The sequence below is a fragment of the Tetrao urogallus genome (assembly GCF_951394365.1).
Source record: "Tetrao urogallus genome assembly, chromosome: 4".
NCBI classification, from domain to species: Eukaryota; Metazoa; Chordata; class Aves; order Galliformes; family Phasianidae; genus Tetrao; species Tetrao urogallus.
The window spans coordinates 43,037,356-43,155,836 of NC_136817.1; the positions used below are offsets into that span (position 1 = coordinate 43,037,356).

At 39.4% G+C, this 118,481-nt stretch overlaps 2 protein-coding genes across 5 annotated transcripts; one reads left to right on the plus strand and one right to left on the minus strand.

The window, feature by feature from the left end:
- Positions 1 to 5,270: 5,270 nt before the first annotated feature.
- On the plus strand, positions 5,271 to 86,809 carry MTUS1 (microtubule associated scaffold protein 1; the record flags this gene model as incomplete). 4 transcript variants are annotated; one of them, XM_079534475.1, is made up of 15 exons in its annotated part: positions 5,271 to 7,325; positions 9,522 to 9,720; positions 20,607 to 20,789; positions 25,088 to 25,219; positions 27,764 to 27,868; positions 29,138 to 29,185; positions 60,873 to 61,090; positions 72,012 to 72,078; positions 79,651 to 79,865; positions 80,397 to 80,502; positions 81,495 to 81,568; positions 81,671 to 81,766; positions 84,357 to 84,473; positions 85,674 to 85,771; positions 86,593 to 86,809. In XM_079534475.1, the coding sequence occupies 15 exons, from the start codon at positions 5,271 to 5,273 to the stop codon at positions 86,807 to 86,809; spliced, it is 3,930 nt and encodes a 1,309-aa protein (XP_079390601.1). The 4 variants fall into 4 exon arrangements, with proteins under 4 accessions (XP_079390601.1, XP_079390602.1, XP_079390603.1 ...); XM_079534476.1 differs by having other exon boundaries at positions 9,525 to 9,720; positions 20,613 to 20,789; XM_079534477.1 differs by lacking the exons at positions 5,271 to 7,325; positions 9,522 to 9,720; positions 20,607 to 20,789; ... (1 more) ...; positions 27,764 to 27,868; positions 29,138 to 29,185 and adding an exon at positions 38,868 to 38,988.
- A 5,829-nt stretch (positions 86,810 to 92,638) lies between these two features.
- On the minus strand, positions 92,639 to 111,284 carry PDGFRL (platelet derived growth factor receptor like; the record flags this gene model as incomplete). Its single annotated transcript, XM_079534442.1, has 6 exons — positions 92,639 to 92,827; positions 94,762 to 94,901; positions 95,213 to 95,506; positions 96,735 to 96,886; positions 103,663 to 103,957; positions 111,230 to 111,284. The coding sequence occupies 6 exons, from the start codon at positions 111,282 to 111,284 to the stop codon at positions 92,639 to 92,641; spliced, it is 1,125 nt and encodes a 374-aa protein (XP_079390568.1).
- Between the last annotated feature and the right edge of the window lie 7,197 nt (positions 111,285 to 118,481).

A 118,481-nucleotide genomic window follows, 5' to 3' on the forward strand; every position in this document is an offset into this window, starting at 1 on the left:
GAGCAGTATATGTAACCACATCTGGTCAAATAAGTTGGAACACTGAGATGGGGCTGGTGAACATCAGTCCAATCTGTGCTCAGCTGTTCAATCAGATTTGTCAACAAGTAGGACTTGGACCTTGATCTGCTAAGGGAGTGCCATAACAATGAATGCGTATTGTCTTAAGTTCTAGCTTCCTGCTTTCATTTTGACCTGAAACTTTATCCTTGATTGTACGGGAGCTGACTTAAAAACAACAAACAAACAAACCAACCACCTCACTGAAAATCCAGGAACATTTCATTGAAAAGTTAACTAATTTAACCAGGAAGGAAAAGCTTCATCGTTCTTGGAAATTGTTAAAGAGGGGCAGACTGAATATTGATCTCATGGAAAACTGTGCAGTGGCTTTGTTTGTGGTAGCAATAGCCCAAAAGCCAAGCCAGTGATAATTCTGAGCACAAGTGACCATGCATACTGCACCCCCCCCCAGAAAATTCCATGCTTCTAGCCATGAATGTTGTCTTAATGGAGCTGAGAATGAGTGCCTGATTGAGTCCTAGCAATGGAAGCTACCAGAATATTCAAGCGAGAGGCTTGTTGGTATTCTGATCTGCCCATTCCAAGACGTAGCTTTGGTTTTGTTTGATCATGCACTTAATCACAACTCATAAAATACGTTTGCTTACTTGCACTGCTTTTACAGCTAGGATTTGTCACCGGCCTGTGTGTGCTTATCTCCTACATCTGTGAGTTTCACCTTTCCTGCTGCTGTAAAACAGTGTGAGGAAAGGCATGTGAACACACAGAACTTCATGATCAGGTGGCTGTGCTTCCAGATCCTCAAATGCTAGGTTCCAGTTCTAGACACTTCTTTCAAATATCTTTGCAAATATCTTAGCTAAGTAGGAGGAGCACTTGCTTTACTTTTTAAGAAAAGTCACTGGACCAGTCTTCTGAATGCAGAGTTCTCCCAGAACATATTTTAAAATAATTTCCAACTTCTGAGTGGTAATTGTGGCGGTGTAATACAGCTTTCTGCTGAAGTATGGATACTGAAGATGCCTTGAGCATAGCATTCAAGTACAGTGAGCTGCCTGGAGCACTTCCAGGCTGCTTTCCCGCTTGTAGGGGCACACCCTTTTCTTTCAGATCTCCCCTGTGTCCCTTGGTACAGGCTGTGCAAACAGAGCTGGTGGGTTTGAGTAAACATGGTGACTGTGTGGGTGAAAGCATCCAGTTTCAGATGGAACACCAGGAAAAGCGTCATATTGCTGTCAGCCTTTTAAGTGTAGTACATTTGAACTGGCTTGCACTCTTGAAGCAGTTTGGGATCTTGCAGCTTGATTTATTTATATTAATTCATATTGTTTTTACTCTTATTTACCCAACACTGAACTAGCAGACACTTGGTGTCTGTCCCCTGTACTTCTATAGCACATGTTCAAACCTTCCCAGCCCAGCAGCACTCCATGTAGATGAATAGAAGCTGCAAGATCTTTGCTCTGAGTCCTACTTTGTATGTTGTAGTGTGTGCTGAATCTGGGGCCACCCGAAGATGGACAGTGCTCTTCTTAGAAGAGCCTGCTTTCCAAGCTGGCTTCCCTTTTTTCCAAAGCGTTGCTTCTGTTCCCTTAAGGTTTTATATATCTGTTGTGGAAAGGAAAAGCCTAAGAGGTCTGGTAACTAAATTCAGAGTTCAGTAGTAGTATTTAGTTTAGAGAATTCCCTGACTCTTTCAGTTCATCAGGAGCAATGTATTCTTGGAAAGATGTAGTTTGGAAAGGCAGTTGTTTTGTCTATAGCAGCTCTTAAGTCAGAAGAATTTCTCACCATCTGGAAGCTCATAGACCCAGTTAACATATTTAAGTGCCTACTATTCTTAAGATACAGAATCTTAATTTTTGAGAGCTAACTTTCTATAACAGATTTTGTTATACACTATTTTTAAGCCTTAGGAAGTCTTCTTGTTTTAATGGAAGTTACTTTTAAACTCCAAATGTCTATACAAAGCAGAACCAACCTTGAATCTAGTCTAGTTGACATTGAAAATATTGATTACTGAAGTGAAAAGCTGCTTTAAAAATAGTTGCATCAATGGTATGTTTTTGTGAATGTTCTCATTATGTGGGAACCTGGACTGAGCAGATTTCTATTAGTACACATGCACATACTCATATTCGGCTTAAACAATTTCTTGATTTTTCTATTCGGTCTCAAACCTGCTTCTGTTTTTCTTGGGACTTCTTAAGCATTGATGGTATCAAAGTTTAATTCAATGCTCCTGTTTCAAATTTTGAGAAATCAGCAATCCATATTAAGCTAAGGTATCATTCTTTAAGTTCTTGAGACCTCAGCTTTGTGAAGTGACATACTAGAGTTCCCTACTTTTCTATTGTGTGAAAGCGCTTGAAAGAGGTGAGAATGGTCTTTGCATCAGAGCAAATGCTAAATCAAAATGGAACCTCTTAACTTCTTGCTGCATGACTAGCTGGGCAAGCTGTATGGTGTGTTATGAGTTAGCCTCCAAACAAGAAGCAACTAGTTTTAATATATCAAAACAACAGCGGAAGCAAAGTTTACGGACATTTTTCAACAGTTGATTCTGTGATCAACTTAACTGGACGGAAGATTGTTCAGGACAGGTTCTTGCCCAGCCTCAAGGGAAGACTCCTGTGGAAGAATTCTTGAACTTACCTCATGTTTCATAATAGAGAATTGAAATGAGGGTACCGCTATTGCTCATGCTGCTGTAGGGGTTGAATAACAGTGGGCAGTCAGAGGATCTGGAGCTATTAGAAACTGGGAGAGTTTAAGCAAGTCTATCTAGTCCAGATTTTTATCCTCAGTGATTTTTGTTTTGGAATTGAGAAAAGGAAGCAGGGAGGGGATTAGTGCCTTATTTTGGTGGCTGATTTTCTTGTTCCATGGTCTTTAAGCATCTACCTCAGATTGAAGGTAAAAAGTCGTGTGTAAAGAAAAGGCTGTGGTCTTTTATTTCTAGAAGTCTCTCTGCATTTAGTCTGTCATGAGCATACAAACTCATGTAAATCTAGAACGGTCTTACTTGGAGTGCTACTTTTATGCTCAGAACTATTCATGGCCCTAGAGCATGTCTGGAAAGCTTTACGCTTTTGCTCATCTGAAAAAGACTTTAAGAATGTAACTATTCATGGTATGTTTGCAGCTAAAGAAAATGAGGTTTATGAGGAAATGCTAGCTTTTTGAATGATAAATTCTTGCTTTTAGTAACTTACCTTTGATGTTATTTATTGCTCTGGCTTTATTTTTACATTTTTAGGAATATTTCTCAAAGTGTTTTTTTTCCCCTTGTTTTTGTTTCTGAAATGGTTTATATACTCTCTGTGTCACCCCTGTAAAGATGGTTGGTAGTACAGTTAAGTATCTCTGTTTTCCTGGAGTTTCAGTTCATTAGGGTTCTGCTACTCATTGTATTTAAGTGCAGTCAAGTCACTTCAGACTTCGATGTATTTCTTATATGAGTGTTCATTATTTCATCACTCTTATATGCATAATTCTGATGTTCACGTTCTGCTGTTTTCCTTTCACTGACTTTCAAATACGTCACTATGTCCATATCCTCATTTAAGGATACCACATTTGTGTTTGCATTTTAGTTAAAACCCTGACCTGTTTCCCATTGTTTTCAATGCCAGTGTCCTCCTTCTTCCCGTTCTTTGATAGGAGAGCTGGAATATATCGTTACAGGTGTGTGGGAATCGCAGAATAGAATCACAGAATCGCAAGGTTGGAAACGACCTGCAAGATCATCTAGTCCAACCACCCTCCCATTCCCAGTACCACAAGCTACTAAACCATCCTCATCCAGGCACCTCTTGAACACTGCCAGGGACGGCAACTCCACCACCTCCCTGGGCAGCCATTCCAGTGCCTGACCACCCTCTGAGAGAAAAAGTTTCTCCTAATGTCCAACTTAAACCTCCTCTGGCACAACTTCTGGCCATTTCCTCGGGTCCTACTATTTGCCTGGGAGAAGAGGCCAGACCCTTTTTCATCACAACCTCCCTTCAGGAAGTTGTAAAGTGCAGTGAGGTCTCCCCTGAGCCTCCTCTTCTCCAGACTGAACAATCCCAGCTCCCTCAGCTGCTCCTCGTAAGACTTGTGCTCCAGACCCCTCACCAGTTTCGTTGCCCTTCTCTGGACATGTTCCAGGGCCTCAATGTCTTTCTGGTAGTGAGGGGCCCAAAACTGAACACAGTACTCGAGGTGCGGCCTCACCAGTGCTGAGTAGAGGGGGATGATCACCTCCCTGCTCCTGCTGGCCACACTATTTCTAATGCAGGCCAGGATGCCATTGGCCCTCTTGGCCACCTGGGCAGACTGTTGGCTCATGTTCAGCTGAGCATCAACCAACACCCCCAGGTCCTTCTCTTCTTCACACTCATCCAGCCACTCATCCCCAAGCCTGTAACGCTGCATGGGATTATTGTGGCCCAAGTGCAGGACCCGACACTTGGCCTTGTTAAACCTCATCCCATTCACCTTGGCCCAGCGATCCAGCTTATCTAGATCCCTCTGCAGGGCTTCCCTACCCTCAGGCAGATCGACATCACCTCCCAACTTGGTGTCATCTGCAAACTTACTCAGGGTACACTCAATCCCTTCATCTAAGTCATCAATGAAGATATTAAAAAGAATGGCCCCAGCACCGACCCCTGAGGGACACCACTTGAAAGAGGTCGCCAGCTAGACTTCACTCCACTGACCACCACCCGTTGAGCACGGCCCTCCAGCCAGTTCCTTATCCAACGGAGGGTAAAACTGTCCAAGCCACAGGCAGCCAGTTTCCGTAGAAGGATACTGTGAGAGACCATGTCAAAGGCTTTGCTGAAGTCTAGAAAGACTACATCAACAGCCTTTCCCTCATCTACCAGTCTGGTCACCCAGTCGTAGAAAGAGACTTTATTCAATGTTCAACTCCTCTCTTATTTCCCTGTTCTTCAGTTGGGAAGAGTGGTCAAAGTTTGTCAAAATGGCTGCACTTGATTCAAGTAGAGACCAACTGCTTAAGAATGCTTAATGTTGTAATATCCTGGTTTGGCTAATCACTTTTCATTTCATTTTAATCCTAGAACTTTTGAATCCTCTTGGAAAGCGCAAAAACAAGAAACTGCTTTTTAAATGTCTCTCATACAGCTGAACATGTTCCAGGGAAAAGCTGTTTATTCTGCAAAATTCAGAAGTCTGCATTCTCTGGGGTTTTAAATAAGTGTAAAATGAAAATTGTTTAAAATTTAGCCTTCAGAATGAATAATGAAAGGTCAGATGACAAAGCGAAGAATGGCTTGAAGTCTTCCTTACTTATAAGGGATGAAAATGGAAATGACTACACATGTGACAAAGCTATGCTTCCTTCAAAGAATTGTGCTGCCAAGTTACATGGTGATTCAACTGACCAAAATATAGTGACCGAGAATGAAGGTGATGCTGTTCTTGAAGATAAGAGTGACTTTGGAAGTATTCTTTTAAAACAGCAGTGTATTGAAGCATTTCATCTGCCAAGGGTGCCTGCTAAATACAACTGCCAAGGAGGAATTCTCTTGGGAGATAAAGATACTGTATGCAACTCTTCTCTGACTGAGCAGACTAGTGTATATCCTTTGAATTGTGACTTGAAAGAAACAACAAACTTCCTGAAAGGTAATGTGGCTGTGACAAAAATGCAAGCTCAAACTACTGAACAATCAATGCCTTACAGTCAGACTGAATCAAACTGTGTGCTACCGCATCCTGCTTCAGAGCAGTGCACGCAGTCCATGATAGAAAACAGGGTACGCTGTCACCAGAGCACATTTGATGTTACTAACATTGTAAGTGGAACAGTGGAAACTGATCAAAATGATATGCATCTGGGGGAAATGCTAATCCCTTCTGATGAAGGAGATAAGGAAGAGAAATTGGGTGCAGAAAAAACACCAAATTTGTCTTTTACGGTAGTGGCTTCAGGAAGCATAGAGGCCTCTGCTGATTTTGAAGTATGTTATCCTGCCTCTGCAGGTGTTAAACTCGGTATAGAAAATACTAGTAACATTGACAGAGAACAATTGGAAACAGCAGCACAGTCTGAAAAACAAGCTGCTAGATGTATTAATCCTCATGAACAAGCTGAATTATCACCATACATCTTCACTTCTGAAGATCAGCAAGTAAAAGTCTTTCAGAATACTGCTGATTGTGATGAAACCAGGAATTCCATTGGTCAGACATTTATGGATAGTCCTGGAAGTAACATGTACCTTCTACCAGTAGAAAACATTGGAAAGCAAGTATTGAAGAAAACCAGTGAACCCTTAACCAAAGAACAAAGCGTCCCTGGAAATGCTGCTTTTCGGTATAAGCACAACACTCCTTTTGTGTCTGAAGTGCTACCTTGCAGTGTACCAAAACTGAAGAGAACAGTTAAACCGGAACTGAAATGTGAAGCAACTTTTTTGGTCTTCAGTCCTGTGGCTAGTGAAAGCGATACTGCTCTATTTACTTCAACTCCTAAAGAGCGAACAAAACCCATAACTTTTCCTGTTCCGTCTGTGACAGAACTTGGAGACAAGTCTTCTAAACTAAGACCAAACGAGATGCTTGTAGGAGAGCATAACCGAAGGCCTTCACTTAAAACTAGTTCAGGTCAAATTGCGGGAAGAACAGTGGGCAGATCGCCTATTGTGTCATCAATAACCAAATCAAGGAAATGTGAGATTGTTAATTTTCCCAAACCTAATTTCAAAAATGTGAAGCCAAAGGTAATGTCTAGGCCTGTACTCCAGTCAAGAGAGAGCGAGCCCTTAAGACAGTCTCCTCAATCACCAAAAAAATCAACCGCCTCCTCATCCTCACTAGTTGCTTCCCCCAGGCAACTGTCCCCTTCTGTAAAAGTGCTGAAAAAGAAAACAGATTTAGCTAAAGATATGAAAGTGGAACTGCCTGTGAATAAGCCCCATAAGCTGCATCTTAAGAAACACCTCTTTGCTAGCCAAGTAGTGCACGCCACAACACATCCGAGAACCGTTTCCCACAGGACTTCAAAGACACCTGCGCTGAAGCAGAATCTGGAAGACACTGGTGAAGCGAGTGCTACCAATTCAGTGTGCTCCTTGGCTGTTGCTGTGCTTCCAACGTGTGGAGAAGACTCAAAAGAGATGCTGAATGATGAAATGGACACTTCAGACTCCTTAGTGCAGCCCTGTGCTCAAAACATCTGTCCAAACAGAAGTGAAAAAGAGCAAAACTGCAACATGGGAATTCTGGAAGCGCCGCTGTTAAAAGATGTGGCAAATGAAACATTTGTCCTGCACTCAGTTCCTGTGGTAAGCTTTTTTCCTTGACTTAATTAAATGTTTTGTGCACTTGAAGAACGGGGCTTCTGTACTGCACAGTGGAATGGGTTTTGGATGGCAACTGTGGAATGGGTTTTGTGTCTACAAAAGTAGTTGTAACATTGATTTCTGGGGTGCATCTCTTCCTACCAAAAGGAGAGAAAAATAAAAACAAAAAAAATTGCAAACTCTTTGAACTTCAGAGTAAGCAATTAGCACTTGACCTCAAGTGCTTTTTACTGTTGTCAACCTTCATCTTATTCCGTGGTTTAAATTTTTTTGTGAATTTTTTTTTAGTTCAATATAGTCAGGATTCTATTATTCTAATAGAAGCACATGCATCTTAATACAGTCTAACTAGCAAAACTGTATGTTGCCACTTGTTAAGATTTTGCAATCTGCTGTAGGGAACCTACTTCAGCATGGGGGTTCGGCTTGATGATCTCTAAAGGTCCTTTCCAAACGCCACAATTCTGTGATTCTGTGATTTTTAAAAATGTAACTTTAATGTGCACATTATCAGTACAATTTTAGTGATACTGTGAGTATTTTAAGTTTATCTTAAAGATAAACTTCTGTTTTCAATAATCTTTTTTCTTTCAAAACATAATTTAGTTCTAAAACATAGTTTTTAATTTTTTTTTCATAGAAATGTTAAACATATCTTAACAAGTAATGCAAAATTCTCAGACCAGCAATTTGGTGAAACACTTTTAACTTATTAGTTTAACTGTCTACTTTGAATAGTTTGCTAGTTCTTTTATTTGAAGTAAAAATGGAACTCATTAGAATAGTTAAGAGTAGCTAGGAATTATGCATTATGCAGATGACACATACCTTTTTCTGGGAGAGTAAGCCAACTGGATGGTACAAACTTCCTGGCTGGAAGGTATGCATGCATGATGGATTGGAAAATACTGTTGGACTAGTCAGCTACCTGTCAGGAGAAACATGTTGCTTTCACATACTCTGAAAGAGGTTTCACAGAAAAGGAACAGTGGGAAAGAAGGAAAGAGCTTCAGGGCTGAGTAAATCTTAGTTTACTCAGTGAAATGGAGGCAGTGTACTTACTGATGAAGCCTGGAGTTGTCTGAATTTTTGTTAGTCTTCACTGCTTCGATAGAAAAAAAGCTTTACTAAAACTCAGTATAAGGAATGTACTGTAGGTAGAATGGAAGCAGCTGTCCATTTCTGAAGCATTACAGAAGAAATTAATAACATGAACTTTCTAATTTTGAAGTATTTTAAAGTTTGTATTGCTACATTACCCACTACTTTCAGAATCACAGATTGAAGAGAATGCTTTCAATTCAACCAGTTCAGAGATGGAAGCCTTTGCAATACTAATTATTCTGCTGAGACTCAGTAACTCCATAGAGCAAATAATCTAAAATGCTCAGTAATCAGCTAAATTGAACTTTGTGCATTTTCTTCTGTAAGGTGCAGATTAATTTCTGAAAATGGGGATTGTAATCAAAAGTGGAAAGTGCATAATATGTCCAAATTATTGCTTATTGCATTGAATCACAAAAAAACTACAAGGACATCTGTATGTGCTCATAGGCTTACGTCTGTAAGCATGGTTTTTCAGCATGAATAGTCATGAACAAGTGCATATATGAGCTAGAACAAGAGTTCTGTATAAAAGATAAAGCGCTACCTATGAACTGGTTATTTTAAATCTGTCTCAGGTACATTCTTAAATTCCTCAATGTGGGAAGGTTTACTTCTTTCTCTGCCACAATTTAAGACCTGTGCAGGGAAACCTATGACAGTGGCTGTTACGTTTTGGGTAGACGTGATAAGCAACAACTTAGTTCATTAACGTAGCTAGCTGCTTGGTTTAAAGATTTTTAAAAAAGTAATCTTGTTTGGGCACAGTCATACTTAAACAGCTCAAAGCGTGGAGGGACAAGGAAAGAAGGAACTCTGACGTAAAGTAATCTCTGTCATTATTAGTGACTGTTCTTAAACTTCTAGTTTTGTGTCGCCAAAAGCAATTTGAGGGTTTTGAAGCTGTGAACTGCAGGTGGTATGACTGACTGCATCTTTGGTGGACACTGTGACAGCAAACAGCTAAATGTGTCACTTACCTGTATGGTCAGTATTTCATTACAGATGCCAGGAAGGGTACTCCTCAGCTTCTCACAGTCATGATCTATTGCTTTTTTATCATCTGTTTTAAAGCAGATGCCTTCTGTGAAAGGTGAGAATGCACAAGAGAAAAATACACCAAAGAAAAGCCCAGTCGCTCTACGAAATGCATCAGTGTCCAAGGTTAAAATGGTGCCATCTGTGTTTCCCTTGAGGAGGGGAAGTGAAAATAAAAACACTTGCACAATCAAAGCACCTTCTCAGAGAGGAACTGTTCTATCGTCAAGCTCTGGTAAGATGAATTTTGATTGGAATGCTACCACATAGAGTTTCTTTAAGTTAAGATACTGCATTTAATATACTTTCAGACAGAACTTATTTGATGGTACAGAGTTGTATTTTTGATACTAAATGTGAATTAATCAGAATTACAGGTCTTAAAAAAGTGGATTTTATCTAATCATATTTAAATCTCATCTTGTAAGGAAGGTGGTTATGAGGGAAAATGGTATCTAAACATTATTTATAGTTTGGTTATATAAAAGACCTTTCTGGAAGTAAAACTGAAATTATTCAAAAGATGTGTAACTGAAAAGGAGAAAATGCAGAGCTCTAGTACAAAGCATTTATAATAAGCATCTATATAGTACTCCAAAGGGAGTGGGCCCTCAATTCAGTAGGTACCATATTTTCTCAACCTAATTTTGATATAGCTCTACAGCTTCTAGGAAGGATAAAACAGAATTAGAGACTGCTGCTTCAGCTGCTAATTAAACTCAGAATGACTTATACTGAGAGGAAAAAAAAGGATCTCAAAAGTAGATTCTAGGCTGCTGTTCTGGTGTGTGCAAACTACATTCTGTAGTTGTATGGTAGATTCAGAAATACTCTTATAAGTTGTGCTTTTTAAAAAACTAAATATGGAAGTATATCTAACTATGAAGGCAGCTTGGCTATAAATGACTACGCTACAAAACAGTGACTACACTGTAGCTTGAAAAGTGTGCTTACTCCAGGACATCCAGTAAAATGGTCTTTTTTTTTACCCACCCAATCCAAAGTTATACAACAGTCCAAAATACTTCACTTAATTATATAAAAGTGGTGAATTGTGATTAAAACCTGTATGTATTGTTCTTTATGGGATGAGTCTCTAAAAGACAGTTATTCTGTTCTCTGATTTAGCTTTATGAAGCTATTACAGAAATACATGAAAGCATGGCTGGTTATAGATACAACTTCTAATTCTGAAAACACATCTGTTTTATTTTTTTTTAATGGAGGGACAGTAGTTTGCTGTTGGAATGAAATTCCTTTTCCCTACAAATTTCTTTAGCTGTCTCTCTTTAACTCATTGTATTTTAGAACCGCAGTAGTCAGAGCACCTTCTGAATTTTTTGTGTTGGTAACTGGCTGCTTAAGATGAAAGCATGAAGCGTCACCACAACACTGAAAACCTTTGCATTATGATCGGATGAGGCAAGAGCTTCAATGCTACTGCTGGGGAGAATTTTCTTTAATGCCTTGTCCTGTCCCCTTACCGATGCCCGCAGTTCATAGTACATCTCACCCTTTATTTTGCTTATGCTACAAAGTAGATTTGATACATTAAACTTCATCAGGTTGACTTGCTCTATCTCTTGCCAAGGAAATTCTTAAATGTGTTCCCTTGCTCCCTGATAAACACAGTATTGTTGTGAATCAGATGATGGGAGAACTGGTGGTGGGAAATAAGAATGAGAAGTGGGAGTTGCTTGGTTTTACTATAAAGGCCTCGTTGTTTTATCAGGCCATACCTTTCAGGTGCAGCCCTGTCCACAGATGTTTACCACATCTGTTTTTAAAGTTTTTGAGATAAAATTGTACATACATTTACTGTGGCCAAGAGGCAGCTTGTGAGTTCCCCATTATTGTAGCTGAAGCTTAGCGTAGGGAATGATTTCTTTCAGTTTAAGTAATTTGAACAATTAATTATTAAACATGTACCTCACTGTGGTTCCAGCAGCACAGATAAGTATCTTGTTCAGTAGCTGTCATTATTTCCTGTTAGGATTTCTCTGTGATATAGGCAGGCTAGCTAAATCCAGCATGGAAAGGACTTCTGGAGGTCGTATAATCCAGCCCACATTGCCCATAACTGTGTCAGCACTGAATTCAGACTTTGTCTGGTACTTGTCAAGATGAGTCTTAACTGTCCGAATCCTAACAATCTGGTTGAACTAACTCTTAACCAGTTTTTGGATATATTTGGGTAATAGGACAGGAACGCAAGAGAAACATGATGGTCTAGTATGTCATCACTTGTGTGCTGGGGGAGACAAGCAGTCTGCCTGTTCAAAATGTATTTACATGCATGTTCTCAGAGTAATAAAGAACTCATGAGCAATAGATTGTATCATTGTCATTTTGATAGGTAAACAGAAAGCTCCCCTGCACCCAAGAAATAAAAGAAAAAATGCCCAGTGTGAGATGCCAATTAGATCACAACTTTGCAGGAGTTGAAATCTTGGTGTTTTGTTGTTTTTTGTTTTTTTCTTCTAAATAAAAGTGGCATTTTGGTTGTAGCACAGTACATCAATAAGGAGCATGTGTTCTAAGGAAATTCCTTGATCATTCTCCAAATAAAAGACAGAAGACAGAGATTACAAAAGGAGAAGAAGAAAACTCAAATTTTAAGCATTATGTACTTTGCGGTTATTTGAAGAGCTCATTAAGCTAGAAATAATATTTTCCTTTTTTTTTCCTCCCCAAAGCGTACTACTATTCACCAGTATTAGCTCATCTTGGCTGGATTTTGGAGTTTTTATGAATTAGAAATTGATTGTTTCTTTTTTAAGAGCTGAGTCCAACTTGATTCAGTGTGCAAAGGTGATTTGAGAAATTTAGAAATTCCATTTCTGCAACAGTGGTGACTTGCAAATCTAGAAATTTGAGTCACAAATGCAAGCTAGAGACCTCCTTTTCTCTGTGAGAGAGAATGACTTGTAATCTCATACTTGTTCTTGGACAAAAATCATAATTCCCTGTAGATAACTTTTTCACAGTGGAAAATGAAGACTTGTGTGATACTGGATGACAGATGAGCAGCGTGCCTTTTTTTCTATTAATAAAAATACCTATCAGAATTTAAGACAGAGTAATGTGTTTGAGTCACCTGATCCTTACTGGAAGGTGTGTGTAATTCTGGAACCTTAGTTCAGGATTTTGTATCAGGCCAGAAATGAAAGCAACTATTGTTTTTAACCCCAGCTAATATGTGCAGCCTTCTAATTGGATATAGATAAACACACTGGCATGGTAATATCTTGCTAATAGTTGAGGTAGTATGGTTTGGAAAGACTCAGGCCTTATTTTGACTTGAAGGGAGATGTGAGGGGAACTGAAGAAGCCAAGAAGCTTTGATTCTATAGAATGTTGCTCCAAATTCTTCTGCTGTCAGCTGCGTCAGAAAATGCATGTGAAGCACTATGACAGTCTGAACATCGAGAAATTGTTTTGGCTTTGAAAAGTATAAAATAGGAATACAAGAGATTTATTTTAGATACAAAAGATAAATGCCTACCACTGCATTTTTTTCCTTGTACTGCTGACTACAAACTACCAGTAAGTTCGTAAAGGAGCAGAGCTTTAAATGCACTTACAATTTCCAATATGCTACTACTTTACCTATGCTTCTGCTTTAGCTGAAAGTTATGGTTTAATCTTTTTTTGTTGTTGTTGTATGAAACTTCATGTTGTTGATTTCTTAGCGATAGGAGCTGTGTCATATCTGACACATAATAGGCACTATTTGAAGACTTTAAAGTATTTTTCTACTGCTCACTGTTAAAGACTTCCAGAAATTAATGAAAGCTATGTGAAATCATTTTCAGAATGAAAATGTCTTTTGCCTATGTTTCTAAAGTGTAGTTCATCTGACAGTTACTTCTGATGTTTTAGGTACCTTTTTTTATTTTTTCCATGATTCATGTCACTACCATCTGATTTATTATCTTGATCTTTAGTTACTCCTGTGTGAATTTAAGCAAGTGGTATTCCCTCTTCCTCTCTTGCTAATATTTTCATGACATTTAACTAGAGTAGTGAAAGCTTGGATTAAGGGAAGTTCAGCTGTTTGAATTCTATTTTCCTTGAGAACCTTGGATAAATGAACCCTTTTTTGTTGATCATCCTGAAGGACTTCTCTGATGTGCTGCAACTGGCTGAACTGGGTTGTGGGAATAATTGTTCCTATTCTATAGCAAATACACGTAACTTGCATTAAGCTACAAAAGATTTCAGTGATATTTTGAAATACTGATTTTGTTTGTTCATAATTACTAAATTCCTTCTGTTTTTTTTTTTTTTTTTCTTTTTTTTCCCCTCAATCTTGCACTTAAAAGTGTTATTCAGGGAAGCTTCTGAAGTTAAAGCAGATTAAGACTGTTCATTATTGAGTGTTGTAGCTATTTATTTCACAGAGAAACACTTTGCAGATAGAAAATTGAAACCAAATGGTTTCAGTGGATTTTCATGCAGCTTGGAAACATGTGTATACCAAAAAGTCCAGAATTATCAAGTATATAGCCTTTCACAAAACTACTGAAGCAGAACCAAAACAGCTTCGTTTCAGTAAGCATTCCCACAGTCTTAAGTTTTTGTGCTGACACTGAACCAGAAGATCAACCAAACATAGTAACTGCAAATCACTTTCCAGCTTTTATCATTCCTCCTATCTACCATCTGACTCTCCAAAGTTGTATTCATGTGCTGCCAAGAGGAAACAAAATATTTCAAAAAGAAAACACAACTTCCAGATTCTCTGGCCTGGGACTCCTGGGTCTTTATCAAAAAGCTGGACTGGGGAGTTAACCTGTAAAGATATCCATATACTTTCTCATGAACAAATCTGAAATGCACCAGTCTGCAAATAAGGTTTAAAATTTAATTTCAGCCACTATTTTTATGTGCTTTCCCCTGTCTCCCCCTGAAAATCCAGCCTCTTTTATGGATCTTCAGAGCAGGTTCTTCATAGAATAACTGGTTCAAGGTCATCATTTGTCCTTACACTCATGAGTCCATTATAATTGGTTCCTTCTCTCTTTAATACATGTGCAGTGCTCCATTAGACTAATTAAAGTCTGTGTTAAATGAACTTGAAACTCTCATATCTCTCTTTGGAAGTGTGGGAAGGAGGAAATTAATACATGGGTTTCTGTGAGGGTAGATGTGTCCATAGCATGACACAGAGCTTGCTTCAGTCTGTCCTCAGTGTTATCCGGACAGAACCTGCAAACAAAGGGGAACTTGGAGAATGCTCCCTACTGAAAGAACACTGCTGCCAGATGTCCGTAGAAAGAAACTCGTTTGCCTCAAGTAGGTTCATAAATGACATGACTTGCCTTGTGAGTTTGCCCAACTGAGCAGGTGACTCCTCTATGCTGTTCTATTTGTTCCTTTTCTTTGAACTTGCTTTTCTACAAGCTATATCTGGGGAAGGAGATCTTCAAGAGAAGTGTTGTTTATTAGTGAGACAGAGATGCCGTCATCCAGGTACAGAAGGGCTGAATTATATTTTGAAGCAGAAAAGAGCCATAAAATGATCTAATATGGATTAGACACAATGAATTTGCTTTTAGTCTTGGCTGCATACACTAATAGAAAATCTTGCTATCATTTTTGTGCCTATTTTCTTTTGTTTAATTTCCTTAACAAGGAGCATTCTTATTATGCAATAGTTATTAATGTTTTGTAAGCATTATGTATGTATGGTTCAGCATTTAAAAAACAAAATTTTATAAGTCAAATGGGTTATGAGAAATGAGTAGAAGCTGCAAGTTATTTTGACTGTAAAATAATATGGAATCTTTTACAGTGAATAACTTAGAAGCAAGTTGATAGATTTATCTCTGACTTGATATTCTTGAAGGTGCCTTTTTGAGTTTTTTGGAGACAGAGGAGGTGGTGGTGGTGGCCAGGTTTGAGTGTAAACTTAAATGGTATTTATTCCAAAGACTACAGTATTTCCAGTACGATGTTGAATGTGTTATGTATCTGTTAACTTCCAGCATCTTTCTCATGCCATCAGTGCCATCCCTAGCAACTTCAGTTTCCATAGAAGTTCCCAGACTTTTTACACATAACTTGTTACTAGCTTTTGGGATTTCAGTTAGGTGTACCTGAAGCAAGAAGCACGGTCATACCTGAATAGACTGATACTACTAGTTCACATGTGAATGCTGTCAGAAATGTGTATGTAGCTAGAAGTATATTTTCCTTTAGGAGTGATGTGCCCACCAGTTCCCTGCAGGGGAATTTCTTTGTACCTAGTCATTTACTTGCAAGGACATGCTGAGGCTCTTCAAATAATTTTTCACCTTTACTGGTTAGTTCTGAATTCTCTTTGGGTGGGGTACAGGAGGAGAGAAACAGAAATCCTTGAGCAAAAAAAAAAAAAAAAGTATTTATATTTTGCTGCAGTGAGGTTCCTTCTCATGCAAAGCATGAAGTACATAATTCCTACATAATAAAGAAAAAATATGTAGTTATAACATGGATATTAAAAGTGTGAACTGTCAACAAATTCTTAGCGCGCAACATGAAAGGGGCATGTGATCCAGGGAGCTAGAAAATGGTGACAAATGTAATTGGGTGTAGTCGGTGATTTTCTTTTGCCTCAGCTTTCTTCATGTTATGTTATTGTGACTCTTCCCTGTGCCCACTAGGACTAAATAGATGAAACTTTCTCATAGCTGTGTTAAAGCTACTAGTTGGGACTTCTTATTTAAAATAGGATGCAAACAGTGTATAACAGTCTCCTGGCAGTGTTGGAATGGGCAAGTCTTACCACTGTAGCAGCTGCATCTGGAAGATGGCATAAAATGGGCTGCTGTATGAAGACTGGGTTTGCCTTTGGTTGTGGGACATAACCAGGCAGCCATAAAGATGTGGTTATTCATGGGTCTGTTCCAGTTCAGTTTACAAAAGCAAAACATAAAATTGAGGCAGACAGCTGGATGGTAAACAGTACTGAAATTGCAAAATGGTTGAGAGAATGAAAAGAGTTGGTTGTGTCAACAGTTAGCAATAACACAGTGCATTATAGCACTGATGATCTCTTTTCCAGTTTTACTCTGAGAATATTGCACTGCAAAGGGAGGAATATGTGAATATCTACCCAGATGATTGCTAGCAGTCCTGTTTTGTTTGGGGCACAGAAGTGCTGCCGGTTTATTGATACCTGTGCAAAGAGGAGCACATTCCTAATGATCACAGGTGAATAGAGAAATGTTGTGGGAACCTATATCAGACAGAGAATTAAATCTTGCTTTCTATCTAAACTGTTCTATGATAAGTTGTTGTCCCCTAAACAGATCTCTCTAATGTAAATATCTGAAGTCTCATCAGTAATCTCACATTTGCTATCTTAGCCTGTGTTTATGTTTGGCAGCTACAATATTTCAGTCTCCTTGTTTTACAAAAACACTTGTTCTGTACACTTAGGTTTGGCTTTTTTTGTCGTGCATAAAATTATTTTTACAAGTTGAAACACTTAGCACACTCTGGAAGTTTACACTTGCAGAAGAAAAGTCAGAAAGAAATAAAAAGTCTAAAATTTTATGTGCTCAGGAAATATAATGATGAAATCCCCAGACCAGCGATCGTTACAGTAAAAAAACCAAAAGCAACAACAAAAAGAAAGATTTTTCAAAGACCTGTTGTGCACTTAAGTCTGCCCTAAGCTTCTGTTTAAGAAAGGTTTCTGATCTTTTAATTTCCAAGCGTTGTATAGCTCCACTTGCTCTGTGCTCCGTTCTAGATGTGAAAGGTGTTGATAAGGTTTGAAACTTTGGATTCTGAATCTCCAAACTGATGAATACATGTTTAACCTTAAAATCTGCCTGTTGTCAGTGCTGTTTCAAGTTAACCACTACTGGCATATGTTCATTTTCCTAATACGAATTTTTTGGGCTCCAGCCTTAACTTATTCTGAACAGTAACTCACCTATGCAGGATTCGCGTGAGGGGATACTTATTTGAGTGAGGACATGAAATCAGAACTACTTGAAAAATGACTCATGTTCCTTGCTTGTTTCCATACCAATACTAGAGATACTTTAACATCCTTGCTGTAACACAGTTGTTGCATATAGATATTTTTTTTTTCTGAAGAACTGCCAGCTTTTTACTTCACTGTAGAGGAATGTGATATTTCTACTTCAATGACTAGATCAAATAACTGATGAAAGCCAGCTACTTTGATGCTATTGCTTGTTGTCGTTATAATAATAGATCACTAAATATCGTGCTTGTTTGCACGTTTTCAGTACTATTGTTTGTATACCATATATTCCCATCTTCATCTTCAAAACCTTTTCTTTTAATTCTGGTTAGGGAATGGTACTTTTCAAAGTACTTTGTAGAATCATTGTTATGTCTTGAAATAACACCAAGAGTTACTGCTTAATGATCTTGTCATGACTAAAATTCTTCAAGAAGGGCTCTTGAAAAATGTTATTCGTATATTGTAATTATTTTAATGGAAGCCTTAGAGGGAAAGCACCAAGCAGCAGAACTAAGTAAAAATCAAAAATTATCTGTTTTACTCTGCTCTGAAACTTGATTGCTCTGAAACTTGGTGTCCTAGAGCCCACTGAAGGAGCTTTTCTTTTCTTTTTTTTTTTTTTTTTTTCACTGCTGATTTAGTGAACTGCTTCATTCCAGTTTCAGTGAAGAAACCAAACTGGCTGTAAATTACATATGTGTATTTTCACATACTTGCCTCCATCCCTCTTGAGTGAAAATGACCGAATAAAGCAGGATTTCTTTCCCGTATCTTTTGAAGTGGATGAACTTGAAATCTGGCACAATAGCAAACAACAGAATGTACCTTATCAGCAACATTTGTTCCAAAATCTGCCTTTTGAAATGTAAACTTTAACATATGAACTCATACAAACTTAACCTGCAGTGTTTGTACAGCAGCCTTTTGTTTTATTTTAGAATATGTAGTGATTAGGGCGGATTGGTTGTGTAGTTCAATTTTTACTTGTTTTGCTGAGAGGCCATTTAGAAAAGGAATTTTCGACTGGCATGGATTAATTAGTTTTCTGGTATGTTGATCCATTAATGAAATAAGCTTGTTTACATGCAAATTTTTAGTAAGTTAGTTTAGAACAGATTTGTTCTGTGAAATCCAGAATCAGTGCTGATTGTTCATTTATCTGTTTTATCAGACAAGTGAGTTTAGAGGTTTTTGCCTACAGTGCCTGTTTGAAGTGAATTCTGTGAATGTGGCTCAGCTTATGGTTCACAGTGTTCTCATAGCACAAAATAGGTTGGATGCTCTTTGATGAATTGGATGTGTCTAGATGTCCATTGCAATAAAATAAAAGGAATTCCAGAATATGGCTGATAATTTTGTGTCTGATTTAATACCAGGCTGGATTAAAACCATATGTAGCATCACAGTGCTGCATAGTAGAGCAGTAAAAGTGCAGATCTTAAAAGAGGTCTGACATTTAAGCATCTTTAATGACTAAGGGAAGCTTATGTGTCATACTCAGTGACTGGTATCGAATCATATCTGAGTGCATCTTTAATATATATTGTAGGCAGAGTTTCTGTATTATTACTGAACTGATTGACACTGCAGGAAGTAGCGTGGATCTATCTTCCTTTACTCACACTCTCCAGATTTTTGTGTACTTGATAGAGGATTTTAGGCATGTTATTTAATCCTCTTGCACCACCTACTGTTGAAATGCAAACGTTTCTGTTGCCTAAATCTTCATGTAATTCCTTCATGTCATGCTTTCATGGACTTGTGCAAATTGTTGGTTTCTTATCATTGGTATTCAGGAAGGGGGATTCCGTTGCAAAACTGATGTTGAATAAGGTGTAATTATTAGCTGCTTTTCTCATATTTCAACTCTCTCTTCCATAGCTTCAGCATGATAGAAATATAACTTTTGGCAAGAATAAAAGGAAGGGTTATTCTATTCAAATAGAAAAACTGATCAAAGTAAAATTCATCTATTTTTGAGCAAGATAAACTTGGTCTATGAGATTTAAAAAAGGCAATAAAGTCAAGAATTAAGATAATATGTGTACTTGAAAATACCTAAGTCTATCTTCCTTCTCTCTATTTGTTTTGATTTCCCTACAAAAATAATGAAGTCTTTTCCATCATTATTTGGAGACCTATATAAAGAAAGATCTTGACATCTAAATTTTATTTCAGAGCTGATATTAGTCAGCTCAGTATGTGCAAGACAAGTCTGTGTATACATAACTTTTCCTAGACTATTGTATTTTTGGTCTAGATGCACACTTTTGAGGAATAAACTGAAAGTTAATTAATCTGAAATGTTCTTACTAATAAAGCAACCACATTTTTAGCAGTATGAGAGGAAGCTCCTGTCTGAAGATGGCACACTTCCCATTTCTAAATAACTTGGTTAACCTAGCTATTGGGCATTTATATTCAGCGAGCTCAAATTAGGGCAGTAGTTAATGCAAAAATGTTTGCACTAGTTAACCACTGAACTTGGTTCCAAAATGTACTGTTTAGTTTTGTAGAACTGGTCATTTTTAAGGTATGTTTATGTGAAATGAGCACAGTTTGATACTTTTGTGTTGCTTGTCCTCGAAAGCAGGTTATCTATCTATACAGTATTCCATGAAACAGGGTGGGGAAGAAAAAAAAAAAGAAGAAAAAAAAAACAAAAAAAAAACCAGTATGTGTTTGGGGGTAGGAAGAAACAAAAGAATCTGTCTTAGGTTGAGGTAAGGGTAATATTTTCATGGGATTGCCAGCACAGCTTACCATAATACACAGAGGTAGTGGAATGCAAGTAGTAAGCTTCTATGTGCGTGCAAATGTCTGCCTTGAAAGCCAATCTTATAAAGACCAGCTCTTGACTGAAGTCTCAGGTCAGTATGAAGGTAAAATGAGGATTTTTGGGTACTCAGAACTGTTTTGCTGTATTTACAGCATTTGTGTCAAGGGAGGAGCTTAACAACTAAATATGTTTATTTTATTTACCATGTAAATATGAGATAATTGCCTTTATATGGATATTTCTAATGTGTGTAAATATTTCTGTTTGTAGGCATACATGTAGAAGAAGTGTTTTTCTCTAATTTTGTTCTTTTCATTTTCCACCTCCCTTCATCCTTCCCTGTGTGATTTGACAGGTCTAGGATCTTCACCAAGAGAGAAGTATGCTGCTGTGAAAAATTCTCCAGCTTCCCGGGCTAGCTCTGATAAAGTACTCTCCAAATCCAAAGTGCCTGTCAAAAGATCAGTGCTGGAGAGAACACCTAGTATCTCATCACTCAGCAGCACTCAGAGTGAGAGGAGTCTTTTCAGTAGTAATTGTAAGTAATTTAAACTGATATCTGGCAAGATCTGTTTAGAAGAGTCCCCTTAAAAGGAATCCTGCATGAATTCTCATCTTATTAGTTTTAGATCTTACTCTTTGCCTCTTATCTAAAGACTTTCCTTCTGCAAACATACCATGTAAAGGAACTTTGAGCTTTGGATTTTGATTTGGTGAACAGAGATTTCAGTACAGCTCCTCTTTTGTCAAGAAACGTGATGAAAACAATGGGTGTTCTTGAGTACAAACTGATAAGTTTGAAAAGAAATAAGCGTGAACACTGAATTTCTTGCCATAATATTTGAAATAGCATGTTTGGTTTTTTTCTTATGGTAAACACTTGTGTTGAACTAGATCATGTCAGCTTTTAGTGTTCTAGGACAAAATGTGAAGATGAGATCATGAGCAGACAGGCAAAAATGCTTTTTGCAGGTGCAACATTGAATGTCATTTATCATTTCTATTATAACTGAAAGCATTGCTGCATGGCCTGAAGCAAGTCCATCCTGGTCAAAACTGAGGAGAAAAACAGCAGAGTTAACTTAAATTTGAAGCTCTTCCCAGAATTTGAACTAGTTGTTATGGTAGCTGTAGGGGTACAAATGTGAAGAAATTAACACTCAGCTAACTCTGTCAGATGTATCAGTATCTCCAGCTGTACATATCCAAATGAGTACATTCAAATGTGCTGCTACAATTGCATTGTTTATTTCATCTGCGAGACCAGGCAAAGGCATTTGCTTTGTGGCAGCCTTCTTTTGAAATCTGCCTTCAATGGACTGGAAAAAAAAAAAAAGCAAAACAAAAAAAACCAACAACAAACAACTATGTTTTAACATACAACTAAGCTTTATATATGCACATGCATGCATGCATATGTAATAGCTAAATTTTCTCTTGTTCTTTTTTTATTTCCTGTAGTGTCTTCATTAAGAATGAAATACTAGCATATTCCTCAAAGGAATAAGAGTATGTGTAATAAAATATGCACTGCGTGCTTCTCTGTAATCAGGCTGGTTCTGTTGCCCTGACAGCCATGTTGACTTTTGCTGTTCAGTTTTAGAACTGTATCAGGAATTCCCAAGCAGCTTTGTCCTCTCTTCCTTTTAATCCACATATAACAAAGGAGAGGGTCATTGCTTCATAACAAAGAAATGTATGCAGATTAAGTATCCAAATGAGGACTCCTTATTTAGAATGATTTGCTAGCTGCTTTAATCTGTTTTGTCCACTGCCTCAAAGCTTACAGTTTTTTCCACTCCGATTCACAAAGAGCAAGCAAGAGGAAAATGAGAGGTTGAACATGGCTGCAGTCTGGCTTTGACTTCAATCCTTTTTAAATGACTATACCAGGAGGACTCCGCAGTTGCACGGAAACTAATTTTTCTCCTGATATTTTCATCAATTCTACACTAACACCACCAACTGATTTGGGAAGCCACTGTGATATTACCTTATTGACACTGCTGATAGTGGGATCTTACAGCTTTTGTGTTATTCCTTTGTTAACCTCGTTTACTGGGAAAAGAAGTAGGTTGTATTTCTTTTTATTTCTTTTTTTAAAGCTCGTAACTTGATTATGGTGAATGTATGAAATGTTTTGATTTGCTGATTTTTCAGTGAGGTGATTTTCATTGGTTAAATTGCTGAACTTCATAAGAATTATTTGTCTGATAATCTGTTTTTGTGTATAATGGATTTGGGTTATATAGTTATATAGTGTAATATATGACTTCAAATTGTAGAGAAAAAGTAAGTTTACTTTTTTCCTCTATTTTATGTTCAGTGCTTTTCTCCTTCCTTTTTTCTCCTTGTCTTTCAGTTAGTTTTCCATGCAGTAATGTCAGGAAAAAGTCTTTATTTAAGTGCTTTTATTAGATTTGTGTGTCCTGACAAAATCAGGAATATAGTCTTGTGCTGTGAATGTCAGGAAATCTGTAATGAACTACTGTTGTCCTCTCAACTGCATTAAATTTACAAAGTCATTTTGCTTGTTTTGTTTAAGCAGTTCATCTTGTTAGCGGGGAAAAAAACTTACAAAACAAAGTGTCCCTCCTGCTGTGTCAGCTCAGCCCTTTGTTATGAGATATTGTTGGACTGATCATTTCATCAGCATTACTCTTCTGTCTAATGGTCATTTGATTTTTATAATTCTTTTCTCTGGAGAGATTCTTGCTGAGAAATTTGGAAATCATGAAATTTGAAATGCTGTTGATATTAAATACATACTTTGCATACATGTCAGATTGAGCATCAAAAACATGAATTTTTAACAAACTTCCACAATTTCAGTAATAAGCTGAAAATAGTAGGATTGAACATACTGAAATATTCAAACTCTCAGGTTAAGAGAAGAAACTTGACTTGCATTAAAATAACTGCATATAAAGAAGTTGTGTTTTAGAGGTTAAAAGTTTGTTCTAGCAATTTACCTTGAGATACATTTCTATATGGTTGATACTTGACTGAAAAAACAGCACTTATCAAGTTGTGTAGGAACGTTTAGCTCTTAGATTTGATGGGACTGTTTTAAAACTTGGTGGTAGCTCATCAAGACTGCAGTATCTACTCATAGAAAAAGGCAAGTCTGTCTTACTGATCCTGCACCAGGAGTGCTCTTATCCCCATAGTGTTGCTTCCATGATGTGCTTGTGAATTATTGGAAAGTAGCACAGCAGTTTATGGGCAGGCAGTAGCTGCCTGCAGTGAACTTTGAGCTGAAGTTCTTAATCTAGTAGCTCCCAGAAAAACATGGACTGCTTCAGAGCTCATACTTCATTAGAACAAGTTAACTTAAGTCATCTGCTGTTGGACAGGTCAAATTCTACCAACTGCAGTGTTGATGTATTATGCAAATTGTTTCTCACGTATAAATTTCTGTTGCAGATGTTTAGTTTTTGTACTTTCAGAGGAAATCTATCTCCTTTATTTTAAAAACAAAAAAATAGAAAACTTTTGTCACATGTACCTAAAAGGGAAAGAAAAAGGAGTTCTGTTCCTTTCTGTTGTAAATGTTGTTGTACTGATTCCTGGTCAAGAAGCATTTTTCTGAAAGAGAGCTTTTGGATGAATGATGCTAGTGTATTTAAATTGACATGAAAATAATCTTAAGGCTGCATTTGATCTTTTGATGAATAGTAGTAGATGTGTACTTCTTGCTACCTTAAAATCAGCCTCATAAAACACTAATCTGAGGCAAACTTGATCTGTCTCCTTTTGTTAATCTCTTCCCCCTGTTATCCCTAATGAGTAGTTGAAGAAAAAAAAAAAAACACAAAAACAAAAAACTAACAGCATGGACCTATTCCAGAGTAATTTAGTTTTTGCTTATGCTCTGGTAAGTGTGATGTCAACTTCTTACTCTTAATGTGTCAGAATGCTGACTATCACCATAACTTTTTGCTATCTGAGCCAAAGTATTTTCGATCAGTATTTACTTCAGAAATCTTTCCATATTTTTTTGGTGCAAAACAAAAACAAGACATTGTCTCTCCCCACATTTCAATTATCTTTCTTCAGCTAAAACTTTCTGTTGTGGCACTAAACCAAATCTCTCTCGAGACCCACTGAAATGGAGATAAACATCTTGTGCAGCAACTGCTCTGTTGGAAATCTGGTTTTTTTACATAAGACAGAAGATGTCCTGTTTTTCCTAAATTGAGTCTATCTACTCTTTTTTCTGTTTTGTTTTGTTTTTTTCCCTATATGGCTTCAGCTCTCCTCTAGTGAGAGAAGTATGTGTTGGATGGTCAACACCTAAGGATCTCTGCCATTAGGAAATCGCTTTTATGAATGTGTACTGCAGAAACTTTTCTTAAAACTTATTTGGCAGCGTGTATCTCTCTATTCAAATGAAAAGGAAAAGGAAAAGATGCTGCTTGAGGTAGTTCCCTTTTTTTTTTTTTTTTATTTTGTTAAAAAACAAACACACAAACCAATCAATTCTGTGGCCAGGATGACTTCAGACTGATGATCTTTCTTGATTTAGTCAAACTGAAATGTCTTCTATGTTTGCTTTGTATGACATGGTAAGGCTTTTGTTTATGTACTGTTATGAGTATTCTCTTGCATATACCCACCTCCTGTGCAAAGCTGTATGTCCAGTGGGTTTGGAACATCCAGGGACTAATCTGTTACAGTTAATCAGTCTGTACAGAAAATAACAAAAAAGTTCATAATATTTTTATTCCAATTTTTATTTCTTCTAACTTGAATAAGGAAATGGGTTTACTTTAGGATTTAATTTTCTCCAAGCTAGCTACTTTCTTGACCAAATTCTATTGTTCTCTCTTGTAGCTACAAGTGCCACAGTCATCATCAAGAATGGAGAATGGCCTTCAAAAGCCTGCCAGAATGGAACTCCTGGATCTGTTTCTTTGAAAGCAATACCAAGACCTAGATTACTCTCATTGAAAGCAACTCCAAAAGGTACCTGAATCTGTAGCTACAGTGAAACAAAAGCTACCATTGTTGCAGTGCTTTACCTTTTGCACCTGGCTGCTGTGTGAAGCAATGACTATTTAGCAGTAGTGTACTGCAAGGAAGTAGAATCACATCAATAAGATTTCATAAGAAAGCTAAAACATTCTTTGAATTGTTATTGATTGGTTATTTCAGGCAAATGAGGAGGCAGTCTGCACTGTGATGTGAACTTCCTGTACTCAGCACTAGTGAGGCCACACCTTGAGTACCTTGAGTTTTGGGCCCCTCACTGCAAGAAAGACATTGAGGCTCTGGAACGTGTTCAAAGGAGGGCAACACAGCTGGTGAGGGGTCTGGAACACAGGCCATATGAGGAGAGGCTGAAGGAGCTGGGAATGTTCAGCCTGGAGAAGAGGAGGCTCAGGGGAGACCTCATTGCTCTCTATAACTTCCTGAAGGGAGGTTGTAATGAGCTGGGGGTCGGCCTCTTCTCTCGTATCATTAGTGATAGGACCAGAGGGAATGGCTTCAAGCTACGGCAGGAGAGATTCAGGCTGGACATTAGGAAGTATTACTTTTCAGAAGGGGTGGTCAGGCACTGGAATGGACTGCCCAGGGAGGTGGTGGAGTCACCGAGCCTGGGGGTGTTCAAGGAAAGACTGGATATTGTGTTGAGGGACATGGTTTAGTGGGAGCTATTGGGAATAGGTGAACGGTTGGACTGGATGATCTTTTAGGTCTTTTCCAACCTTGGTGATTCTATGATTCTACAAGAGCAGTATGGCTGTGCATGGTACTGGGACAAATGCATTATGTTGTGGGTGTCATTATTCAAGTTTTACATTACTCTAGTGTCTTTCTTTTTTGTCACAAAGCTCAGACTCTGCAGCTGCTGATCGGTAGGGTAGATCTACTTTGAATTTATCCTCTGGATGTGGTTGTGCTTTTCCTCATGCAGACTTGAAATTACATTTGCTCCTATCAGAACGAAAAGGACCTTACAGAATGGATGTGACTCTTTGAATGAGATGTTACTGGATGAAGCCTCTTCTTGAATGAATAGCATTGTCTTATCATTCAAAGGAAAGAGTTGAGCTAACAGCTTACCTCTCCATGCTTCATTTTCTTGATATTCTCCTAAATGACTAAGAGGAAGTGGAGATCTGCTTTGTTTTTAATGGAGATAGATAATTGTGCTTCATCCCTTGGTGATAAAGGAAATTTAGTTAAATGCAGTTTCTGACTTTATATTAGAGTTTTGGTTCCTGTTCCTGTTTGAGCCAGGACTTCTCTATAAGCCGTCAGTGCTTTTCCACTCAAGCCGCAAACAGCAGCTGACAACTCATTCTCTGACCAAAATTAAAGGCATAATGGGAGCAGATAAATAAGCTTGTGCTCTCTGTCCTGTAAATCCTAGTTATAATCAGCTTGCTTCTGACCATCTTTGTGGTGAACTGGTTATTGTAATTGGATAAACCTAATTAAATACAATGCTTCTGCTTTAGGCTTAAGTTTTAAGCCTGCCAAATGTCATGCTATAATGACATGCTTTAAAATAGTAAACAGTGATAAGAGGCAGACATTGCCAGAAACTGTAAATCACTGAAACAAACAAAAATTGTATGACTGCCTGACAAGTTCATGCTTTTTTTTGTCAGGCCCAGGATATTCAGTGCAGTTATTCGTTGTTCAACAGCTTCAGTGATTTGGGTGCTGGAAATGTGCCTTCAGCACCTCCAGGAGCGTTAAGGCCAGAAGTTGGTGTTCGCTCCCCTTGGTATTTGTGAAGCTCCATCTGGGCTGCTCTGCTATGGGGCCTGCCTATTTCAAGAAGGTTATTTGGAAACAGCAGACTGGGGAAGACAGTGTTTGGAGCACATCACTTGCGATGAGAGGTTGAGGGAGTGAAGCTTGCTTGGTCAGGTGAAAGGAAGAGTAAGGGGAGGTATTGTAACAATCTGCAATTACTTGAACAAAGATGATGACACTAAACTCAGTAGTACCAGATAACATAGCAATAGTGGGCAATAGTCTCACAGGAGTGGGAGACCCAACATTTTGGGAAGAATTATGAGGAAAAGTGGTACAGGACCACATTGTCCACTAGAGCCGTAGGATTTCCATTCTTGGAAGTTTTCAGGACTCAGCCAGTCATGGCCAGTTAAATTCATCTTGGTGGTGGCTCTGCTCTGGTGGGATGCTGGTGAGTTGGCCTCTGGAGGTCCCTTTCAGCCAACTTTCCTGTAGCTGTTTTGTTTGCCACTGCTTAAGTCACTTTAGTACTACTGTCTTAGTGTTGAGGTGATGTTTTTCCTTATCTTTTCTTCTCCTAATAAGCTTTATTAAAATTATATTTTATTGCTTTAGGAGTGAGTTCTGGTAAAAACAAAGCTGAGTTTAAATGTAGCCTTAAATTTTCTAGAAAATGCCTCTTCTTATATTTGTTTGAGTAGACTTATGCATCTGGTACTGTAAATATGTGATGTCAGACATGTCTTTATTTGCTGAAATAGCTGTACTTTTAAACCTGATTTAAGTCTCTTCTTCTAGGAGCCAAAGCCAGGTGTGCTTCCTTGAACCAGTGCACACCAAAATCATCTGGGCCATTGCACTCAGCAAGGAAAGTCAGTGAGGCTAGAGGCAGTCAGTTATTGGGTAAAGTTATATTTTCAATTACATTCTTGTATCTATCCATCTTGAGAAAGAGCTATGCTCTATAACAATTAGAGCATTTGAGATGGTCAGTCCATTCTTTCAATGCATAGTTCATGGTATTGGAGATTGGCTCTATGAGATATTGTGTATATGTTTGTTTATATGGAGCTAAAAGTCACCCTACTTCAAGTACACTGCCTGCTTTGAACTTGTATCCTGTGCAGACTTGAAGCACTTGGTAACATCAAGTTGAATTATGTTCTGTAGCCTGCTTATAAGATCATGTAGTTAAAAGATAAAACTCAAACTGGCATTCCCAAATTTCTCTGTTTAATTTCAGCAATATTCTTGTGAGATCTTGCTCATCAGCTGTGACTATTTAAAGTAGTATTTACTTAACTTTGCATTTCAGTATCAGATATTTGCTGAAGATATATCTTCAGTATTTAATTGGAATTAGTCATTTTTAAAATCAGATTGAATCAAAGAATATATATCTGACTCCTTAGATGAATTAATTAATTAAAAAATTTCACTTGGGTGCAAAGACTCTCTTGCAGGATTCAGGTTGAGGGAAACAAGTACAGTTGTGATACAAATCATATTGATGTGCCTACTATAGGGAAGAAGAAAGCTGAATGTGATAGGTGTTATGAAAAGACCTTCTGTAAACTTCTGCTTGTAACTTTTGTGCTTGAACCTAGCAAAAAGTGTTTTCCTTAAATTGATATCCTTCAAAATAATGAGGTTCTTAGTTCATTTTTCACCTAACACTAAAACAATACAGTAATGGTAGATTAACCTTCTCACTGTTTTTGTTTATATTTCACTTGATTAGATAGCACATTTTGTACCTGCTTTATGTAAATAAACTAACTGGAGTATATAGCTGGAAAAAAAATTATGATGCTTTATTTGATAAGATAGGATTAGTATGCGTAGTTACTTATTGTTGCCTTTTTTATTGCATTATCTGTTCATTTTGTTCTTTCATTTAAGATAATAAGATAAATAAACAGTGCTATCTGGCTTACACAAAGTGTGATAATCGAAGTAGAAAAAATGTTTGACATGCTAGGAATTCATTTTCCAAATAATTTAACTTTTTATCATATCAAATCTTTCTGTCAAACATGCAATCAGTCATCACAAGGATGAAACTAAAACTACCTAGATCGTGAGGAAGTTATATAGAAAGAGATTCAAAAGTGCAACTCTCTCTTTTCCTGACTTGAAGCATAATTCTGCTTTCTATTCTGAACATCATAGGTACTTCTGGAAAAAACAGACATCAAAGTTTATCGACTTCTGGTTCTGGTGAGTTCTCTGAAAGTATTTTTACATCCTCTGAAGTGGAACTTAATTTTGTTTTATACATTATGTTAGTATATTATTTCTTTTCTTGGAAGAATAGTTTTGCAACAAATTCTGTGAACCATCACAGATTCTGATTTCAAGTGATAGTAGGTGAAGTCTTGTTTTGTCTATTTAATGTCTTCTAATTACCCAATTTTTAGAATGTGCAGTCTGTTCTGTCATTCTCTGTTTCCAGTGAAACATAAGAAGGTTTAACACTAACAACAGGAGGGAAAAAATTGTGGTAATGAAACTCAGATGTAAATTTTGTTGTTTAGCCACGCTGAGGTAAGTAATGATTAAAACTCATGTGTTGTGGCTGTAACATAAATAGTCATGCAGAATAACAGGTTTTTCTGGAAGGTTCATGGTAGCTACCCTGTTGGTCTCAGCTGTCAGTGCAGACTACACTTGAAGATGAAATTATCCAAACTTGTTAGTGCATGTGTCTGCTTGGATGGCAAGGGAGGAGTGGCAACTGATTAAGTGGCAGATGGTGTTTCAAGATCTGGTGGAGTTCAAGGACTTCATCTTGTATTTGTTTTCAGTGGTTATGCAGGGCACCTGGTGCCAGTTTCTCTCTGCCAGGAGAGAGAGAGGCCTTCTGATTTCTATTCACAAAAATTTCTAGGTCTTTTTCAAGAGAATATGCAGTCAAAATTAGTTTCCTGAGCATCAGTGAGTTATTCTGAATTAAAAGCTGCTTAAATTACTGAAAACCACTTTTTGAAAGATAGTGAGGTTCACTGGGAAGCCCTGTGTCCTCTGAGTGAGTAGCAGATGTCTTTCCCAAAGAGGTGCTGTAACTAATCAGGCGTTATGAATTTGAATCTGGAACTGCTGAGTGAAACTATTCTGACCTGGGTACTTGGCTACTGTGGTAGTATGTTCTTGACTAATGCATGCATGTGAGTCTATTGTTTTGTCTCTTACCTTTTTGCATGTCAAGTGTCTGACTAGCAATCGTGACCCAGTGCTTTGCTTGAGATCTCTCATTATTACAAGTCAGTTCTTTGCTCATATAACAAGACGAAGTGCTTATTCTGTTTGTTACTCTACCTGATATTTGCCTGAAGTAACATTTAGATACTGCCTGACAGTGCAATATCTAAACATTGCTTATGTATGTGGTCCTTTATATATAGAAATGCAGAAGGTGATACTGCTAGAAGGAATATTTTGCTAAGTTAGGTTGAGGTAACTTGTGATAAGGGAGAAGCTGTGTTGTCTCTGGATTAGAAATGTAAATATGACTCTTTCTTACAACTGCCACAGCACTTTTTCTATATTTTCTATGCAAAAAAAAAAAAAAAACAGTTGGTGCTCTCACCCTTTTTGCAAGTTTAGTGTAATTTTTGTTGTGATCCAACTTTTCCAAGCTAATAGAGAATGTGACTACATATCTTTGAAGTATTATTGGTGCATTATATTGGTGCATTAAGAATGTGACTGTAAAGTCCAAAATAGCCATAATGTGCAGTGATGTTTTTTCAACAAATGTTCTTTAGCATCTTGCTTTTGCCATTTGAGTAGCTGCGTTTTAGTGTTTGTCTTACAAAACCTGTTTCTTGTACTGAATCAGCTTCCAAAATTGGGTGATTAACTTGTTAGACTTTCTAGTTAATAGCTTTGTAACTTATATAGAGCATTAGTATAATGTTCTATTTATGTAAACAAGCTTTCTGATAGAGAAGCAAGACTTTTTTCCATCTTCACAGCTGCAGATAGTTTTTAACTACACAGTAAAAATATTGTGTGCCTGTTTGGATATTAATGTACAACGTCTTACACTTTAAGAAGAGACAAATGATTGTTTTTGAAATGAACTGAAGTAATGCCAGCTGGTACCATGTAGAATGGAGCCCAACATCTTTTTTGCTGCTTTTAGTTGCCTTGATATTACAATGCAGCCTTGTTCCAGTGATTGTGTTTAGTTAAAGCTTTTGTTCTCTTATTTCATGGTTAACTCGTTAGTTAACTCTACAGTTTTTAGCCTCATGCAATGACTGAGTTCAACCTCACTTCTATTTCTTGCACATGCTCTGCCTGAAGAGTCAATCCTGTAATGTCACAAAGCAGGACTCTAAAGGGGGGGAAATATTGATTACCTTATCAATGCATTAATTGTCAAGCTCCTGTTAGTACTTTCTCAAGGCTGAAAAAATAGCAAGCATTTATACAGTATCATTTCTGTTCAGATTGTACTTGTTATTCATTTTCCATTCACTGAAAGATGAAAAATGCCAGTATACACTTGAAAAACAAGATGCAGCATGCTGCTAGCATGCCTGTAGACTTGGAGAGACTAGTGATTTGCTGCTGTTCTTTTTTTTTTTTTTTTTTTTTTTTTTTTTTTTTGTAAACAAAAGGGTCCTTTTCATCAACTCTGTTTCTCATGAGTGATCTTCTAGTAGACCAATAAATTTCTACATGCTCTGTGGCTTATTTTATAACACTGGCTTTACTGCCAAGGAAAAATGAACTTCTTGGGCAAAATGTTTTATTACTTCTTCAGTTGTTAATTTTGGACCGCAGTGTACTTGTATGCCAAATGTAATATCTTAATGTAATTATGACAAGACTGCCTTTTAAAATACTTTCAGTTGGAGCTCTTTCCTTTGTTTCTCCAGGTCTCCCTGTAGGAACAGTGATCTACCTCTAATACCTGGACGGTATACTACAATGTACATAGAAAGAGAATATTTAAATCTCATCTCTGTTCTTGACTGAATTTTAGAGAAAGTAATGGTCTAGTTATTTCTTCTTGCAAGTAAACGTCTTTTTTGGCAGTTCCAAAAATAAAGCTATTATTTTAGGAATGAAGCATGCAAATCTTTGTTGGGAACCTTTATCCTTCTGTTCAGTGACTCTGAAAGATACATATCTTTCTCTGGATAATTTATGCTTATGGCACAGCAGTGTTGTCAAGAAAGCTAGGGCAACTGTTGGATAATACCATTAAGTATTATCAGATAAGAGTATTGTGATTTATGTCATACTTACCTCTGTTATGATAGCGCATGTGTACTGGAACCAGTTACTAAAGAAGGCTGGAGAAGCAATGAAAAACGATCTTCATTCAGAAGTTGTACACGCTGCATCAGGAAAGATGATGCTCTGTCATCTTAACAACCAAAGAGTTTAAAAGGCTGCTTGTTTTAATTAAATCATCTGTGAGAAATATAACACTGGGGAGGAAGTGTCTTTAGTCAGGTGGCTAATTGCAAAAATGAATGATAGTGTAACAGTTCATGAAGATCTCTCTTGGAACACGCTGATACAGGGGGCTGCTGCTAGCTTTTCACTGAAACTCGTAAGTGGAATAGGATGCATTTGCTAACACAATACTGTAGTTCAAAGCAAAGTTTATGGAGAATACTTTCAGAGATTCAGTTTCTTTCATGCTCCGTTTAAGTCCAGAGGAAACAGGAGTAAGCATCATTTCTTTTTATCTTAGATATTCCTTGATAGAAAGGTTACCCTTAAAATATTTGCACTTCTGGTGTCTTGAAAGCAAATAAAGCAAAAAAACCCATGAAAGTCTTAAAATACATCATGCTACATGTATTTGTAAATACGAGAATAAGTGTTCTTAATGTAAGTTTTCTTACAAAAATTAGAAAAATTTAAACTGAGAGCTGATTGAGTATTATTATGAATGTCAAATGCTTAGGTCTTCTGTGACTGCTTTGATTTACCAGCAGTAGTTTCCAGCGTGGTAATGGAAGATTACGCCACTGATGTGGGATGTCTGGTCGAGCAGCTTGTTAGCTCTGTTTCTCCATTGTTTCTTCTCAGATCTGAAGGGCTTTCTTAGTATGATGTGGGTTTTTGTTTTGTTTGTTTGGAGACAAACTTGAAATTTGTGAGAGAAACTGTGTAAGTAGAGTTGCATGGGTACTTAAAAAGACCTTGATGTGTTTGCAAGCAGAAGTGTTCATAGCTGGTCGTAGAGCAAGACTGGGGAGCTCAAGTGAGCTAAAAACACGATAGGAAAAACAGTGCTTTTGATGACAGTTCTAAATATAGGTCATGAAACATGCAAAGGACAGTTTGTCTCACTAATTTGAGCACTTACTTTTGGCTATAGCTTAGTACTCACCTTCAATGCACTTTCCCAGCTATATGATAGAAATGTTACCAGGATTGTTGAGGTCTCATTTTTCTTGAATATCTATTTCTGCGCGTGCAGGGTTATTAAATGTGTAATAATCTGCAGTTCAGAAAAATGTCATTCATATAAAAAATAAAATTCCAATGGTCTTACATTGCTTTAAAAGTAAAACCCAAAAGCTTTGATAGAGAATATTGCAGTTCTCTTTAAGGATTTGTAACAAACTGTATGTCAGTAGTGTAAGTGATTGTTTCATGTATCCACTTAAGAAAAAAAAAAGTCTGTGTAGTCTGGCATTTTTGTAGAAAGCAAAACTTGTTTTTGAACCAATTCAGCTTTCCTTTCAGTATCTCCTAATGGCCTACCCTGCTGGGCTTGAGAAATAAATTACCTTCAGAATAATTCGGGAAACACTTGAGAATATTTCATAAACTATAGAGTTGAAACAGTTAACACTACTAGATTTAGTATGTGTTTAATGATCACAGATAATATTTTACAGCTTGGAAATTGTAGGATTTTTTCTTCATCTCTTGACACGTAACAGAAAAATCAAGTTTAAACTTCATGGAGTTATTAGTGCTGTGCATTGAACTGTTTGTTGCCTTTATAGCTGCAATAAAGAGACTGCTGTGGTCTTTTTTTTTTTTTTTTTTAAATATTTTCCATCCATGTGAACTATGAGGACTATATGAATGACTTGATTAGCCTTAGAATGCTTACAAGCTAATAATGTTTGTATAAACATAGAGTAAAATAGTTTAAGTAGTGTAGCTATTGCATGTGGACCAACAATAACAACAGATTCATTTTCTTACCTCTACAGAAGTGCAGAATTAAGTTACGTCTGTAAGAATTAATTTATTAAATTCATTAATTTATTATGTATTGTAGCATAACCCAAATGGTGTCCAGGCTATAAGACCTATTTCATCTGGTAGCACTTCTAGAAAGGACCCTTTCTCTTAATTAAAGGTTAGATATTTCAGTTGTGCTTGTTATTGTTTAATTCTAAAAATTCTGTGAGAAAATTGGTCTCTAGCTTAGGACAGCCATGTTCCAAACTCCTGATAAAGAAGAAATTTTCTTACTTTCTGCTGTGGGAATGATTGTGTCTCTTTCATGAACATAGAGATGCAGGTTTCTCACAGTTGTTGAAATACTCAATAGGAACAGCCTCAGTATGAGCATAAGTCTCTAGTACTGAAATAGCTGTTTTGTTTTTGTTTTTTTTTCTGACGCATCTGAGTGGATCATTGAAACTTCATATTTTAAGGAATGTTGCTCTAGTAGGAGTGGTATTTTTCACTGTAGCTTAGTTGCAGTTTTGCTTTGAAGTAGTGAAGCGCAGACTTTGAAGAAGTTTAACAGAAATGCCATCTTAGAAGGGACATCTTGTACATGGGAAACAATGTGCAGATTTGTTAAGTTGGAAGCTAAAAATGAAATTATTCTTGTGATGTTTGTTGCCATTGTGTTTTCTGAAAGAAGGCTGATGATGTAAATGTCACCACTGTTGCATGAAAGAGAAGCAAACTAGCCTAATTTCTGTATCTGTTTCCTTGGAAATTCACTGCAGCATCGCTTTCTGTTTGAAAAGCTGCTGAATTTATAATAGTTAAAAATTTTGTACAAGAAGAAAACTATTAACTATTTCAGTTCCTGTTCTGTGGCAGGAAGAGGTTGGCTTTCTTCTTCAGGTTAGGCTCTGAGCTTAATGTCCTGGAACTACAAGCTGTGGAGCATGGCAGTGTGCATTGTTACCTGCAGGAAGATGAGGGTTTTTTGAGCTGGAGCAAAATGGTCAAATGGAACTGGTGAGGGAGTGGTAACTTTCCAGAAAGAAAATCTAGGTCACGCATTACCCTTTTACACTCTTAGTGTCCTTTTGCATCTTTGCTCTCTTTGCATAAGCAGTCAGCTCTCAATTCTTGAATTAAGGCATGCCAGTAATATCCATCTGCTCAGCACTGCCTGTGCTGTCTTGTGACATGGAGCCATTTGTCTTCTGTCTGGGCATCTCAGATGTAAAGGTCTGGCCTCTGATTTAGACTCGTTTGCCATGAGACGCTCACCCCGTTCAGAGGCTTTCTTAGTGGTGCAGTAAGAAACAGAGGCAAGAGAAATGTGTCCAGATACTGGAGACTTGGACTTGCAAGGTTGAATTTAGAGCCTGCGGATACCAGTGTCCTCTGCTTTTTTTGTCACATTGCTAGCTTTCCCCAGGGAATGGCAGATGCACTAAATCTGCCAGGATTAAAATAGATCTCTCCTCACCATCAATCTGATTGTGTCATTAGGTATTAATGCATTTAGCAACCTAGAGTGAATTATGTGATTGCAATGGTACAGTCTTTTGTTTTGCCCAGGAAGGAAAGACATCAGTGAAGTGCTAGTAAATAAAATGACAGTTTTCTCCTCTGTCTGTGCTCTGTATCACTTGCTATTTTATGTAACTATTTTCTGGTGCTATTTTCCATGACCTTTATCTGTTGTAGAAGATCTCTCAGATCCTCATATTATGTATAAATGTAAAGGATGTGTGTTCCTGTTATGCTGTGCTTGGATCCCATGAAGCATGTCTCTGGCTCTGTGCCCTGTTGACACAAGATGGTCGTAGGAGCACAAATACTGATATGGAGGAGCCATTTTCCTAAGAAAACAACACTGACAGATGTGCAGTCACCACAGTGAAGTTTGCAGTAGAGTAAGACGGGTATGCAAACACTGCATTGGAGGAACCCTTTTGAGTTAAATTTCTAATAGAAGGTATTCAAATAGGGATGGGCAGTCTTCTCACAAGCTGCTTGTCAGAGCTCTCTGAATGTTGCATGCTAGAGGAGTCTGACATCCTTCTAGTGCTTTTTGTTGGTTCTGTCAGGTCATTCAACTGCATAAAGCAGTCTTATTTTAGGTTGTGGGATTTAACAAGATTCCTAGAGCCTAAAAAGGCTTTTTTTTGTTTGTTTATTTTAGTTTAAAAAAAAAAAAAAGGGAAAAAACAACACCTATAGTATATCTGTTTCTTTATGGCCTAATTCTATCAAGCTAAAGTTAGGAAAATATTGCTTGTGTGTCTCTGTAAGAGATGCTTTGGTGTCTGGTGCAGGAGCTTTCATGTCTGTATAGAGCTTTTAGTTGCTCATATTTTGCCATGTGATTCATTCCTTCCTCTGTCTTCAAACTGGTTCATTACATCATGTTTGCCCTCTAGAGATTCTTTGTTTTAGCTCCTATTCCCAGGAAGGAAGTTAAGGTTGTACTGGGGTACGTCTACTAATTTTGTTTTTACAGGCTGATGAGGAGTTCTTGAACATTTTTTCCCAGGCACAGTTGCAAAGATAGAGAGGGATGGTAATTTAGGTTTTGGGGGTTTTTTTAGGTGGATTTTTCTTTTTGAATGTGATTAGACTGTTTCTGTCTTTGCAAAGATAGCATCAAATCCAAATGGATTTGAGAGACATGTTTGCTTCATGGAGCAGTCCTTCCCTTGGGGAGTCATGATAGGTGAGAGGAAGACAGAAGAGTGTTCCTGTGGGTGCTCAGAGAGGAGAGGAAAACCAGGTATATTGAGTTTTGAATAGCATTGCAAAGCTGGCTGTCAGCTAAGTCAAAATCTTATGATGTCGTCTTCAAGGGAGGATTTTGCAATAGTGATCTAATATTTGAAGAGATGGCCTGATGAGCTATGGTGAGTACACAAGGCTACTGTAATGTGTTTATAACAAGCCTTATGGCTTACCACTGTGTGCTATTTCCAAGCATAGGAGCCCATAATCTTTCAGCACAGGAGGGATCATTGCTTCCCTTGGATGGTTATGCTGAATTAAGAAAGGTCTACAATTGCAGGGCATTGCAAAGATGCATGAGCCCGTATTGTTAGTGCCCAAGCTTTTCTAACTCAGAGGAATCTGTGAAGGTTTTATTGTGATAAAATCATGCATGCACTGCTGTGTGCAGAGGCTGCTCTGGGAACTGAACAAAAAGGCTACTTTATATTAAATCTTCATTTCTAATGACTTTGTGCAGACTGAAGATGTAGTGTTACAGTATTTCAAAGCCAGTGGTGCATTACCATGCTGGGAACTAGGTACTTTGATATACCATACATTGAGCAATGTTCCTACTCTGTGTGCAGTGGAGGTTGGTTTAGCAGATCTGGTATTTGGATGAAGGGCTGCAGTTCTTGGGGTGTGCTTAGTGAGCTGCTTCACTGTTACTGCCCTGCCTTGCGTGACGCTAGAGAGATCTAGAGCTTGAATAACAGCATAATGCTATTTTTAGTTCTGGCAACACTGGAGGATTTAGAATGTTGTGCATTTTGAGCAAGTAAGACATTGCTACAGACCTATCACATTTTAGTAAGGAGAGGATCTCACCAGTAGGATGAGATTTGTCAGTTTGATTATGTTTGCTTTGGGTGATATGTGCTTCAGAACAAGTTGGCTTAATGGGTTCTGAAACTAGAAGAACTATCTGAGGGCTGGATGCTACAGAGCATTGGCTGTAGCCTGATGAAATGGTAGGAGTGGGGCATCAGTGAGAAAGTATTGTTTTTTTTTTTTTTTTTTTGTCTCTTTAAAATAAATAAAAAAGAATTCTCTTCACTAGAACCTGCAAGCAATCTCAGTAAATCTCTTACTGCCCTGTATTCTGCATTGGCTTCAGTGGTCCCTGCTTCTGTGCCTGCCCAGCAGCATTTAGGTGCATTCAAACTTAGCTGGCTGTGATCTGTTTTGATATGAAATAGATGGCTGTTTCAATGCACCTCTCCGGATAAATGGAAGCATCTGCAGTGCTGAGCTGCCGAGCTGAATAGTGTTTTCTTTAAGCAGATCTCATACAGAACAGTTATGTTTGTGGATTAGTTAAGATGTTAAATGTTGACATATCTAATGCCAGAAGAAAAACTCTGATAGAAAGCCTTAGCTGATAAGTGTCTTGATACATTCCTGTCAATTGTAACAAACTGGTTGAAAAATGCAGCTTGAAGTGATTCTTGCTAAGGAAAGAGAGCTGCCAAATGTCTCCAGGAATATTCAAGTAGTCTCCCTGGTAGTCTCTGAAGAACAATTACACAGTCTGTGGCACTGCTGATGATACATTCATCTGGGGAGACCACCCACTTCCTCCTCCTCCTCCATCTCCTCCTCCCTTTTCCTCCTGTTGTGGCTCCCGGTCCCACAGAGTCCTGTAGCAGATTATGCATGAACACTGTGATGTAATTTGGAGGCTGTTTGTTTTCCAAATCACTAAGTCGATTTTATTCTGAGGACAAGCTTTGTTTCTACAACATCTGGTGGGGAGAAGCTGCCAGCAGCATTTATGCTGTGGATGTATGCCTTTTCTGCTTTTGCTTGTCTGTGCATAAGGACTAAGGGCAAAGGAATGGAGATTTGATTATTTCTTCAAGGTTTTTTTCTTTAGCAAGAATTGCTTGACTTCTGCCAGCGGTGATTTAAGAGCATAGTATGTAACACTACATGGAGGCTGTTTCTTGCTTGCTTATCTTCTAATTGCACTGAAGACATGTTATGGTCCCCGAAATTTTCCTTATCCAACATGCGTATACGACTGACAGCGAAGGGATTGCTCCGAAACATTCGTCTCCCTTCTAGCTATAAGAAAAGCACTGTTATATTTCACACAGGTTTGTATTTTTCATATAACAATTAGAGCATGAATTGGATGTTATCTTGCTTACTTCAGTAGCAGTTTATTTTTAGCAAATAACCATTTGGGGCATAAAAGTTTTCGAATTACGCTTAGAAGTCTGACTTAAGAGCATAGTTTCATATTCTGTGTAAGTGGAAAGCATGAGCTCTGTGTGCATCCATGCTGAACTGCTCATTTTTAAGATGAATATTCTGTTTATGGAATGCAAATCAGAATTTGCTCTTTCCTTCTTCAGATCCAAAAATAGAACTAGGAAGTTTGTAGCATTAAATATTTATCTAATCATTCTGATGGTTATCTGCTGGGAGTTTTGTCTTTTCTGTACCGTGAGTGGGAGGTGGGATAAGAGTGGGAAACAAGACAGGCTTTCTCAGTGTGGCTTTGTCTGTTTGTGAGAAATATTTGAATACTTGTAAGTACATATCTGTTGTCAGACTTGTCATGCTGAATGTCTTATCTGCAAATACGACAAGAACTTTGTTTGTTTGTCTTGATACAAGCATAACAAGTCTGAAGTTTTCTTGCTTTAAAGATGCTTTAAAGACATTCAAGACAAGTGTTTGTGTTTTCAGAAATGAACATTTAAAAAATTCTCAGCTGCGTATGACCTGATTTTTCATTTAAATTGTTAGGTAAAGCAAAGAAGTGGAATGGGAACATAATTGTGGATGCTGAGGTTTATTCCAGGGAATACATGTGTTGTTTTGGTGGAGAGTGGTGATTGTTTCTTAGCCAAGATAAATGACATTAAAGAAAATGATAGCAGTCTTCGTATTATGTAAGTCTTTTCTCTACTGCATAGTTTGTGATTTTTTTTTTTTTCCTTGCATTTTACTTAGAGAGGAGCAAGCAGCTGCATAGACTAGGTTTGCACAAACTCTTCCTGTGAGGGATTTCCTTTCTTTCTTGAACATCACTGTTTTTGGCTAGTCCATTTTGGAGTTTAATTTCTGCCAGCCACCTTTCCTAGCTATACCAGCATTTTACATAGCAACCTAAAAAATTTGCCCCATTGTTACTTATTCCTGGTGAAATAAATTCAATTTTGGAGTTTGTCCTGGGTGATGAGCTTAATTATGGTCATAATCTATGCTGATTATCCAAACTTAATGTAGGCTTGTGTTTGCAGCTTGGATTTTATCCATGATTAAAATATGTTAATGGTAAAAATCCTTATATCAGTGATGTAGGTATATTCACAAAGACTCCCTCATCTTGCTAACAATATGAAATTTTCACATAGCACATACTGCAGGAATAGAAACACTAAAGAAGAAATGGGCAAGTGATGTTCAGTCTTCCCTCCATGTGTTCATTAGCTGCTACTGAAATTTGGTATCATTCTAAAAAATAAAAATATGTCAAGCCCTGTTTCAGGGTAATTTTATAGTGGTAACAGCCCACTTATTTTTCTTTTGATTGGATATGACATTAAAAGCTGCCTGCAGAATGTCTCTGTTAAATACAGCATGTAAAAACTACATTGATAGACGTGTGTTCCAGTTAAGAAGCACTTTCTTAATTAGGAAGTGCTGAATAGACCTTCTGTATATTTTCTCTAGCTTGGGTATAACGCACTTTAAAGTTACAGAACTAAAGGTTCAGGTAAATGTTTTCCTCATGTCCCCTTCTGCTTTACTATATGTGCATCTTGCAGGTATTCAGCATGCCAGCAGAAAGCTGACCAATGATTAGCTAGTGCTGAATGTACCAAAGTAGGGCATCTGAAAACCAGGTCATAGTCTGTAGTGGAGAGTCCAAGTATGCATGCATACTGTATTTTAAAAACAGTGGAATGTGTTGGAAGCTAGATTGTGATTATTTCAGGTTCATAAAATTCAGCGACAGTACATCAGACAGTGACAGTTTCAATGATGACAGTCTGAAAGGTTCTTTTCTTTTTTCTTTTTTCTTTTTTTAAATACCAGGAGGAGCCTGGTATTTAAAAAAAAAAAAAAAAAAAAAAAAGCTTACAGCATAAGTCTGAGTATCTCTTCTTGTAGTGGTTTAATTGGATTTAAAAGATGTGGCTTTTTTCTCAGATCACATTAGTGGTGAGAAATAGAATACAGAGGGACTGTGTCAACAAATAAGGCAGAGTAATTGGAAAAACAGAACTTCAGGGTTCATGCAGAAATGTGAATATGTATAGGAAAGAGGGCATTGCATAAGTGTCTTTCATTCTGAGTTTTGCTGTAGATTGTACTAAGCATTATCACAGACTTCACTCGTTGTTCCCTTTCATGTTAATGTAAACTGCCTTGTATGACTGTACTGAGAATTTTTTTGGCAATTGCAGCGATTGGATTCATCTGTTACATTCTGTCTGATAGTTTGAGGTACAGTGAGTAACTTTGTGAACTTGAATGTAAGCACTATTGAGGTGAAATGGGTGGAACTCTTGAATTTCTATTTTGATTTGACAGTATGCTGCAACAGTTTGCTAGTTTCTTCTCTGGTTGTAGCTGCAAGTGCAGTTTACATTGGTGTTTGGTTAGTCTAGATTAATCATCCTGTCCATAGTGAATCGTACTTGTAATTAAGTGCATTTACATTACATTACATTTTGTTCATCTGGAGATGTTACAGTTACTGCAGTAGTTCAAATATTTAAGAAAGTTACAAACAAAAATAGGCTTATTTCTCTGGGAATAGAATAAATCTAGAGGAAATTCACTGTGAGGTGTACTGTATATTGACTTCATCCAGCTTGGTGCCTTGTATCTGATCTCCATTTTTGTATGCTCTATGTTGCTTTGGATTCTTTGTACACGGAGGTCTCTTCCTCCTTAAATGCAGGCAAATATCACAGAGCGATATTTCTGCAGCTACTCGAAGTCCAGTGTAGCTGCGTTGTAAGCTATGTGTAATGAGCCTCCTCTTTAGGAAAACAAAAGCATTGAAGCTCTTCAGGAAACATTTAATTTACCTATCCTGTGACTTTCTACAAATAAGCTTTACAAGCAACTGTAACAAAAATCTCAACACTTCACAATTGGATAAACATAGGTTAAATATGAACCAAACTTCCAGTGGTAAAATGTAAATGCTGCTTTAAAAAAATCTGTAGTGGTTTGGTACATATTTTACCAAAGAGTGACTAAAATCTTTCTGTGCTTTTCATGCATCAGTGATGTGACAGATGAAATCATCATCTGTGCATGATTCTATAAAAACTGCCAGAGAAAGACTTTTCTCTACAAATGATTCAAAATTTTTAATTTTGGGTTATTTGCATTTCCTTTTGCATAAGGATAAAATTCTACACAAGGAACCAGTTTTGCAAATGGAGATCAAAGTTCCTATGCCTTTTGTTCACAGAGTTTTTCCATTGTATAATAAGCTATACTGTTGCTTATATGGTATATTTTTGTCTCTGTGTTTTTTGTAAGCCTTTCATTCGTGCCATTTTTCTTTTTCCTTTAAGCAAACTGTACTTAGCATTCTTATCCCTCTGGTGGCTTTCATTGCTTAGTAAACCTTGTTACACTTGATACTTTGGGAATTAGAAGTGTCTCCAAAGACATCTGATGTAATTACAACAAACCCAGCTTAGAAAAATTTCCTTTCCCCCTTGCTAGCAACAGGCAGACATTGCAGACCTATTTATTGAGCAACTAACAACCATTTCTGATAAAGTATCTTCCCTAAATCTTGGTTCAGATGATACTGCCTGTAGCAGGTAATGATTTCAGGTCTGGATTTTGGTCCTCATTAAAACACACGTGAAATTACGTCTGTGCTTAGCAAAGCAGTGCTTTATAGCACGTGAACAGAATGTTGAAGATTCTGAAAGCCCTCAGGTATCATGACTTGCTTAACTTTTCATTTTTCCAAAGAATCACTGAAGTACTGATTATTGGTCGGTATTGCAGATTCCTACAGAATCACAGAAAGGCACCCAATGTACCCAACTCCACTAAGTGTTCTAAATCTGAAAGTCTGCAAGAGATACTTGATACAGGGTGAAGATGCTAAATATTTGTGTCACCTAACAAGGAAATAGTTCAGGAATGAGAACAGTTTGTCTATTCTGAGCAAAAGTCTTGAAGTCTGAGACTCTTAGCTCCTGAGTTCATCTATTCAGAACTGTGTATTAATTGAGCTGCCTGGTGTGCTTGATTTAGTTATAGTATATCATAGCTTCAGTAGGCATGTAAATGATAGATAAATGGAGGATCTTTTCAAGTGGTGAAACTCTTGCGTTTTTGGCGTTGGCAACATTTTAGTCTTTACAAATTTTGTCCAAGCCAGGTATAAGACAAAGCTAACTCTAGTTCTTCTCTAACAAACTGGACAGCAAAAAATAGTAGCTTTTTTTTTTTTTTTTTTTTTTTTTAATTAATAAGAAAAAAAAAAAATGAGAACAAAACACCAGAGTTAAAGCAGTCATTTGAATGGGTTGCCAACACTTACACTGTGTATGTATTTTAATAAAGCATGAAAGTGAATGTAAACAAGGAGCTTTGCTCAGTAAAGCTTAGGAAGAAGCAGAGTACTGTGGATAGCAGCCTCTGCTTTCTGGCTCTCAGCTATAGTGGGTGTTACTGGATTTTGTTACTCCTTCATTTACACAGATTAATTATCTTTGAAGAATGCCTCAGTTGTTTGTCAACATGAAATGACTGGAATTAATGCTGCAAAAGACAGTTAATTGAAGAGTAAATACAAAAGACCTAGCAAGATATCTCAGCTAGTATCATTGCATATGCTAAATTTGTTCCCACTTGATATGCCTCACAGGTAAAATAAATAAAGATCTGGCTGTAACTTCTATTGCTGCAAAATGGGTTTGGTTTTGGAAGTGACAGGCAGCTACAATTACTTTAAAAACAAAACCTAAATAGACTTCCTTAAAATTACTTTCAAAATTATTCTCTTTGCTCTCCTCTTGGCATTTCTTCTGTAGTTCACTGGAGTCATGTTGGTGTCAGAAAGATTTGATTGAATTAGGTCTTATTTTTGAGAGGAGGTTTGTTAAATAATTTATTTATGTCACAGTAATGCAGTAAACCAGTGCTTCGAGGTTCTTACTTAGTGATTCAGATTAGATCTAGTGAGGTCACCAGCACCTTTCTAATGGCCTGCACAAATTGCTTTTTTCCCCATTGACTTTTCCCTGGCATGGAATTTCTCTATTTTAAAAAGAGAAGAAAGTAGCACATGATCTTCTGGAAAAACAAATTAGTCAAAAATATTATGTACAGCTTTACATCTTTTTTTTTTTTTTTTTTTTTTTTTTTTTTTTTTTTTTTTTTTAAACAACAACTAAACCACCAAACTGTTAAGTTTAACTGTCCACATACTCGAACACAAAAATAGCCCACCTTGAATTACCTAGCTTGTGACAGGCTGAGATGGTTCTCCACAGTTGCTGTTTATGAACTTTCCATTGGAATCATCTAAACTGATGTCTAGTACTTGAAACAAGGAAGTAATAAACCTGTGTTTATTTCCCATTTAAATTTGTTTTTGCATCTTTTTGTCATGGTACTGTGCTACTAATGCATTTATGACCAGTATGGGTTCCCCTTCAAGATAGTTGGATAAACATTTTGTTTGTGATGTTATAGATAGTTCTAGTTTGGCAAGAAACAGGACAGCTGGGAACATCTGTGGGAAAATTCTTTATTTGAATGCTCATCCTTGTCTTAAAGAGAACTTGAATTCCTTCTGTAGAAGAGTCTGAGAAGTATTACAAATAATATTTATTAATGAGTTAAATTCAGCTTTTCTTCTTCAGTAAAGCTTTTAGACTTTCAGATATCTCAACGGCCTTAATTTTTTTTCTGCTTGTGATGCCAACATCAGAAACACATTTTTAAACATGAAATATTTATTTTGTGCTAAATCTTTTCAAATATTATATAGTAAAACAGCAATATTGGAAATGCTTCCAGCAGAAGAATAAATCAACTGAGTGTATAATACCTGTTTCAAATTACTCTGCTCCAAATAAAACAGCAAGCTAGAAGACTTTGTTTTTCTTAGCTGTATACGTGTGTACATGCTACTTGTGTATCCAGTCTAAAATCAATACTATGATCTTTGTTCAAGTATTAATGAACACCACCTACTCAACCAACTTTTGAAACGTAGCTTTGTTGCTTTCAGAGAGGGGAAAAAAACCACGAGGTTACAGTAATGATTGAATAGTCTAAGCCTGTTAAATGTGTAATCCTGTGTCTTGGGAGGAATGTCTGGGCTAAAAGGTATGCCAAGGAAGAGCATATATGAAAAGTGAGTATTTTTCTTGCTGCCTTTGTTAGTGGGGTAGGCAGAAGTTTTTGTAGTCTGTGGTCTTGCACAGGAGTTAATATTACATGGGAGTTCTAGTCTTTGCAGTGTGTTGCAGATATATCCCCTGGAGACACCACTGTTATCTGCAGTATCAGATGCTCACAAAACTTTAGCTTTTCCTTGCCTCACTCAGTTATGCAGAAATGGAAGTCTGCCTCCTTCATAGTTATTTGTTGTCTTAAAGAGGCTCAGGGGAACATTAAGCACAAAGAGCAGTGTGGTGAATATTTGCAAGTGGATAGGAATGGAATGAGCCTATGACAGGCATGGCAAGCATTCCCTTCTTGATGGGAGCACTGGTGCCTACTGGGCAACCTTTGCCAAAGCAGCCTTCAATTGCATGTTTTGGTTAAGAGTCATTAGAATGAAAAGTCCCTTGGTTCCAGGTCTGTGCAGCCAACAGCGGAGGGGCTGCTGCACACCCCTTGAAGGGTGGGGATTTGTATCCTGTGGCTAACAAAAGCTCTGGGAGCTGCCCTGTTCTTTTCTTTGTTTTGAGCTTGGCAAGGTATCTCTCCATGGACTCCACTGGGTTGCTGCCAGGCACAGTTCCTGAGACAGTGGTGTGCAGTGTTTTAGGCATGTCCCTGGGGGAAATGTTTGCTGCTTAGTAACTGGAAAACTATTTGTCATAACAGGAAATACACAAATAGTTCCTTAACTATTAACATGATGACTGCTAATGATTATGTAAGTACATTTTTTTGTAACTTTGGGGAAGGGTACTTTCCAGCAGCATGTGAGAGCTAGAGTTTGGCACTTCAAATGTCATGCTTTCTGTCTCATAATTTCACTGCAGCATGAGTGAACATTGAGTTTGCGTGGATGATTTTGTTTGAAATGATTCTCTTACAATGCTTTTTTTATTCTGTTGAACAGCAAATTGTGTTTCATCAGTTGGGTAGCATTGAAGTACTTTTCTGAGGTTAATTTTAGATGTGTTTAACCCACGCTGTTGTTCTTTAGAACATGCTATACTGCTGCCACCTCCTGCCACCTCCTGAGATTCTCCTGAAGCTGTGAGGTTATGTCCAATTATAATGGCTATTTATGTTTTCCTTTCTTCAGAGACTTCACTTCATGTTAACTGTGCTGATCTGTGTAATCAAAAGGAGGAATAGCACATGTGCTTATGCTATAAAGTAGAACAATAATAAATATAAAGTGAAAATTACTTTCTACTTTTACTATGTAAATATTTTCTTAAAATATAAGCAGCCTTGGAGTTCTGGATATCTGTGGATGCCATTTATAGTGCCTTAGAAAGACATTTCTGATCTACATTACCTGAGATTCTTACCTGAGCTATGAAACAGATATAGGAATAAATAATCCAGTAATTTAATACAAATGTAATAGACCTTTCCTTGCATGATCTTTTGCACATACTAGGGCAGTCCTCTACAAATAATCTGTATTAGCGTTTCCATCCACTCTTTGTCCAGTAACTGCTTCTATGTATTTATTTATTTATTAGTTATAGGAAAGCACCTAATTGGGAGCTGAACTTGAAATTTTCATCAAATTAAATCAGCATGGCTGGGGAGGAGCAGTGTGCTGGGCTGCCAGTTTTGGGCTGTGGTTAAATACAACTCAGCTACTGCTTGAAACGGGGTCATTGGGTGATGCCACAGTGACCAATGTTGAAAATGCTACGCTAGCATTTTATAATCAGTTCCTAAGAGCTAGGATTGAGTCTCAAAGGGGTTTTGTAAGTCAAACAACTACTGTAAGGTTAACTTCTATTCAGTTCATTGCAAGCCATTAAGCTGTGATGATTATCACTGAATTTTTTTTTTTTTTAATCTGTTGGCAGGACTCCTACTTTGACCTCTGAGTTCTTTTATGCTCTGTTTTTATACTCAAACACTTATCTAAAAGATGAATCTGTATATTCCAAAAGGAGAATTTAAATGTTAGCTGTTTATGTTGTAACTTGGAACTGTGACCTATTGTCTAGGTGTTCCTGCTCTGGCAGGGGGATTGGACTAGATGATTTTTAGAGGTTCCTTCCAGTCCTTGAAATTCTGTGATGTTGTGAGAAAAATATTAGAATTGAACTCTTTGGTCATTTTTTGACAGATAAAATATCATTACAGATACTTTAACACTCATTGTAGTGCTTTCTATCTGCTTAGAATTGCTTTCTAAAGAACATGTGTGAATTTGTGTGTAATTTTGGATGTATTTGTCTTTAAATGGATGTAGAGATTCACAAACAAAGGAAGCTATTGTTGGATACATTCAGAAGCAATCTTGGCACAAAGGCAATAACACAAAATATAGCCAGTGCTCTGGAGGTTCTTTAAATTCCCATTGCCTGTCCTACTTTTTCATCCATAATATCCTTTAGGCAGCATTTCAGTCTCGTGCTCAAATCCACTAGTATTTGTTACGGTCATATAACATCAGCTCATATGAGTGTGACTGAACAAATGGCTTCTGAGTTCAAACAAAAAAACTCTGTCCTTTCTCTCCATCCCTGATAACTCCAGATACTGCACAAGAAGTGATGTTGCTTATTTGTGTGCAGTTTAGTGCTGAAAATGTATTGTACAGTTCTTTTCAAGGAAGATTACTGTCCTGCTAGCTACTGATCCTGAAGTGGTCTCTGAAAACCTTCCAGTGGTTCAGGAGTACTGAGTGAGAAGTATCAAATTCTTGGATCTAATGTAAAGCTGAGCTGATAGGTGTTCTGGCAGCTAACTAACCATATACTTTTTGTAAAGAAAGAATTACTGCTTTAATTTCATCAGTTGTACCTGCCACTGATTTAAAATTTGGTGATTTAGTTCAAGTTCAAAATTAGGGTTTGATTTATTTTCTGTGTGGTTAGGGGTTATTTTTTTTTTATTTGTTTGTTTTTTCATTTATGGCAACAAAGTAGGGCTCCATAGTACATAAGTAGAAAGTGTCTTTCAAACTGTGATATTATGCTAAATGCTATGAGATTCTTCAGGCATTAAAACTCAGCTCCTTCCTTTCTGGCTGTACTGCAGATGTTAACTCCCTATCATATGTGTGGGCTGGGAGCTACAAGAAGGTTGGACTTGTCATTCTTCTCTCTGGTGTTGTCTGAGGGTTTCTTATATGCAGATTGGCTTTCTTCTGCAACTGCACCTTCCTTTGCCTCTGCTGGAAGCCTTTTCTCAGATGTGAAGTTATCCTAATATTTGCAAGCAGATAAATTAGCAGTCCTGAATGTATTCAGGAAGGGTGTGGAGATGGAAGGAAAGGCTTAGGATTTGTACTGGGGAAGCAATTAATGGTGTATGGGAAGGGTTTGCATGTGGCATGGACTAATCATGATTAGTTTCCTTGTTTCAGTTGACTCTGGGGCTTAACTTTCTAGACAAACTGCAATATGAAGATCAAATATATGTAGCTGTGATGAAGCAGTAGAGGGCACCAGACAACAAGGAGCAACTTCTTGTGTAGGAGGTTGGAATGAAGAAAAAAAGGTGAAGAAGAGTAAACAGGAACAGAGGGTTATTGTCTCCCTGCTTGCCTCTCTTAGTAATTGCATGCCAGGGATGACAGTGCTCAGCTGCAATTTTAAGAGACTATGCAGAAAAGGGCTAGCTCAGGTGTCTTTTTGTCTGCCTGGAGCAACATGTGAAGTAGACACTTAATAAATTGTAGACCCTTTACATAAGCATAACTGCTAGCTTCTGCATGTAGTGCTTTCTTTTCTTTCCTTCAAGAGCTAAAGAATTCAATAAAGGCTGCCTATGGTGTATTGGATGAACTGAATTTAGCAATGTGCCTAAAACAATGCTAATAATTGAGAGAGATTTCAAAAACTTCAACTTGGTTCTTATTGACCAAGGCTGTAGCACACAATAACACATCTTTATGCAGTTATTTCTGTCCTTTTGTCATCTTTGTCCTTAAAAATTGATGAGACTGTGAACCTTAAAAAATAAACTATCTGCAGTGAGAGTTGATTTGTCAGTGCATGTGCAGCCAGTCCCTCTTAAATAAAAATATCTATGCTCTAAGTTTTCTATTGTTTTGTTGGTTTTTTTTCTCTCAGATTTATGTATGTAGCACTGTATGCTTAACTAATATGCATCAAACTTTGTCATAGTTTAGAACAAGTTAAAAATCAAGCACCAGTATTGTTCTTGGTTATTCAAAGAAAAAAATAACATTCAGGCCTGGTATGTTGCTGATCTAGCTGGTGCATGTTAGACTTGTCGTCTGTAAGTTGTATCACATTTCAATCTATTTAGTTTGCAGTCATCTGTGAATGTATGGTCAACTTCACTAGTAGTTTTGTTTGATGTACAAGTGTGATATATACTGGCAAGAAGAAAATCTGTTTCAGTTCTGGATATTACAGTTCCTGGAAGCATGTTCACTAAGTATATTACAAACGCAATGTTAAGACAGTACACAGGGTGCTTCTGTTCAAAACTCAAATTGTGCTGCTGCAAAATTGGTTTGTGTTTTGTAAGGTAAAAACTATGAAAGGCACAGCACTGGTATTTAAGAGTGTTAGTCAGATTTGTGTTGGTACTATGTGTTTAAATAGCAGACATCTGTCTAGTGCATTAATTATATGCTTAATGTTCAAGTTTGGGACTCTTGAGTCCTTTCTAAAGCATAGCTCCCAGTCTTATAATCTGTTAGAAAATATGAATATTTTTTGGTTTTGAAGTGTTTTAATTTGGATTTTTATTGATGTTGCTTTTTATTTCTTAAAATTTCTTTCCTGTCATCTTCTCTAACTTTGTCAAAGCACTATTAGTTGACAAAATGCATGGCCATTTGACGTCATCTGTACTAAAAACTAAATTTGGTGTCAAGACTGGAGAAGAAACAGTTACTGAAGAAACGCATCTTAATAATTTAACATAGGGCACGATTCAAGAGAATCTTTATTGCTGGACTTTCCTTCAAAGCTTTTTCTATAAAAACAGACTGATTCGTCAAGAAATTGCAGTAATGACATGAGTGAGATAATACTCTTCTTCGTGCTTTTATTTTAAAAGCCACCAGCAATTTATAAGTTGATTTAGTTATATTTACTTATATTTAGTTTAGGTATCTTTACAAATGTCGTAATACAGCTTCTTGAAAATCTTTGGTATAACATTGTAGGATTTAAAAAAAATAAAATCTTCAGGAACGTGAGTAAGGCTAATGCAACTTGGAGATTCTGTACGCTTCGTAGGAAAAAAAAAAAAAAAAAATCATACCAAATTACTGGCAAGCTAAATTGTGTATCATTAACATGTTTCTTCTAGGGGGAGAAGTACTGTCTTGTAGGAGCTTAAAACAGCTGCACAAGATCAAGAGCCGTATTCTGTAGGACTGGTGACACTTTAATGAAAAAAAGATGCATCAGCATTAATCACTTCCATATGGGCATGGTTTTGGTTGGGAAATACTGAGGCTTTAATGGGTAGTTAATTTTAATAGGCAAGTGTATATAGAGACCCACTTCAAAGGCTGCTGTGAATGAAAGTATTGGGGTAGGAACTGGAAAGATGATGTAATGAGGAGCGTTAGTGCAGTATCACAAATTTGTGTCTTTACTATTTTGCTTTTTTTGGTTTCATGGCTGCTTCCTCAGTGCAGGGAGGAGGATTATCTCTCCTCAAAAAGATAGCAGGAAAAAGTTCAGACCATCTCTTCTGTGGGGCAGAGGGTTTGCTGCACGCTGCGGTTTATCACTTAAGAGCCTAATAATGAGATACATTTCAGATTACCTAGCAAGGAACAAACAGGCTGACAACTGTGTGTAGAAGAGCCCTTGCACTGAATTAAGATATGCTTGAGGTTTTTAAGTCTTTGGTGAAAGGCTTTAGGCAGAAACTCAGTTAGGAAAAGTGGCTATTCTCTCTCTCTGTCTTCCATTGCATGTACTTGTAGGTTTCCTTTCTCTGGTGTTGCTGCCCTTAGTTTGTGCTCTGTTTGTTGTGTCAACAAACAGGATGCTAATAAGAAGCAACATGCTGTATATTAAGTTTCTAGGAAACAGCTTCAGGCTGCGAGACTCCTGCACTGTCTGTAAGCACTTGGTCCCTTACCCACTAATCAGACTGTAGCGGACAGTGATGCATTTGACATGCTGAGGGCTCTACTTCAAGGAACAAGCTCTGTCCTTACGGAAATCCAGAGTGGCTGTGAGATACATGGGCTGAGCGTTACACAGGCATAGGGCTCTTTGAAGTGCATAATGTCTGAGGCTTCTCTCTCCTTTTCAGGGTCCTGTGAATAAGCATATCCAACTCTAAGCTTGAAAGTGAGGAATAAAAAGAATGAATTTAAAATCACATTGAGGCTGGAAGTTAGTGCTGCAATACAATACCTCAGCAGCTGAGTTGGCATGAAAGTACAGATACAGACTTAAGAAACAGTGCTTCTGACTGAATGCCTTGAGTAATACATGCTGATTCTTCACTCCCCCTCCAGCACCGGTACCAGTGTTTAAAAAAAAATAAAAAATAAAAATAAATGCTGAGAAATCTTTGTACCTCTGCAAAAAAAAAAAAAAAAAAAAAAAAAGCCATTTCTGATGTGTTGGGTTTAATATTACTGAGTAAACAAAGCATCTAAGTTAGGTTTTACCTGTCTGCAGTTAAATTTTGTTCAGTTACTGCGACCTTTTAAAAAGCCTCTTTATGTTGTTTTTGTTCAAACACCTTGAAAAGGGTTTGATGGCAGCTAAATAAATTGATGCTTCTTGGCATATGTTTGTGCCTGACCTTGCAGAGGGACAGTTCAAGAGGCTGCAGTAAGAGTGAAGGAATGGGAGCACTGCCATTCTCCATTAGGAGGTGCGTAGTTGTCTGCCAGGCTGCAGGCCACGTTGATGCAGAGGGGAGCTGCAAGATGGGAAGTGATATTTGCCTTTCTACAGCTGCTTGAGTCTGGATTAGCTATATAAATTAGTGGGAGAGCTTCAGAGCACAGCATCTGCAGAATTTCAGCTGGGCAGAGTTAGCCAGGCACGTCACTAAAACATTGCCCTGACTAGAACTGGCTCACGGCTAACATGCTTGCAGCATGAACAGCACAAGGCAGGGCTGCCTGCCCCATCTGATGTATACAGGCCTGAGGCTGTGCATACGAGCAAACCCTGACTTCTGTGGAGTCTGCCTCTGTGTGGTTGCTTGCCTGGACTCTGGGAGGCACAGAAGGAAAGTGTTCATTTTTTGCCAAGCTGGGTGCAAGTGAAAATTGTAGTTGACCAAGCTGCGGAAATGCCAGGGGGTTGGAAGACTTTCACCCAAGCCAAGGATTTCAGGCCCTCCACAGTAGTGTTGCTGTGCTTTCCCTGAATGTGTGCAAAACTGTTTCCTGGGTTTATACCTTAGAGCAGTAGTTGTGAAATAATTTAGGATTGTACCTTACAGCTAGCCAAATTTCCATGTCCTCTTTTATATGTTATATAATATATACATAACTCCAGATTTAATCCAGCAGTTTCCCTATTTGTAGGAATATTCTGAAATGCCACAGCTTGTCGTGAGGCAAACATTAAAATTAACGTGGCAAGATCAAGTTGTTGATCGGTCTGTTCCATTGCTCAAATAAGTACGTGCTCTGCAGGAGGAGGGAAGAGAACAGGAGAGTTTTAGGGATTATTTTGAAGTGTCAGAGTTAGTTGTGTAGAGAGTAACGTAAAAAGTAAAGTTATGTACTCAGTTATGGACTGGTTCAGATGTTAGATTGAGATGTGGTAACTCCTGAAGGAAAAATTCTGGAGTCAGACCCATGGGTCACACAGGACTGCAGCTGACAGGACCACTCTTGTAACAGGAAGAAAAGATACAGTCTCTGGAATAGAAGTTTGCAGTGTATGTCTGGTTCTCCAGGCTGTGCTGAAGACAGTTTATTTCAGTGCTTATTGGTATATTTGCAGAAGCTTGATCTAGTTGCTGATTATTTTTTCTTGTATATCATTGTTCTGGAGGGGGGATTGGACAAGATGATCTTTTGAGGTCCCTTCCAAACCTCCTGTGATTGTTACAGTTTTCAATTATAATTAGGTGTAAAACCAGAGTTTTTGGAAAGGGGAAAAGCTGGCAAATGGTTGCGAGTAAATACTTCTTCTGTTACGTATGAGAAATGAAAATGTCTGATTGCTGTTTCAGGCCTGACCCCAGTCGGGGCTGTACAAACTGATCAGCCTTATAGAACATGAAACAATATGCTGTGTTACTTAACATTGTCAAATATAGCTAATCATGTGACTTAGTGGGTTTGTTAACTTAAAAACTGTGTGGTCGAGTTTTTGTTGTTGTTTTGTTTGTTTGTTTTCAGATGTTTAACTTCATGGATTTTATTCTCATAATATGGCTATAAAGAAAATGATGTTTTGTGTTTGGTAGATAATTGTGTAAAGTATTCATGTGACATATTTTGAAGAAAAGAACTAAATCTTGAATGCTAATTGTTATTGCTTAATTTCTCTCATTCTGTGAAATTGGGATCTTGTTTTTTGTTTTTTGTTGTTTTTTTTTTTTCCCTGAACAGGAGAAAACTAAGATGCTTGATATGCATCAAGGATAAAGGCAGATTAGGTAGAGCAGAAGCTGATGTGCAGGAGTTGGTAATTCTGAGATTATAAATCCTCAATTGAGAAAATTGTGCACTGCTGAAAGCTATTATTCACTTGCAGTTGGCTTCCAAAATATGCTTGTTGAGAGGCCGGCTGTAAAATTCAAAGTACCAGCTAACTCAGTGGACTTTGAGTTTGTGTTGTAACATCTACCCACAGGTTAAATTTTAGGTGAGTCTGAAGACCATCTTCCAGACTGGAGAAAACCAAAGGAAACCTGCCTAGAAGTTACATAAAGAAGGTGCTCTTTACAAGTCATGAAACAGTGATTAGTGATCAGATGCCTTAATTTGAAGGGGAACTGTACTGAGCACATAGATTTCATTCTGGGTAGAATTAATGTTTTCAAATAAGGTGAAAAGCCTTGGCGATTGGGTGAATGATGTAGAAAGGAGATATCAACCCTTGTTGCTGATGTTATTGAACAGAAGTGACAGTCATGCATACAATTTAATCCCCTAGGGCTTGCCAGCTAGGCTTTCCTTATACAGCCAATAGAAAAAAGGGCTTGCCCCAAGCCCTCCTTGATGTTCCATTTAGGATTCTGCTCTGTCACCATCTTGAGGAGCCTGTTTCTCTACAGAGGAACTAAAGACAGTCTTGGTTGGGTACTTCCCTTTTATTTTTTTATATAGAAAACAATTATTTTTATTCAGCTGAAATCACTGCATGAGCTCTTCACATAATTATGGCTTTAACGTTACCGGAAAATGAATGCTTCAAGCCATTCCATTTAGTACGAACAGTAACTGTGCTGGCTACCAGAAGCTGTCAGGAGAAGACAGAACTTGAATGGTTACACTGGTAAGCCACAGGAACACCCTTTTATACTCAAATGTACCCATTTTCCACTTATATCCTCACTGAACCAGCTGGTGTCAATTCAGCTGGATTCTCATTTCTTGCTAGGAGGCATCTGACAAGGTCTGTGCAAGTAATTCACCTGTATTGTTGAGATTTTTAGGAAGTGCTAAAGTGTGGCAAAGGTTGGCATAGAACGATTATAGTGTTGTCCTAAGTTACTGCAGACTTTAGTCTAGGAAAGCAGAAGTACTGCTGAATTAGATGTCTCTTTCCACCTGCCTAATCCATTTTGTCACAGGTGTTGGATTCAAAACTCAGATTGTGCTTTTGCAGCCTATTTTGTGTACTAGTTTTCTGCACTGATTGTGCTTGATCACTGGTGCTCAGGAACACTCAGGTTGGCCGTCCAGCTAGGAATAGGGCTGGGGAGGGGTAGAGGAAACATATGGCCTGTAGCTGTGCTGGGAAAATCCTGTTTCCTAAATACAGCTGTGCTACCAGAAAGTATGTATCTGACCTTCTAGTAGTAGAGACTTAGGGGAAAAAAAAAAAAAAAAACAACAACAAAAAAAAAAACAGACTGTTGCCTGTATTATGTGTCCGCTAAGAAGCCGTGATAGTCTGAGATAGCTGGGCAGTACCTGCAAGCTGCGCACAGATGTCTCTCATTCCTTCCCATGAGTGTGCCTGGACTTGTGTAGGAGGCTAAGTTGAAAGTGAGGAGTAACTTGCAAACTGGACTCACCAGATTGGTTCTTTGGTCAGCAACACAGTGGTGAAACAGAAATCCTGCAGTTGTGCACAGACTATCATCATTATTTGTAATGCTCCCCATCTCGAAACCCTGCTCACGGGTTTGCTGCAGTTTGTTATGGATAGCAAAGATCCTTTGCTGTGGGGTGCTTATGGGATCATCATTTCTTCAGGAAAAAAACAGCACATTGGAGCTAACTTACAAAGATAGTATGTAAAAGCTGTCAACTTTTAACTTCAGTGATGCTGAGAGACCCACTCTGGATGCTGGGTGTTATTCTGAACATCAGGTCACTTACCTGAGGGCAGCCGCAGAGGCTTTCTATAGCCTAAGGTCTACACTGGATGGTCATTTTTTCAAACCAAATCAAATAACTGAGTAATTAAATCACTGACAAAACAACAGCATGGTATAATTAGTCTTCCTGTTATTGCATGCAGCTTAAAACTTTGAGTTCTGTGCATAAAATTCAGAAGCTTTAGCTACTACAGAGAGAAGTTAACTCACACCTGATTGCCAAAAGTCTTCTCCTTAACCTACCAAGAACAGGTTATTAATCAGTTTTCCCATGTTGTCTTCAAGTGTTCATTGTTGGTCAACTGGAGAATGTCCTCAGTTTCTGGGTTCTTCCATAGATTGCTATGTGAGTATTACCAGCTGTAGTACTGAGGAGAGTGTTCAGTGGAAGTGGGGCAGTGGCCAAGGTCCTCACTGCCTTGCTTGTCATGTCTTATTCCAAACATTAGCAGGAAGATGGGTGTGCAACCACTTCATTGAATACATGGTTGAAATAAACAACTGTTGCTGAGCTTTTGGACTTTCAGCTCGCACAGGCAATTCAGACTTCCAAAAGGCCTGTTAGAGCCTTTGTTGAAAAGAAAGGGCCATGGTGTTCTTGCACTGTTTGACTGCATTGCAACAACCCTGGTGGCTGATGCCCAGGCATTCTTTATTGATGTACAGATCAAATGACAGCTGGGAGTGGCTTTCTGGGAGTGACGTCCCACATACAGTGATGTCAGCAAAAGACTTAAAAAATTCAGGTGTGGCACAGTCTGCCAATTAAACTGATTAGTGCTTTGGTGAAGTTTTGAGAACGGAGCTTTGACTCTACAGCTTTGCTTACTGAAGAATTTTATGGAGTACTAGTTTTGCCTACTAATGGTCTTGTACTTGGTGCCTTTGCTGAAGTGAGCTGTAAGTTGAGGTAGGACCATACCAGAGGGCATGTGCTAGCTGTCTTGTTATCTGAGAAATCTGCTTCTACCTTACAAATGATCCTGACTGCTTGGAAGCTGTGACACTGGAAGAAGTCCTGTGACTGGTGGGATCAGGATGGAGTGCTTTGCTGCATTGTTGGCAGAAGTCAAAGCTTGTCAGGAGTCGATGGAAGCTGGACAGAAGGAACTGAAGCATGACATGGAAACATCTCAAAACGAAATCAGAGCAGTGCTAGCACTGCAGAGGAGCCAGCAGCAGGTGAAAGAGGAGCTGAAAGCAGAGATGAAATCTAGCCACTTGGATATAAGAAATGTACTTGAGGAAATCCAACGAGTAAGGAAAGAGATGGAAGCTCGGTTAAATACTCAGGCTGATCTGGTTTTACTGATCAAAGAAGTGAGCACCAACTTAATATGTGTAGACAAGGCTTTCCAAAAGATGGAAGGGAGGCAGGAAGGTTTTACCAGCCTGCATCTTCCTACAAAAGAAAATGTTGAACAAGGATTTTTCTTTGAAAAATGCTTACACAAGACACACCTGAATTTTCAAAAGCCCCTGGAAGCTGATAGTTTGGAAGAAGAACCTGAAAAGAAGGTGCTTAGTGGTAAGAAATGGTGATTGCAAAGGTGTGAGGAGAGAAGTGAGGTTGTTCTTATTTGTGCTTGTCAATAGTTTGTTTTCAGTATTTGGAATGTTTTTGGCAAATTGAATCTCTGGCTAAAGAAAATAATTTCTAGAAAATGTGGGCATTACCTGGTATACGTTGAACAGAGAGAGGCTTTGATTTGGCTCTGCAAACAAAGGAGTGAGTGACAGATGTTTCACCTGGTAAACCAGCAGTGCACAAGATAGAGAGGCTTGGGATACCAGCAGGATGTGACAAGTCCTAAGGTAGCTGGCCATTCGAGTACTGCTTCAAGTACTGTGCAGTCCTGAAGCTCTTAAATGTAAAGCAGACTAATGTTTGAACAGCTTTCTGTTTCTTTTTTATTATCTCTAAATCAGAGAATCTGTGTATGGAAAACAGCTCTCTTTACAAAAAAAAAAAAAAAAAAAAAAAAGGATGGGTCTAATGTTCTCATCAAAGAACAAGAGTCTGTAGCTGCTGTCCATGTAGTGACCTCACAGGGAGTGGGAAGATTTATGAACCTTTGCAAGGTCAGCGGATATTCTTTCTGCCAGCAAAATAAGATGTGAATGATTCAGTAATCAGAAGGCTCAACCTTTGCAAAATTACTGCTGCTGTTTCGATGGAGAAAAAGGATAACGCCCCACATTGTTGGCTCTGTAGGGATACTGTGCTGCATGCAAAACTTGAGAATCTATGACTTCCAATATTTGGAAATTGAGCATCTCAAATAGATTTGGTACAGTGTTTTCTTGCCTACTGGAAAAGAGTCCAGAACCTAACCATAGGGGAGAAAAATGTTTTGCATTACCAGTCTGACTTGTCTAAAGGTGGCAATCAGAAATGGCAAAGCGAGGACTTGAGCTGGTAACCGATACCGTCTTTAATTCAGAGTCTGTCATTGATATGTTATATCAGTGATTAGACTCTTGATGCTTTGTTTTAATGAAAGCATGGCTTTTGTTTTGACATCATAGCATGCCTTCTATACAAATCTGGAAACAATCTGTCATTGCCCAGAGGTACATGGGCCATAAATAAGCATTGGAGCGCTGCTGGTGTTAATCTGTAGAGGCATTTCATGCTATGGAGTTTTCATGCTAGCTGAGAAATACTTTTCAACATTTGAAGTGGTTGTGCATAGCACACGTCTGATAAAATTGCCAACAGGACTGTCAGGGAATTTTTGTGTATGTTTTTTGTTCAGCTTTTTTTAGTATAGTATCCAGAGTTGGCTTGGGTGGATGTTGGAATAAACGCCTCTGGATAGTCTTGGTGTTCTGGGCACTGCAGTAAAACCAGTGATGTGAGACTGGCAAACTGGTGAAGGCCGGCTGAACTGTGGAAACAGCAGCTGTCTGACTCCTGTGTTGCTTGTGGTTAGCTGTTATATCAGTGTATTTAAATAAAAACAACTTCATTAGGTAACTGTATCTGAAGTAACTACTTTCCTGAGTACATCTTGTCTGCAGTCCTTTGTGGAAGTTTAGAGCAGCTTTGTCAGGATTGTAACAAATAGATGTTTGTCATTTCATATAGTTAGTTAAGAATGAGATGAGTATCTGTATTAGTGAATTTACAAGCATCTTTAAATGAGGGATAGTGCTCAAATTGTCTTTGCTTTGTAAGGGAAGCATTCGGAGAGGGAGGTGGAATAAATGAGAGAGTAGGAGTACATGAGCTACTTAGGTAGGGAAGGGCCAAATGTATGTGTTTATTCCCTAGTCTCTGCCTTGTTGGTTTGTGTTTTTTTTTTTCCCCTCCCCTTGATTATTGTCTCTACTGACTAATTTACTTTAACAACCTTCATAAGCTGACAGGTATTTGCTACTAACACAGTGTTTGATGTGAGATTGCTGGGGATCTAACAAGATGGCTATCAAATTTGAACCCTCTTTTCATGTAAAGAGATCTATTTCAAAAGGCATTGTGCCTGTTACTGTGAGAAAACAATTGCTCATGTTTGTTAAAAGGATAGTAAAAATAAGCTACCTAGAACTGGCAAATAAGCTTGATCTGCCTACTCTTCTGATCAGAATTTAGTTTTTGATTTGGGTTATGTTGACACCTTTTGACTGTTCTGCTATTAATTTGCAATGTGTGTTTCTAATTGAAAATTTGCACAGCAACACTTAGCATCTCCTAAGTACGAGTGCAGTAAAATTTCCAAGAATGCAGGAGTATCTGAACATTATAAAAACAATGTGCTGACTTTTCTCTACTTCTCTAACTAAAAGGGAAGGCAGAAAATCTTGCCTACAGTGGATTTATTTGAAAATGTGAAGACCCTTCACACCCTGCTCAGCAAGAGAGGTGCAGATGGTATAAATATTTTGAATAGGAAACTTTATTTCACATGTTTTAAAAATGAGTGAAGTCTATGCAAGACTGATGGATTGATGCAAGAGGGTGATGTGTTGGTTAGATTAACTATAAAGCTTTGGCTCTCGGTTAATGTCTTCAGTTATATGACTGAGCCTTTCACTGCTGGTAGTATTCAAGTGTCACTCAACAACCTTCATACCAGATGTTTGGGCTTCAAAAGGATTCATTAGCAACTACTTCTAGTTCATTAATTTGTCTCTCTTTTTTTTTTTTTTTTTAATCTCCACACGTTCCTGTTCTTATTTCCCCTAAATCTCACCTCTCAGGTTTTGTTACTTTATCTGGAAGGAATCTTGTTAAGTTGAAACTGTATAATCTGCATAGATGTCTTCATTAAAATGCCAAGGGATATATGTGTGTTGCATCAACATTTTATTGCAAAAGTGTTTGCTTGCTCCATGCATGATCAAAAGGGGAAGTGCTGTGCTAACTTTTCAGTCCAAAGGCAGGAGAAACCTGTAACGTCTGTGGTGTTTATGAGTTGAGCACTGAATTATGTAATGTGATTTCTTTCCTCTGACACTATGTGATTGTGTACTTGTGAAGTGATTGAGGTTGCACTGTTACTGAGAGTATTAAATGAACTCTGTAATTCTTGGACTATAAGGAGTGGCAGGGCATTCTTGAAATATATTTCAAGTTGTAGAGCATTTTGAAGTACCATCTTTGTGAATGAAATTGCTGACACTAAGAAGATGTTGAAAGATTTTTCGTTAATGGAGCTCAAACCTGAGGTATAGAGTGGAGTTCTTGCAGTGAACATTTTGAAAGGAAAGAAAAGAGGAGTGAAAGTAGGGAAGGAGTGCTTTAGTATTCGGTTCTACATTAGAGTGTAGAAAACATGAAGTTCACGTTGTAACAAAAATAACAGACTATTAAGAAAGCAGTAAGTCACTGTATAGGTAGGATGACAGTGTGTTTTATGAGAATATTTATTCAAAGCACAGTGCGAATGGTATGCTGAAAGGTAAGACAGAATATGTGAAAGTAAGATTGAAGAGCAGTGTTGTATGTGAGGTTACGGTGCTAGAACCTAATCCAGCAGATGGTACTGTCTGCTCTGCAGTGCTATTGAAATAACTGTTTCTCCTAGTTAGTGTTTTGGGCAGTGTTTTCTTTTGTACCTATCTTTAAGCTTTGCTGAGACATGAAGTGTATATTAATTAATTGCTGTTGTTTTTGTTGTTTCAGTTGATAAGGGCAAGCAGCGGAGTCCTAAAAGCTCATGCATACAGACCCAAACCTCCACAGATGTGCATTCAACTGGCGCAAAAGGAGCTGAGTTGGCACAATACAAAACAAAATGTGAGAACCAAAGTGGAATCATCCTGCAGCTCAAAAAATTCTTGTCAAGCAGTAACCAGAAGTTTGAAGCGTTGACAGTTGTGATCCAGCACCTCCAGTTTGAGGTAAAAACTTAGAAATAATCTGTATGCTAGTTTTAGTTTGTTGAACTGTTCTCAACAGTGGCTTTGAATATATCAGTACACTGATAAATAATGTCTGTTTCCACTCCAGCTGCTGCATTCTAGTTTGTTCCTTCTCCTAGAATTATTTTTTTTTTTCATGTGTTACATTGCAACCGCAGTTAACTATAGGCATATTAACTATAGGCCTCCACCTAATGGTGCTATTATAACAGAATGCCCTGGTGTTAGTGCCGTTTTTAATAAACTTTAATATGTATTTGTAGTCTAGAAATGATTTTGTTAAGTTGCACATTTAATACAATGACAGCTATTTTTTCTCTAATTCAAATCTGGTCAATTCAGTAAGAGCAGCTGTTTGTTGGGTTTTTTTTCTTATTGAACTCTGGATTGGAACACTTTAATATAATTTAATATTTTCAAAGCAATTTGATACACGCATGTATGTAATGCCTGTCATTTGAGATTAAATGGTGAAATTTTTCCTGCCAAATTTCTCCTTAGTCTTTTAATTGATTTATAATAAGCACTTTAATTTTTGCTAAGTTTGTGAACTTAAAAGTCTTGGCATAAGCGCTTCTCTCAAATATATTGTGTTTGTAACGTCTTAAATGTCAGGAATACTTTCGGTGTATCTTTATCTGAATACATAAGAAAGCTTCATATGCACCTATTTCTTTCAGGCTGTTTTACAATGCATTTACAGTTTAAGCATGATTTCCTTGCAAATAATGGGAATGGTTATTTTTAAAAGTGTCTAATACAGGAAAGAGAGAGGAGCTGTGTGGAAGAAAGTAATAATTGTGCTGCTGCTTTTTTTCAGTATTATCTTGTGGGTGGAAAGAGGAGAAATTTCATTTATTTTTAATGATATAAAGTGAGTAATCATGAAGAGCTGAGTCTATGCGCTTGTAAACTGGGCTAAAAATGACATATATATGTGCTTTTAGTTGTTTCACTTCTTGATGTTGAGGTTGACTCCCAGGATAAGATGGTCTCAGTCTTACTGTACTTACTGTGAGAGTGAGAAGGACTGTTCTGCTATGGTTGATGTAGGCAATACTTTGAAATCTGCTAATTAGCTGGGGAAGCATTCTGTACAATGTCTGTATTTTAGTGAAAAATGTGAAGGGTAGTGGGTTTTTTGTTTGTTTCTCATTCCTTTCTGATGAAATGTGGATCTCCATCTAGCTAACCTAATCTCAAATGGCCATGCATTTCTTTTTTGGAAGTAGATCTTGGAGGGTTTTTTGATGTAGTTTGCAAATGTGTTCAAATAGTCAAGGGAGAAATTTTCAGCTGAGTGTAGCTCCAGCTGCAAGCCCCTGCCTTAACTACCACAGAAACAGCAGAAAGTACTTTCAGCTTTTACAAAAGTAGCTTGCAGCTTTTCTAGTTGGGAAAAAATAAATAAATAAAATAAAAAATACATATGCTTAGCTGAGCAACAAGGTTGTGCTTCCATTCCTTCTACTTGAGCAAGTATGAAGTAACACAAAGCAGCCTGAGCTGATGAAATGCCATGCTGTCATCAGAAGGTCCCACTCTTGGCTACTCTGGTGATTGTCTGCCCCTGCAGAAGGTTGATTCAGCTTGCAGCTACCAGAAAGCTACCCAAGCCAAGGAGAGAGCGTTTCTTTGCCAGATTAGTTGCATGGACCCTTCTTCCTGGTCAGAGGCAGTGCAAAAGGGCTATGGACAGTCTGTGCTGTCAGATAGAGAAAAGAGCTGGGCTGTGCTGCTACATTGCTTCAAAAATATAAGTCTCAGCCAGAACTCCTTGACAAAACCTACCTCAGCCTCCTGTATTTCCCGTGGAAGGAAGAGTTGACAAAGCTGAAGTTAGTAGGAGAGGTGATTCAACTGCTGCTACTTCTCCTTTTTTCCTCCAAGAGTTCCTGATGCATTCTGCTCAAAAGTTTAAAGTTGCTTTTTATGAGCTCATTTGAAATGGGATAGCCGCTGACAAAATTAGAATCTGCTGGCAATGACTTATGTCAGAAGTGCAGCCAGCCCTCTGGAGTGAAGTTGGAAGGCTGCTAAGGGTTAAATGAGATTGTGTGAGGTTGCTGTGCTGTTTCCAGCTGAGCAGGAATCTGTCACAAAACTCTGTGTGAGTTCAAACGTGTTTGCTACAAGCATTATCGTGGAGCTGTCAATATTAACAGCTGGCTCTGATAATACTTTACCACTTGAGCTGTCAGGGTTTATCCAGATGATTTGTGTGCCTTTACCAAGACTGTTCTGAATTTGAGCAAGTGTCTTCAAGATGAGCCAGTCCACAATGGTCATGTTGTAAAACCCAATTTCTGTTGAGCAGGAGATCCTATTGCAATGAATTTTCACTAGATTGAAACCCTGATGGCAGACTAAACACAATGAGCAAGTTGTCTGGCAAGAGCATCAAACTGTACCAAGTTTTTCCACTGTTAGATAATTATGTGTACAGTATTAAAAGGATGTGTCAAACTGCAGTCTTATCACAAAAGCAAGCTAGTCTGTCTAGATGGCTGTCCCCTCCTAAACGTATGGTAGTTCCTGCAACTCCATGACCTCTTCCTTTTTTTTTTAATTGTCCAAACAGGAAAAGTGACAGTACAGTGGAAATGGTGAATATACAATAGGCTGACGAAGTGCAAAGGAAAGCAGTCTTCCATTAAACTTCAATTACATAATCTCTGAATTATGCAACACGACATTTGAATCTTAACTTTGAATTTATTTATTGTCCCTTCAGTAGTAGCTGTGTACGCTGAAACATTGAAAGTGTGGTTTAAGATGTCTGGTGAAAGTGAGGCTGTGGCACAACTTGTGGAATCTGCACTCACTCTGCAAGCTTGGTGCCCACCAGGCTGGGGAGAGCCAGCTCAGGAACCCCATCAGGAAGTTGGGGGGAGGGAGAGAGCACAAGAAAACAAAACAAAAAGCAACCAAACAACTACTATGGGTCTGGTTTTATAGGGCTGTCCATACTCAAAATTTTATGGGCTATTCCCCTGTGAACTCTGGGAAGGAGTGTTGGTGAGAAGCCACCAGTGCTTGTGTGAGGTAAGAATGTGGGCCTGAGAGGCCCACAGCAGTGTGGGCTCAGGTTAAACTGCCACAGCTTTGGGATTGTTGGATTGTTGTTGTTTTTTTTTAATTTGTTTTGTTTTACTGTGTAGGCTTTTTGTCACTTTGTTTTTGTCAGCTCAGTACTGAGTTGGTCTTAAAATCTGGTTTTGTCTCTTCTAAAGCTGTTGAAGGAAGACTTAACTCTCAAGTGAAGAGGAAAAGAGGAAATGTATTGCCTAAAATGTTCTGTTGATATTGAAAACGTGAATTGACTTTTTAGCCTCATATTTGAATGCATGCATCTTAACTGCCACTTAGAGAAATAGTCAAGTTTAAAAAAAAAAAAAAAAGTTTTACTGATACACAGTTGTGTTTTTCTCATTTAAGAAATAAATCTTTTCAAGTGCTTCAAGAGCTCCCAAAAGATTCAGTAGTAGAAGTAAGCTTCAGAATTGTGCCTGTGATTAAGAAACGAACAGAAATCAAGCTTTACTGCTGTTCTTCTCTTGACATGCTTATGAGAAGACTGGAGTTTACAACTCAAATTTTACTTTGAAATGAATATGGTGACTTCTTAAAGAAGTTTCCATCACAGGAGGAATGTGATTTGTGGGGTAAGGAGTGTGGACAGTAATATGAGGATACCGTTAATTGTGGATATGATGCAGGAAGCAACATAAGTAATGAGCTAGAAATTGTGTGGCTGAAATAGTCTTTAGTATCTCTAGGTGGAAATAAAAAGACCACCCTTATTGTGTGAGCTACTATAACTGGCATTTCCTGACACACAGATGACTGTAAGAGTCAAGGGTATTTAGTTTTCTTGAGAATTTTCTGGCACTTGAAGAGTTTTTTCTGTGCACAGGGAAACATTCATCAGAATAATTTCTTCTGGCCTTTATGGAAGTGTAACAGAAAATGTTCATTAGGTGAGAAACTTCTTATAGAGCTGAAGTGCAAATTCCATCACTAAAACCTAAACCCTTAGTGGTAAACAGAAGAGTTTTGGAACAATTGTATTTTTGGTATATAAATATGAAATATGTTGGCAGGGCCATTAAGCACAGATGCTTGTCTGTGAGTTTTTAAATTTATAATTTTGACTTTCCAGAACCTAACATCAAACTTGTCTGGTTTTCATTAGGATGCTCATTCAAAATGCACTTCTGCTCTTCAGCTCTGGATTTTGAAAGTATGGATGTCTCCTTCTTCAAAACAGAGAATGGGGGTATTTAATTGAGATAATTTGTGTTTCTTCAGATATAAAAAATACAAAGTATCTTCCCCTTTCAGAGCTGGGCTCTGGAAGCCTTTGCTGTCTTAGAGGGAGCTGCTGGAAAGCAAGGAGGCTTCAAATTATTCTGAAGTTCTCTGTGATACGTAGCTGCTAACTGATAAAACCATTTTTAGCAACAGAATATTTTTGGCATCTTTGAAGTTTTGTGAGCTCATAACTTTCCAGTTTCTTGAAGGACACTTTGGTCCAGGTGTGGTTGAGTATTCAGAGCGGACAATGGAGAGAACTGGGAGTCCTGTGCTCTGCTACTCTGAACAAGTTGAGAGAACAAGTCTGTTGAGAAGTCAAGTCTTTAACTTGAAAGCAAGCTTGATGTCTCAGGCACCCAGTATTGCCTTCCATGAGGAAGCCTGTTCCCATCCCTACCTTGTTATTTCTTCTAATTTTTATTTATTTGTTTGTTTAAGAAGATGCAAAGTTAATTACAAAGTAGCAAGCTAGATGTATCTCTTAAAATTTGAAATGAAAGGAGGGGCTAATGAAATATATAAAGTAACATCTTTGTGCTTTTCTATACTGTATTTGCAGGTGAAATTCTAAATGTCTTGAAAGGACTTAAAGCAGATGCTGTAATGTTTTGTTCAAACATAAAGTTTCGAATCTTAACATTCTAAAAAAACATAAGTGATTATAATCTCATAGATACTAGAACTTACGGCAATATCATTTGTCAAAGCTGCATGGTATCTGTTTGAAACTTTGTCTAATGCTTGAATCAGATGAATTGAGACAAGCTTCAGAAAATGCTGAAAAATGAAATGAGCAGTTACTCAAATAGGGTGAATTTAGTTGCTTACGAGATCAGAATTTTCACAGGGAAGTCATTCTGTATGACATGTTTTAACTGATATCACAGTTCAGAAATCTTTCAGAGTAAGAAAATGGGCCATAAAGTTCAATAGTGGATGTTACTGTATCTAGACCTAACTTTGTAAAGACATCACTTCTTTAAAATGGGAAGACAAAGTTCCATAGGATGATAAGAAGCATCTAAAGTTTGTAAAAGCACAAAGAGCCCACAACTGTAATGCCCATGTTAAATATTAAGTGACTCATAGGAATCCTGTTTGGCTGGTTCTCTGCTTTAGTGTTTCACATACTAAACATCAGGGAACGAATGCCTCATTCTCCATAAAAGTATCTAGCAAACGAGAGAAGTCAAATATTGTAAGTTACAGTAAGTCTCTCTTACTTAATAAGGAAGCATAATCTGAGGCCTAATTTAATTCTCTTTGAAGCAGTAAGTCAAGGACAGGTGAAAATTTATTGCTTCTTTTATCTCATAAAAAGGCAACACACTTAACAATGTCAAGAGTAATTTGAAAGTAGTAATTTCATGCCAGATTTACTGATTTGAGATGATTAATGTCTTTTTCAGTAATTGCAGTAATAGTCTATTCCTCCATTCAAAAATGCACTTGGGGCAGAGGGTAAAGGCTGTTTCTTGTGCCACTTCCTTGGCTAACTTCTTTAGCTTGATTTTGCTTCTGAGATTTATTTAGAGGACAGGGATTTGCCAGAATAGCGGGAGCAGGAACTGGTAGAACATAAGGACCAAAATAATCAATTCTAATTTAATACTGCAAAGCGGATATGAATGACCTTTTGTTACCCTTTCATAACTACTTTTGAGCTACAGCTGCTGACACGTGAGTGTCTGGAGTTTACACAGAGGTGTGACTCAGTTTCTACATTATGGCTGGTGATCTTTTCATGGCTGCCCCAGCACAAGGATGGAGCAGGCTTCACTTTCTAGTGCTTTGTCTGATCAAGAGAGTATCTGCTTGGATGAGAGCGATCCACTCTGTGCTGGGAGTTGTTGACAACTGAACCTGCTCAAGTATTAAAAAATAGTTAAATGATAATCTGTTCCTCTGTGCAAACAATGTCAGTGTCCTGTGAGGTCTAAGCACTGACATTACAGAATTGCTTGCAAATAACCATTATTTATTTATTTAAGATAGTCAATATTTCCCTCTGAATACAGTTTCAGGAGTAAGTGCTCGTGGTTTGATATCAGATGGCTTTCAAAACCAGCCCTTCATTTCCTGGAATAAAATTAATTTGACACTATGTATGGCAGCAAAGCACACAAATGCTTCTGTTCTTGCTGCCCGTGATGAATTTCTGTCTTATGTATTCTGAACAAGTTTTATTTAGTCTTTTCTAATAGAATGTTTTATAAAACATATAAAAGCTAGTGTATTTTATATGTTGAAGGTTGTTCACCTCCCGTATGTATCAACTCTCAAAATGCCTTGTTAAGGAGAGGTGTATTAGTGATAAAGCTAGAAGGCTGATGTGTAGCCATTCAGATCAGAGCTGCTTCCAACCTTTTGGTTCTGCCTGTAGCAGGTATGATTGCTGCCTTTGTGTTACTCAAAAGCTTCCTGTGTTTGTGCATGCCATGATAGCATCATCTCAGCTTTGTTCCCTCTTCTCTTGGAAGGGACCATGTTGCATCACAGCCCTAAGAGAAGAATATCCCAGAATAAGCAGGGATGTTTGTCATGAAAAGAGTCCTACAGCACCACCTTATTTCTTTAAATATTTCAGTACTGAACATTGGATGTGGCTATTCCATAGTAAATATGGTGGTATTTTGCAGTGTTCTGTTGGAGCCATGCGTGATACTTATTTCAAACCAGAAAGTGAACATTTACAATCAAGGCTTTGCAAGATACAGAAATATTAATCTGAGAACTGAAGAACTTAGTGGTGGGACTTCGTAAAATGGCAGTTGCTTGAAGTTTGCTAACTTGGAAATGCTGCAGAAATCCTGGAAGAATGATGCATTGCATGGGGTAGACTACGGAAATGTTTGAGGAGTTTGTGATTTGCTTGTTGATCCCACATTGCTGCTTGATATTTAAAAACGAAACAAAACAACAACAACAAGAACAACAAAAAACACAATAATAGTGGCTCTTTTTTAAGTACAACTCCTAAGGAGCACACATTTCCTTTCAAAAAGGAGTGTGGTGGAAGATGGGTGACATTAGCTTATTGGGCACATGTACTCAGGACTGAAATCCTGCCGTGGTTCATTGTTTGCATTTGATAGCTGCTGAAGGGCTTACTATAGTTAACTTGGGAGGAAAAACTTGCCAAAGGAAAACAGGACTCTTGAGCCCTCTTCTTAGGGGAGCACGGCCAACCTAGGTCTCTCTAAGCTGTGACTGACAAGCAGAACATGGAGCTCCACACCATCTGGCCAGCAGTGGGATGGGCTGAGAAATCCAAAGCAGTTGGCCTGGTGCAGCCTCACAAGGAAGCATTGACAATAGGAGTTACCAGTTTGCCATAAAACTGCCTGCTCTGTGATCTGGGGTCTGCAAAGTTGCTGTGTGGGTTGTTTGAGCAATACCTGCCAGTTGGAAGTGCTGATACCTCAGCTCTTGGAGGTATCTTCTGTCACAGCTGAACTTCTGGTATATGTGCATGGCCCAGAAGGTCGGCTGTTTGTGTGCTTGGTGTTGGGTACCTTTCTTATTCACTTTGGAATGTAGACCTGTGCAGAGCATCCTGCTTTTGAAGGAGGCGGAGCAATGGGAACTGGGCTGCCCTTGACATGTTCTCTCCATTGTTTGTCTAAAATGCTACTAGGCTGATCTGTTTGAACTGCAGTAAAAACAGCTGGTTGCTAGGAAAAACACTCTTAAGCCTGTAACTGCGCTTTGTAATTGCCAGTAACAAAAATTCCAAATAAGAAACTTTGTCGTTTATTCTGTTCCTGGCTTTGTCATCTTGAAACAGTCACATCCTCCCCCCACCTTGTACCTCCTCGTTTTTCCTGCTTTCATGTTTTCACCTGATCACAGTGTCCTTTCTGTTGGGAACGTTTTTCCCCGGAGTTTCTTGACTAATTCTCAAGAACTGTGGAGGATTTTTAATGTAATCTTTCACATAACAAGAAATGTCTAAGGCTCCAGTGTTATGCTGAGAACTGTTTTGCGTGGAGAAGTGCACATTAATAGTGGTGCCTGTGGCAAAGCTTTTATCCCCCAGCTCTATTCTCATCGCTTCATATTGCTTCCATGTTTGCTTTTGCAAAAGCTACACTGAATTTCTTGTACAGCTGTAACAGATTCTTTTGAAATGAGAAAAATAGGTCCTCAGTCATTCTACATGATCTTGCATTAAGCTCATATATTTGCCAGGAACTGTTACAAAGACCCTCCTTGAGTCTTTGACAGTGATTCAAGGATCATCTTGCTAGAAAAAGCTCTTTGTTATTGCCAGATTTATCTGGAGAAATGCCAGAACTGCTTGATCCTGCCTCTTGGATCTGTTCTTTCAGTTTCTAATACTGATTTTCATCTAGAATCTTGTGAAATACAAGCTAGAAGGTAGCTTGATGTTCCAGCAAAAAGTACTCACATGCCTGCCTTCAAACTAAACACTGAAGATGGTTCTCAATGGATCATTCAAGTGGTTTTGGGTATTTTACTACTACTTTAATCTCAGGTCTTAAACTTTTGAGTTTTCATGGGAAGACCGCTATAGCTGGAGCTTTATTTAACGACTTAGATGATAGTAGTGCTAAATGAATTGCTTTTCAATCTGAGTACTGAATGTGGCTGCTTAACTGTATGACCACATCAGACTGCCTCTGTACAGAATCGTAGAATTCTCTGAATTGGAAGGGGCCTTTCAAGATCATCTACAGCCTGTTTTGTTGCAGGGCAATAAAAATGGGCAAGTGGGAGACTGAGGGCATAGTATTCAACAGCACCAGTAAAAAGGGGAAGGGTGCAAGAGCAGCAGAATGCAGGAAATGTAATATATATGTATATATTTATGTGTGTGTCAATTGAGCAGCTGATACTTCATTTTATTTTAAGGTTTTGGCCTCTGGTCAGTGCTTAGTATATTCTAATACGTGTCCTTTCCTCATCAGATTGTTTTAATTAAAAGGGATACAAAATGTTCTGTGGACCATGAGGAAGGAAGGCCTTTGGGAACATTCACTGCAAATATTAGCATCTCCCCAGGGGCTGCTGCGTGGTCCGGCCATTAGGCTGAGGGGAAGGAAAATCAGGCTGTCCTGCTAACTCAGGCAGGCTGGGAGAACCTGGGTTCAAGGATGGTTATTTTTTAGAATTAGGATAAAGAGTGAGTATGCAAACAAAGAAGTGAAGCTGGGAGGGAGTGGTAAAGAACATCCAACCTCCTCAGTGTGCACTGATTTAATAATGAACAAGGTTACTACAGAAGGAAGCTTTGGAAAATGCTTTGGTGGTTCGTTTGCTGGAAAGCTCCTGCTTGGCATTGGCAGAGCTCGGCTCACTGCAGCATGCAGTCCTGGGTCTTGAGGTGGGCACGGCTGCAGGGAGCAGAGCAGTGACCCCCCTCCTCCCGACGGGACCGGGGCAGCACCGTGGGCAGCCGGTGGAGCTCCCTGCTCAGCAGGGGGCATGGCACGGGGACGAGGAGAGGTTTCCAGCATTCCAGGTTTTTGCTCCGGTGGTGTAAAAGCGTCTCGGCGCTCGAGCCAGGGCACGGCTGCTTAAGCTCTCCAAGCGTGTCCGTGTCCAAGCGAGCGCTCAGCCCGCGGTTCTCACCGGGACGGCCGGACCGCACGGGTCGAGCAGCGGGACGCTCCCGTGCGGGATGGACGGCCGCGCTGCGCCGGGTGCGTCCCGGTGGAAGGAGCGGCACAAAGCCGCGGCTCAGCCTGCGCTGCAGCTCCGTCGCCAGCCTGCCTCGGGGCGTGCGCCGGCCGCCCGGCCTCCCCCTCGCCGTCCCCGCACGCAGGGCGGCAGCGGCGCGTCCACGGGGCGCGCGCGGGCTGCCGCGGCCGAGGGGAAGGGCAGCGCTCCCCTCCCCTCCGCCGGGAAAACGCCCGGAGCCCGGCTGCGCGGAGGGCAGGACTGCGGCTGGCGGCGCTCGCGGCTGCGGCTGCCCCGAGATGGGCTGCGCCAGCAGCAGGCTGTGCCTCTACCCCCAGTGCGCCGCAGCCAGGGTAACGCTGCCGGGGGGCTCCTCGCGCTGGGCTGCTTTGGGGGGCGGCGGTGTGGGGATGGGCTCCTCTTTTTTCCTCTTTTTTCTTTTTTTTTCCCCGCCCCGGTGCAGCAGGGAGGGCAGCGGCCGCCTCTGTGTGCTACTGCGAGCCCCTCACGCACCTTGCCGGGGGCAGCCGGAGCGCTTAGCAAAGTTTGGGGGTCGTGCTTGTTGTATTTTCCTTAAGGAAGCTTCAGATATTTATCTTAGTGCATGCCTCTTTCACCGTACTCCGGTGCCCTTGTCAGCAATCGCTTGGTTTGTGCTGTAAGGTTATGTTGCTCCACCCATCATAAAATATGTAATTAATGGCTGTGAAGCAGGATCTTAATTGCAGTGTTATCCTGGAAAAAACTGTTCTCTGTTTTAAAATATAACTTGCTTAACAACAGGACATCTGTGTATTTGGTAACAGCAGGACTGTTATCCTAAATGATTCATAGCTTGGCTTCTTGCTCCTGCCTCTTGTTTTCCTACACAGCATATGCAAGTTATTGGAAGGTGCCCTGTTTGGATCACTTATGTTTGTCTCTGTTTTTCCTTCTGCAGAGGGAGGAAGCACTGAAGCAACACAAAGAGTTATCTCAAGAACTAGTCAACCTGCGAGGAGAACTAGGTAAGAACCTATTTTTCCAAATCTGAATGAAAACAGATCTGTAAGCAGACCAGGTCTATGGAAAGAGAGATGCCATGGCATTGTAATGGCAGGCAATGAGTTCCCTGGCTGAGTTCTGCTTGGGTGCTGCACTGCTGCATTGCTCTGCACCACTCTGCCTTTCTCTGCTCATGGAATCTGCATCTGGTGGGCAAAGCACTCCCTTCCTGAACCTGGGAGGCTGTCCCGCATTGTGCCCTCTGCCTAGATACCCACTTTGTATGCTGTTTCTAGAGATATGAAGCAGAAATCTATAAATCTGTGAAATACACTGCACAAAATCTTTGTTTTCTGTTAGTTGCTTGTTGGTGAATAAATGTGAAACTAACAGAAAGAAATGGTATCAGGCTGATGACATTAAATTTTTAAACTCAGCCTAGCAGACAACTGTAATATGAAATGGAGCTGTAATGTGCAAGGGCTGGTTTTGCAAACTTTGAAGCTTGGTTTAACTGCATTTAATGGCAACTTCATAGAACTGATTCAATCTTGAAGCAGGATAATCTTGTGGAGTCTAAAAAGTCATCAAATTGAAACTGATGGTGCTTGAAAATGAAGCTATCCTTTTATAGACAGCTCACCTCTGTTGTTATGGAACCCCTTTACAAAGGAAAGATCCTTGGGAAGCAGCAGTGATTTGTGTGAAGTAGTTTTGGATCATGACTGATTACTGAGAAGTTGGAAACTTGTATTTTCACATGCTTCGGAAGCTGTTTCAGCCCAACTTGTCTTGTGTGGGTAGGCCTTGTTGCATGCAGGTGTATGTTTAATTATCAGATTTTTTATTAGTGCTGATTAGCAGGGTGGGCGACTCCATCAGCACGTCTGTTGAAAGAGCTGAAAGCCTGGCGGGTAGTGGCATGAACAGAGGAAGCCTTGCAGACCAAGCAAGTATATGAGTGTACTGAAGATACAAAACGCATTTCAGAGATGTGTTTTCATTGCTGGAAGTTAGTGCTGAAGAGCAGAGGCTTTTCTAGAGCTTAGTGCACGATGGCATCTGTCAAGCTGCAGCCTTTAACAGTTCTGGTGGCAAAGTGTCAGGGTTGCAGTTTTGTGTCTCTTCCAGGCCAGTCCCAGTAGCAGCTGCCTGTGAGCAAGCCTTGCAGCCCTCTGCCTTTCTGTCCTTGTGTCAGCACTTGGGAAAGCTAGTGGTTGGGCTCACCTGCCTGCCCAGTGAGTGCCAGAACAACCAAAGGGGAAAGGGCTGCTGGGGGAGATGGAGGCCGTGTCCCTTGACTGCAGCATCAGCACATCTGCTACTCTGAAAGTGACAAAATTAGAGTGAGGGTAGTACTGTGCAAACAGGCTCCTTGCATTGGTTGTTGGTTGTTTTCTGAAAGCTTAGTTCATTCCAGAGACCTGGGACGGGGCTCCTACTACAAGAATGCACTGTCCTGCCAAAGGGTACCCAGACAGCTTTGGACAAATCAGCCCCTCTGTGCTGCATGGCACCTACCTGCAGAGCCGGCAGTAGGTGATATTGTCTAAGGCCACCACCATCCTCTTGCAGTGGTAACACTTCTGTGCCAGCTCTGCAGAGCAGCTGAGGGCAGCCTCAGGTTTCCAAACTGCCTGTAATTTCAGAGCAGCATTTATCTTCATGCAGGGTCCTGTGTCTTAACTCCATCATGCATGTAGACTGTCTGTATCTCTTAGCATGGGATGGGAATGTATTAACTGCAGTACTGCAAAACTGGACATGTCTTCAGTTCTATCTGGCTTGAAGAAGGTTTGTTTAAAGTAGATAAATAAAAAAGCCAGCTGGCCCTCACTTGTTGACCAGCTTTGCAAAAACATTCTTGCAGTGTTAGCTTTAGCTGACAGTAACCTGTTTAAATACACACCTGCTAATCAGCTTGTGTTTCCACTGTTAAATGTGTACAGCTGTACTTCAGGTTCCCATAGGCTATTTGAGGTAAGCTCTGAGAATTTTGATTGATGGTGTCAGTTAGGCACAGGCTGACATTTGAATCTTCTTTGGTTGTACAGACACTACAGGTCTCACAGAGTCCCAGGCTGACGTGTTTGTAAGGCATGTTGTTCACAGTCTGGGATTAGGCCATCTAGGAAGAGGAACCAGGTGTGTCAAGCTCCATGTAGGCTGCGTGCAGGATATTGCCAAGTTTGAGAGGAGCACAGAATCTGCTTCTGCTCACACCTTGCAGTGTTGAGTCCTTGGTTTCTGCCTTTTTGAAATTTAGTTGTGTATGTTCCCAGGCTCCTTTATCTACCTTGTAAAACTGACTGGCTTGCTGTAAAATTCTGTAATTCCGCAATACACTTCCTATTCAAATACATTCTTGTCTAATGACAGCGTGCAAATGGAGCGTTAGCAGTGTGGGCTGATTGAAGCATGCATTGCTGCATTGCCCTAAGATCTCCCATAGACAGCTGTGGTGTCCTTAGAGCACACATGGAGGGCATTCCCCATGCACCCTGAGGGGGGTTGGACATGATGGTGTTGGGGAAGGGCTTTTCAGAGGGGGGCAGATCCATTCACAGCCTCAGAGATTGAACCGGGGAGATTTCAGTGTAACTGCTTTGGTCCTGGGAACCTGGAGCAGATCCGAATGCTGCTTGTCACTTAAATTTCCCTGCTCATTAAGGTACAAGCTGCTATATAAATCATTTCTAGTTGCCTGTTTAATTATGTAAGTAGAAGCAGCAAGAACTGCATATTTCCACAGTGACATGAGACTGCTCCTTGCAGTGAGTTTGACTCTGGATTATTTCAGTCTGCAGCTCTGCTGGCTGCAGCCCAGGCCCGTGGTGCTGCAGGGCTGGCACAGCGGCTGCTGGCCCCTTTGGACCTGCAGCCAGGAATCTTTTTAGTGGGCAGGAGGGATGTGCATGTATCCTGTGCAGCTACACTGGACTCCTCTGCATTGCAATTGATAAACAGCATTTTCTTCAGAAATACTTTCACGTAATTTTCTGTGCTATTTTTTATTAGTAAATGACCTTTAAGGTGTGCTTTGGAAGTTGGGATATAAAGGCTATTGGTTTTTTTGTTCAGTTTCTTTACTGGCAGATGAAGTAAATATGGTTTGGTTTCCAGGTTTGGGTAATTCTTAAAAGCATTTAACAGAAGCTAGACATTTCCATCAATCATGTGGGGGGAGAAGCATTCCTTCCCATGCGTTTGCCTGCCTGCTGACACTGTGGTGGTATTCGTAGTACTGAAGGATAGGAGCTTTCTTCTCAGCAGATACCTGTGTACTTCATCTGAGCATTCAGCCTTACCCACCTCTGTGTGCCCTAAAGCGTTCTCTTGGTTTACCTGGCTCATTTCAGCCTGCCCAAAACTTGGCTTGACGCTGTGCCATGGGTAACACCCAGAGAAACTTGGTCATAAACTGAAAGCATGCTTGGGTGGAAGAATTTCCAATACTAAGAATCTGCCAAAAACGCAAATTAATTATTGGATGATTATAATAATAAACCTTTATATAGTGAAGGAAAGAAGCCTGCGTGTCTCCAGTAGAACTGCTGGTCAACAGAACACATGCACAAATATTCCTATGTGATTAATAAAGTAAGAACAATAAAATGCACTGTGATGCAGCACCATGCTAAATGCTTGGTGTTCTCTGGCAATGATCCTCATTTCACATCCCCCACACCTATTAAAGTGCCACCAGTTTGCTGCTTCAGCAACCTCTGCTTCAGAATGTCAGACAGCCCCATGGCTTCTTGTTTCATGAAACATGGCTGGGCCAGGGAGTGACTTGGATAGTTTTATGAAGATAACTTTTGCTTCAAAGTGATTCAATTTAGGTAAGCTGTTTTATCTCCTCTGAGCTGTGGTTACGGTGGCTTTTAAGTGAGAGTAGAGTAAGTTGAGAAATGTTTTTATGTAAGTACTTGATCCATAAGGACTGAATTGATTTACTGTGATGAATTGTTAGGTAACTGGAATAAAAACAAACTAAATTTTGTAAGAAAAAGATGCTGTGCAATTGTAAAGGCTTACCCCTTGGCTGCTTTTGCTGGAAATGTGAGAGAGATTTCTTTGGGATTCTATGAAAAAGGGCAACCTCTGTGGCTGTGGTTTCTCATGCAGAAAGGTGCTGCTGGTGCCCGCTTTCCACATCCCCTGGGCTGGGGTTCAGATAGCTCACACACACAGCTGTGCAGTGACACGTGGGGTGGAAGTGGCCACTGTTCACATCTCCATACAGGCGTTAAGTTCACAAGCTGAAAGCAGCATTTCTGGTCACAAGGTACGCTGCTACCGAATTTCAGAAACTTCCTGTGATTGCCAGAGGTGGTGGTGGTTCTGCCCAAAAGAACCACGTTCTTATTGTGCTGTGTAATAAACAGGGGTTAGAAGCATAGAAATACGAAATAATCTTGCTCTGTGCTGTTATAATGCAGCGGTGATGGTTTGTCTTGGATCATTCACTGGGACAACCAAGTGCAGAAAAAAAAAAAATGGATTTGCTATATTAGTAATGAAGTAAACCCTGCTTGATTTACTGACTTTATTTTTCTTTCAAATGCTGCCAGACCATTTGCATCTCCTGTTGCTCTTTGCTCAAAGTCTGTGGTCTTATTTTGTAATGAGTGGCCTAAGGAAGATGTGGAACTGTGAAGGGAAGCGCTATAAGAAGGCAGAGGAACGTATGAAAAACAAGCATATACTTCAGAATGTCTCTGAAGTTCATGAGAAGTTGAAATGGAGTTTTATGTGCTTCTAGAAGTGTGCAAGTTCTAGTTGCAATTTTTTTTCACAAAATTAAACAGCAGGTCTGGGAAAGAAGTCTTACATTGAGTTATCAAAGTCAGTCAGAAGTTTTGCAGTATTCCCTGCTGTGCGTAAGTGGCCCAGCAAAAGGATCGATTGCCTCTTGCATGGCCTGTCCCTTTCTTGAAACAAGGCAATGTGCAGTCATAAATTGTATTACTGAGTGTGGAGATGAACAGAGCTGTGCACAATGCAGCAGACACTTGAGTCTTGAGCAAAGGGACAGACCATCGTTGTTTAGAGGGCTTCTCATAATTTCAGAACAGTTCTTCAGTTGGAGCTTTTGCTGGAACTTCACATGCAGTTCACTGCTCGCTCGTGGTCCTTGGGAGCCCACTGGTGGTTTTGCTCCCTGCCTGCATGGCAAGAGTGCAGCAAGACATGCTGTCTGCAGGGCTGTGGGAAGGCCAGGACGTACCTTCAAGGTAACTTCCAACTGCCGGTGCAGACTTTAAAAGTTAGTTTTTGTTTGTCTTCATAACATGAGTCTTCACATAAATCTGGATTGCAGACTGGCTGAACAAGACCTGATGTGGCTGTTCTCTTTGACAAAGGCAGGGTTTGCTGTTTGATTTTTTTCTGAAATGTTTTGCGTCATCTGAAGATCTCTATGCTGACATTTAAAGACAAGGCAAAGTGAGGCAGCAAATTCTTTTAGCTCACCAGAGGCAAAGCAGTGGCTCTGGCCTTATAAGTCGAATCAGATGACTCCATTTTTAGAGGAAGTGGATCATCTGAAGCAGTTCACTACAATTACTTTAAATGAGGCATGTGAGCTGCTTGCCTCTGTGCTGCCGTGACTCAGTGGTAAATGGCCAGATCCGTTCTGCGTGTTGCTGGTTGAGTGATGTTTCCTTTTGGTTCTCTCCCTGTTTCTTTGCATTACAAATAACGTCCCCTATTTATGACATTTCTTTTTCCCCAAAAGCATGAAAATGCAGAGCATGCACAGTCAGTAACTTTGTCAGTGTGATGTGATAGGAGTTTGCTCATTTTTTTTTCTTCTTCCCTTCCCCAAAGGAATCTGTTTATGACTGTCATTCATAGAAAGAATTAAGATAAGGAAAGAAAAAAAGCTGTGAAATCATGAGTGAAAGTTGTGATGTGTTTGTGTTGAGCTTTTCATTGCATCATTGCCAATGGCAGGATGAACAGCTTGCCTTAGTGCTGTCCTGCTCAGCAGAGCTTTCCAACAGAACACTTGCACAGAGCTGAAGCAGCTGGGTTCTTGTGGGGTTGGTTTGTTGGTTTCTAAAACAAAAACTTGCAACAAAAAGGCACCAGTAATTCAAGCAGATACAGATGCAAAGAGATCTCCATGCAATACAGCTTTCTCCTACACTTCAAGTGCACGCACCAATTGATCGCAGTAGTGCCAGGACTTTGCTGCATTCTCCTTAAAGGAGTGCAGGTACCATTCATTTATTCTCTTGCTTTTGCTGAGCTGTAGCAGAGGGCAAAACTGACACATGCCCAACTTCAAGCAGGCTGCTTTCAGGACAGCTAAAGCCGGGACTGGTTTGGGACTCAGCCCTTGAAGACCTACGATCCATGTATCTTAGTGCCCAAACAAAGCTATGATAAGAATTTCCTGTAATGCCTGTACCAAAATTCTTGAATCTTCTAATGCTTCCACAGAGTTTATGTTGTTTGGGCAGTGTGCCAAGCTGCTATGAAGTGAGTGTGCACATTAACTCTCCTGCATTTCATTTAAGATCATGTTAAGGTTCTGGTTGATTTTTCTCTTAAGGAGGTACTCATCTGATTAATTTTAAAATTTATTTTAAACAAAAGTGATAAATGCTGCACAGAAGTGCTCGTGCTTGAGGTCAGTGACCTCGTGCTTCTGCTAGCAGTCCTGTTTCACCTTGCTTCCAGCCCCTGTGTGCAGCTGCACGAGGGGTTTGTTCCAGTCACATTATCAGCAGAAAAGGGATTCTTTCTGTTCCAGCACCTTTGCTGGGAGGTGTAAGTGCTAAATTTCAAACTCTAAAGCACAAGTTTCTGTTTTGCCTTTTAGTCAGCTCAGTAAATATAGAGAGACAAACCTAAGCAGTTTCCTCTACTTACCTTTGTTAATAAAAATGTATGGAGAGGCTGTAAAGTATTCTGTTGTTTGCTTCCTTAACGTGCTGCCCTGGGCCTGAACTGCTCTCTGTCTTGCATATTTAAATCTATTTGGTGCACGCAGTTAGCAGTATGTTTCAGGTTGGTGCTTCTGTATTACTCTGCTTAGGACAGTCTGTGCAGTTGCCTCAGTGCTCTGTAGTTGAGCATGGGTGGCATGCTGGATGGATGGCCTTCAGGATGTTAAGACATTCCAATTTAGCTAAGTGGTTTATACATTAGAAAGTGAAGTACTCTGACAAATAGCTCCTGAAATGGGATCAAATTAGGTGAAGTAGCAAATCCAATTAATTTTTTTATTGGAGCACTCCAGTATCTCCAGTGAGACATTCATTCTTCTATGTCATGACAAACTGTCACATTTGTGCTTTATGTGAGGGTTCCTGATTTAACTAGATTGAATTAATTCTTAACATAAGACACAATGTATTCAGTATTTTTGCAAGGGCCTTTTCTTGTGCCTTTGGGGGTGGCACTGGTTTCATGGATAAATGATATTTGTCTTTGTATGCCTCTGTTCCTAAGCAGGCATATTTCCATCCTCAGTACCTGTAATGGGGCTGTGAATTTAGCAATGAACTTGACCAGATGACTTTTTTTTTTTTTTTTTTTTTTTTTTTTTTTTTTTTTTTTTTTTTAAATTTTGCCATCTCCAGTAACAACTTCTGCAGCTTGTGAGAAATTGGAGAGAGACAGGAATGAACTGCAAGCTACCTATGAAGGATTCCTGCAGAAATTAAATGAGCAGCATCACAGCGATTTAGCTGAACTGGAGGAGAGGCTCAAGCAGTTTTACACCGCAGAATGTGAGAAGCTCCAAAGTATCTGCATTGAAGAAGCTGAGAAGTACAAAGCGCAGCTCCAGGAGCAGGTTTGTGGTATTTGGAGTAGGAATATTCTTCAACAATTGTTTTCTGCTACAAGTGAGCCCTTGAGGAATCTTTATTTATTTACTTGTTTATTTATTTTGGCTATTAATGAATATATTTTATCTAATGTGAAACTCTACTTGATTGCAATTACAAAAGAAAATGTTAGTATGCAAAGCTGGCCAAGCCTTAAGGTTGTGTTTTAACATGGTAGAAATTCAGCATTCTGCAAGCTTTGGTTACGTCTGGAGCTCTACGAGTACTTGAAGCAGCTTGAGTTTTAAGGTTTATAAAACCACACCTGGCTTGGGAACCTGCTTTGCAGCAATTCCATGTGTGTGAGAGGCACGTACATTCTGTTGGTGTCTGTAAACTGTTCTCATCTATTAAGTGTTGTATGTGGCTTAGCTTTTCCTGTGACCATCTGTTAATGCTACCTAGACTTAAGCACAGCATAAAACCACCATAACAATACTTTAAGCAAGGGTTAAAATGTCACACTAAGGGAAAAAACTCATCTTGTCATATTGCAGGTGGACAACTTAAATGTCACACATGAAAACTTAAAGCTGCAACTTGAAAACAGCCACTCAGAAAAAGTAGAGGAGCTGAAAAAGAAATATGAATCCTCTTTTTCGGGCAAGTATTTTGTATTCAAGTCCATACAACGTAGTACTGCTAGTCACAAACAAAAATATTCAAATACATTAAACCTGAATATGTACATTTCCTTCTTCTTGCTCGTCAGCTATCCTTACAAATGCTGGCTGAATTCCTCCTTTTGGATCTGAACAAGTCTATTTTATATACAGAAACAACCGTGCTTCCGTCATGATTGAATGAAACTTTCAAAACAGTTTAAGATGACTTTTAAAAGACGTGTCTAAATTACAGCCTGCCCTCAAAATGCCATGGTAAAGGAGCAACTCTTTCCCTACCACCCCCGCAGTTCTGTAAGAAGCACCTCCAAATTGAGATGAACGTTAGGTAGGGTTGGGTGGCGTCCAGATTGATGTGGGAATGTTTCTCAAGTTGAGAAATATTATGCATTGTTTAGAAGAGCGGAGTTTTTTCTAGGAAGAGGTGTGTTCAGGTTGACATTGCATGGTGTCTAGATGATTTCAGAGGTGATTGTTTCCATCCTCCCTTTGATTCCACCTGACAAGCAAATTTCCAGTGATCCTTTTGTCTCCTTAAAGGCATTTCCAGCATAACTGAAGAGCTCTTCTGCGTGATATTTCCAAAGTAGGGAAGGAAATGTTTTTCAATAAATGCCTGGGAGACGCATGATATGTTTTTTGCCTCTAATTCCCTTCAGAAGCTCAGCTTTTGTTGGATGTGGATCTGTGCTCAATTCATCCATTTGTTGCATATAGATGAGTGCTTTCAAACTTGAGATGCTGCCAACTAATGAAATGTGTTTGTGAGAGGACAACCCACAAGTCTGGAGCGGTGATAAATCTGATACTTTGTGTAGGCTTTGGGATGGTTTGTGATAAATGTTCTTTCCATGTTGGCAGTGACTCTGCATCTGTACGTATGTGTTTTGGCTATTTGTCCTTTCTAAAAAAAAAAAAAAAAAAAAAAGTCATCATCATATATTAAAAATCTACAAAAATCATTTGTTGCAGAGCTCAAGAACGCCCATGAATCCGAAAGGAAGTCAATTGAAGATTCCTTTAAGGAGAAGCAGGAATTGCTAGAGGTACATTTGGGGGTTGAGTCATTGCAGATCTAAAACTTATATGGGATTTTGGAGATGCGCACTGAATTCTTGGCCTTACTGTGCTCTGTCTTTTCGTTTCAGAAAAAAATTGATGAATTAAAATGTGAAAACATTGCTCTAAGTGAGAAGCTGAAATTGGAAGAGCAAAAACAAACAGCCAAAGAAAAAGCCAGTCCTGTAAGTCCAGATCTCCAAAAGTAAAGCAGACAGGCAGAATTTTTATGCTCGGGTTTATTTTATTGCATGATGTGAAAGGTTTGTAATCAAATCTGATGGAGAGCTGCGATACAATTAATATTGTATGTAAACGGATTGCCTACCAGAAGTTTCTGTCAAGCAGTACAATGTTATTAACTTCACTGTTATAAATCTATTGAGTGTGTAAGTTAAAGCCTAAGTGAATCTTGAGATCTGAGTGTATGCAGGTGTACCATAACTGATGAGAAGCAAGCTGATAAATGCTCAATCAGCACCATGATGGTGTGTAGGCTGTCTTGTATCACTGCTACAAAATTCACTTCTTGTACTTGAGTCTTTAATGAACTTATGACCTGTGCTTGTTTCTGGTGTATCCTTTAGATAAACTTTTCATTCTCACCTTTCTCCCAAGGCTGTTGTCATCTATGATGCTCCTGGGATTAGAAATGTTTGAGAGAAGTTTTTCATGCATTTGGAGATGGCTAGAAACAGACATATTTATTTTCTAGTTTATTTTCAGTGTGACCTGCAGTAATGTCTGACAAAGAGAAACTCCGTGCTTAAAAAAAAACGTTTAGAATTGTTAGTGGCAGATCCTCAGATTTTTGTCAGTTTTGCTACTTTAAATGGGCGGACTTGCAAGTGTCAGTCTGTTTTACCTGTTAGGACAGTCCGTTGATTACAGTGGGTTTGGACACAGTTGATTTATATGCCTCAGCTACTTTGTGTCATTTAGTATTCATCCTGTTTTTGACTTGGTCAAACACTCAAATAAGCTTAAAGAGCAACAGATACACGCTTGGAGAAAAATATAAAGAGTAATAGAGCTCAGGGTCAGGAGAGTGGGGCAGAGAAAGACCAGAGAACAGTAGGGCAAAACTCCAGTAACGTGACCTTTGGCTCAGCTACAGGGAGCCTTGAGGATGGAAAACCAAACATAAACATAGAGAGCTTTGGGAGGGGAAAAAGCCAGAAAAAAAAAGTCTGCTTTGTGTGCAAAAGTGCAGGGTTAGCAACTAGAAGCAGCTCTAGTTCTCATTGGACCATTTTTTTCTTTCTCTTGTTATTTATTCTAGTGGTAGGGTAGAGCTGCAAGAAGAATGCAAGAACACAGTGTTGCTGTGTTTGGGAGAGGTGATACCAAAGAGAACACTGTGCTTAGCTGTGCTCAGATGTTATTTTAGAGCAATAGTTAAGTGATTTTTACACAGTTGCAAATACGCTTTGCATCCTGACAGATAAGCTTCATAAGCTTCAGGCTTCTGTATGGAAAGATAATGGTTTGATTTAGCATATTCTTCCCTAGTAAACACACATGCTGCACTACTAGAACTTCTGTTTGCCCTTTGACAATAGAGCGTATGCCTAGCTTTCCAGTAGTATTTAAGTAGCATCACTTGATATTCCTATATTTTTTTTCTAAAACCTTATCTGGCTCTTTTCAGATTTTTTTATCTGGCTTGGTGTTCTGCTATGAGTAGGCAAGAGAGAAGGACAGGAGAGCAGGCAGAACAGACACAGACTGGATCAGGCCCTTGTGTCACTGTGAAGTGTGGTGGTTCTGTACTTAATTCCTGCACAGGGCTCTGACATGTACTGTGGACTGCATCCCACAAAACTACAGGCATCTCCTGCACACCTTCGGCTGCTGTACTCATCATGGTACCTCAGCTTTCCACCAAAACGTGCTAAGAGAAATTGTTTGTTTTTAAAGATAGACTCAGTCACTGATTAACTTCTGTCTGTTTTCCATTCATACTATCTTGAAATGAACTTTGTTTCTCCTCATTATTTCTTTGCCTTTGAAATATTAAGAATGCGATTTACTCTACAGTGCTTGAATGCTTCCTTACTCTGGAAGAGACATCTCTGAAAAAAACAGACTGTCTGTCCCCACTCTTCCACCCACCCCCCCCAAAAAAAGCCAAGTCTTATGTACTGTACTGTAGATAAGTCACAAACACAAGACAGTGCAGGACTTTTAAATGCAATTGCATTGCCAGGCCTTCTGGAAGAATGTAAAATGAAAAATGTTGAATTTCTTCTTATGAACTACGTACCTTCAGGTAGAAAACAGTGAAAACTAGCTACAGCCAAATGCATGGCTTTATAAGCTTGTGTGTTTTTTGAACCGTTCCAGCACCTGAATAAATCTTCAAATGTTTACTCTTATTATCTCCTGGGATGGGTTCTGAGTAATGCAGAATAAATTTTGGAACTCCTCGCCTTAAAGGGAGCCTTTCAGCACTCTCACAGAACAGGTTGGGCTGTGACAGCCTCAGTGCCATCCTCTGACTCATGAGGATTTTTCACATATGTACAAAGTCTATTCTGAACACCTGCTAAGGGAAACTGCAACTCTTGATTTAAAATGAAGAAGAACAAAGAAAATCAGATGAGAAAGCACTACCGGATCTTTTTCTTATGCAAAGCTGTCAAACTTGATTTCACCTAGAACAAAGAACTGTCATTATGATCTTTATTTTCTTGCTCTTTCTTAAATAGCAGGGAAACACTTAAATCATCCATGAAATTAAGGTAATAAGCAAACTCTGTGGAAATCTTTCAGAAAAACCCGCAGATCATGTATCTGGAACAGGAGCTGGAAAGTTTGAAAGCGGTGCTGGAGATCAAGAATGAGAAACTCCATCAGCAAGATGTAAAGTTAATGAAGATGGACAAACTGGTGGGTTTCCCTTGTGGTCTGGCAATTTTGGACTGTTTCTCTAGCAAAAGTTATGGGGTGCATTCCCACTGCAGGTACAATTTTGTTTGTGTTGGGCTGCAGCGAGGGGGAACAGAATGCTGTAAGTGGTCTTTCCATCTCTTAAGACAGCTACTGAGTTGCACAAACTATAGCAAGTTAGTATGGAGCTATCTGAGAGCCTCTTCTACACCTTCTCCTCTCTTTTACCCCATCTCCTAAAGAAAAAATCCTCACCTGTTCACATTGACTCAAGTATTACGGAAGACAGACTGCACTGTTAGGAAAACCTTAACATGGTAGCTACATTAATTAAACAAGAAGAGATCATATTTTCATCTGGAGTTGACTAGCTCAGATCAAACACTTGTCAGCTTTAAAGTATTTGTTCAGCTGTGTGGATTTGTTCCCAACCCATGCATAATTTTACATGAAACAGCAATTCTGGGGGCAGAACTTAACATTATTTGGCATATCTAATTTGTGGCCTTATCCTGGGTGGAGTTGTAATAACAGGTTGAGCAATATTTTAACGAGAAAATACAGAAGGGTTTGTATCCAAGGGAATGCATTCATGTTATTTGTTGAGTGTTGCACAACATCATATGTTGCACCGTACCATTGATCTACAACTAGAACGTTACTTGTCAGCCCTCATCTTTCTGACAGAAGTCTGTCACAGCAGAGAAGCCTTTGGAACGTACAACCATTTGAAAATTATTTTTTTCCATAACTATTGGTAATATCTTGCAGCAATGGAGTAAAATCAGGAGAGTAGCAGGGAGAGGTGTGCACAAAGGGGAACCTCTTCCATTTCTTGCTTTAGCATGGTACTTCAGGCAGCCTCCAGTCCGCAGCAGCTTACAGAACTGCTGCCTGTAACTCACAAAAATTACTAGAATCTGCTAGTTGAGTAGCATAGACCTTATCCAGCTTCTCTTCTGCCATCTCATCAGCAAAAGTGGCACAACGCCAGCGTTACACAAGAGTAAGGTAAGTAGACCTGTTTGACTATTTCAAAATATTAAGCCATGAGAGCAGGTCAGTCTCCTCTTACTCAAAAGTCACTCTGCCCGTTTTTCCCTTTATGGTAACAAGGTCTGTAAACTCTGTGCTAAGAATGTTGGTATCTTGAGTGCATGTGTGTCACTTTTATTTTAAACTGTGACCTTTTATTCTAAGGTGGAAAACAACACAATCCTAATGGATAAATTAAAGAAGGTTCAGCAGGAAAATGAAGAATTAAAAGCTCGGATGGACAAGCACATGGAACTTTCAAGGTGAAAAATATCTGAGAACTTTTGAGATATTCTCACTAACCTGGGGAGGATGTTCCTGTAACAAGAAAAACGTGTAAACATCAGAGTCTAGGTTTATGTAGTTTTCTGTAGAAGAAATCTTTCCTTTTCCACTTCTGTCTTTATAGCTGTACATTCTTCTGTAGAAAACCAAACAGGAAGAGACTGTAAAGTAAGGCTCATCAAAGCACTCCAAAGCAACATTTCAGGGAGAAGAAGCATCTCCAAAAATTCCATCTTAGAGCAGATTGCTGCAGGCTCACCAAGTACTACTGACCTCTCAGTTAAACCTGACTCAACTTTTAACTGCTTCAGTTGAGTGATTTGTGCCCAATATAGATCAGTGAAAAGACGAGTATGTTTTAGTTAGCAATGACAATAATATTTAGCATGAATAAAATGAGTCTGAGGTTCTCCTAACTTTAAATGCTCCTGGAATGAATAGGAAAACCTTTTTTGTTTGAGTTTCTGCATAGAGCTGAGCCTGCTCCAAGAGCCCAAGGCTTGAGCATGGCCACTGAAGATGTCATTGTTAGTGGGACAAGTCTCACTTTTCAGGTACTTTTTCTGGTCAAATTTACTGGCCTTCAGGAATACTCCTTATTGGAACTTCCTCCAGCTTTTACAAGCTACAAATGTAAATCCCACAGGGCTGCAAACGTGATAAATCCTCATTTCATTCTCATCCTAAGGAAGTAATTCAGTTGTAAGCAAAGCAGTTTTATGCAAGTTCAAACTATTCTTGAACAACGAATCCGTAACCAACTCTGTGACGTGCTCTGATGTAAATCTGTCTTTTGCAGGCAACTTTCTACTGAGCAAGCTGTTTTACAGGAGTCCTTAGAGAAAGAATCTAAAGTCAACAAACGTTTGTCAATGGAAAATGAAGAACTTCTGTGGAAGTTGCATAACGGCGATCTATGCAGCCCAAGAAAACTGTCTCCCAGTTCTCCATCTGTGCCTCTTCAGTCCCCACGAAATTCTGGTAACTTCTCTAGTCCAACCGTCTCACCAAGATGACATCTTGAACGAAAGGGGATTGCATTTCATTTGTGGTCTGCAGAACTGATCATAACTTTAATCGCAGGAGCAAGAGCTATATTAGCTGAGTATGACAACTAAACACAACTGGAAACTTGGTGCAAAAATGACAATAAGAGACTGAGACTATGGGAGTGAGACTCGCGTAGCTTCTCCCAAAAAGACTTGTTTATGACCTCTATGGACAGAGTTGCACAAAGCACTTAGAGAGCAAGGAAAGACTTATTCATTGCCTTTTCACCTAACCATAAGGAAAAGCTCAGGGGCTTAGAGATAAAGATCACAACCTTTATAATATGTTCCTTATCACAGACACTTTTTTAAAGGCTGTTTGTTTGCGTGTGCGCATGCGTGCTGTGGATGGAATGGATGTAACACACCATGTGTGTGTCTAATGCTGCCTTCTTTGCTGTGTATGTAATAAAGGATAAAAGCTGAAGACTACAGATTGGTATGTACTTCCTTAACAATGGTGTCAGCACGTGCTGTTAGCCAAGAGTGTTCTCACAGAAATGATGAGAGACAGCCACTGGTGCCGTAGGTTACTTTCCTTCATCTCCCTGTCTTCAGTGAAAGAATAGTGTGAAAAGCTTTGTCCATTGACTCAGTGTCTTGGCCTGCCTTTCTATGCAACTTGGAATGAATTTTAAAAGCAAACTGAATTGTAGCCATTTTGTGCATGCACAACAGCATTGGTTATGAGGAGGCTGGCAGTTGCAGTAGATTTTGTCTTTCAAGTCAACAGATTCAGAATCTGACCTTGAAGGACGCTGACTCTGAAGTTCTCAGTACAGTGGCAGACCTATCACTTTACCTGCTGAAAACAGATCCTTAAACAGCATGTCCATGGCTGAGACCATCTACTGAAAGAGAAACAAGATTCGAAAGCCAGAGAAAACTGCAATAATTAAGTGCTCAAGTTCTCAATAATATTCTTAAGTAATCTGTGAATTGCAGTGCACCTGGTGCCACGTTCACTTTTTAAGCACTAGCATTTGTATTAACGTTTGTCAGAGTTGACTCGGTTCCTCTGTGGAAGACAGGGAAGGTGATAGCTGTGGATAATTATCTTGCTAAGTCTGCTACACCTCTTCTCTGAGCCTGCAGGGTATCAGTGTTTGCCAGTTCATCTGGCAAAAGATCCTGTACAGGAAATTCTGTAGAGTAGGGGAAAAATTTGTCCTGCCTGCTGAACCTGGCGGTTGAGGGTGTCAGCACGACCAGAAATGTTGTATGCTGAGTTTCAGCTTCACCAAGGTGATCACATAGCCTGGCTACTCCCTTGGTTAGACCTGTTTTAAAATCTCTACATCATATCTACTAAACACAGGTTCAAATCTGTATTCTGAAACTCCATGCTTACAACACTGGGTTTGGGTTTTTCAATGCCATTTCCAGCACCACCATAACAGTTATGTAACAGTGTAGCTAATGCTGTCAGCTGTACAGTTGACTGTTACGACAAGACACAGCCACGTTCACCCATGTTTTCCAGTAGCTTGAGAACAGAAATTGAGGAGATGGAAAATGTTTAGGGAACTAAACTGGAGAACCACTTCCAACCATGTTACCCAAGACTTCAATCTTAACGATGAATGTAGAAACAAGACTGGTAACAGTGCTCATACAAAAGTAAACATGTAATGTGTTAAACTTGTGATCAATTCATGAAACAAAAATGTTTCATCATTCAATTTACTTAATCTTACATTACATGCAAGTTAAGGGTCCATTTTACAGACTATTACACTCTTAACCCCTTTTAAGGCACTGTACTTGACACTGTTAGTGATTTCAATGCTTTTAATTTTCTGGGGTTTCAAATTTAATTATGAAAATCCTCTGTGGGCTAAAACTTAAGGTATATACTGGAACACTCATTTGCTATGGTCAAAGACATTTAATCACATGTATTTGAGCTGAATGCATAAAAAATAAATTTTTGTACTAATTGAAAGTTTTTTTCCTGCGTCTGTTAGTCAAATGTTCTCTAATTTAGGAACATCCTTCTAAATATTAAATCTCTCTTAGTACCTGCTCAGCACAGCAGAAGTAAAGTAGTGAAGCTTCACTGCAAAAATTCATGTTCACCTAACCCTTAGAAATTGTAACTCTACCCTGCCACTCTGATAAGAAGAAATTACACAGAGCTGCTTATAATTATCAGCTATTCAGCTTTAGGTGGCTGTTTAAAAAAAAAAACAAAACAACAAAAACACCAACACAAGCACACACATAGGGAACATCACAGAATCCCCAGAATTATGCAATGATAAAACACTTCATACGTTTGGGTTAATATAGGTACCCACTGTGATTATGCTTCTGCTAACAGCACCCAAAAGACTCCTCTTAAACTCACTTTTTTAGTGAAGATTCTTTTCTGTTAAAAAAAAAAAAAAAAACAGCAACAACTCAGCAACAGCAGAATTCAGCAATCCAGGTAACAAGGACAGAAGAGTACAGGCAGCTGTACATCCCTGCACAGCAGGGAGAAGGGGAAGGCTTTTCCAGTGCACCGGGACAGAACAGTAAGTATGGCATATGAAGTAATACAAAGACTGTTGAGGGCAATGAGGTAAGTCAGCAATACAGGATGCTTCTCATCTCCGCACTGCTTGCAACCAGAATTTTTAATGCTGTTAAAAAGAAATATTTGTATATTAAAATCAAACCATAGAATTGCCAGTTCACCACGTGTGCTATTGGTCAGAAAAGAATGTTCTTTTCATGTGTTTCAGTACTTATCTCTATTTAACTGAGTATTAACATTTCAAACTTTGATTTAGATACTATGTGTTAGCAAAGGCAAATAAAGCCTTAAAGTCCAGTAATTTCTACATATTTCTGACCATTTCCTTAGCATAGAAACTTAAGTTAAAACCTGCTTCCTGTAGATGTATTCTAAAGGTCTAGAGCTATCAGAGCAATTACACTGGTGATTTTTCTTCAGATACTCCACCTTACCTATCTCTAATGCAAAATTTCATGGAAAATCATCTCAATGACATTTTTCTCTCTACCAAATGGTTGGTTGTCATTCCAGCTATTCATACCTTAAAGTATTTGGTTTTGAATCACACCATACTTGCAGAAAAATCTAAGCTGACTCACTTCCTTATGCTCCTTGAATTCTCATGGCAGACATCAAGGGCACCTGCATGCAACCTGCTATCAGGCCATTTGTGCTGGAAATTCCTTCTACAGTAAACACTGTTCTTTAGAACTGCAATTGTCTGATGACAAGGAAATAATTTAGGCTGAGCTGGAGTTCAAAGATTATCAGGAAGCTGAAACAGTAACTTACTCCTTAAAATTAAGAAATACCATCAGTAATTGCTGCTGACTTGCTTCGGTAAAGCAAGGCTGAGGCAAGGAAATAAAAAGAGCAATACTGGCAGGTCAGGGCATGTGACTCTGACAGGTCACTTAGACTTCATTTCTCAGGCTTCATTCTTTCAGCCCGTGTCATTGTTTATTTAAGTGGAAGTATGCATTTGCATCAAGCTAGAAAGAATCAGGCCTGCCCATGAGGCTTTTGGGAAATAAGAACCGTCATAACACGTGGTAATTTCCTCTCATTGTTTGTCATAGTGCAGGGAATGTTTCTAATGTTTGCAGGGAAGAAAAAACAGAGAAGTCTTCCAGAAAGACTTCTGTGGACATAATTGGATCTGAGACCTTCATGTGCTCAGCCCACGTAACAGTTAAACTGAAGGGATGCCACTCGACCAGTGATGCATTCACATGATCTTTTTCTCTCCTGTCAAACTGTCACCAAGGAAGCGATGATGAACTGAACAAGTCCGGACAGGTGTCACTAAAATATCCAGCAAGTGGGAGAGAGAGAAAATTTAATTGTCCATTGTAAGGCTTGGGAACATCTTGAAATGTAAGAAGCTGACACAGCTCCTGTAGTTTAAAGCAAAATGTTTTCCTGGTAAATGAAAACGCTAAAAAGGAACGAAAACATGGCACAGCCCCATCCGGAAGCTGAGAGATTATTAAAGTTACTGCGGCGAGATTAAAGACCTGTCTCAAAAAAAGAACAACTGTACAAAGTCCTTGTTCAGGTATTACTATAAAATTATACAGTAACTATTGGGTAATTTCAGTAACACTGTAACATTCCTGACTTCTTTTAATAGCAATGAGAAGATTATCATAGAACTGCTTCCTATGCATTCTAAGTTGGTCCAATTGCTTGGTGCATTATTTGTTGTAGCTACCTTACTTCCAGAGGACAACAGTGTTATGGGTCATGGGGTGTGTTCCCTCTGCAGCCTCCTTCAGGACACCTTGCACAGCCATTTCAGGCTTGCACTGACATCAAATTAGTTCACTTGTTCAGGTTCCTGCACTCTGTTAGTTACAGTACTAATGAGATTCATGACTTGATGGATAGATACACTGCCATTCCTTATGGCAGTTGTACTTATAGATGTCGCCACTCAAAGCAGTGCTGTATACATTTGCTCACAGGTTTGAATTACCTGGAGCAAAGGGATTGCTTCGAGTCAGCACCAAATAAAATCCTGAGGAATGCTATTCAAATGCAGGCTGAGATGTACAGAAGCATGTAAGCAAGGCACTGGCTGCTGATTAGGTTCCCCACGTTCAGAACAAGCTGTTTTTCCACATGCCTTGTAAATACAATTGCTTACATTGAGATACTTTTTGTTACACAGTTGCACTACTGATCAGTTCTGTATTAGAATTTCTAGCTTACACAGATCCTCTGCTTGAGCCTTAGGGGAGGAAGGGGGGGAACTATTGCTGAAATGCCCAACAATGTTGGGACTGGGGATCTTACCTCTCTCTTGGAAGGGCTCTTTCCTTGTAGCAGCAGCCTGTGGTGAGAAGCAATTGCTTATCTATCCAGATGCTGTTCTGTGTGAATCAAACGTTTTTTCTTCCACAGTAAAGTAACACAACCAAGATGAAATTATCAACTTGAGGAAAGATCTGCTGTATAATTGAACGTTATTTTATAATCATTATGTTATTTTAGTCTGTAAATTATGCCATAAATGAATGCAAGTTTTTACTTTAGCACTGCTACATCTGTTGAAGAATGCAGTGCAAGTGGACAACATACTGAACTCCAAGGATGCAACATCTACCATAGTCACTCATTCGCAAGTCTCTGGAGACACTCTCTGGTAACATAAAACATTTATTACTCATCTTCTCCCAAGACTGAGAATTTTGCATACATATATGTATAGGAAATGAACACGCACGCTGAGTTCTATAATGTTAAGAAATTTAATTGTTTTTAAGAAATACTGCTATTGGCTAGTTCTGTCAGAATTTTTTTTGCTTTTTTGTTTTAAGCATGTACAGTACTCTACATTTTATATTGCACAGCACCAGAAGAGATGCCCCTGCACTGATGGGTTTCTGAAGACGTTACAAATCCTCTGAGTTTTCACAGAGGAAAAAGGCACAAACCATCCAGCAGGTTAACCCTGTAAAAGAGTTGGAGCAAAAAGGCCACATGCGAAGGAAAATGCACAAGCATCTATTCCCAAGTACAAAAAGCCATATGCATGTTCAGGCTTCAAGATTACACTTTATAGTATTAAACTTAGTAATATATCTGCAGTGTTTCTAACTCACAACTGATTACGGCCAGGTGTAAGGCACCGTGTTTTGGCCTGGCATTCCAGTGGAAGTGGAAGGCGTTGACATAGGAAAAGAATGTAATAGAGAAAACTTTTATATAAACATTAACAAAAAATAAACAAAACAATGGTTAAAATGCAAAGCAACATACAGTTCATCACGAGTCCAGAAGCCTTTCCATTAGTTTAGTTCAACTCTAGTTGCCACTGTTGTTGCTCCTTGTAGGTTCTGAGCTATACAAATATAGTTTCCAGCATCTCTGGCTTCAAAATCCTCAATGATGAGAACACTCTTTGAAATTCTTGTGGTGTGTCCAGTCCCTCTGTTTATCAGTCTCCAGAAATTCTGTGTGACCACAGGCCTCTCCAGCTGTTTAAAGAGGAAAGAAATAAAGCAAGCGTATTTAGTGATGCTACTCTATCAAACTCCCAGATAAGAAGTCAGATAGTCCAAGTAGCTTTGAATCACATTATGTAACTAATTCCTCTTCCTCTAGTTTCAGAAATGCTTTATGAAATAACATACAAATAAACAGCAACAATCCACAGCTGCTTCTACATTAACTCTCATACTACATTTTCCAAAAGAACTGTATACAACTTCAAAGCCAAAAATATGTATGAGGATACTTAGAAATATACCTTAAAAATACTTTTTCTTCTGATCACAACAGGATATTCCTTCCACACCTGAATGCCCTTTTGGACTGTTTACCTTGCCGTTGCAAAGGAATAGGAGAAGAGCAGCTGGCCTAAAGAGCCACTAAAGCCTTTCCTTCCAGCCTCCATCCAGTAGCATCCTGTTTCCAGTCTGAAAACCAAGTACTGCCTACAGCCAAGTACTGATGCACACTGAAATTCAAGCCTAAGCTAGTTCTTGAATACAGCAAGAGGAACTTCCCTGACCATATTAAAAGTGAAGGTAAACGCCATGCAAGGCAGACTCTGCCTGGCTGGGCTGTTGGCCCAGCTTTTCTCATAGTAATTGCCTTCTGCTTTGAAGATAGTTTCAGGGAAGCATACGAAGGAGTAGATCGCTATGTGTTCCCAGCAGGCAAATGTGATCACCAGGGAGGGGCAAGAGAAAAAATATCTGAGAGCAAAAGTAAGAGGGAGAGGTATGGGAACGAGATGAGATGCAGTAACTGACCGGTTACTGCAGGAACTCTCTTAAAAACAGAGGGATGGAACTGATAACCTTTCTCAGAGTATTTCTTTTGCATTATGGGAGTACAGCCTTACTATGAAAAGTCTGCAACAAGTACAAACTGCTGCTGCTCTGCCATTCATTTTGTTGGGGCAGAAACCTAACCAAGACTTTTCCCCGTTACACCCAGGCACAGCTGAAGCTGTTCCCAGCAGTGGATCAGCACACAGACCTGCTCCAGGCTGCACGGCCAAAGTCTGTCTCTCAACTCCTGTACATGGGTACAGGGGAAAGGTGCAGTCTCCTACTGATAGAAAACGTGCCCTACACTATGAGCATGTTATACAGAGCAAACAAGAGGTAATTCACATGTTTAGCTGTCTGTAGTGAACCAGGGCCGGAAAGGCATTGCTGTAGCATATGCCAGCTCTGCATAACATTCTGTAGAACCACTGGGGCAGGACCAGCCAGCAACCATAGCTGGACAGCCATTCAACTAACAGAGATTCAAAAGCAGCAGGGGGTACATACTGACAAGGTACAGAGTTTTAAGAGGCCAGGCTGAGCCTCAAATTCCTTCAATTGTTTGTACTCTAGTTACTCAGTTACGAGGATGTAAAATGGGGTTCATAGCCAGTTACTGTGGTATGAAATACAGAAGTCAAGGGAAGTTGACAATTAAAAAAAAAATTAAAAAAAAAAAAAATCAGCCAACAAAGCTCATATAAGCAGCAGGGGAATTTCTTCTCTTCCCTTTCTGAGAGTAAACTGTTATGAAAACTCTCAGAAATAAAAGCTCCCTGAAGGCTAGAAACACTGCAATCTGTTGCTACGTTTCACTCAACATAATGCTAGATGCTGAATACAGAGGATGGCAGTGGGTGTTTAGCTAAAAACTGAATAATAATAAACAAAAAAGCACACAAAACTATTGCTCATCATTTCCCTGGACCTGGAGGCACTTCAGTTTTCCCCAGCATTTTTCTTTTTACTCCAACAGCTGCAAGTTTCTCTGGTTATTTAGATGCTGCCTCTTTCCTTCCCAACTTCATATGGACTCCAGACACAGGGACTCTTCTGCCAAACTCTTCCCACATTCCAAAGTATTGCCCTTATGAAGAACAAAAAGCATTTCAGCCAAGGCAGACATCTCTTACCTCCTGCCCTGGGTACTGCCAGCTGAAGCTCACATCTACATCTGGCTCCCCAAGGACAGTGCAGGCTACGTGGATACCATCGCTGACTTTGGCTCTACTGGGCGATGCCACAATCGTGGCTGAGGGTGGGCCCTTGGGGACTGACAGAACAGCATTAGGAAACAGGAAATCAGTCACACAGAAATTATTGATAAAACATAGTCAAGAGGCAAGCTGATGCACAGCTTGCCTAATGAAACAGTTAAGTGATGTATATCTGCAGCTTTCCACCCTACACTGGGAAACTGCTTGAGCTCATACCAATAAGATTTTATCACATACACTTTTAATGAAGATTTCAAAATTCAGTGACTACTTCACTCATTTTACAAATCCACTTTTTAAAACTTGTTTTCTAATGGCAGCAGAAGAAACGGGAGTCGATGTAAGCATATAGGAAACATCACCTTACCTTCCACATAGAGTAGGTGATACTTGATGGAAATCTGAGGCGCTCCCTGCGACTCTGCTTTGCAGTAGACAATACCTTTATGATCAGAAGTAGGGTGCTGGTAGACAAAGCCCTTCTTCGCATCATAAATAATATTAGTTTCATCTGTTTCAATTTCTTCTGCTGGGAATTCCCTGTGTAGAGTAACTTTTGCTGAAGGAGTAGTGACACGGCATGGGATGACAGCAGGTTTATCTGGGTTCAGGTAGACAATCTCAAAATAACTGGGAGTAGGTACAAAAAGTTCCTCTTTATCTATGCAAAACAGATGAAGTAGTTAGGATAACATCTAGATCTTGGCTTAGCAGCAAGAAGAGAAAATGGGCAACGTTAAAAATGAACACAAAGCTTTTTGCTTCAAATATACAAGAAAAAAAAACATCCATTCATTGGATTTACTTTTGTATCTGGAGCAGCCATAGCCTTTTAATACACATGATTTTAAATAAAACTTATTTACTTCTTTCCCAAATAACTGAAATGTTTACTACTTTTAGACAGACAGTTACAGAGTATTTCCATATTTGATATGCTCCGCATAAAGTTCAATTTCCTCTTTCTAGCTTAAGCATTTACCATAGTAACTTGACTGAGAAGTTTATTTCAGCCTTTTTGAAGGAATGTATCCTTGAAACATGAAGCACCTCTGATAAATGGAGTCAGTACAGCCTCATGGTCTTCTTTAGCTCCAAAACCTATTGCAAACAATCCTATCTTAACGTTTGGACTGGAACATTCACTAGCTAAGAATGCGTTAGCTCTAATAATGCAGCAAAGGTTTCTCTGCCACTGAGAAATATTTCCATTAGAAGAACAAATTAACCATTTGATTTTCACTCTTGCACCAAGCAGCAGTAAACTGCACACAGTTATTTACTCTATGATGACCCTACCCCCATTGTGTTGAGGATACAGCCGATTTCAGGCTCTGCAGGGCAATGCACCTCTGCAGGGTGTTTTGCCTCTCAACATGCTACACAGATGCTGGGGAGAAACTGTGTCTTCACCAATGTTAATGAGGCCAAGATTTTAAATTAGCTTCAGGTAACTGGAAATATACCGGGGTTAGGAGAGAATACATGGAGTCACCTAATGTCATAACTCTGTGTAGAAGACTTGTTCTGTTATTTTGCTTACCAAAACACATTTTCATAAGTTAAACATTCTTTGGATTCATTCTGTAGAAGGTTCTCAGCACATGTCAGTATTTTCAGAGGTATTTGATTCCATTGTATTATGCATTATCTCAGGTATGCATTTAGCATAATCCATAGGGAAAGCGGGCTCACAAATCACACAAAGCAAGCAACTGTCTGCAAACTTCACCAGCACTTCCTTCCATAACATCTGTTATTTAAAAAAAAATCCTAAAATTGTGGGGAAAAACATCTTGACAATAAAAGATTTGATATAGACTTATTATTTACTAGCAAATATATTTTCACAATATTATATATCAATAATCCCCCAAATAATTAATTACCTGTGAAGAAGATGTACGTTGAACCTGTTTTTGTCTCATCCTTCCTGCATTTGTTACCACTGCACAGCTGAAGCCAGCAGCTATATTCACCTGTGTCTGCTGCAGTGGAGTTTGTAAGGATCAGCTGGCCATACCTGTCCAACTGCTTTATACTGGAGTGAAGAAAAACAAAAGGCAAAGACAAGCACAAGTGTGTTTCCTTGCACATTTTTGTCAGGTCATTTATACTTTTGATTTTTTTTTTTAATTCCTGTTCTGCAACAGACACATTTTTCTCCTACAGAGTTGTGTTGCAACACCCCCCTTTGTCCCAGCAAAGACCCACACATGAACAGCTTTTTGATTTCAACTCTATGCATGAACAACGGCAAGCTTTCATCACATATAGTTAACTCCTGAATTCATTCCAAAATCCTTGTTTTGAAAATGGGCTGTGATTGCCCTAGACAGTGTGTTTATGTTGTTTCAGTTGTCCAAATATATCCCATATTTTCACACTCTAAATCAAGCCATGTAATCACATTCCTTTCCTGATACCATTTACTTCAGCTGCATCACTGCTTCAGTAGTATACTTCACCACTGGTGAGCAGCAGCCACTTTAATGACAGTTTGTTCAACAATTTATGCCGTTTGTCAGCATGAACACTTCCCTGTCTTTAACACAGCGGTCCAGCTTTCCATCACAAACACCTTCAATCTCAACTCATTTTGTCCTTGTCTCCTCCTCTGCTCCACTCCATCTCATTTCAACCCTGTCACTGTGTTTCCTCTTCATCCCCTGGCTACATCAATATCCCTGGGTACTGCTGGAAGTATGCTAGCAGTATCACGAGGCAACTACATAAAAAAACTCAGCCGCTTTTTCCTCCTTCTCCACAAACGTCTCTCATTGGATTGAAATTGTAAATTGATTTGTTTGTACAGCTAATAGCTGTATTTTTAAGGGTCCCATGTATGAAATTCAGTAGGCACGGTGTCATTATTTATTTTTATCTTTGCTCTCCTGGCTCTTTCAGACAGGTAGCATCAGAGTTCGTAGCATATGCTACGCTGCCGTCTGCGAAAGGATCGGTCCCACAGTGAGGTGGTTGTGGGCACTGTCAGGACAGATGTGTGGCAGCAGCAATGCATTTCACTGCAGCCCCAACCTCTAAAAAAGTTATTTTCAACCACCTGCTTTTACATGGCAGCACAGCCAGAACACAAAGGTTTCTTGCTCTCCTTTGCAAGATATTGAATTCTAGGGTCATTTCTATTGCAATCAAGTCAGGAGAGATTTTTCCAGTCTTAAGCATTTAATAGCAAACTCCTTTTCAGCATTTGAGGCTGGGCCTGGACACAGCTTGCATGAAGTTCCTGTAGTCTTGCTAAGCTGTGTGCTCCCTCTCTACTTATCTTCCTCCTGTTTCTTTCTGTTAATGCAGCAGTTATTGTTATTATTATTATTATTTTTTTTTTTTTTAAGGCAGATGCAGACTTACCAAATCCTTTATTTGGGGGATTAGCAAGCTTTAAAGGCATTTTTCTCCTCCAAACCAACTTCTTACTGTGTTACTGAAGCATTACTGCAGACCTCTTAGCCCACATCTCGGTTGTGGGCACCCTCCTGCTAACCACTCACGTTCATGTCACCAAAGAGGCTGCTGCTTTCAGCTACACACAGCTCCTGACATTTCCAGCTCCCTGGGCATTCTGCTAAGAGACTGCACTCACAGCTGCTATGCATTAGCCAAGGCTTGCATAACCCAACATGCAGCCTTCAGCCAAGGCTGGGAGCTTAGAAATTAAAACACACCCAGAAAGCAACCCAAACAGGGTGAGAATGACCTTTTCCCACCAAAGCCTTCAGCTTTTTTACACTCATCCATCACACAGCAGTTTTGAGAGCTGCCTAAAGAAACAGGCAAAACAAGCTTCCTACTTGCCACTGCACTTGTCCTAAATGACCTCATCTGATTCCACCATTTGAAAAATGGGAAAAGTAACGTTTTCATTCATTTTCATTTCTCTCATGCATCTTACGTTACAAATGTTTTCAGTTCTTCAATAAGCACTGACCAATTCCTAGTTGCACAGGAGATCCTCTTGTGTATAAAACTCAAGAAGAAGAAAAGAGAAATCTGAAGTGTTTCCATGCTGGTGTCTCTATGATTATCTACATCCACAGCTCACAGTTCATAAGCTACATGGCTCCAATGGCACAATATATTTTGCAAGCACTAACATCAACATTGTAGAGAACCCATTAGGCTAGAACATTTAGCCTCCAACCATTAATGCAGGCACTGAACTATGGCTTGAAATCCCAACAGACAAAAAAAGAGAAAAACAAGGTCAGAGTTAATTGATTATTGTACAGTGTGTTCTACTTAACTGGGAACAAGCTATCCACTAATCAATGGAAATAGCCCGGTGAAGTACTTCCACAAACATGCAATAACATAACCTGGCAACTGAAAGAGTGGAAACGTTGAGGCATGTGGCATGGCCATGCTAAGCAGACAAAACAAACCACATGTAGCAGGCTGTAAATGGCAAATTCATCCAACTGATCTGCACTTCTAGAATAGCTTTCATTTCACTAGTATTTTAAATGATGAGAAATTTTTCTCAAAAGCCAAGCTTTGCTATGCTTTACATATCACAAAGTAAAAACACTGTATACAGAATCTTTTTGAGACCATTCAAAGAAAAAGAAAACCAAAACAACACAAACCTTCAAAATCCTTTTCCATACACTCATCTTATTAAGCTTCAGTTATTTTAAGTTCAAAAGACCTTTGCCAGAAAAGCTGTGCAGAGTTTAGAAGCTAGAAAAAACTAAAGGAAAACAACACAGTGTGCATAGCTTTACTTCAGAACATCTAGCATACTCAAGCAGCTACACTGGTACTGCCACAACGGAGCTATCTAAAACACAAGGAGAGGGAAAGAACATCCTGACTGCTTAAGGCAAGAAGAAAAACCTAACAGCTTACAGACTTCAGAGCACATGCACTTGAGTGACACTTGGTTAGACACAAATAACAAACCACACAGTGAGCCTGTCTTAATTCACAGCAGCCCAGTTCTGCCCTGTACCACTCCTATTTTCTCAATACCCAGAGCCTGGGTACCAGTATGCACACAATACATACCCACCTCTGCCACAGCTTCTTCCACTGCAGCAGTTCCACTCCACAAAGATCTATCTACCAGATGAAACTCAGCAATAAATGCAGTCATGTTTTGAGATGGCAGAGGCCCATGCTCTAAACATGGCACAGACTGATGCCAGACCATCTTTGTCTAGGGAGGCTTTTTGCTCTCAAACATTAGAAAGTGAAAACGTGCCTGCCCTTCTTTTTCTTTATTCCTTTCTGGTTTTGATCCTTCTCACACTCCGTACGTGCAGTTTCTGGTCGGGCCTGCAGTTACTGATCTATTATGTATCACCATACAGCACCGCAGCCATTACATTTTGGCTGCACTGCTCAGCTGGCACACAAACCTTTCAGGCATGAGGATGTACTCATGCTGCACAGAGTGGGACAGCACTGCAGACAATAAGTCGGTTCAGAAGCAAGCTGGTGGGTGCCCCAACTCAACAGACAGATCTACACAATTTAGCTCTCTCCCTAGAGCTGCACTGTTTGCTACAGTCTCCAAAGTCTCAGTGTGCATCCTCCAGGCAGGATAGGAAAGAAGATTCCTACTCAAGATAAGAAACAGCCAAAGAGTCCTCCTCCTACTTCCACTCAGCCTCTTTCCTGAGGAAGCCCCACATGGTAATTTGGGGAAATGTCAGCAGCTATAGACCTATGAAAAACCCACACTCTCCAACAGTGCCAAACAAAACCACTTTATGTACAAAGTTGTAAAGTATACCTGCAAAAAGAAACTCAAAGAAACCACAGCCATGGGTATTACAAGAACATCTTTTGTAAAGATAACCTCTTTCTTCTTAGAAAAGCCACTGCCCTCCAAGCTGCTGTCTTTTACTTTCCATACTGGTGAGATAAAGAGACAATCAGCACGGCATGGAGGAAAACAGGTGGCTTTTATCCCCACTTCTTCCTGTTACCATCCATAGGAAATGCATTACCCAGATGCTAAATTTAAGTAGCTACAAACCAAAATGCCCTCCTTATCCTAAAGCAGACCTCAGCACCTTCAGCATCAGCAGCTGCCCAAGCCTCTGGCCAACAGAGATACACACACCATCACCACTGTGGACCCTTCAGGTTTCTTCTATCTCACAGAAAGAAAGGTCTAAGTTCCTCTTGAAAGATGCTAACTTTGTTAATGACGCTTCCTACTGCCAGCTCACTTAGAAACATTGCCAGCTGTGCTAAGTAAATAGGGACTTCATGATACTTTCAGTTATGTTCAATGAAAGCTTTTGAAAGCCAAGGAATACAAATTCTATGAAGCAGACTGTTCTGCATACATCTGTTAGCACAGTAGCAAACACCATGAGATAAAAAAGATATCATAAAAACCATAATGAAAATGTAATTGCACCAGATTTGGTTGTCAATGTCTCCATAAATTATCCCCATTCAGTAAGTCCAAAGCATGCTACTTATCCATGTCTTCAGTTTTTCTAGTTACTTATAGGGTATTCTGCTTACAACTAAATAGTTGATTCAATTTAACTTTGTCTTATGGCTTCAATAACTTACTTAAAAATATTTCAGTATAGATCCTTAAATAGAAGCCTAACATATTTCTAAAACAAAACACTTAAGCAAGTTACATGCATCCAGCCAAGAAGTTAGGTAGCATTTATTACCCTGAAATTATTAACTTTTGTTTTACTCTTACAAAATACTACTGTGAATTTGAATGAGAACAGAGAGGTAAAGAATTTCAAGCTACTTCAAACTGCAAAATAACAAATTATAAAACTGGAAAATGTGTATCCTTCCTTAATTCTTTTACCCCATTTCTATGGCTAGAATAATACAAGAGAAGAACAGGCAGTCAAAACAAGTAATGAAGTAAAATTCAGATTCCTCTCTTAAGAACTGTGAATACTTCTTGCCTTCTTCAATGCCAGATGTTAACACTGAGACCTGGAAGTCTACATATACGTAGCCCAGTGCAGGCGAGTAGCCTACATGCACGCCTTCTAAGGGTGAGACAGACTTCAAAATGGACACTACCATCACATGCGTGGCACTCGCTTTCAGTAGGATTTTGCACTGCACTCTTTGGCCTGCTAAAAGGCCAGGCCCGTTCTGCAGCTGACGTGTGCCACCTACTGGAATAGTTTCATAGCATGGCTTAGGTTGGAGGCCTCACACACCATCCAGTTCCAACCCCCTGCCCTAAGCAAGGCTGCCCCCCACCAGCTCAGGCTGCCCAGGGCCCCATCCAACCCGACCTTGAGTGCCTCCAGGAATGGGGCACCCACAGCTCTCTGGGCAGCTGTGCCACTGCCTCAACACTCAGTAAAAAATTCCTTCCTCACATCTAACCCAAATCCACAAATCTAGTTTAAAACCATTCCCTCTATCCTATCAAATAAAATATATTAAGTATATATAAAATAAATTTTGAACAAAATATTTGTCGTAAATGAAAACACAATTGTTCAAATCAGCCAGAAGATCTTTTGAGAGATGCTGCCATGATAAACCCTTAGCAGAAATAGGCCTGTTGTTATAATTTATAGAAGCCTCACACTATAGAGGTTTATTCAGCCAATTTATTCTGGAACTCCTTAGGTGTCAGGAAACAAGCAAACCAGCTCATGAATTCAAAGGGATACGTGACAGACCACGGGATATACCTGTCAATTTTTAACCTTATTCTTTGAAAACAGAAGTGGAAAGTAATTAACTGACTGTGACTTTAAAGTATCTCCATGGTTGTAAGGAAAGGGAATGTGTCACAAAGATTCAGGTAACCTCAGCTATTTACAAAGAGCCCACAAACTTTTACTTAATTTAGGAACAAAAGGATAGTAAGACTTCCTTCACACTAGTACTGCTCTTACCTAAGAACGTAAGAAATTCTCTTTTCAGCTCTTTCTTAGGGCATCATTCACAGTGCTCCTCAGTCTCTCAACCACTTGTCCTTCAATGATACCCAAACATAAACCTCCACAAAACAAGCAGGGAAAACAAGCTCTAGGCAAAATAAGTGAGCTGAGCTCCTTTGTAAGTCATTCCTCTTTCAAATATAGAAAGAGACTATTACATTCAATCTAGACTTAGCTATGCATGTACTATGCTTGAGAACTGGGAAGGCCAACAAATGTATGGTTTCAGAGATTTTAGATCAACGGGCCACTCACCTGGTGGGGCAGAGAGGGGGAGAAAGTGCTTAGATCCTCCTGCTACTCTCACAACTGTGTATACAGTATCCATTAAGATGACACTAGGTGAAAGAAAATGCCTTCCTAAACCGAAGGTGATTATCTATCTCAGCATTAAGCTCTGTCACACTTCTGCACTGTGAATCCTGCAATTCCCCCAGCACTCATGCATGACTTTGATAGGAGAGGGAAGGACTAACCCCACTTGCTCCTTAGAGTGGTGCTTGGTATATTTTTTGTTTTGCAAGCTGAGAGACATGGGTATTAACCTCTTCAGGAAATTAATCTTTTTGTCTCAGCTGATATCTACAGTAGCAACATCCCAACAGCAGCAGGTCTGTAGAGCATCAGAACTGGCAGTCAGTGCCTGACATCCACCCTCATACATTTTCAGGATTTTACTTCAGCCTCACTCTTATGTAGCTCTCTGTTAGTGGCTGGAACACACCGGTGTCCCCCTGGATCATTTTAGATTAATCTAAAGGAAATCCATTTCACATGCAACAAGACTCTTGCACGGTGTACATCACAGAAGGAAGAAGACTGAAAGATGCTTATAGACAAGTAACCACTACATGAAACACCTTGATTACTTTTTCTCCCCCAGAATACGGAAAAATACCTGAGTCTGGAGTCCTTAAAGGTGTCCAAGTATGAAGGATAGCTCCAAGTCACATTACTCCCCTTACATCGCAGTTCTATGCTTTGTCCAGCAGACAGGCTTAAAGTGGCAGTCAGTTTCTGGAAACGGCCTTTATCCATCACCTGCATCAGTATGGACTGGGACTTGGAGGAAGAGTCGATAGGTTCCCTCTCCTTCATTTTTAGGCCCTTGGGTTTTACTTTTTTGTTGATAGGCTTGATTTTGTTTTCCCCTGGTTCTTTTTGACGCTTACTTTTCGCAGACTGTCCAATAACTGGTAAAATAAGGGAAAGGCAGCAGTGTTACAATTAGGAAAAAAGCCTTCTTGCAAATTGTTTTTCTTTATTCTTAAAGAGAATAATAATACTCTGTTCTTCCTATAAAGGATTCAGAAAAATGAGAGTTAATTTCTGTAAGTTTCTGAAGTCAGTGACATGACTCATTTCCCTGGACAGAAAAAAAAGAGCTTTCAACAACATGTGGAAAATCTATACTTGCAGGTCACATAAACAGGCAAATATGTAAGGCATGAGGACTTCGCAAAAGATGGGAAGGGAAAGGAATACAGCACTTTTCTCTCCAGTTACTTTTGTCTACGCTACCCCATATCGCTGCCGTTTATTGTGCAGCATTACACAAGCGTCCTATCTTCATATGTATGTAACACATCAGTCCTGTATAACCTTTAAAAATGCTGTGCTGCTGTAAGAGGCATGGGAAAAAAACACTGAGAAGTAAAGAACCTAATGGTGATTTATTTAATGCTAGTAACAATGCAGGTTTGTTTTTCTTTTAGGTTAAGTACTGTGGAATTACAAATAGTATTGAAGTCACCTGAACGTAGTATCTAATACATCACATCTCTATAATGGCCATTTACCTTTACTGAGCAGATGGAAACAGAAGCAGAAGAGATTCCATTACCTGCCAGAGGCAACAGCAGCCTTTTAAAACAAAGCAAAGGAAAAGTGAGCTATTTCAATCTGATTCACATAAAGTTATAATTTAAAGTATAATTTTTAACAGGGATTTCAGCCGTCTCCAAGCTGAACGTTTACAGTGAATGAAAAATCATCTTTGTTCTAGAACCCCTTAACTCAGCTGAAGTGTTGCAGCAAAGCTAACCAATGATCAAGTAGAGAATAAAGATTCCTTTTGTCACATGCAAGTTCCTTCCAAAAAGCACTTCTGCAAAATGTTTCTGAGAGGAAAGCAAGAAAAACAACTCAAATGTGCAACAACATAATTGTACTTCTCAGGTCTCAGCTGGATGCTGGGTAGAGGAGAATGAGGATCACTTTTCAGAGGACCAGTTACACATACATACGTATTTGTGTGAATAAACATTTCCTAAGCATGCACAACTCTCGTTTCACCTTTTTTGCCTTCAGGTCTCTATGCTCTGTTTATAAGCCCATATGTGACATTAACTGTTCTGGAAAAGCATGAGCTCACCAAATGATCCCAAGTGTACCTGTCCAGCAGGAGCTGAGATGCATGCTGTGGTTGCTTAAAAGGTGCACTTATTTCCCAGCAGTGCAGTGACTGATCTCAGAAGCTCACACACAGCTGCTATCTGTTCTCACCATGTGCCACATGCACATAAGCCTTAAAAAGAACAGAGAAGAAAAAGAAGGGGAGAACAAACAACAACAACAAAATAAATAAATAAATAAATAAATAAAAAGGTGGAGAGAGCAGTCATTAAAATCCCAGCCTCTAAATAATTAAGTAAATCAATCATGAAGATTTTTTTACGCTGTAACTGACAGCAGAAAGCACAATCTTTTGTGAATTAGCCTAAAACTCTTATTTTAGGCAGCAAAAACTCTATACCTTTGCCTGACAGCTAATTCATGCTGAATACAGTTTTTCCATATGAAATACTCTGGCATTTTATCATACGAATCAAAGAAAAAAGCCCACTATGGACTTAAAGTATGCTGATAAGCATGGGTTACAGCTGGTACAGACTGCACTGTTGGCAGCATCCGTGCCTTTGCAGCATGGCAGCATGCTTCAAACAAATCCCTTCTGGACCGGTAAGCCCTGCTCCATTTAGTTGCTCTTTTTATGGAACCCATACATATGAAAAATAGTTCAACTTCATCATCTTTGTGTAAGGGAAAGAAAGTAAAAGCAGGCTGTACACTAGGTTCAACATATGGTCACATCACTGATGTACAACTGGTGATGCCTTTGTTCCTAGCTAAATGGCTTACTGCTTTCCCAGAAAGCAATTCAACCACTGGGAGCTGCCTTTCTCTAGAATAATGCAGAGTAACTTCAAGATCAACCTATGAAGTAACAACTTCTATGCAGTAATTCCTACTCAGGAATCAATCCATCAATCTGCTTACAACATTTGAGTCATTCTTTTGTTTGTATCTTTCAACACAAAATTTTAAGTCTCAGTTTTAGAATTTGAAAATCCTTCTGAAAGTCTTTACTGACAGGTTTGTTTGGTTGGTTGGTTTTTTGTTTGTTTTAAAGTGCATCTATGAACATGTTGAAAATCACATGCTTTGTTGATTTGCTCTGAATCAACTTTCTTGGCACATTAATGAGAGATGTCCTCTAATGATTCCTCCACAGAGAAACATTCTGCGTCAGAGGCGCTATTCCAGTGCTCAGTAAGATACTGCACTTTCCAGTCTGTGTTCATTCTATCACCATTTTCCAGTAAAACCTCTCTAGGCACCCCCACAGAGAACATGGATGCGTACAGACAATTAGGTGCATAATTTACAGGTTTAGTTTCTGTAGCAGCCTGTTCCTATGGGCCTCACAAAGTTCATGGCTGTCTCTTCCTGCCTCACTCCAGCACATCAGCAGAAGAACAGGATTTATGGTTGCTTTTTATCCCTTTTGCAAGCTGTTTCTCAAACTTTCTGTCTGCCCTATTCTGGTTTTTATATTTAACTCAGATGTGAGTTAAGAAGCCTCCTCATCTTATGTTATTCCCCCTTCTCAAATTAAATGCTACAGTTTGCTCTTTGGCTCCTGTTATTCCTGCAAGAATATTAAAACTACAGTCTGGCTGCTCTAAGGCAACATCTGCATCCAATCGTGAGCGCTGCTCAGGAGCAAGTCAGGAGCTGCTGCTCTTCTCCAAGCAGCTGCCCTAAAAGCCCACCTCTTGTGGCATTTGGCAGATCACACCCCAACGCACACAAGCCAGCCTGCACCAGCTAGTAATTCTTGTGCTGCTATCTGCGGTCCTTGCTGCTCCATTTCCCCTAACAATCAGCCATCCCCTTGGCCACACCACACTGCTTTTCCTTCATAATGCTTCTATCTTGGTTCAGATGGCTTTTACTGACAAAGCTCACCAGGCACCATATTTGAGACCACAGCATTCTTCAAAAGAAGCTGCCACTTCTCCCTCAGGGCAGGCTCCTTCCTCTTCCCTGCACAGTTTGTGCCCTGATGTTCAAGGCATAAGCATTCGCATTCCAAGCCATCCATTCCATTTCCCCACTGCATTTCTGGAAACACACAAGCTTTATTTCTGTCTCCTTCTTTTAACCCTAATTAAATCAGACTATTTGTCAACATGCCATTGCCACACTGTTCTGCCAACCTCAATCTCTACACGTGTTTGACAACATCCTGTCCCCACAGGGAGCCCTAGAGAAACACAGTCCTCTTCCACACCTGACACTGCTGCTATGAAACTGTTAAAGGCTTGCCTGTGAGTGTGCGCCAATGTTGAGTGCCAGAAGCCTGGTTTCAATTTTCTTTAGATGAAGTTTTTCCTTTCCACACAGGCTCCCTCTGTTCCACATGTTTAGGCTCACTGGGAACTAGAGAAACACTTTCCTCCTGTTTCACTCTCCCCAGAACATTGAGACTTTGCCTTTCTGACCTGGCATTTCCTTACAGGTAACAGCAGGACATTTCAGGAAGCACTATAATTACAGGGGGTTTTGTCTTCCCATGCTGAAGCTTTGCCTCTCTTCTGCACTTCCCTGAGATGTGACCTTGCATGCAAGCCACAGCCATGCTCCTTCCCAACTCTCCTTTGGAGTCTGCCTGCCCTGATATCCACCAATATTACTGCTTCCTGTGCCTCGTAATCAGTCCCCTCTCATTGCTGGGCCAGATCTCAGTGTGCCCTTTAACTACATTATCTAGTATTGCAGTCCGTCTGTAAAGGAAACAGGCAACCAAAGTCATCTGGAAACAAAGAACCTACCAGAGTCCTCCATTCAGGCACCAAAAACTACAGGACTTTCCCAGGAAAAGAACAAACTCAACTTGTCCATTTACACGGGTTTGGGAATACATCACATTTGGGGTACTTCCGCCTCTCAGAAGACTTATACCCAAGTGAGTAAAGTTTTTTCTTATTTAAAAAACAAGATTAAAGAAAAAAATAAGACTTAGTAGAAAAACATTGAGAAAATTCTTCCTTTCTACCTCTGATCTGCTCCAAACAGCAATTCCCCGATGCACTGCACCCATTTCCTCTGCAGCAGTACTCTCCAGATCCCTAGCTAACCCTTCATGCCCACACAGGAGACAGTGAATCACTATGTCTCAGAAACATGCCACACTGCACTTCTTCTCCTGGCTCAAAGGATTTAGCTTACCCTATTCTTTAATGTTTCTCACCCCATCATTCTTGTAAACACCATGTACAAAAATTACGCCATAATTATTAATCACAGAATGCTAAGTGCATCCAGTGTTGACCTAAGGCATCGCCTACATCCACACACATGCTTCCATCAGCTTCACAGCTGCTTGGATTACAGCTAGAGAATGTCTATGGTGGTCTTCAAGAATCCACTGAGAAACCTTGGAAGCAGAGCAATTGTGCTCCTCACCCAGCAGACATACCCATTTCACAAGGCAGGTCCCATGCTACCTCTTGGCAGCATCAGAGAGCTTTCAACTTGCATTACTACCAGTGAATTCTTCCTTGAAGAAAATCAAGCAGCAGGTTGTCATAAAGCATAATCCTTAACCCCAAGACTAGGATGACAGTTAGTCTCTGTGACCATAATTAAGAGCACAAAACAGGCTGGACGCAGCTCTGCTTGTGACACTCTAGGAGCAGTCCATCCAGCCCACAAGCAGCCCACAGGCAGCCCAGCCCTGCCTGCCCCACACCAGCACGGCAGCACGCACCCATTGCTCAGCAGCAGCCAAACATCAGTGCACCATTGACACTGAGCTGAAACCAGGGCATGGGATGGGTACAGTGCTAGCTGGATTTACAGCAAACAAGTGTATGTTTTGATAAACTGGCTAAACATAGTCCTGTAAACAGCAAAAAATACGTAGCTGTGCTTTCCCATTTTGATAAAGGAACTCGACAATAGGTTTCAAATTTGCAAAAGGAAAAAAAAGCAACGCTTTTTCCCCCCTCATATATTTGCAACTCCATTTTCAGTTGACATACATTACCTGCAAATTTTCAAATAGAATGTATAGGGGTGCAATCAGATATTCAACTCAAAAATCTCATCATGTCTCCTTACTACACTTCCATAAGACCTCTTTTACCAGAAAAAGATACCTCTCACTTCACAGTCATGCCTTATTCATGTCACCACTTTTTGGCAGTACTTACATTTGTAAACATCTACTTTCACAGATGAAGCATGGGAAGAGTACAACTTCATAAGAAAAATAAATCTCTGACAAACGTCCTGGGAGCTCACAAAAAATTGCAACCACTTGTACTGAATCAGACAAATACATAAATACATTTTCACAAAACTCAAGGTGAAATATCCCAATAGCTTTGAGTTTTTTTGCTTTTTTTTTTTTTTTTTTGTATTTTAATTAAAGAGGTTTTTTTAAAATATATACATTATATACATTAAGCATATTATGTATCTTACATGTGGCCCAAGACAATTCCTCTTAATTTCTCTTAACGTGGCGCAAGCAAGTCAAAGAGCTGGACACTGATGAGCTACAGAAAAGTTGTCATCTAAGTCAGCACTTGTACTGACAACACAGACGATCTGGCAGAACACATTTCATTGCTCATAAGCTACCATAAGCTAAGTTGGGAGTGCTATTCTGAAATCAGAATATCTTATTGGAACTTGATTAAATTAAACATAACCACATTACTTGCTCATATAGATAAGTCTCTGGATGACACAGCAGGAAGCACACAGCTAAACCTCACTATAAAGCAAATGAGACAAGAAAGCAAGCCTGGAGAACCTTTAGCCTAAGTTGCAACTTATTTCTCATTCTGAGTTTTTGTTGCCCATGTCTCAAATAGAAAACACTTCTCTTGATGTGGCAACGTACACCCACAGATCTTTAAGTCAAGATCTTCTTCTAAACCACAGTACTAGTACAGCAACTCCTTGTCTAGGATGTAATTCCTTTACAAACAGTCGTAAGAAAAACTGCTGGAAAGGATTCCTGGAAGCCCCTTCCTACCCCAGCCTGGTTGTTGTAGGCATTTTGACTGTCTCACAGGCCAGAGGCTTTATAGCCTCCCCAGACACATTTAACAGCTCTTGGGGTGAAGTATTTTTATGTCCTTGCAGTAATTTTTGCCTGTATTCCCCAGACCACATGAGGGAAGTGCCTCTTTTCCTTTCCCCGTGCACCCCTGAGCCCAGACCTCTCCACAGACCCCCAGTTTCACACAGCCTGCCCCAAACCCTGACATTGCTCTGAGATGTTTCCTTGACAACATATTGCAAACTGCAGCAGCAGAAGACAGTGCCTGCTTTCCCTCTCCATCACATCCCACTGATCACGTAACAGCTGGCAGCTTCAGAAGAGGATAAGCCACTGGCCAGAGCCACATCATGAATTGTAGGGAATTATCTAAGTTCTCTTGATGTTAAAGTCTAAATAAGCCAAGGCTTGCTTAGGAGCTTCCTTCCCCAGCCAAAAGCTAACCCCTTCCCTGCCAAGAACTCATCACAATTTGATGCTGAGTTAAGAACAAAGTTCTATCCTTCCTACCAAGAGAGCAACTGCACACAAAACTCACAGAAGTTAGAATAATTTTTAAAAAAAGTCACAACTCGTCCCCGACAGACACGAACCAGCCCTTGCTCTATCCTCCACCGCCAGCACCAAACGGGACCCAACTCCCGGCTGCACCGAGAGCTCCTCACAGGCTGTAGAGTGGGAGACGAACCCCGCTGCTCCCGGGCGGGGACAAGAGCTCTTCCCAGCGGCGCGTAGAAACGCCTCGGGGTCTGAAGCGGTATTCTTTACTAAGTGACATTAGCGTTATTATGAAACGGAGCACCGAGCGCAGCGCCGACCCTCCTCAGGACAGGCGCAGGACTCGAGCGCCGGCTCTGAGAGAGACGAAGAGGCAGCGGCTTTTGTCGACGACGCCTCCCGCCACCTCCATCCCAACTCCCTGCCCCGAACAAACCGCATCCCCTGCCAGAGACGCTGGTTCAGTGGCAGCCACGCAGGACGGGAGCCCCCACACCCCGAGATGGCCGCCAGCCCCCGACATGGCGGGCGGGGGCAGCGGAGCGCGAGGCGGGGAGGCCGGGAGGGGCCCGCCGGTGGCGGCGCGGATGGGGTCGCGGCGGCTCACCGTGCGGCAGCGTCTCCTGCAGTAGCAGCAGGCTGAGCAGCACCCAAAGCCGCATGGCGAGAGCGGCCGGGGCGCCAGGCTGAGGCGGGGCGGGCGCGGCGGCGGCTTCGAGGCGGGGAGGAGCTCGCCGGTGCGGGGAGCGGGGGCCTGGGCCGCGGGCTGCCCGCTCAGGGCGCGCCCCTCTCGGCTGAGCGGCACCGAGCGGTGAAGGGCTCTTCGCTGAGGGAAGGACAGCAGGTCGCACGCGGGATAGCACACCTCTACCGCGCGCGGCTTGTACTGCAAGCTGTCTTCGGCCTGCAGAGTCACAAACGTGCTGGGTCAGCGGGCGCAGGTGGGAGCTGTGCAGACTGCATCTCTGCCGCCTCATAGGCGGCCCTGCAGGTGCGTGGCTGGCACTGCTCAATGTGGCTGAAGGGAGAAAAGTAACTGTGAAGTCATTTTCACTCCCGACTGCTATAGCAAAGACATTCCCAGAAGGAATCCTGCTCAGGAGAAGCTGCTTTATGGCGGGTGTTGCTATTGCTAAGGTTATTTCCACTGTTAAAAACTACAATGCCATCACATATCCGATTCTGAAAACGTTATCACTCTTTGTTTTAAAGAAAGTGAACCATGGAGATGATGGTTCAGTAAAGATGTGCAGTATAAAATGTAAACATGCACAGGAAATGTTCATAGCCTCTCTTTGGCTAAAGAGCATTTATTTTCCATCATATCATCTGCAAAACTGCTGTAATTGCAATTCTTATGTGCCTCCTTAGGTCAAATTTCACTTCTCATGCACAGGCTAGGTCAAAGATGCAATGCTGACAGAGCCCCGCATACTGGTACATGTGGAGAAATACAGTACTAGCACTAGGAGACAGCGGCCCACCTGCATTCATTTCAGGACATATTCAAGCTGATCGGTACATACCTTTTGCTATATAGGGATACAATTAAGAAAGAAAGTGTTTTTATACATTCCGAGTTTCCTATTTTTAATGGATACACACTGAGAACTTGTTATATTCATTTATAAATATCAGAAGAGTTGCAGTGCACCCTAAGAAGACCAAAATCACAGCTTCTTTTAAATCTGTGAACAAAGATAGTGACCCAAGTCTACAAAACAAGAGCAACTTCATGCTTGGAGTGCAGTTCTGTATCTCAAGGCTATCGTTATCTATTGCCCAGATTCAGCATTCCTACGTTATGTATGTAAGTAGGTATCCTAGGTGACAGTCTTTCAAATGCTAGTTAGTTTTCAGTCATTTCAATCCTCAGGACACAGCACTAGATGACAGAACTCCCAAGTTTTTTGTTTGGTTGGGTTTTTTCCTCCAAAAAGGGAAAAGAGAGGTAACATTCGTGCAGCTCTGAGTCTGGTTGCTTCCAGGACAAGGCTTGATGCTGAAGGAAGCTGAGGGCTCACTCCCTCTGGAAATCAAGCCCAGCATCATCTCTGGTTTAGCACTGTCTATATGGGAACAGTCACAGTGCCTGTATGGGAACTGCTGAATCACAGCCTGAACTTCTGATTAATCACCTGAGGCAAGCAATGAGTCAGCCTGGGAGCACAGGTGAAGGCAATTCACCTGTGCTGCCGGAAGGAGTGGAGCCTGGCTCCACCTCTCCTAGACTCATTTAAGAACTAGCTGACTACCAGGTCTTAGGGAAGGATCTCCTTCTGGAGATTCTTCCTTTGTAGTTTTACAGCAAGCCCAGGACAAGGGTAAGCGGCCTACCTACCTACCTACCTACCTATTTATTTTGGTGTAATAACCTGCTTAGCCAAACTCTCTGGTATATCTCATAATTATAACATCTGTATGTTCGTTGATTATACAGCACCTAAATCATTGTAGGAAGTGAATAGGAAACTACTATGATGCACATCTTCAGACCACTGGAAAAAATAAAGGTTTTAAACATACAACACGATCGTCAATTTTTTTTCCCCCTTCCATAAAAACTATATGAGCTATCACACTATTTATTGTGAGTTCTGATTTGTATCATGTCATGACACGAGATGACACAAATATTATTAAGTCACTGTATTTAGTTTAGTATTTAGTATCTACTAGAACTACAGTGGTGATTTCAAGTCAGAGGTGTTGTATGAAGTACATACAAGTGATATTCAGCTTTATTTTAAAAAAATACAGAACAAATGCACAGTTGTTATCCTGTGAAGCATATCTTACAGTATATGGAAAGCAATATAATTTCCATCAGATTTGAAACTAAGGTAACTAAAAATACTGCTGATTATAATTCTTATTGAAAAAGTGAATAAACAAGCACCATGTTTTTAAATATATGCACTTTGACATTCACAAAAGTTCAAGAACTTTCATTTTGGCTAGAGTACTCAAACAGAAACTTGTATTTTAAGATGCATCACAGTCATTCTACCGACATTTCAAATGCTCAGCAGCACATCACAGATGTAATCATTACAGCTTACATGTGAACAAGAAGTTAAAACATATAAACTAACATTTCTTAAAATGAAGCACACATAACTATTCTTAAAGATACATAATGCATATTTCGTGCTTTGCTTTCTGTTAATACAAAAGAAAAAAAGCCCTCCTAAACTTTCAAATCCTGACTGCAGCTAAACTTATGTTGCTGAGGGTGGAGTTTGCTTCGTGCAAGACTCAATGGAAACATACAAAGACAACAGAATTTGTCCAACTGATAATAGAAATAACAATTATATATACACATAGCTCTTTGTAATGCATGTCTAGGCACAGAAATCCTTTGGCTTAGCTGATGCTGGAGAACCCAATCTCTAAAATCAAGTAGAAAACAGATCAAGATGTGGTGAGGACACTACATTTTGCTTTGGAAAGGTCCAACTATGAAAAATGCAGAGGTCCTTAAAATATATACCAGAAAGAACTATTAAAGGTACAGGAAATTAAAAACAAATACAAAATCCTACATTATATGGAGTACCACTTGCTGCTTTTGCTTAACACTGAGTAATCCCAGAGCTTTCAGTGAGCATACTGCAATTTGTACAGCCTCCTGGCAGGCCTGGGAAGAACCAGGGCCTTACGATAACATGTGCTTTTAATTTGTTTTTACATAACCAAGTAGCACTTGCTAGACATCATGTGAATTAAATTTGTACTGTTCAGAATGCACCCCAATGTCAAAGGCATCTGACAATTAATGATTGCACAGTCCCATGAAGATTTCCTGCACTGTCAGGATCTCACCCAAGCTGGGATACTTGCAGGACATCTGATCTTGGCACTTATTAAAAATCTCCATGAAAATAGTATGCATTTTATTTCTAAAATAGTTGTATGTCCTTCCATAAACTTTGGGAAAAAGGCGGCTAGAATTTTACATTCATCATCTAATAAAATACAGAAATATATATATATATATATATATATATATATATAAGCTTTACCATATTTTGTTTCTAAATTAATTGTATCATTTGAAGTTTCTGCATGGCATATTCAAGTTCATAAGAATATAGATAAGTAACCCTGTACTGCTAGTACTGATCTTTATTCTCTGACAGTAGGCAGTATACACGGCCTTAATACAAGGTGACCTAAACACAGTGTGACAGGTTTTGGGAATCTAGCTCGTATTTGTTGTGCAGGAAGAAGCATGCTGTTATTAACAGAATAGTTTTGTCCCGGATAACAGACAATGAAATCTAAGATACCTCATAACATTTCCTTTTGCAAAATTAGGACTAGAATTTGGAATACTGCATAAAGGTCACCTTAGGTAATGTGAATTAAGCAGAAATGTTTTATAACTGTTATGCCTCCTTATGGGAGAACAAAGATTTACTTGTTCTCTCTTAAATATACTTTGATTTATTTTCCTAAATCTGATAAAAATAATTCCTATATCTAAAGGTATATCCCAAGTGTACCAATGCAAATATAGTTTTTCAAGGATTTATTTCCATAAAGCAAAAAAAGCTACCTCCATTAACATATATATATTAATACATACCATCATTATTTGCACAGAAGAATTTACAGTACCAACAACTATGAGTATGTTAAAAAATAACAATTTAGTTCCAATGGACTTGTGCTTTCAGCTGCTCTCTTGGCAAATATAGCAAACACGAGAACAAAATTGGGCTTTGTTTCACACATGCTCCCTGCATAAGAAGCAGCATGGCTGTCCTTCACAGGGCCTGCTCCACTAACATCCCAGAAAAGCATCTGGAATTTCAAGATTACACATACAAATGCACATCAAAATTAGCATGAATATCTCACTTCTGGCTTACAGTGTTCTTACCATGGATTATTAATGGCATTAACTATACACTCATATAAAAAAGCTTTGTGCAGTCAAAGCAACTGAGAATACCCAATGATTTTCCTTTGTTTTATATCTCGTTAGTTAACTGAATAGTTCCTCTGCTGCAGCTGCTCCCAGTCTTCCTCACAGCATTTGTAACAATCACATTATTTTCATATAATTAACTACTGTAACTATGGGGGACTAATAATACAATAATGAGGGCAAAAACACTATGTACAAAATACATATATGCTGAAAAATTTCTCTCGTTTATCTCCAAAAGCCTTAGCTAGTGCTGACTTTAGTCATAAGCTCCTTACATTGACAGTCTCCCTTCAAAGAAAATTCCAGTGCAATATAGAAATTACTCTAATCAGTACATCAAAATCACTATGGGCTAATGTCAGATCGATGCAAGCATACAGACAGGCAGGCACACATTCGTTCTATATGATGGTGCTGGGAGGGAATGGGATCTTCCTTGCACATCACAGAACAGCCACAGTTTGCAACCTAGGAGCCTGACTTGCCTGCTCTGTGGCACCAGCATCTTTAGAAAAAAGTCTCTGCTTCCTGCACACCAAGATGTGTAGAGAATTTAAAAGAGCTGTCTTCCATTGTAGGCTTGTAAAAATACTGTGCAAAAGGTTCAACTGAGCACTGCAGGCTTGTCCTAACAGCAGGACAAAATTGCAACTGGGAAGGACGGATAAGGATGCCCTCTAAAAAATAGCCACTGAAGAAGTTGTGCTCTTGACAGAGTAGTTACAAATCAGGAAAAGCATCAGTATTTCTACTTCAAACACCAGTGGTATCGAAAACATTCTTTTATCTTTTTTTAATAAAACATTTGTTTCAGTCTGTCAAGATTACCTCACTGGAGCCTAAAAAGTCATAAATATCTTCTGTTTTAAACAAGAACACATAGTTCTTTTGTCACTTTTTCGTAACAATGGGCCCCAGTTGAGAAATACAATTCCAATGGCAGATCCAACCGACACAGACGGCTCTTCCTTTCATTGAAGAAAGGTTCTGAAACTTATCAATTGCTCTAAGCACTGTTCTAAGCACTGAAGATTACTATCTAGTTCTTTCAACAGAACACTTTACATAGACTATAATTTACTTGTATTACTCTACTAGGACATTTTAGTGTTTCTTTAACAACATCTTGTAAAACAAACTGCGCAAAGAAGTGGCTATAACTTATCAGTATTAGGATGGATTATGATACATTAAGAAACAGGACTGCATTGTCACTTACTCTACAGTTTCTCTTCATCCTCTGTTTCATCCATTTTTAGGGACCACCAGACTTTAGAACAATGGTCCTTAGGACAACAGCTGCACATGCTGGAACATCAGTTAAAAGGTAGGTGGTTTTCCTGTTGTGCACTCATTGTCCTGTACTTTGAAAGAAAAACACAGGCACCTACAAGTGCTCTGCTTTGGTCTTCTAGCAAAACTTTTCTGGTGAATTCCTCTGGATTGCTATAAAACCAGGAATATGCCACAGAAGACAAATAGTGGTGAAGATCTTTTCAGACTGCTGCTCCTTGAGCTGAGCAGCCAGCAGAGGCCACTAGTGCAACTAGTACAAATCCCTGCCAAATCACCTGTGCTGCAAAAAATGCTCTCCTCCCAGTTCAAACTGGGAAGAAAGGCATCAGGCTTTAAACTACAAACTCATTCTTCCATGGGGTATCAGCACATTCCAAGATTCTCTATCAAGAAGCACTCTTCTTTCTGCCTTCTACATTTAGGCTTACAACAACAAAATTCATTTTCAGTTTAAAAAGCAAGAATCTATCACTGTGAAAAAGACAGAAACAGAGAGACAGAAGCAGCTTAACTGGTCTGCTTTTTTTCTTCTTTTTTTCTTTTCTTTTCTTTTTTTTTCTTTTTCTTTTTTTTTTTTTTTTTCAATTCCAGCTATTATAAAAAGGTGCTTTTCACCATCAACCAACATCATTCTGACAGGATATAAAATGTTTTGTAGCTAACAACGGAGATTAATACCAATGATTATTACTGGCGATATTATGCTTCAGATTAAAACTTTCCATGACAAAGTACAAAAGTACAAAACAATTCTCTTGTACTTTAGGGAAGTTATTTTTATAAGTGACTTCTTGCAAAATAATTTCCTATTGTGGAATCCTTCAAGGGATTGAAGACTATTATACGCTGAGAAAAACTGTTAAAATGTCTGGGTGCCCTTCTTAAGTAATGTGACTTTTATGTTGAAAGAACAGTGTCCATTTTCACTACCTTTAAAACAGTGGTTCACACAACACTATTGCAGTTATTTGGTTCTTTACATACATAAGTTAGCATTTAGACAGCCTACTCACATGAATGGATTTGTAGGTTTAGATTTGACTCACAAAAAATTGTTGTGCTAACATATTTTTATGACTTGGTGAAGGACTGAAATACTACTTTGAAAAGCATTCCTTCCAAAGCCTGGGTTTGGTGTTTTTTTTCAGCTCCCCTTCTATCTGAAAAGAAGGTAGGAATTTGGGGCATAATTTTTCTGAAGAGAAGTTTTTGCAGAAAACAACATAATCCTTTAAAGGATCTTCTCTATTTCAGTTCTTAATGGCTACTAATTAGTAAGGGTAAGCAATTCTTTCTTTACTATTTTTATATAAATTCACGATCTTCTACTTTTTGCAAAGCATCAAGTCTGTCAATTTATCATTTGTTTCGGAAATATTTTCCAGGCTATCTTCAATTTTTCTCCCATGAGATTTCTGTAGCAACAAAAAATAGTACCTGGTATTTTACTACTGATTTAGTTGCATTGTTATTTGGGACACCAGACCATGTAACAGAAATAAGGAGGACATGTAAAAGGCACTGTGTTCAAAATGCAGTGTAAAATATTCTGAACTTCTTGCAAGTATTCTTCATATTTTGTAATTGCCAGCAACTCTGTACATCAGTTCAAACAATACAT